The 121,896-nt window shown below is 36.8% G+C and overlaps 2 protein-coding genes across 4 annotated transcripts; one reads left to right on the forward strand and one right to left on the reverse strand.

Moving 5' to 3' along the window:
* Positions 1 to 26,905: 26,905 nt before the first annotated feature.
* On the reverse strand, positions 26,906 to 90,411 carry CCDC25 (coiled-coil domain containing 25). Of its 3 annotated transcripts, none has more exons than XM_037813205.1 (9): positions 90,281 to 90,411; positions 82,061 to 82,108; positions 77,646 to 77,685; positions 63,879 to 63,930; positions 53,879 to 53,954; positions 49,706 to 49,809; positions 49,268 to 49,470; positions 32,879 to 32,924; positions 26,906 to 29,482 (listed from the first exon to the last, which is right to left on the reverse strand). In XM_037813205.1, the coding sequence occupies exons 1-9, from the start codon at positions 90,306 to 90,308 to the stop codon at positions 29,453 to 29,455; spliced, it is 627 nt and encodes a 208-aa protein (XP_037669133.1). In that variant the 5' UTR covers positions 90,309 to 90,411; the 3' UTR covers positions 26,906 to 29,452. The 3 variants fall into 3 exon arrangements, with proteins under 3 accessions (XP_037669133.1, XP_037669134.1, XP_037669135.1); XM_037813206.1 differs by having other exon boundaries at positions 82,021 to 82,108; positions 90,281 to 90,312; XM_037813207.1 differs by lacking the exon at positions 82,061 to 82,108 and having other exon boundaries at positions 90,281 to 90,346.
* Positions 90,412 to 91,786: 1,375 nt separating this feature from the next.
* ESCO2 (establishment of sister chromatid cohesion N-acetyltransferase 2) lies at positions 91,787 to 117,688 on the forward strand. Its single transcript, XM_037812780.1, has 10 exons — positions 91,787 to 91,980; positions 93,990 to 94,839; positions 97,717 to 97,813; positions 101,789 to 101,846; positions 104,035 to 104,161; positions 105,243 to 105,374; positions 108,233 to 108,322; positions 109,330 to 109,473; positions 113,082 to 113,257; positions 116,192 to 117,688. Exons 1-10 carry the CDS (start codon positions 91,787 to 91,789, stop codon positions 116,322 to 116,324), a joined length of 2,001 nt encoding a protein of 666 aa, XP_037668708.1. The 3' UTR covers positions 116,325 to 117,688.
* Positions 117,689 to 121,896: the final 4,208 nt, after the last annotated feature.

The raw sequence follows: 121,896 nt of genomic DNA on the forward strand, positions 1-121,896 counted from the left end.
ATGAGGATATAGGTTGAAAACCTACCTACCTCCAGAATGCTAGCAATAAGATACTTACTTCTTAAGCAGGGGACAGGGTTTATTCTTAGGAGAAAGAAAACAGGAGAAGTTATGGCTCCAGGCACCAGAAAGTGAGGGTGGGATTCAGTGCTGAAAAGGAGGTATCAGTTGAAAGGCTGACCGTAGAGCAGTTGGGCCTCCACCTCTTTCTTCTTGCCCTACCTCTGATGGGCATCTTTCCCCCAGGTAGAAAAACAGAGAATTATTTAGAGAAACTGTATAGTCTCTAAGGAAAAAAGATATCCACATACTAACATTTTAAGGGTGTCCCAAAGAAATGGCAAGATCTCATCCCAGTTACTCCAAAGTGATAAGAAACACGAAGCTTCCAATCAACTTTTGTAAATATTTAATCATTAGTAAATATTAACAAACAATTTCATTTACTCTGAGAAATATGAGGTCATAAAAGAAGAACAAGCTGCCATAAAAAAGAAGTGATCAGATAATAAGAAAGACCCTGAAAATTAATACCTAAAACAAAACATTAAATAGAAGGGCTAAAGGGTTGAGAAAATCTTTGAGACGTTAGAACAAAGAAATTAGAAATAAGAGAGAAAAGATAAGAAAACTAGAAGATCAATCCAAGAGGTTCAACAACTAACAGAAATTCCAGAAAGAGAGAAAAAATGGGAAAGAAAAAAATTATCAAATAATGCAAGAAAATTTCCCATAACTAAAAAGTACATGCCCCTGGATTGAAAGAACTAACCAAAAGCCCAGCACAAGGAATTTTTAAAGGCCTAAACCTAGGAGTTTGATTCAAAAATTCCACATCAAACATAAAGAAAAGATCTTAAAAGTTTCTGGAGAGAGAACAGCAACAACAAAAAATTATACCTTTGGGAATAAGAATAGGATCAGACTGCTCAAGATCAACTGCATCTTAAAATTATGAGAAAAAATTATTTTCAATATACATTTTTACACCCAGTCTATCAGCCGAGCATGAAAGCAGAAGAAAGATGTTTCTCAGACAAGCATAGATTCAAAAAAGGTGCTTCCCATCCACATTGCTTAGGAAACTATGGAAGAATAGGAACCAGCTAAACAAGAGCATAAACCCGGATGGAAAAAGTTGTGAGTTCCAGGAAATGGGGTTGCAACTCAGAAATGGTGAAGAGACATCTCAGAGGACACTGCAGAAGACAAAGAGAGTAACCAGTCCAGAATGGAGAATAATGGAGGGCCCTGAAAGGGAGATTTCTAGGAAAAACATAACCTCTATACCTTAAATGATATAGTAGATATCTGATGGAACTTCAGAAAGGAAATGAGGAAAATTATGCAAGTTAAATAAACGGGCACTTAACAACCCAAAGAAAAACAAATAGTTATACAAGAAAGGAAATGTAATCATATACTACTTGACTCTGCTATAAACAATATTTACAAAGTCTTGATGTAAACCCTGACTATTGATTTAAATTTTAAAAATAGTGAATCTACTATATTGTGAAGAGGCGATAGATGACAGGCAGGGGAGGTAATCTGAGGGCTAATATCTCATATACCATCACAACATAAATGTCAATAGATATATAATTTCTAACACTGACACATCAAGAAATAAGTAGTATAAGCATATATATTTTTGTATTATACAGATAACTACCAAAATAAATGGATGAAAATGGTTATCTGGATTGTAATGTGGAGAGGGACAAGTTGGATGATTGCTATGTTTTCTTATAGGCTTTTAAAACTGCAAATGTATGATTCTTAATACAATTTTTTATTTAAAAAATTAAATGTAAATAAAATAGCAAAAATGAATTGTGAGTTTCCACTCTTTTTCCTCCACATTAGAGTGTGAGAAGATAACCAGCAGAGCAGTCCTTTAGTCTCAGATCCAGGAAAAGAGAGAAAGGCAAGTTGCTGAAAGTATACCTGCTACTGTTTTCTGGGTGGGGAGCACAGAAATGAAGTTGATCAAGTGCCCAGCACAGAATATGTCCTCAAGAAGGGTTAGTTTTCCTTCCTTACCCCCTTGAACAAGTCACATCTCAAATTTGTTTATTTAATGAAATAAACGCAGTCTTCAGAAAAAGGCAAAGGATCAAGCAAGTACAGACTCCAAAAACTAATGTTGGAAGGAGATGTAGTGAGCACTGAGTTGAGTGCATGATTTCTAACTCACGTGATCATCCGAGTCACCCGGGGAGCTTTTACAAGAAAAGGGTTCTGGGCCCTACCCAAGGCCTACAATAACTTGGGCCAGAGAGGAGGAATATGTGACCAGACCAGGGCGAGGCAGAACTGGAATGAAGTCCCCAACCTCCTGTCCACTGTGCTATGGCTTTCACACACTCATCTGGGCTTCCATACCATCCGTATGTTCTCTTTAATGAACTGCATTGGTACCTAGAGGCCTTGGCTCTGTACCTCTTGAATAGTGTTGTTGAGATTCAAGCACATGGTGGGGAGGAGGGCGAACTGAGGTTCTGAGGGTTTTGTGCTCTATGCCCTTTGGGAGCCAGGTCAGACTCACCTGCCCACTCCCCTAGACCAAAGGGGCAGTGGTGCTCCTTTGTCAGGAGGAACTACTTGGCTTCCCAAGATGCCCTCCTGTGCCCAGAGGCGTGGGAGGCTGGCCCAGGACTGGAGCCAGGAAACTCCAGCTGTAGCATTTGCCTGGCCCAGCTCAGCCCTGATGCCTGGTTCCAGCCAACTCTAATTCATATACTTCGTGACTTGACCAGATCCCACCCTCTAGCCTTCCTTCCTACCCTCCCTCCTGACCTCCCTCCCTGCAGATGTTCAAAGAACTGGGCCAGGCTGTTCTGCCCCAGAACATAGATGTCAGGATTCCCAGGTAAGAAATTAGTAGTATTTGTTTGCACAAAATCATAGAGAATTACCTACGGTCTGAATAATTCCCCTCATCCTCCTTTTTCCTATATTCTTATAGCTTGGGTCTAGGAAAAGTCCTCTTCGGGAGAAGGAATTGAAAATAAAAACAATACCACCTTATGTTTGCATATCATTTTACACATGCAGGCTCTAAGTCCAAAATCCTATACTGCCTATCTACTTTATCTTTTGCCTCTGCTCCCTTATCATTGTGTGAAGAGAGAAGCAAATTTTTCTGTTAAGAGAACAGAATTAACACAACATCTGTCAGGATCCCTTGCCACTGCCACTCCTCCCCCACCCCCCCCACCCCCGCCAAAACTGGTGAGAGTCAAGCTACCGGAGGCGCCAGGGGTGGAACAACCTGGGTAGAAATCAATAGGTCACACTGGTTTTAGTGACACTGAGAAATATTTATTATGGAAAATTTAAAGCATAAGAAAAGTAGATAGCAATAAACTACTTTACTAATAACATATCTATTATCCACCTAAAGAATCATGTATGCATGGCCACTCTTCTTTCAACTACATCATCACCCATTTTACTCACCATCTCCACAAATGAATTGTTTGGAGACAAATCCATAATATTTCCAAATACTTAGTCATATTGCATTTGGTTGATTTGTCTCAAGTCTCTTTTTGTAGTTTCCTGCTCCCTCTTTTGCTTCTTCCTTGTAAATATTATATGAAGAAACCAAGCCATTTTTCTTAGAGTTTCCCACATTCTGGATTATGCTGATTGCATTTTTAAAACATGTTCCTCTGTCCCAGTTACTTCCTTTTTACTGACAGCTGTGTCTATAGACTTGAGATGTGACTTTTAGCCAGAATACTTGATACATGATGTTGTACCATTAAGAGGTACATAATGTCTACTGGTGTCTCTTTTTGTGATGTTAGTGAACATTGATGATAATTGTCTTGGGCCATTAGCTCGAAAGGGTTTACAAAATAGTGATTCTAGTATTACATTTTCACTTACTAGCTGGAATACTTCCAGAGAGAAACTTTTTCTCCTCAAATAATGATTATCTTCAATTTCTTAATCCCTTCCTTTTTTTTTTTTCTTTTTTTACAGTTTTCAGAATGTATGGTGGTTTGGAACTGTATGTACCCCCAGAAAATCATGTTTTTAAAGCCAATCCATTCCTGTGGTTGTACACTTATTGTAAGTAGGACCTTTTGATAAGGTTACTTCAGTTAAAGCATGGAACAGGGTGGGTGTTAATCCTCCTACTGGAATCCCTTATAAAGGGCATGAATACAGAGAGAGAAAAAAAGCCATGGAAGCAAGAAGCTGCCATGGAAGCATGAAAGCAGTGAAACCCAGAAGAGAAGGGAGAGACCAGCAGATGCAACCATGTGCCTTGCCATGTGGCAGCGAACCCAAGGATCACCAGCAGCTAGTCTTTGGGAAGAAAGCATCGCCTTGATGATGCCTTGATTTGGACATTTTTCTCAGCCTCAGAACTTTAACTTAATTAAATACCATTGTTAAAAGCTAGCCCATTTTATGGTGTCTGCTTTCAGGAGCCTAGGAAACTAAAACAGAATGAGACGGTTCCCTACTATCATCCAAAGATGACCTATGAGTTCTTGATATTATTTTTGTTATTTTTTTGAACTCGTGGGTTTTAACAATTTTGATGTGTTTCAATCCATTATGCTTATTATCTTATTTGTGCTCAAACAGTCCCATTTTTGGCCTCCTTAGGTTACAACTTCAGTTGTCCTTGCTAGTTTCTTTGCTTCAGGAGAGATAAAATATTCCTGGGTTATCTTGTATATTTCCTTCCCTGGTCATGGAATCCAACATTTATTTAAGAAATCCTGTGGATAATGGTATTTGGAATTCATAATCTAGGCACAAGAGATGTTCATTGCTTCTGGTTTTTATTATTTCCAGAACTAGGAAATAAATACCTTAAATATCATATATTTTTTTTAGTTTGGAAAAAATCTTAGACGTATGAAAAAGTTGCAAGTAAAGTACAAAAAATTTCCCCCCCAAGCCATCTGAGAATAAATTGCTGACATGATATCCTATAATCCTCAAATAATTAAGCTGTATTTCTAACAAACAAGGTCATTTTTCCTACATAACCACAGAACAATCATCAAAATTAGGACAGTAACAATGATACTTTGCTATCATCTGATGTTTACACTCTATTCAAGTTTTTCCATAGTCTCAATAATGTTCTTTATAATAAAAGATTCAATTCAATGCATTTAACTATCATTTTTCTTCAATAATAGTTGAAGTTTCCATCAATCTGGGATACTTCCCCGGTCTTTCCTTGAAACGCCCTTGACATTTTTAAAGATTATTGGGCAACCACTTTATGGAATGTTCCAGTTTGTGTTTGTCTGATGTTTCTCATGATTAGAGTCAGGTTGTGCATCTAGGGCAAGAATATCACAGAAGTTATGTGGTGTTCTCATTGCATCCTATTAAGTTTACACATAATTCTGATTTGTTAGATTACAAATAATGTTCATTTTGATCACTTGATTAAGGTGGTGTCTGCCAGGCTTCTCCACTATAAAAGTACTTTTTTCCCCTTTGTAGTTAATAAGTATTTTGTGGGGAGGGGCTTTGAAACTATGTAAATACCCTATTCTTGGCCAAATCTTAGTCCTTTTATTTATTTATATCAGTATGGACTCATGGTTTATTATTTTATCCAATGAGTTATAATCCATTGCTATCATCATTTACTTCTTTGCTATAAGTGTCCCAGGGATGACCAGTGGGAGCCCCTTTAGAATAGGTTCTGTATCTCTCTGACTTGTACTCATCATTTTTTTGGCACTTCCTCACTGTCTGGCACAAGAAAATATTCCAGGCTCATCTCTCCCTGCCTCAGCTCAGGAATCAGCCATTTTTTCCCAAAGAACCCAGTTCCTTTGAGTGGAGAATGGTATTTAGAAACCAAGATCAGGATTTTAGATGGGCTTATTGCTTTTTGGGGTGTTACCAGGACCTCTCAGTGGACAAAGCTAGAGGAGATATATATGTACACACACACACACACACACACACACACACACACACACACACACACACACACCCCACACACTCTTGCATCTATATTTCCATTTCTATATCCATATCTATTTATGAGGAACCAAGAGTTCAATTCCAATCCAACACCATTGGGTTTATTCTGTTTTCTATCTTTCTGTATTTGTAATACCCTTTTCTAGTGGTTGGATAACTAGCTCTGTTTTAGTTTCCTAAAGTTGATGAAATGCAATATACCAGAAATGGGATGGCTTTTAACAATGGGGATTTATTAGTTTACAAGCTTTACTGTTCTGAGGCTTTGAAAATGTCCAAATCAAGGTTATCATCAGATAATACCTGAACTCCTCTGTCACATGGCAAGGCACATGGTGTCTGCTGGTCCTTCTCTCCCAGGTTTCACTGCTTTCAGCCTCTGGCTTCTCATCTGTGCCTTTCTTTCAGAGCTCCATATCTTTTTCTCTGCCTGCTTCTCTGTCTTCCTCTCTTTTTTCTCATCCTCTTATAAAGGACTCAGTAAGAAGATTAAGACCCACCTGGGGCATGCCTCAACTGAAATAATCTAATAAAAGGTCCCAACCACAATAGGTCTACACTCACAGGAATGGATTAGCTTTAAGAACATGATCTTCTGGGGTCCATAAAGTCTTCAAACCATCACATGCTCCCATTATCTTAATATATTTACTCATTTGACCAATCCCCCATGATGTAACAAATCTCTCATAACCACTGCCACTTTCTCTAGCAAAAGGATCTGCTCCTTACTCCTTTAGGCCTCTGATACCCCACACTGGCTGCTGCCACTGGTTTTCCACATGGAAACCCTCCTCATCTCACCCATACTCCAACCCTCAGTGTCAGCTTCTCCTCCACAGAGGCGTTCTTCTCACCCTGCCCAGGCTAGGCACTGGGCAGCTCGTGCCAAGACACCCTTCCACAGGGGTGCCCTCTCTATCCCACTCAGATTCCCCTGTCCTGGATGCCCCAGCACGGACACCTACCTTATTCAACCCCGCTTAATGTCTTTAGCACTAAATTGGTCAAGAAGAGAAAGCGAAAAGGACGGGAAAGAAGAGAAAGAATGGCTACATTTAAAAAAAAAATTGAGGTGAAATTCACAAAACATAAAATTAACCATTTTAAAGTGTAAAACTCAGTACCATATAGAATATACAATATTGTTCAACACCACCCCTACTTAGTTTCAAAACATTTTCATCACCCCAAAAGAAAAACCTCATACCTACTACCCCATCTCCATCCCCCTCCAGCACCTGGCCACACACACAACCCCTGGAAACCATAAATCTGCTTTCTGTCTCTATGGATTTACCTACTGCAGATATTTCACATAAATGGAATAATACAACATACGACCTTTTGTATTTGACTTCTTTCATTTAGAATAATGTTTTCAATGTTCATGCACATTGTAGCACATATCACTTCATTCCTTTTTAGGGCTGAATAATATTTAATTGTATGTATATACCACATTTTGTTTATCCATTCATCCATTGTTAGACATTTGGTTTGTTTCCACCTTTTGGCTATTGTGAATAGTACTGCTATGAACATACTTTTACAAGTATTTGTTTGGTGTCTATTTTATATACCTTGGAATAGAATTGCTGGATCATCTGGTAATTCTAGGTTTAACTTTTTGGGGAATGGCCAAACTGTTTTCCATAGCGACTATACCATTTTACAATCCCACCAGCAATGTATGAAGGTTCCAATTTCTTCACATCCTTGCCAATACTTATTTTCCATTTTTGTTTTTAATAACAGCCATCCTAGTGGGTATGAAAGGTATACCACTGTGGTTTTAATTTGCATTTCCCTAAAGACTAAAGACGTTTGGCATCTTTGCATGTGCTTGTTGGCTATCTGTATATTTTCTTTGGAGAAATGTCTATTCAAGTCCTTTGCCCATTTTTAAAATGGGTTGTTAGTCCTTTTGTATTGAGTTGTAGGGGTTCTTTTATATTCTGGATATTAAAGCCTTATCAGATATATTATTTGTAACTATTTTCTCAACCCGTTCTCTCCTTAACCCTTCTCCTGAACCACACCCTGGCTTTCCCTTGTCTTATGGGGTCTTCCTTGCCATCTCCCACTGCCATCTAATACTATGGTCATGTAGGAAAATGTGCCTTGCTCCCTGCTGCTGTACGCAGCCCATTAATCTACCACTGTCCCTCTGCTCCTTCTACTTTGAAGTTCACACCGTCTGATTCTGTTCCTTTCCCCAACAGGTCCCTTTTCAACACCAGTGACTTTAGTACCAGGCCCACAGAGTTCCTGCTGCCCTGACCATCAGTGATGTTGACATGCATGGGGAGGACCCATCTGACCCTGCTCTGTCCTTCTGACAGTCACTCTCTGCTCCTTCTTTTTTTTTTTTTTTTTTTATCTTCATTTTATTGAGATATATTCACATACCATACAGTCATACAAAACAAATCGTACATTCGATTGTTCACAATACCATTACATAGTTGTACATTCATCACCTAAATCAATCCCTGACACCTTCATTAGCACACACACAAAAATAACAAGAATAATAATTAAAGTGAAAAAGAGCAATTGAAGTAAAAAAGAACACTGGGTACCTTTGTCTGTTTGTTTCCTTCCCCTATTTTTCTACTCATCCATCCATAAACTAGACAAAGTGGAGTGTGGTCCTTATGGCTTTCCCAATCCCATTGTCATCCCTCATAAGCTACATTTTTTTTTTTTAATCTTCATTTTATTGAGATATATTCACATACCACACAGTCATACAAAACAAATCGTACTTTCGATTGTTTACAGTACCATTACATAGTGGTACATTCATCACCCAAATTAATCCCTGACACCTTCATTAGCACACACACAAAAATAACAAGAATAATAATTAGAGTGAAAAAGAGCAATTGAAGTAAAAAAGAACACTGGGTACCTTTGTCTGTTTGTTTCCTTCCCCTATTTTTCTACTCATCCATCCCTAAACTAGACAAAGTGGAGTGTGGTCCTTATGGCTTTCCCAATCCCATTGTCACCCCTCATAAGCTACATTTTTATACAACTGTCTTCGAGATTCATGGGTTCTGGGTTGTAGTTTGATAGTTTCAGGTATCCACCACCAGCTACCCCAATTCTTTAGAACCTAAAAAGGGTTGTCTAAAGTGTGCATAAGAGTGCCCACCAGAGTGACCTCTCGGCTCCTTTTGGAATCTCTCTGCCACTGAAGCTTATTTCATTTCCTTTCACATCCCCCTTTTGGTCAAGAAGATGTTCTCCGTCCCACGATGCCAGGTCTACATTTCTCCCTGGGAGTCGTATTCCACGTTGCCAGGGAGATTCACTCCCCTGGGTGTCTGATCCCACGTAGGGGGGAGGGCAGTGATTTCACCTTTCAAGTTGGCTTAGCTAGAGAGACAGGGCCACATCTGTCTGCTCCTTCTTCAACAGTTTGCAGCCCCCAGACCACACCATCGCCCTAATCCGTATTCATCCCCCAGGTCTCACACTTGCTGCCTTCGCTTTCCTGCAGTAAACCTCTCCTCACACCTCCAGTCACTTAACCTTTCTCATTTTTCCTTGTCCACACCTCCTTCTTTTTACAGCTGATTTCCTTCCCATGGAGTCTGGAGCCCATCAGCCCCTTTGATGCTGCCCTCATAAATGCCCTAAACTCATTTAAGTTTGCCCCTTAGCTGGTGCACCCTCAGCTCTGGACTATCCTTTCTGTGTTCTTTCTCCTCTCCTATTCTTTGCCTCAGAGTCAGCTGCTGGAGAAAGTTATTCCATGCTAATGGGCTGGCTACGCAATCATTCTAACGCTATCACTTGCTTCTGGCAATCCTGATTTATCTTTGGTAATAACATGCTTTTCATTACTCCAGTGGCTATCTCAACCTTTCCCTTCCTCCTCAAGTTCTTAATCCCACTCCTGCTGATTTCTTACAAATCACCTCATCTACTGCTTTTCTGAAACCAGTCATTAAGAGCTACGTCATCTTCCATTCTCTGCACTAAAAATGCCTTCCTTGGTTCAGTGGATTAGTTGCCTTTGTCCTTTCTCAGACCAGATGAAGGGAAATCATCAAGTGTTATTTCTGAACTTTGAGAAATATGGAAAGTAAAGACTAGAAATAGGAAAGTGTAGTTCTGCTTTTCCAGAGGTTGAGGGTGAATTCCCAAAACTCTAGGCTTGGTGAGCTTGATAGCAAGCTTAGGCAAAACTATAGAACTAACAACCAAAGGCCACTTTGTGCTATTTAGAACATGGAGAAATTACTAGGAGCAAATATGTTCTCTTAAGCCTCATTTCCTGTTTTGTTTGGACAAGGTTACTGGCATAAAAATATTTTATCTGGATTTCAAGCAAGATGTTTTTAAGTCACCATGTGAGCAAGGAGAAAAATATAGGGGGGATTAAAGTAAAATTAGGAGGATTAATAATCAGTCAAGTGTGCCCAAAGAGTGCTGAATAATGGATTAATCCTAATCAGACAGGATGTTTCTGAAAGCTGCTGAAGGCACTATCCTAAGACTTATCCCGTTCAACAATTTTACAAAATTTTTGGGTGACAATATAGGAGGAAGATTTACAAATATGAACATAATAAAAAACCGGAAAAGGGATTATGTTGGAGGAAATAATTACAACCAGAATTAATTCAGTAGGCAAACTTGAACCAGATTCTTTAATAGAGAAAATGCATCAAAAACATAATGTTGAATGAAAGAAGCAAACAGTACAATAGAATTCCATTTATATAAAGTTTGAAACAGGGAGAACTAAACACTGCATTGTTTAGGGAAATACACATAGGGAATAAAAACTATGAAGGAAAGCGAGACAATGATTATCACAAAAATCAGGAAAGTTGCAGGAGGGAAAGAAGGAATGTGATTAGGGAGCTCTGGAGAGGGGTACTGCTCTATTTCTTAGCCTAGGTAATAAAATGCATTTCTATTATTATCCTTTAAAATGAACATATATTTTCCTATTCTTTTGTATGTTTGTTACATTTTACAGTATATATATGATAAAACTAAAATCCTACACTAAGGTCCAAAAAACCCAAAAGCACAAAATAAATCAACACGATATGTGCAAAAGACTTAGGGGATTTAAATGAAAATATAAATCAAAGACTCAAGTGACCCATTTGGAGAAGAATGGTCTCTACCCCTCTCAGTGCCAGCCAGCTGGGATCATGGATGGAGACTATGCAGTCCTGGGAGCTACCCTTTCCATGGGAGTTAGGCAAATGGGATTTGGGGGTGGGGGTGGGGAGCAGTTAGGAGGATTTGACCTATGGGATGTGAGGAGCTGTTTTCTGTTCTCAGAGGCCTGCTTCTTTCTCTGTGTTACCTTGGATCATAGACTGTGGGATGTTTGGGAGCAGTCACAGGTGGCACTTGACAGCTGTCTGCAAATCTTTCAAGTCAACATGTTTTATGGAAGAGGAATCAACTTGCACTGTGTGGCTCCAGAAGACAGAACTAGGTCCAATGGGAAGATGTTACCGTGAGGCAGACTTTGGCTTTCTTATAGTAAAATGGCTTTAGAAAGTAAAGAGTCTTCTGTCTCTGAAGGCGGATGCTGAGGCTGGAGGTATTTTGAGTAGGGATGTCATAAAGGGCACAGAGAGTGTGATCGGTTTGGATGTCCTTTAAGTTCCCTTCCAACCTCCATAAACTATGACTCAATGAAACCTGTACATTATGCCCATGAAGAAAAGATAAACCCTTAGTCTGAACAAGAGATTTATTTTAAAATATAAGCATTGTTTTGACAGCAATTTTATTTTTACATCAATACATGGTACTTACTTAGAAGGTTCAGGCACCCTCCACCCTACATTTCTAAGATTTCAATGGGAAAGAGCTTTGAAGCCCCCAGAAATACAGCTTTTCCAGATGGGCTGCAAGATTCCTGGTACCAAGGGGTACCCGGAGTCCTGCATTCAATCTCCAATCCAACTAGAAGAACATAACACGGACTCGACAAGGACAGCCATAACAACAAAGGGAAGGAAGCAGAGACGCGTGCTTACTCTCTCCTGCCACCTGCTGGCATTTTCCTTTACTTCTTTCTCACCAGGACACGGGAGTCCACTCACGATAATACATCTCCCAGAAGACCCCTGCAATCCAGAATTCCTGGGGGGGAGGGGAGACTACCCATAAAGGGCAAATCTTGGCAAATGAAGTTTTTCTCTGATAAAGTGTAAGTAAAAGGATATAGTAGAATGGGTGGAAGTGGGCTAAGGGTACATCGACTGATGAACAGAAGGGTGAACCGTGGTATATGCATACAATGGAGTATTGAGCAGCTACAAGAAGGAATGAAGTTGTGAGGCATGCAACTAGGTGAATGAACCTTGAGGACAGTGTGTTAAATAAAATAAGCCAGAAATGAAAAGATTAATATTATAACACATCATTAATATGAACTAAATATATTTTGCAAACTGAGAATGGAGTTCGAGAGCATAGGTTACCAGGGGAAGGCTTATTGTAAAGGTTTCTAGATTGCAAGCTCTTACAGCAGTCACATGTATTCCTGAGGTATAATGATTATCTCCAAATTGTGATGCTGAGCTCGTTGTGTATAACCTGGTCAGTCTCTGGAACTCTGGTTATCTTTGTGACATGTCAAACTCAGGGCTAGAGCTTGGCAGATATGTATGTCAGTATTACTTCACACAGCAACTGTTAAAAAAGCTGAAAAAGGGTTCAGAGTTCAATTAGAGATCCAAATGAAGCTGATCTGGTTAGGACTAAGGCAAATCAGACTAAAGGGTAAAGGATGGTATTGACTGTGTTTTAAAACTTCAATTTCTGTGTGAGACCAAAGGAAGAGATGTCTATTTGGAGCAAAATTTACATTTTTTGTAGCACCACTATCAAACGTAACGTGTACAGTCAGTTTACTCTAATACCATAATTACATGGAAACTTGAATAGGGAGTGAGATTTTGTTGGTTTGTACAGGTTAGTGAGATGCCCCGATACATCCCAGAGTAAGTTGGGCAGAAAATAAAAAATACTTGCAAAGTCCCCTTGAGGGACTGGGGAAAAATGTGGAAATATTAAACGTCCCCACCTGGGGAATTTCTGGTATTCTTACAAGCATTGGGGACTACCAATTTAATAGAACAAGCCCTAGATCTTGGGCTTGCTGTTATGAAACTTATTCCTTCAAAGGAGAAGCTAAGCCTACTTATAATTATGCCCAAGAGTCACCCCCAGAGAATCTCTTTTGTTGTGCAGATGTGGCCTCTCTCTTAAAGCCAACTCTGCAGGTGAACTCACTGCCCTCCCCTGTTCGTGGGACATGACTCCCAGGGGTGTAAATCTCCCTGGCAACGTGGGACATGACCTCTGGAGATGGAAAATCCTTTTGGTGAGCCTGAAGACCCCACAAATGGGCCCCCTGAAGAGCCAGCATTAGGGCACCTGCTGCATAGGGGGCACCAATAACCAGATTATAGTCATACCTATCACAAAAGACTTTTCCCCTTTTTCTTTAATCCCTATCCTCTGCTCCTATTCTGGAGCATCACACAGCTAACCCTCCTTAAACCTACCTCCTCTAGCCTCTGCCCCAATTCTGGAAGAGCCAACTTCTGGGGAAGAGTTAAAAGTAGAGTGAAGTCAGACCTGAATGAGAAAGTGGTTTGAAATTTTGATTTATATGCGAGATTGAAGTTCCAATTTAAACCAGACAGGAATGTTTAACACCTAAAGGAGAGTCACAATTTAAAATGGAACTGTGATCAGAAAGTCATGGAATCTAACCTATTCATCCAGGATATGTGGTTCAAAGGGTGGGAAAGAGAAATCAGAGCACTGTTGAAGGAAGTGGTTGGAAGGAAAAAAGCCGTTTCCTTTTTCCTGTCCCATCAAGTTCGGCACCTTCAGTGAATGCATTATATTGGCTTCTTTTCTAAAACTTCATCTCCTCATAACAATACCCCCTACAGAAGAGCTATGTGCTCTCCAGGTTACTCACACAGGTGAGCAGGCACGTACCCAGCCCACCTCACCTTCCTCATTCCTGTTACTCACCTGACCCTGTAAGCACCAGAATTTACAATCCCTGTTTGATTCCTATTCCTCGATTTCAAGAGGTCAAATGGAGGCCCAGATAGGACGAGACACATAGAAAAGCAGAACTATATCCTAGAGTCCATACCCCTTAAAGCAGAAGCAGTGTATGGCTCCTTTTCCTTCATTATATCAATCCTCACCCACCTAGATCTCTTTTTCCATCTTTTCTAATGTGGTTTAAAAAAAAAAAAAAAGCACTAGGGTATGGGTGACCGATGGAACAGGCTGGAGTCAGGGACAAACTCAAAGGGGATTGGGACACTGACATCTTAAGACCAGTCCTGGTTCCCACCCCTCATCCTCCCACCCCCACTTCTTCCCCACTCCCAAGCACTAACTCAAAGTAAGTGGCTTCCTAACTTTCCTTGGTTCATGCTCCACTGAACTCAGTTTTAACTGGAACACAGGAGTTTCCTGAGAGACAATTCATCTTTTGAACCTGGTGTCCAAGCAGAGGTTGGTTTGAGGGTGAGGACACCAAGAGACTCCTAATCCTCTTGTGCCTCTCCATTACTGAGCTCATTACCTATCCCTAAGCCCTAGCTGCCAGATGTTGTGTCTGGAAAGCCTCAAGGCTTTTTTTTTTCCCTTGAATTAAATGCCCCAGGAGGTAAAGGCACAGAGAAGCTCCTTTCCCCTCCCTCTTTAGCTGAGCCACAGATTTGTCTAGACCAAGAAGCAGGCAGAATCCCAGAGATGAATGACTCCAGATCAAGAACTTCTGCCTTTAATAAAGTTGATAACAATGGTGGTCCCAGAAGAACTATACTCTTTCATACTTTCTGAATTCTGAACTACGTATACTTATTCATATAAATGAAAAAATTTTTAATTTCTTCCTGACCTTGACTCCCAGGAGATCGTGGAACGATCACTCCTCCAGCAGAGATAACAGGGAGGACTCAGCCTGCTGAAATGAGGAGAAGTGGTGTATTTCTTTTACCCTCTTTAATCTCTAATATTTGAGCCTCATTTTCAATGGTTGTCTAATTTTGATGAAAGTGAGGAGGGGGAAAAAGTCCAGGTAATTGATGTATTCTGTTCACCAAGGCTTTGCTGTGTTTTATGGCTCTGATAAATAACTCAATTTATACGTGGCAGCATGATGCTTTCCATCATGGCAAGAAAAAGAGCCAGGCACCTTGAGCGGAGAAGGAAGGAACATGAACCTCCTTCTTTCTTCATGTTGAAAACAGGAAATGTTTACTAATCATAGGCACTAGAAAAGCCTTTTTTGGTGACTACATTAAAACTTTGTCTATTTTAGACCTTTCATCTTTTTCCAAAGACTTCTAAAAGCAATTCTAGTTTTGAAATGAGTTATAAATGCCCCATTGATGCTGAGTACATTAGCCATAAAATGAAAACTTCAATTTTGAAGGGATGTAATATAATGAAGCTACAATTTCACAATTGAAGACAATTCCAGCAAGGCTGGACTGGCTGAGAGTACTACTTCACAGTGCCTCTAATATTTTCTCTTTACCTTTTTCAGTCTGTAATTTTAACCTGTTGACCTCAGATTGTGTATTCACCAAAGGCCAAAAAAGTTTAAGATTGACAGATCAGCCCTTAACATTAGAAAATCTCAGTTCTTTCCTGAAACCATAAGCAAATATGAGCCTTCTCTATGCAAGGCAAATTGCTGAGGCAGAAACCAAAACACCAGCAAGAGCCCGGGTGGCGAGGGCCTCATGTGGGCAGGATGTGAAATGTCAAGCCATAAGTCTTATATTTTTACCGCAGTGCTTGCAGGATGGGGTTGATGTGGAGTGAAAAACAATACTGACTTTGGAAAATTCCTTCTTTTTTTCAGCCTTAAATATTGACACCCACTCACCAGGTCTGAAAACTAATAAGAGCTACATGAGATTTCTACAAAGTGAGAATTAATTTTCCCTAGCTTTCATTCCTTTGTTGTTAGCAAATGCAGAAAATGCCAAGTCCATGCCAATTAAAGCCTGCCAAAAGCAGAGACTCTTTTTTTTTTTTTTTTTTGGTTTGTTTCATCTGGCTATGGTGCAGACTTAGTCATAACCACTAAGGTGGAAAGGCTGCAGTTCCTTCAATAATTAATATAACTGGGAAATCAGCAGGCAAAACTAAGCAACAAATGTGAGACAGTAAAACAGAGATACGTATATTCTAATGATAAACCATAGTTAATAAATGGTATTTGTATTTTTAGTATACAAGAAAGTCCACCTACTATACATATGTGGATCTCCAAATTTTTCTATATAAAATTTCCCATATATATTAATTTACTCAGAACACCAGAATTCTACTAGGCAAGGCAGTTAAACCAAGAAGATGCAGTTTGCCTTATCTAGAAAGAAACAATAATAACCCAAACATCTTCAAACATGCAAGAATTCAAATACGTTTTTATACTTTGAACAAGAAATAGCATGTGTGTGGCTCTCCCAACCCCAACACTTCCCACACATATTTTGAGCAATATCAGAGTAAGCTGTAGCACTAAAAGGGTGACTATCTATGAAAAGAACACTAGGTCAGAGCCACTATATTTATCAATACCATTCCAGCAAGTCATCACATTTGCAGCCTTATCCTGGTCAAACTCTCAGACAGATACTTAGGAATTTGGGGGGTGGGGTCAGGTTGTAAACTCCAAGTCCTAGTACTCAAACATCATGGCCCTTTAGGTCTAGGTTCTTCAATCCTTTCTGGAATTCTTAAGCAATCTTCCCTTTGCTCTAATTCATTCCACTACTCCTGCCCCACTAGGGGAAAATAATACTTGAAGGACATCATCACATAGTACAAGAACCTCCTTCTCTGTTTGCCTATAATCAATATACACAGCCCATCAAGATCGAGCTTTGGAGGAGAAAAGTGAAAAAGTGAAATCCCACAAATGCATGTTTCTACTCAAACTACAAGCTTTTCCTATATTTTACACAGGATTTATCCAGGACATGTATTTGCTGTTGGCATCATTTCATTTTTGAAATGATATAATGCACATAGAAGTCCCCTGCCCTGTACTGGACGACGTGTGCCTGGCAGAGCACGTTCACTGTGTAACTTGAATGTAAATCTGTTTGGACAACAGTAATGCTGTCCTCATTTCTGAGTTGTCACATATTCACTGGAATTAGGGAGGCTCAAGACTGAAATTTTGTTTATGCTGGAATTTAAGTTTCTAATTTTAAACTTTTGATTATGGCATAAAATAAAAAAGTCACCCACTCACTATAATCATTTTTAACATGGGAATATGTTATTCAAAATGTTGTATTTCTAATTAAAGAAAGAAAAATCAGGCTTCATTATCACGTCTCAGGAGAAAACGGAAAATTGTTCCATTTCTCCATTTTGCCATCCTGCCTGGTTTTCCCTATAAGCTGCTCCAGACTGGTAAACAAGAGCTTCCCTTCTCAGACACATGCAAAATTTAGAGGAAGAGGGTTTGGTCTAAACTGGAGTGTGGAGCTGAATTCTCCCTCTCTAATCTTACCTTATGTGGAGCTCACACCTTCTTTCTGGAGTGGAGGAAAATATCTTTATTTAAAAGATGTACTACACATTGATCAACAGAATCGAATTGAGAATTCAGAGACAGACCCCTGGATGTATGGTCGACTGATCTTTGATAAGGCCCCCAAAACCACTGATCTGGGAAATAACAGTCTCTTCAACAAATGGGGCTGGGAAAACTGGATATCCATACCCAAAAGAAAGTGGACCCCTACCTCACACCCTATACAAAAATTAACTCAAAGTGGATTAAAGACCTCAATATAAGAGACAGCACCATAAAACTCCTAGAAGAAAATGGAGGGAATCACCTTCAAGACGTTGTATTAGGAGGTCACTTCTTAGACCTTAGACCCAAAGCACAAGCAACGAAAGAAAAAATAGATAAATGGGAATCGTCAAAATTAAAACCTTCTGTACCTCAAAGGAATCTGTCAAAAAAGTGAAGAGGCAGCCAACTCAATTGGAAAAAAATTTGGAAACCATGTATCTGACAAAAGACTGATATCTTACATATATAAAGAAATCCGACAACTCAACGACAATAGTACAGATAGCCCAGTTATAAAATGGGCAAAAGATATGAAAACACATTTCACTGAAGAGAAAATACAAATGGCTAAAAAAACACAAGAAAAAATGTTCATCTTCACTAGCTATAAGGGAGATGCAAATTGATATCATCACACACCAATCAGAATGGCTGCCATTAAACAAACAGGAAACTACAAAGGCTGGAGAGGATGTGGAGAAATTGGAACTCTTATTCATTGTTGTTGGGACTGTATAATGGTACACCCACTCTGGAAGACAGACTAGCAGTTCCTTAGGAAATCAGATATTGAATTACCCTTCAATCCAGCAATTTCACTTCTCAGTACATACCCAGAAGATCTGAAAGCAGTGACATGAACAGATATTTGCACACCGATGTTCATAGTGGCATTATTCACAATTGCCAAGAAATGGGAACAATCCAAATGCCCTTCAGCAGATGAGTGGATAAACAAAATGTGGTATATACACACGATGGAATAGCACACGGCAATAAGAAGTAATGAGGTCATGAAACATATGACAACATGGATGAACCCTGCTGACTAAAATAAGCCAGACACAAAAAGAGAGATATTGTATGTTACCACTAATGTGAACTCTGTGAAAAAAGTAAAATAAATATTTTATATTTAGAATGTAGGTGACACAGAGATAGACAGTGACTAGTGAAGGGGGAACAATAATCTAATAAGAACAGATAAGCTATTGAGGGTAATCGCAATGTTATGGGAATGCTCAGGAATGATTATAGTTTGTAAACTTTCTTGCACATGGTAGGATCATGTTGGAAGCAATGCAGTTATTTTAGGTTATTTGTTTTACTTACTTCTTTGTTAGGGCTTGTTAATTTTCTTGGGGTATGGTAGGGACATGCTGGAAGCCATACAGTTATTTTAGGCTATTTGTGTTTCTTAATCCTTTGTTTTGTTTGAATTTTTTTTTTTAATTTTTTGATAAAGTTAAAAAAAGCTAGCGCATTAAAAAATTAGCTTCAATGTAGTTACTTTAGGTTATTTGGTTTTTCTTATACCTTTGATTATGGTTTAATTTTCTTGGGGTATGGTACGAACATGTTGGAAACAATGTAGTTATTTTAGATTATTTTTCTTATTCTTTGGTTTGGATATGGTTTATTAATTTTCTTGGGGTATGGTAGGAACATGTTGGAAGCAAAGTAGTTATTTTAGATTGCTTTTCTTAATCCTTTGTTTTGTTTGAAATGTTTTGTTGTTGTTGTTTTTGTTTGTCTATTTAAATTTTTTGATAAACAAAGTTAAAAAAAAAAAAAGACTTACTGAGGTTTCAGGTTGACCAAATTGGCGGTGTGAGATGCTCCAGGGTGCCATTACCCCCCAGACTCTCTAAACAACCAACAAAAATTGGAAGAGCTATCTTCCTCAGAACTCCAATAAACAGTAATTGGGTCACAGTAATTGGGCATGTGCTGAATCAAGAAAATGCAGCTTCAAAAAATGGTAGGAAAAGCTGGTGGCACATTTGCTGTCCCCACCCCCACCACTTCCCTGCAGGGTGTGGCGACAGCCTGCACTCCCATTGTGGGTCCCTGGCCCTGCTCCACAAGGAGCAGAGTAACTCCTATGCACACAATGGTGCCTGTATGTCAGTGCCAATCTATCACATGGCAGTGCGAAAGACTGAACCAGGAAACTCCTCTCAGACACACCCTTCCAGGACTTGCCCACAAGCAGAAGCAGCCTGTGGAAAGCTAAGGAGTTTAAGAAACGATCAAGTTGAAGTGGCCTGGGACAAAGGATTGCCTGTTTTAAGTCAAACAACCTGGACAGCACCCTGGAAAGGGATCAAGTCTATTTCAAAAGGAGTAGAGAGGGCATTTGAATTCCTGTTAAAGTGGGAATTCCTTAGGGCAATTTGGCAAACACAAGTCCAGGACAACACACAGATTCAGAAAACACAGACAGGACCCTGTACTGCACATTCACCTCAGGCTGACATTCCTGACAGGACTAAACTCTGTAGGTGAGAACCAGCCAACACATAGCCAATTTGCATAGACTGTGAGAGGTGTTTTTTGCTTCAGTTTGTTTGTTTCTGTTAACTCCAGGCACTAAGGAAATCTCTGTCATATCATAAGCTGGATACAAACATAAGGAATGGACAACTCAGGGACTAAATCCCACAGTTAACACTTTAAAATATTAAAATGTACAGTGTGCAAAAAAAGATTACAAGACAAACAAAGAAACAGGAAATGATGGCCCCTCCAAAGAGACAAGACAAAAATACAGGAATAATCAATGAAGAACACCAGACTTTGATATACTGGTCAAAGACTTTAAAAAATGATCCCCAGTATGCTCAAGGAGATAAAGGAAAACACAGAGGAAGAACTAAAGGATAGCAGGAAAATGTTGGACAAATATGAGAATCTCAATGAAGAGACAGGAATATCTCTTTCAACATAACCAAACAGAAATACTGGAGTTGAAGAACTTCAATAACTAAAATAAAAAATTCCCTAGAGGGCTTCAGCAGTGGATTGGAGTGGGCAGAAGAAAGACTCAAGGCATCTGAAGACAAGACAACTGAAATAATTCAGGCTGAGGAGTAGAAAAAAGGAAGAATGAAGAAAAGTGAACAGAAGCAGAGGAACCTGTGGGACAGTATCAAGGCTACCAATAAATAAACATATTATAGGAGTCCTAGAAGAAGAGAAAAAGGGGCAGAAGGAATATTCAAAGAAATAATGAATACCAAAATACCAAAATACATGAATATACACATTTAAGTCCAATGAGCCCCAAGCAGAATAAACTCAAAGAGAACCATGCCCAGACACATTATAGTCAAATCATTAGATGTCATGGACAAGGAGAGTTCTGAAAGCTGCAAGAGAAAAGCAACAAGCTATGGAGAAGGTAGCCCCATAAGATTAAGTGCTGATTTCTCCTCAGAAACCATGAAGGCAAAAAGGCAGTAGGATGAAATATTTAAAGTGCTGAAAGAAACCAACTGCCAAGAATTTTATACCTGGTGAGATGGTTTTTAAAAAATGATGGAGATTAAGACATGCCCAGATAAATGAAAGCTGAAGGAGTTCATCACCACTAGACCTGCCCTACAAGTAATGCTCAAGGGAGTACTTCAGACTGAAAGGAAGGACACTAGGCAGTGAACTGAAGTGGTAAAAAGAAAGAATTCCAGTAATGGTAACCATATGGGTAATTATAAATGCCAGTACTACTGTATTCTTTGGTATTTAATTCCACCTTTTACTTCAGTAAAAGCATAAAAAAGTAATGATAAAACTATGGTTTTGGGCATGCAATGTATTAAGATGTAAGGGGAAGGAGTGGTATAGGAATAGTCTATGTCTATGCGATTGAAGTTGGTATCAAATCAAACGTGATTGCTATTAATTTAGGATGCTGAATTTAAGACCCATGGTAACATAGAAAAAAAAAATAAAGAAATGAAAAATATATACAGAAAGGAGAAGGGACTCAAACTGGTAAAATATAGACAACCAAATAAATATGAAACCTGGCATTAAAAGAATAATTGAGGGTCCTGAAATACCTGGGTCTCTACCTGAGATTCTATAAAAGATTCACTCACTAAGTTTTATCTGTCAGAAACTTAAATCCACCTGAGAGTTCCTATGCCAGACAAGTCCTAAAACCCAGAGGCATCAGCCTCTTTAAGAACAACAATCAGATGCAGCCCCCTTCCCCATACTGTCAATGCCCCCTTTCAATATGAACAAGTTAGGGTGCTCACTGCCTAGACACCCCTGAGAAAATGATTAAATGACAGATGATTAAACAGACAAGACAGGATTTAACAAAGGATTATAAATATTGAAACTTTATATAAATGTAAATATATGTATATATGTGTGCTAGGGTATTAGAATAGCTAGAAGGAAATAACTGAAATGGTTGAACTGTAACCTATAACATTCTTCAAAATTTGTTCTATAGCTATTTGTTGAATTGTGCTTTGAAAGTTTTCACCTTTCTGTATATACCCTATATTTTCACCATAACTGAAACTGCGGAACTGTAACCCATATATTTTTTTAAATTATCTGTATAACTGCTTGTTGAGCTGTACTTTTAAAGTTAACACCTTTCTATATACATGTTATATTTTACAATAATGGAAATAACTGACATTGTGGAACTGTAACCCAAAACATTCTTTGAAATTTGCTAACTACTTGTTAAACTGTACTTTGAAAGTTATCACTGTTATGCATATATATTAAGTTCACAATAGAAAATGCATTAATATAAAGAAAAAAATTGTACTTTGAAAGTTATCACTGTTATGTATATATCTCAAAGTTCACAATAAAAATGCATTAATAGGTATATAAAGAGAAGAAAAAACAGTATCTTAAGAAAATCACTGACTATTAGACATTGACAAAAAAAAAAAAAGGCAGAGACAAATAAAAATGTGTCCTCAAACTCCCCTGTACCTTTACACCTCAATGACTGCATGATTAAGAACAGTTTGATTCCTATATTACTTAAGGCAATAAAGAAATCTTTGGGGGGGGGGGGGAAGAACTGAGGGACAAAAAAGGTATAAGACTTATGAAGACCAAATAGCAATATGGCAAAAGAAAGTCCTGAATTATTAGTAGTTGCTATAAATGTAAATGAATTAAACGCTCTAGTCAAGAGGCAAAGATTGGCAGAATGGATAAAAAAGCATGACCCAACTATATGCTGTATATAAGCAATTCACCTTAAATTCAAAGACACAAGTAGGCTGAAAGGATAGAAAAAAATATATCATGTAAGTGGTAACCAAAAGAGAGCTAGGATAGCTATACTAATATCAGATAAAATAGATTTGGTGAAAAACTGTTACAAGGGACAAAGAATGTCACTATTACACTGACAAAAAAGGTCAATACAACAAGAAGACATAATTATAAATATATATGCACTAAATGGCAGAGCCCCAAAATATATGAAGCAAATATTGACAGATATGAAGGAAGAAGTAGACAGTTCTACATTAATTGTAGGAGACTTCAATACAACACTTTCAATAATGGACAGAACATCTAGACAGAAGATCAGTAAAGAAATAGAAGACTTAAATGATACTATAAACTAACTAGATCTAACACACCTATATAGAACATTTTACCCAACATCAGCAGAATGTACATTCTTCTTTAGTGCACATGGATCATTCTATAGAAAAGGCCATGTGTTAGGTCACAAAAAAAGGTCTCAATAAATTCAAAAATATTGCAATCATTCAGTATAGCTTCTCTGACCATAATGGAATGGAGCAAGAAATCAGTAAGAAAGGAAGAACTGGAAAATTCACAAATAAGTGGAAATTAAATAATACACTCCTAAACAACTAATGGGTCAAAGAAGAAATCACAAGGGATACTAGGAAATATCTAGAGGCAAATGAAAATGAAAACACAACATACTAGAACTTATGGGAAGTAACAAAGGAGGTGCTGAGACAGAAATTCATAGCTTTAAATGCGTACATTAAAAAAAGGAGACCTCAAATCTGAGATCTAACCTCACAACTAGAGGACTTAGAAAAAGAAGAGTAAACTAAACCAAAGTGAGTAGAAGGAAGGAAGTAAAGTTTAGAGTGGAGATAAAATAGAGAATATAAAAACAATTGAGAGAATCTACAAAACCAAAAGTTGGTTCTTTGAAAAGATCAATAAAATCAATGAATCTTTAGCTAGACTGAACTGACAAATTTTAGTCATTTGGATCCTCTCTCTTTTATTCTTTGTCAGTTGTGGTGGGGGGCATTACTACTGATCCCACAGAAATAAGGATTATAAAAGGATACTATGAAAAACTGTGTGCTAACAAATTACATAACCTAGATGAAATGACAAATTCCTAAAATTGCACAAGTTACTTATATAGACTCAAGAAGAAATCAAAGATCTCAACAGACCAATAACAAGAGATTGAATCAGTAAACAAAAACCTCTCAACAAAGAAAAGCCCAGGAACAGACGGCTTCACAGGTGAATTTTACCAAACATTCCTAGAAAAATTAACATCAATCCTGCTCAAACTCTTCCAAAAATTTGAAGAGGGAAAACTTCCGAACTCACTCTAGGACAACATCACCTTAATGCCAAAGCCAGATAAAAATAACACAAGAAAAGAAAATTGCAGACCAATAGTCCTTATGAATATAGAGGCAAAATCCTCAACAAAATACTAGAAAACTGAATCCAACAGCATATTAAAAGAATTATAAACCATGATTGAGTAGGATTTATCCCAGGTAAGCAAGGGTGGTTCAACATAAGAAAAACAATGTAATATACCACATTAACAGAATTAAGGAATTAAAAAATCTCATTTGACAAAATCCAGCACCTCTTCTTGAGAAAACACTTAGAAAACTAGGAATAGAAGGAAACTTCCTCAACAGACAAAAGGCACATATGAAAAACCCACAGCTAACATCATACTCAACAGTGAAGATGGAAACTTTCCCTTAGGATCAGGAACAAGACAAGGATGCCCACTCTCACCACTGTTACTTAACAATGTACAGAAAGTCCTAGTTAGAGTAATTAGGCAAGGAAAAGAACTAAAAAGCATCTAAATTGGAAAGGAAGAAGTAAAACTTTCCCTTTTTGCAGGTTACATGATCCTTTATATAGAAAATCCTGGGATACAATAAGGCTACTAGAGCTAGTAGAAAATTTGGCAAAGTGGTGGGGTTTAAAATCAACACACAAAAATCAACAGTGTTTCTATACACTAGTAATGAAAAATTTGAAGATGAAATCAAGGAAAAAATTGCATTTACGATAGCTACTGAAGGAATCAAATATCTAGGAAAAAAATTAACCATAGATGAAAAGGAATTATACACAGAAAACTACAAAACAGTGCCAAAAGAAATCAAAGAAAACCTAAGTAAATGGACAGACATTCCATGTTCATGGATTGGGAGACTAAATATTGTGAAGGTATCAATTCTAGCCAAAGCAATTTACAGATTTGATGCAATCCCAACCAAAATTCCAACAGCCTTCTTTGCACAAATGGAATAGCCAATCATCAAATTTATATGGAAGGGTAAGGGGACCCAAATACCCAAAATCAAGAAAAACAAAGCTGGAGGACTCACAGTTACTGATTTTAAAACTTATTACAATAAGCAAAACAGCATAGTATTGGCACAAGGACAGATAGGGGCTAATAGAATCATATTGAGAATTCAGAAGTAAACTTTCAAAAACTGACTTTTGACAAGGTTGCCAAGTCCACTCAAGCGGTAAAGAATAGTCTCTTCAACAAATGGTGCTGGGAAAACTGGACATCCATATGTAAAAGAATGAAGGGGAGTCCCTACTTCACAGCACACACATAAATTAACTCAAAATGGACCAAAGACCCAACTACAACTACAAAAACTGCTAGAAGAAAACACTGGGAAGCATCTGAAGATCTTGTGTTAGGCAATGGTTTCTTAGATTTTATACCAAAAGACAAGCAACAAAAGAAAAACACAGATAAATAAAAATTAAAAACTTTTGTGCAAAGGACTTCATCATGGAAGTTAAAAGACAACCTGGAGAATGGGACAAAATATTTGGAAACAAAATATCCAGAATATATAAAGAAATCCTACAAATAAAAAAAAAAAAAAAAAAAAAAAAGAACAACCCAATTTAAAAATGGGCAAAGACTTGAATAGACTATTCTTCAAAGATATACAAAGGGCCAATAACTATGTGAAAAGATGTGCAACATCATTAACCATCAGGGAAATGCAAATCAAAACCACAATAAGATACCATTTCACACCCACTAGAATGGCTGTTATTCAAAAAACCAAAATAACAAGTGCTAGAGAGTGTGTGGAGAGAAAGGAACACTCGCTCACTGTTGGCAGGAACATAAAATGGTATAGCCAGTGTGGAAGCAATTTGACGGTTCCTCAGAAAAAATAGAATTACCACATAATTCTATTTGGCTCAGAACTTTATGTACCCCAGAAAAGCATGTTCTTAATTTAATCCATTCCTGTGGATGTGAGCCCATTTTGAGTAAGACTTTTTGATGAGGTTACTTCAGTTAAGGTGTGGCCCAACTCAATTGGGATAGGTCTTAATCCTATTACTGGGGTTCTTTATAAGTGGAATGAAATTCAGAGAAAGCCACAGAGGGAGATGCTGGACACTGAACATCAAGGAAATCCAGAAGAGAAAGGAGAGTCCGGGAGACACCATGCGCCTTGCTATGTGACAAGCTAGGGATCAAGGATCGCCAGAGGTCAGCCTCAGAACACCAGTCTCCAGGAAGAAAGCATCACTTTGATGACTTGATGTGCCCTTTTATCCTCAAAACCATGAGCTAATAAATTCCCACTGTTTAAGCCAACCCATTCCATGGTATTTGCTTGAGGAGCCAAGGAAACTAAAACACCTGGCAATCCCATTTCTAGGTCTATACCCAAAATAACTGAAAGCAAGGATTCAGACAGGTATTTGTACACCACTGTTCATAGCAGCATTATTCAGAATAGTCAAAAGGTAGAAGCAACCCAAATGTCCATCAGCAGATGAATGGATAAACAAAATGGGGTATGTGGAATATTATTTAGCCGTAGAAAGGAATGAAGTTCTGATACATGTGACAACGTGAATGAACCTTGAACACATCATGTTGAGTGAAATAAGTCAGATACAAAAAGACAAATATTGTATAATCTCACTGATATGAAATAATTAGACTAAGCAAATTCACAGAATCAGAAACTAGAATATAGATTACCCGAGGGTAAGGTAGGGGTAGGGAATACGGAGTTAATGCTTAATTGGTACCGAGTTTCTGTTTGGGATGATGGAAAAGTTTTGGAAACTCTGTGACAAATCTTTGCCCAAAGACCGTGACCCTAAACCATCAAGGTGGATAAGAAATGTGAATTCTAAAGCTATAAGGAATATAATAGAGTAGATTAGTGAAGTAAATTTGGCAATGTGAACCAGAAAACCTCACCTGCACGCAGATCCTATAGACTAGAAACAGAGTTGGAAAGGTGACTCAGATCCACATAGAGAAATCAATTCAAAGAAAAAAAAAAGGATATTCCAATTTGATTAAGGTCACAACACATAAAAATATCAACAATTTGGAATTTTCTTATAGAAAATTCAAGAAACATGCCAATAGAACCACAATGACTTCAGTGACAATAGTTTTGACTTGTCAGGACTAAACCTATGCCTTCAAAAGAAAAGGTCCTTATTTTCCCAGGGACCAAGGGGAAAACATAGCTAGCACAGAACACCTAAAAAGTTTAGAGAACAGAACCAGGAACTAAGCTAGGAGAGTCGAGACTTTAACATTTTAAACCAGTGTGAGCTGAAAATTACAGAATGTTTAAATATGGACCCCAGGATTCTCTAACAGTCCACTAAAAATGGATGTATTCTTCAACAGCTCTATCTATATGTGTTATAACGTAGGATACAGAAGTGTCCTCAGAAGTAGGTGTAAGCTATTAGTAGGCTAGAGGCTTTACCTCATTTTAGCTGCTTACAGCAGCAAATTAAAGAAGTGTTTACATTAACCAGCAGGAGGGCCTTGGGATTGAAAAGGCACAACTATTTATTTACACTAACTCACGTGTATATCTGACTCAGCGGGAATCTGGGAAAGAAAAACATTTGTCAGTGAGGAAGGAAGACGATAACCATTCAGAACCCCCCTATAATAAATGAGTTTACTGCCAGATCACCCTCAAAAAGGGGGCTTCCCTTTTCATAAAAAGCAAATTCTAAAAATTCATACATCAATGTTCTTCAAAATAAAAATTGATATTTTATTATAATTTTTTAAAATTTCAGAATACCAGGCAGAATATCATTACACACACACACACACACACACACACACACACACACACACACACACTCAAACACACCATCACTAATCTCTGGAGTCTTCTTAAATAATCCCTTCAAAACCCCTTAAGGGAATTTTCCAGTTCAACCCACAGACCAACTTAGGATATACTGAAACACTAAAGTCCTTTGGTTTTATCCACAGTATCAAAGTGCTATTGCAGGTAGAATATTTCTTGTAGGAGAGTTTTGCTGGATTAGAATACAGTTAAGAATAAGAAGGCTCTCAGTGTGGTCAGACGTGAATTTGTGTCCGTCCTGTCCTGCAAGTTTTGTTCTCTACCCCCTTCATTGTTTTGTTTTGTCTGTTTGTACAGTTTGCCTACACTCTGCAAGAAAAACCGTATCTTCTATTCAGAATCACACTGGATAGCTGGTCATTCAAATCAGTAATAATGTTACATCTTAAATCACTGAGACTACAATTGAGAAATCTGAACCCTCAGGTTTCAACTCAAAATAAATCTTATGTCAAAATAAGTAAACAAATTTGGCTAGCTAGCAAAAGGCTTAATTCTTCTTAAAAATTGTAATTATAATGTGGACTTTTGCTTCATGGTGTATCCCAAGACAAAAATCAGTAACCTACATTTCCAAAAGGATTCACAGAGCATCCTCTCTCCTATTTCCCTGCCTCAGGGCTGAGAAATGACTCCAGAGCCTGGAAGTTGTAATATATGTGGCCTGGGTTACTAGGGGCTCAAGAAAAAGCTCCCACAAGGCCCAACCTTGATTAACATAGGTAATTTCTTTAAATACGATGGAACTAAGATGGAGGCCCTCACTCAGAGAAAGCAAGGATGTAGAAACTAGAACAAGTCAAAAGCCTGAGGATCATAATAGACGAAGACAACACAATGGTACATGAATTTTGAAGCCAGCAATCTTCTGAAAATACCACTACTATCTTCAAAATCATGTGCTTCTTTTTTCTAATCAGGAAATCAGGTGTGTATGGGGGTGGCATTCACCTATACTGCCCACCAACACATTCTTATAAACATGGGAGAAGATATTTTAAGAATATGAAAAGCTTTTCAAGACATCTGTTTTCAGGGAAAGACCACAGTAACAGAAATACTTTTCAGAGTTGGTTCTTTCTAAAGACTATCTGAAGAACGAAGGCAGCCAGCTTTTATGAGGTACCAAGAGATGTTCTGGCAAAAATATTTTCACTTTCCTAAAGTTATATGCTGTCTTCAAGTCCATCTATATTAAATATATATATATGAACATTTTCTGTCAGCAACAAAGGGGACTTCAAAAAAAAATCTCCAAAATTAATATTTGTGTAGAATGAAGGTAGAATTGTGGTTGGTTGTTTTTGTAATTCAAAACATAACTGAAATCAAAATGTCTGTAGCTGTCCCTAAATTTGCATCTTTAAAAGGTCCTTTTCTCCATTCACATGAATTCATCTGAATCATTGCCGTCCTGTAAAAAACAAAAAAAGTGAAACCATAAAAGCTTTGAAAATAAATAACTCAATGTTTAAAATTTACAATCAGTCTTAACTAACAAGTCATTTTCTCATCCCTAATCTCAGTGTTCAAAAAGCAAAAAGTGAAATAATTAAATTCACTCATCCTTTTTCCTCCATCTTAAATTGTTAGTTGCTTGGGATAGCTGGATTAGCAACTATAATCTCTAAGGTGTCATTATATAGCATGGCCTGATTACACCACAACAAGTGACCAAAGATTTTCAAATTATGAAGTAAGGCCCAACTCACCTAGTGTAAGACTGTAACGTGTGACTGTAAGAAAATGTGATTGCTCCTTCAACAAATATACCATAATATGCAACTAAACAAATGTTGCCTCAATACTATTGTCAACAACTGGCACTATACAAAATATTTTTGGCATTCTTCTTTTTGAACTATCTTAAGAGCCTAAATTCCATTATTTTGAGCCTCAAGGTTACTAAAGATCTGTGACTCTGAAGATGACTTTGGTTTCTCCTCCCCACCCTGCCTCCACCGGAAAAGTCATTCGGAAATCAAATATGCATTAGTTACCAAGTTAGCTGGTTTACCAAGTCTTTGATAAAAGCCTTACATGATGGTATTTGGCATAAAGGGTCAGATTTTATTGGGTGGATTATAAAACAAGTCCTTAAAACCAAGCACAAAAGTGGAGATCCAGATTCCTTTTCGAGCTGTTATACACACTAAGAAAACAGCTTGAATGTCACCATCTGATTAATAGTGTGGGTTCTGGTACATGTGCTTTAAAAAGTCACAATTTGAACATGCCCTTCGTTATCTCTTTCCTATTGCTTAATACCAGAAGAGTTGTTAGAATTGTTACTCAAGCTTATGGGTATATATGTTTTTCTCCTTCTTATCAGCTCTTATTAAAGAAGCCATGGAGATAACAATGGTCTTCATCAAATAAGGTTTTATCCCCAGTTTCATTCAGTGGTTCTCTCTGTGCTTCCCTTCAATTAGCACAATTATACTAAGGCCACAGTAAAAATGCCTTAGATAATTACACAAAGAACAGACCACGTTTATATTATACTCAGACACAAGGACTGCGCCTGCCCTCGACTGCCTTAAACAGAAACAACAGCATTAGCAATATTTGAAAGAGATTATCACACATCTTTGAAGGTCAGCTTTTGATTTCAAATACTGAGGGTGAAACATTCAATAACATAATTTGGAATGTGACAGTGAAAGTGTATTATTTGCCATACGAGTTTTAGGTGAAATTTGCAGAGTTCCCACGTATTTGGGGCCCTATGTTATGAGATTACAGTAACTTTCAAATACATATCTGAGACCCAGAAGACTTTAAGTGGACAATTCTTATACTTTAGATTTTTTTTTTACTTTAAGAGTCAGAATGCTTTTCAATATAATAGGCTTCTTGTTGTCCACTTATTAAGGGGTAATTGTTTATGGTTCTTGATACCAAATTTAGAAGAATTAGAAAGAAATTCTAGATTGAAGAGAATTATTCTAAATAAGAGACCAAAAATTCAAAATTAAACTTCAGGGTCAAAGACAAATAATCTTCCTAGTGAATTTGTATGAGCTTAATTAAAAATCAAGTCCTTTCTTACATAAACACCAGTCTTTAACAGAAAAATCAACTGACCACCACTACCCAAGTGGATCATGAAAGGTTTACATTTACTTAACAGAAGATGATTATGGGAGAGTTAAAGCCTATTCTTCTCAAGAATGGAAAAAAAGCTATAAATGCCATTCCACTGAAAGGGAAGAATAAAAACAGTGCAAAACTTCCTTGGAAATTTGAACTTGATTCAAACCTGGAGCACAGGAACAAGGGTAGCAAGTATCAGAGGAAGGGCAGAAGGTTTAGTATTCTTAAACTCTACAAATTCCATTTCCTAATCCTGACACTTTTAACCCCTACTGCTAATCAGATGTTGTTTCTCTGTATACATGAAAAGTTCTCAACTCCAGAACATCCAAACTTTTAAATTCACAATGTTACAAATGAAGATGACTATGTTCACAACACGAGTGCCAGATTTCTGGTAGAAAACAACCTCTAAATAGCAGAAAGCTTCAATATAAGCAACAAATACCTACAACAAAGACATTAAATTTTTGTGGTATGTTAAAGGCTTTCTGTTTAACTGTTAAATGCTTCTAATAGTTGGAAGAAATCTAGAAATTTCCAAAAAAGATGAAATATATTTCTTCTTTTGATATCTACACTTCATGGGAAAACAGTAACCAGGGACTGTACGGATAAGAAGTAATGACTACTTATGTTTATACAGTGACAGAGTCAGGCAAGAGCTTCCATACATATACCCTTGTTTAAATCTTAGAACAACCTATATGATAATATGTCACCATTTTATTGACGATGAATACTTCCTCTGAGAGGTTAAATGACTTTATTTGTCTTACCCAATTAGTAAATGACAATTTTGATTTGAACTTCAAATTCAAGGCTCTAATTATATGGTGTTACTCTGAAATTTTTCAAGAATAAATTATAAAGATACTTCTCTGATTCATGAAGGAGCCTCATAAATTTAGTTCTTCATATGAGATGGGACCAATGAAGTTGCTTTTCTTTCATTTTTTAGAAGGATATTTAAATATAAACATGATTTAAAATTCTCTTAATTCCAATTCATGAACTAAATATGGGCTTTGACTAGATGACCTTTATGGGCTCTTAAATTCTGTTAATTATTTCCAAGCATCTAAAGCAATACTGTTCAACAATACTTTCTGCGATGATGAAAATGTTCTATAGCTGTACTATCCAAGAGAGTTGCCACTGGCCACATGTGGCTGGTGTGGTTAAGAAACTGAATTTTTCATTTCATTTTAATTAACTTAAATTGAAATAACTACATGCAATTTAGTGGCTACCATACTGGACAACACAAATCTAAAGCATTAATTTGCCAACATTTTATTTTATTTTAAAGTAGGTGATAATTCTGTTATCACCTCTATTACAATACAGTCTACTGTCACATGAATATAGAACATCAGTAAATAAAAGGCACTTTTGCATGCCTGCAACAGAAAAGAGGGAAAAGGGAGTGGAAGAAAGTTCTGTAAATACGAACAGATCTAAATTTCACAGTAAACAAGATATGATAATCTCTTTCCATAGGATGACCTACTTCAAAACAGACATACAAGAAAAGTCTCACAGGGAAGGAGGGGCAATACCTAATAGAATCCAGCCCTAGTGTACTACACTTGCCAAATCATAGCAAGCTATTTGCAACATGTAAATCAATAATAGCCAATATAACTCAATTATTACAAACCCTTAGTGAATTATTTAAAGGCCAACATTAGAACAAATAACTTGAATATACCTGATTTGAAGACATATTCTCAACTTTCATTAATGATGAATAGCTTCTAGAAGAGAAAATACATGTAAAATTAGGTCATCCAGCCAACAAATATTTCATGAACATTTACCATCTAAATTGTCCAGGGTCTTTAGAAGAAACACAAAAGCTTTCAGATATAATCCCTATTCTCAAGGAGAATGCAACATATAAACGATCAGTAAAAAATAAATAAGATGTGCAAAGTTCTTTATCATTTACAAAGTGCTTTCTCATATTCTATTTCATGTCATCTCCACAATAACTTTGTGAGGTAGGTATTATTTTTACTTTTCAGTTGAGAAAATTCATCTATAACCAAAATAAGATATAATTAATAACTGAATTATACAACAAAGACTATAAATACTGAAGGAATTCAAAGGGTGAAAATCATCAGCATGGGCTGGGGGTGTTAGTATACCCTTCACAGAAGAGGCGGAACTCAAGTGAGAAGGGCATTTCAGATCCAGAGAACGGTATTAGCAAAGGCATAGAGAGAATACTAATAATGACATTTCAAAGATCAAACTAACTCAAAGTGGAGTCTTAAAGCAAAGTAGCAGGAAAAAATCAGGCCAGATGCTTACGGCCCAGTTATGTTGTCCTGAATAACACAATATGATCAGCAAAGAACTCAAAATACATTCCAGAGTAGAGGAAAAACATAATGAAATTCAACAAGTATTTATTAAATATTCATGATGTGTAACACCCTGTGCTAAAGCCTGGTGGAGGTTGGGATGGGGAGGAAACAGAAAATAACAAGACAAAGTCCTAGTTCTCAAAAAGCTTACAAAGAGGGGAAAAAAAACCTATTCAACAATAGTTACAGTGAATTCTATTAAAAAAATACACAAACAAAAGAAAATGAGACTATGCACACACACACACACACACACACACACATTCTCTCTATTTCTCTTTCTCGCTGTAGCAAAGGAGAAAGGAGAGGGGAAGTTAAAGCCAAGGAGATCAGTTAATAATAAGAATATTTACCATTTACTGAGTATCCTTTATTTGCTAGGCACTGTGCTAGGTGCTTTATTAATTACTGTTAATCCCCATAACAAATTTATAAGGCAGGCAGTATTATCCCCATTTTATACAAGGAAGTCTCCGAGTCAGATAAGTCAAGCAAGTTGTCCAAGGTGTTACAGCTAACAAATGGAAAAGCTACATTTTGAACCCAAATCTGACTCCTATAACTCATACTCTACATACCCCAGACTTCTGCACTATCTCAATCTAAGGGCATGAATTCAGTATTAAGTGAGGGCATGAATTCAACTGTAAGAAGGGATAATCTGAGGGGAATCAACCATGACAGCAAGGTTTCTAGCTTGAGTGATTTGAATAAAATAACACAAATTAGAGAAATGGAAAAAAGTTGCAAAGACAATGTGCTTGGTCTGGGTCATGTTGGTTTGAAGTAATAATGAGACATCCAAGTAGATATGAACTGTAGAAATTAAAAATCGAAGACTAGAGGGAAGAACTGACATAGTTAAAGATAAAGGGCTAGGAGACATCCAGATAGAGATAGTGTAAGAGTAAGGGCTCTCTATAAGAAATGTATATAAACAATAAGCCCCATAAGCAGGAAAACACAGGTATGTTGATTAAAAAGTGGTTAAAGCGGAGAATCTCAATCCTGGCTGCATTTTAAAATCACCTGTGAAGATTAAAATACATCCAGATGCCAAATTGTGAGGATCTGCAACTCAGGTTCAAAGAACCACTGAGCTTGAATTCCCACCTATATGAAGATAACACACAATTTTACCTTTCTCTGGGCTAGATCCGTCACCTGAGCTCCAGCCCATTTAATCCAACTGGTTATTTGACATCTTTTTGGATATCTCAAAGGTATTTTCAAATTCATATGTCCAAATCAAGCCCATGGTCTTCCCCTCTATCAAAAATAGTTTGGTTCTTTTCCAGTATTCCCTAGCTCAAAGAATGGCATCACTGTCCATTCAGTTTCAAAAACCAGAAACCTAGGAGTCATCCTTGGCCCCTCGCCTCAATCCAATCTATCATGAAATCCCATCGTTTTACCCATGAAGTTACTGCTCATGTATCTACTTCTCTCCACCTCCACTATCACCATCATAGTCTTAACTACCATCATCTGTTCTGTGGATAAGTGCAACAGCTTCCTAACTGGACCCACTCTGGTTCCCCTTCCAATGAAACCACCAGTACAACCAGAGTAACCTTTCTAAATCATAAACCTAATCTAACTACCCCTTGCTTAAAATCCTTCAATGACTTCACAATGCTCTCAGGATGAAGACAAACACAGTGCAGGGACTGGCACCTTTCCATACCTCTAGCCTCATTGTGATCCTTGTGCTCTCTCACCCCTGCTGTTCCAGGCATTTGGGCCTTCTTTTAGTCCTTTGTTTTTGCCTTGCTCCCTCCCACACAAGGTCTTTACAAACACAGTTCCCTCCACTTACAACATTTCCTTCCACCACCACCCCCCCTTTTTTTTAAATTCCGTTTTAATCATCCCTGGTGTACAATCAACTGTTCACAGCACCATCATATAGTTGTGCCTTCATCACCCCAATCTATTTTTGAACATTGTCCTTATACCAGAAAGAATCAGAGTAAGAATAAAAAATAAAAATAAAAAAGAACACCCAAACCATCCCCACCATCCCACCCTATTTTTCATTTAGTTTTCACCCCCATCCATACACTGGATAAAGGGAGTGAGATCTACAAGGTTTTCACAATCACACTGTCGCCCCTTGTAATCTACATTGTTATACAATCATCTTCAAGAGTCAAGGCTACTGGGTTGGAGTTTGGTAGTTTCAGGTATTTACTTCTAGCTATTCCAATACAATAAAAACTAAAAGGTGTTATCTATATAGTGCGTAAGAATGTCCACTAGAGTGACCTTTCAACTCCATTTGAAATCTCTCAGCCACTGGAGCTTTATTTCGTTTCATTTTGCATCCCCCTTTTGGTAAAGAAGATGTTCTCAATACCACGATGCTGGGTCCAGATTCATCCCTGGGAGTAATATTCTGCATTGCCAGGGAGATTTACACCCTGGGAGTCAGGTCCCACCTAGTGGAGAGGGCAGTGAGATGAGCTGCCAAGGTGGCTTATTTAGAGAGGGCCATATCTAAGCAACAAAGAGGCACTCGGGGAGACTCTTAGGCACAATTAAAAGCAGGTTCAGCCTCTCGTTTGCAGTAACAAACTTCATAGGGGCCAGCCCCAAGACAGAGGGCTCAGCACATCAAGCCATCAGTCCCCAGTGTTTGTGAGAACATCAGCAACAATCCAGTTGAGGAAGTCCAACACCTCTGCATCCTCCCCTAGCTCCTCAGAGGGCACCCCGAGTATGTATTTTTATTCTCCACCCAAATTACTTTGGGATGTGTTGCTATTTCACTCCAACCTATACAGACCTGCCATATACTCACTTCCTATTCAAAGTTCCATGTAATTGTCCTTCCACCCCCTTCTAACCAACATAGTTTTGATTTTAGCACAAGGATTACTGTATCAGGGAAGCCTTCCCAACTACATCAAAACTTTTAAAGATTTTCACAGCACCTTGCATTTGTCTCACAGCACTCAAACAGTTAACACTTTATCTTGATTTACATGATTACTTGGTTTATGATCTCTCTTTGCTACTAGACAGAAATCTCCACAAGGGCAGTTTTGAGCTTTCCTTATCAATTTGCAAGTTCCCTGCAAATATATGTTATAGAAAGTACTACTTTTCCTGACTTAAGAGCAACATGTTTAATAAGCTAGAATTTCTTTCTTCATTCACCAATATCTCTCTTCCTCTTCCAAACTTTACTTCTTAATCTCTGTGAACAAACACCATTCTCCCATTTGTCTCAAGTTAAGTCTAAAGAATGATGAACAAGTCTTTTCTTTCCTTTTTCTTTTAGAGTTAAAAGTTGTGTCTTTCTGCTTCTTCCCGGCCATCATTTCTCATTTTTCTGGGCTAATCTCAGTTATTCATACATCCATAATATACTAACTAATCACTCACTACATATGCAAAAGCATGTCATATTTAGGGATACAAGAATAGTGATTAGTACTTCTTTGAAGGAGGTTATTATTAAAAGGAAGCGCTACTGCACATAAAAGATTTACAACAGAAGGTAGCGTGTGATAAACAACAAAAGGAGCTATAATTGAAGGAGACATTTCTAAATCAGGCTATATCATCTTTGTAATCAATGGCCTCACATATTGCTAACCAAATTCATCCTACAAGTTTACTTCTCCCCAATACCCTATAAAACCTGTATTGGCTCCTTATCACTTACAACATGAAATTTTGGACTATACAAAACCATTTAAGTCATGCTATAATGTACTTAATTTTTCATTCTTTTATTTGAATATTACCTTGACTCTAGTTGCCAACCTGTTCCTTCCTTGCCTCAAAGGCAGTATGGTATGTAGAAGTACGGACTTCAGAATTGCAGACTTGAGTTTGAGTTCCTGCTTTGCCACTTACTAGCCATAACTTTGGCACATTAAGCAGCTTGCCCTTCAGTTTCTTTTATCTGTCAAACAGGAATACTATGTACCTCGAAGGATTGGCTGGGGGTGAGGATTAAATGAGAAAATATACACAAAAACACACAAACAAAATTTTACTTCCCTTATCTATTTCATCTACTAGTTCTATAACATTGAAATATTCCATGTCCTCCTCTTCCACACAAAACAAGCATCTTCAATTAGAAACCTTAAAATTCTACCTCTAACGCAAAGCCTTCCTAAAATGAATCAGTTCTCAATTATGTAATAATACAATAGAATTCAGGTAGATAACCTAAAACAAAAAATTATAAAATTAGGTATCTAAATTTCCTTAAAATCCCAGCAGGACAAAGGTGGCCAAAATGGGTTATAGAGGACACAAAAAGGATTAAAGGCAAAAAAGAACATGTAAAGTCAATTAAAGACTTTGAAAGCAGAATAATGTACAAAACACCCTGTGGTTAAGTCTCAAGGTGATTTTAAGGCTAGATCTGGTGCAGAAGGAGAACTTTACAGAGATAATGTTTAAAAAAACAACAATTCAGCAGGCCACAGAACATCAACCTCATTTAGAAAGCAATGATTTAGAATTCCCAACTACAGGGGGATCTTTTTTATTTCTTTCAATATATTTTTTTAATTTTACAACCACATACAGGAAATCTAGATGACAGGAAAAAGAAAAACAAAAAACAAACCATAACCCCACCACCTTAAAATAATATTACTATTTTAATATTTCCTTAATCTTTTCAGCCATACATATTTTAAATAGTTGCAATGAGAATACTTTTTACTTAAAAAACAAACACCTTAAAGCTATTTTAAAAAATATTTCTAGCTTTCCTGCCATTCACAATGGCTGCATAGCAGTTTTTCATGATCATAAATAAGAGCCTAGTGGCACTGACACATAGCTTTTTCTGTATTTCAGATCATTTCCTGGATAGAGTACTAAAAGTGGCATTAGTATATTAAATATTTTCCCAAAATTGTGTTATATAAAATATGAATTAACATTTCATGAGCTATTAGTGCCCACAAAAGGTTCCATAATCAGAGTTGGGGAATACTGCACACTTTATCCTTCTCGTGAGGATTTACAATAGCCGTTAGCACATAAAAGTTCTGAGAAGCCCTGACCACAGGTCGGTTAATTTGGCTTAATCCAGCATTTCCCAAATTTATTTAAGTACCTTCTTTTCATGGAGCAGATAATAACATCTAGTTTTGCAGAATATATTTTGACAACTGTTGTTCTGGATAAATACCATTAAATTGCCACCCCAGAAAAGTTGTGGCAATCAATTTTATTACCACCAATATCGTGGTGTTCAGTTTCACCATAAACTTGAGGCTACATATCATACTTCCAAAAAAGTAAATATAATAAATAGTGCCTTGGTTTTATTTGCATTTTTCTAATTGCTACCTAAGTTCAACATTTTTCCATGTATTTTTATTAGTTGTGATTTATTTTTTGTGAATTATCTCTTCTCCACTTACCTATTGGGAACGTGGTATACTGTTTCATTTATTCACTTATTCTTTTGTATCAAAAGGTTATAAGTAATCTTCATTATAACACCTGTTCTCATTTCTAAGTATTTTATACTTTTGATTGCTATTATATAAGTCATTCATATAATTATATGAATTATATAATTCAGCATTATCTCTTCTAGGTAATTATTGATAGCACTGGGGGTTATTAATTTTTCTGTACTTATTACATTTCCAGGCACTTTCCAGAACTTAAATTCTAAGAATTTGAGATTTCTTTGAAACATTTATGTATGCAGAATAGGATTACTGCCTAGTTAACTAAAAACTGTTATATCTCATTTTATTTTGAATATCTGATTACTCACTGCATTTCATTTTTATTTTTTTAAATTCATTTTTATTGAGATATATTCACACACCATGCAGTCATACAAAACAAAGCATACATTCAGTTGTTTACAGTACCATTATATAGTTGTGTATTCATCACCAAAATCAATCTTTGACATTTTCACCACCACACAAAAATAATAAGAATAAAAATTAAAGTGAAAAAGAACAATTAAAGTAAAAAAAAACACTGGGTGTTTTTTTTTTTTTCCTTCCCCATTTTTCTACTTCTCCATCCATAAACTGGACAAAGGGGAGTGTGGTCCATATGGCTTTCCCAAACACACTGCCACCTCTTATAAGCTACATTTTTATACAATCGTCTACAAGATTCACGGGTTCTGGGTTATAGTTTGATAGTTTCAGGTATTTACTGCTAGCTATTCCAATTCATTAGAACCTAAAAACGGTTGTCTATATTGTGTGTCACAGTGCCCACCAGAGTGACCTCTCGGCTCCTTTTAGAATCTCTCAGCCACGGAAGCTTATTTCATCTCCTTTCACATCCCCCTTTTGGTCAAGAACATGTTCTCCATCCCCATGATGCTGGGTATACATTCCTCCCCGGGAGTCATATTCCACGCTGCCAGGGAGATTCACTCCCCTGGGTGTCAGATCCCACGTAGGGGGGAGGGCAGCAATTTCAACTGCCAAGTTGGCTTAGCCAGAGAGAGAGGGTCACATCTGAGCAACAAAGAGACATTTGGGAGGAGGCTCTAGGCACAATTATAGGCAGGCCTAGCCTCCCTTTTGCAGCCACAGTCCTGCCAAGGGCAAGTCCCCTGGTAGAGGGCTCAGTCCGTTAAACCATCAGTCCCTTATGTCTTGAGCACATCAGCAACCACCGAGGTGGGGAAGCCCAACATCCCTGAATTCTCCACCAGCTCCTTAAAATATTTCAACACACTAATCATAAAACTAACGATAAAGGATAAACTGGAGTACATTCAAGTTAAGAAGTTATACCTACAAAAATTCCATTAAGAAACTGAAAAGCAGTATTAGTTTGGGAAACAAAATCTGCAACACATATAATTCATTAAAAAAAACTTATACACAGAAACATAAAAATAAGTCTTTCATATCAATAATAGGAAGACATAAAACCTAATAGAAAAATGGGTACTTTGTAAAGCAGGATATCCAAATTGCTCACAAATATATAAAAAGGTGCCCAACCTTATTGTTTTAAGGGAATTTCCATTTCTGTAAACTTGTTCCTACCATACCCTTCAGAAATTAACAAACCATAATCATTCCTGGGCATTCCCATAATGTTAAATTTACCCACGATAGCTTATCTGTTCTTATTGGGTTATTGTTCCTCCTTCATTAATTGCTCTCTATCGCTAGTTCCCCTACATTCTACATTATAAACCAATTTTTTTAGGAGTGTGTTGTTTAACCTCCAGGTGTTTGTGAATTTTCTAAGTCTCTGATGGTTATTGACTTCTAATTGTATTCCATTGTGGTTCGAGAATGTGCCTTGAATAATTTCAATTTTTTAAAATTTATTGAGGCTTGTTTTATGTCCCAGCATATGGTCTATTCTGGAGAAAGTTCCACGATCACTAGAGAAGAATGTGTATCCTTGTGAATTGGGATGTAATGTTCTATATATGCCTGTTAAATCAAATTAATTTATCAGATTGCTTAGGTTTTCAATTTCCTTATTGGTCTTCTGTCTGGTTGATCTATCTACAGGAGAGAGTGACGTGTTGAAGTCTCCCACAATTATTGTAGAAACATCCATTGCTTCCTTTAGTTTGCCAGTGTTTGTCTGATGTATTTTGTGGCACCATGACTGGGTGCATAAACATTTATGATTGTTATTTCTTCTTGTTGAATTGCCCCTTTTACTAGTATGTAGTGGCTTTGTCTCTCATAACATCCTTGCATTTAAAGTATTTTATCTGAGATTAATATTGCTACTCCTGCTTTCTTTTGGCTATAGTTTGCATAAAATATTTTTTCCCATCCTTTCACTTTCAATGTCTTTGTGTCCCTGTGTCTAAGATGAGTCTCTTGTATGCAACATATTAATGGTTCATATTTTTGATCCATTTTGCCAATCTATATCTTTTAATTGGGGAGCTTAATCCATTTACATTCAATGTTACTACTGTGAAGGCATTTCTTGAATCAGCCATCCTATCCTCTGGTATATGTTTATCAGATATATTTTTTCCCTCTCTCTCTTATTGTCCTTTAATGAACCAATATCGAATCTCTTTAGTACTGAACCTTTCTCCATATCTCTCTCTCCTTTCTTTGTTTCTCTGTTGGTAGGGCTCCCTTTAGTATTTGAAGTAGGGCAGGTCTTTTATTAGCAAATTCACTCAGCATTTGTTTGTCTGTGAAAAATTTAAGCTCTCCCCCAAATCTGAAGGAAAGCTTTGCTGGATAAAGTATTCTTGGTTGGAAATTTTTCTCTCTCAGAATTTTAAATGTCATGCCATTGCCTTCTCGCCTCCATGGTGGCCGCTGAGTAGTCACTACTTAGTCTTATGTTGTTTCCTTTGTATGTGGTGAATTGCTTTTTCTCTTGCTGCTTTCAGAACTTGCTCTTGCTCCTTCTCTTCAGTATTTGACAGTCTGATCAGAATATGACTTGGAGTGGGTTTATTTGGATTTATTCTATTTGGAGTTCGCTGGGCATTTACACTTTGTGTATTTGTATTGTGTAGAGGTTTGGGAAGTGTTCCCCAACAATTTCTTTGAATACTCTTTCTAGACCTTTACCTGTCCCCTTCTGGGACACCAATGAGTCTTATATTTGGATGTTTTATTTTATCTATCGTATCCCTGAGGTCCATTTTGATTTTTTCGATTTTTTTCCCCATTCTTTCATTTTCCGTTCTGTGGCCCTCGAGGTTGCTGATTCGTTGCTCGGCTTCCTCTAGTCATGTACTATGAGTATCCAGAATCTTTTTAATTTAGTCAACAGTTTCTTTTATTTCCATAAGATCATCTTATTTTTTATTTACTCTTGCAATTTCTTCTTCATGCTCTTCTAGGGTCTTCTTCATGTCCTTTATATCCTGTGCCATGTTCTCACTGTTTGTCTTTAGTTCTTTGATTAACTGCTCCAAGAATTGTGTCTCCTCTGATCTTTTGCTATGGGTGTCTGGGTTTGGGTTATCCATATCGTCCGTTTTTTTCATATACTTTAAAATTTTTTGTTGTTTTTGGCCTCTTAACATTTGCTTTACTTGATAGGGTTCTTTTAGGATAGGTAAGATTATTCAAAGACTAATTTCTAATTTGTCAGATCTACAGCTTGGTGGTGTACACTTTCTCTAACTAACCAGCAGATGGGCGACAGCGAGGTCACCTATTCCCCTCAAGTCAATTCTCCCCAACTTTGTCTTTTGTGGTGTGTGGGAGTCTGCTTCTTGTGGGGTCCAATTGGTGCACCAAATTTGGGTGTGTTGTTGGTGCTGTGGGGCGTGTGTGAGTGGTTAGGGAGGGAAGGCAGCTTTAATAATCAAACCTCCCAGGTGTTCCTGAAGATTTAAGGCTGTTCCAAGAGTCCAAAACCTTCAGTTCAGGTCTTGCCACAGATCGTCTCTGCCGCTGATCTACAAGTCCTTGGTATTGGGGTATGGTCCCTGGGATTTTCGAGTGGCTCCCTCTTCCACGCCGTGCCCTAGAGGGAAGGCTGTGCTATGTCACAAGTGTGCGCCGTCCCTCAAGGGAAATTCTGGGCCACCAGGCTGTGTAGGTGCATTCCCAGCCTGCTGTAAGGATGGCTGTATGGGGCATGTTAATTTCTCCCTTTTCACACAGCTCCGCCTTCCTAGCTCCGGGACAATTAACTGTGGGTGCATGAAAGGCTATTGTCCACACCCGATATTGCGGTTGTGTGTGTTGCTGGAAACACTGTCCCGTCGCACTGGGTTTTTTGGCGTGGCTCTGGGATGTGGTGCCGGCGCTGGGCAGGAGCATTCCCAGCCAGCCAGGAAGATGGCTACAAGGGGCGTGGTTATTTTCCCCTTTTGGCTCACCTCTGCCTGCCTCGCTCTGAGACAATTAGTAGCGGGTGTGCGAAAGTCTATCTTCTGTGCCAGATATTGAGGCATTCGCACAGCCCATTCTTGCCGTGCTTCACTGTGTGGTTCTCGCTGCCATATCTGCAGACGCTTTTGGGTTTTTTAAAAAAAAACTAGTCCCCCTCCAAATGCCAACCCACAGTTTCCCCACACCACAGCATGGCTGCCAGATATTCAGCAGGCTTACTCACTCATTTCAGAACGCAGACTCCCAGTTTCACCAAGTGCACGGTCCCTGTGGATTTAGCAGAACTTGTCCAGCTGGTGCATCGCTGAAACGGGTGTTCTGGGTCTCTTTCTGGCTTTTATCTAGCATTTTTCACGGAGGTGTTTTTTTTGCCCTGTCTCTCTTAGCCGCCATCTTAGGTTCTCCCTACTTATTGCATTTTAAAAAGGATTCAAGAAATTTAGAGGACCCAGAGAAAAGTGACTAAAAAGAGCCAATGAGGAAAACTTTAAAAATTGGCTTAGGAAATAATTATTTAAGTGTAACTGTAACATAATGAAACAAATGTCAAGAAATCATTCCCTAGGTTCACCTTTTAGAAACTTCCTGAAACTATCTCTTTTCTTACTACAGCTCCAGGTAAGTATAGCCACTTCCCAAACTAGCTTAGACAATTATTCTAGATCTCTATTCATGACCTGGTATGAAGTATTCAGGAAGTCTCTAGCTGAAGTAATCTTTGCTTGAAAATCAAGTTCATGTTAATGTTCAAATTGATGAGACATTTACTTGTGACTTGTCATTTTACTTGGTTCTTGTACTTCTCTGAACCCTGGGTTCCAAATTTTGATCTCCCAGACTCTCAACTTTTAAATAATCCTATCCCAAGAAGCCATAATCCCTACCCTTTTTTTTCCTTTAAAAGAGAAGCTGTTGGTTTACAGAACAATCATGCACAAAATACAGAATTCCCATACACTACCCTATTATTTACAACTTGCAACGACGTGGAACATTTGTTACAACTGATGAAAGCACATTTTTATAATTGTACTATTAACTAGAGTCCATGGTTTAACTTAGGGTTCACTGTGCTACCCTTTTTTTTTTTTTTTTAAATCTTCATTTTATTGAGATATATTCATATACCACGCAGTCATACAAAACAAATCGTACTTTCGATTATTCACAGTACCATTACATAGTTGTACATTCATCACCCAAATCAATCCCTGACACCTTCATTAGCACACACACAAAAATAACAAGAATAATAATTAGAGTGAAAAAGAGCAATTGAAGTAAAAAAGAACACTGGGTACCTTTGTCTGTTTGTTTCCTTCCCCTATTTTTCTACTCATCCATCCATAAACTAGACAAAGTGGAGTGTGGTCCTTATGGCTTTCCCAATCCCCTTGTCACCCCTCATAAGCTACATTTTTATACAACTGTCTTCGAGATTCATGGGTTCTGGGTTGTAGTTTGATAGTTTCAGGTATCCACCACCAGCTACCCCAATTCTTTAGAACCTAAAAAGGGTTGTCTAAAGTGTGCGTAAGAGTGCCCACCAGAGTGACCTCTCGGCTCCTTTTGGATTCTCTCTGCCACTGAAGCTTATTTCATTTCCTTTCACATCCCCCTTTTGGTCAAGAAGATGTTCTCCGTCCCACGATGCCGGGTCTACATTCCTCCCCGGAAGTCATATTCCACGTTGCCAGGAAGATTCACTCCCCTACCCTTTGTTTTGACTTCCTCGATTTCTGACCTGTTACTCATACATCCTCTATTAACTGCTTTTCCAAACCACTCTCTTCTGGTTCTACACCTACATGGTGAGCTTGATTTTGATGTTAACAAATGTTTGTTTAATACCATAAAAAGTCAAATAAAAGAATATGAGATTGAAATGAATCAGGCAAGATTTCATGTGGATATAATCAAGAATTCAACTACTAAAATGATATAAAACATTATTATGTCACATTGAAGTGAGCTGTGGATACCCTTCCCCAGAACACTTCCAGAAGTGATGGGGTATACCAGGAGACTCAGAGGGGCCTGCCTAAAGACTTTCTCCAAATGCATGCTCTTTAAAACCAAATGTGGACTAAGTAGAAGCCATTCTACTTCTCCAACTCCAAGGGCAGAGGTCACTTCTAAGACTAAGACTACTTTCAAAACTATGTTCAGTGTCTCTTCCACTATTTTCTCTTACTCTATGTATGGCTCACAGAGTAGCAAATATGGAAAAGAAATAACATGAAGTTTCCTCCCACACCTAATCCTATAAAAAGAAAGATCCTTTAAACTAAAATACCTTTAGATCCTAGGCTGACACAGTGAGGGCGAGCTAAAAAAACGGTCTGAGGAGCTAGCTAACCACAAGATGTATAAGTGAGGATTAAAATATGAAGTCCAGGGACGGGGAAAATTTAATTTCTGTTGTTCAAATGAATAAATGGTTAACCAAGGGTGTTAATATACTGCTTATATCTAGCTTTCACACTGTACTCCCCTACCTCCACAACCCAAATGATTTCTAAGAACTACCACTCTACAGGGAATATCTTTATGTTGACTTTTTTATATTATCAGATCGTGACAATTTCTGCACATGGAGGACAAGGAGAATAGTGAAGCACTCATTTGCGAGAAAAAGATGTAGTTCTTTCTCCACAGGGTACTACCATTTTCATGAGAAGAGAGTCAGTGCTTTCTTTGTTGTGGGCTTTGCTCTGTCTACTTCTGGGCTCAAGGCTCATACATATGATCCTGACAAGAGCTCAGAGGACTTGAACCATACAATGGCCAATTCCATCCATTTTTATCCCTGTAGAAACTAGAAATGAAAAACTTACTGCCCATTTTATTCAAAAAGGTGAGAACAGGAAGGAGTCTAGAGTCTAAATAATGGTTTTAGAATTGGAAAGAAATTGGAACTTGGCTCTTCTGGATAAGGGCTGTTTTTCTTCACTGAATTCACCGGAAATATTGGGAAGACATCCCTGATAAGAATATCCTCTTGGTTTATCTGTAGAATCTCCTGAAGACCCCCTCAAAGTCAATTTCCTCAGCAATCACATCAACTAAAGTGGATATCCCTTACCAAATGTTCCAAATAAAAAAAATCAACTGGTGGTGAAATTTAAGGATATTTTCATTAACAGTGAGCCAAGTGGAAGACTTTAGACCAAGAAGATTCTGTAGGTATAGAATTTGATCTCTTGAACGGAAGATTAAAAGACAGAAATTAAAGTAATGACACAGCATACAAATGTATATAAACAGATTACAAGTCAGAAGCTTCGAGCTTGTGGGAATTTCAACAAAACTGCAGAATACATAGGCAAACAGCAGCTCTGGATCTTCCAAGCAAATCCTCAAAATGGCATAGCAGCCAGTTCCTTGCACTATACCCCTGCTTCACATTCTTCTAACTTTCTGTAGCACTTGAAAGTAATTTGTGTGCCATAAGTTTAACAGAAATAAACATGCAATTTAAAGAAACAAAGAAGTGCTGAGCTTGGTTTCTAAGGCTCATGATAATTTAGTAAAAACAAAGCAGTAGCAATAAATTGTATAGAAAAATACGGACTCTAATGACCCAACAGAAAAGTGATTTTTAATGTTTCTCTTACATTTTCCTTTTATATATTACCAGACTGATACATGATAGAAATCTGTGTCTTAAAAAAAATATGGAAAAAATACAAACTAGTGATAGTTTAGAAAATGGGACTGATTAGACAAGCTTTTAAGACAAAAATTTTATTCAATAAGATTGACAATTTTGCCCCTTCAGTTCATATGAATATTTTTTGAACTACTGACAATGGAAGAAAGTCTAGAAAACCTAAAAACCCTGTTTTACTTTATGGTTACTTTTGTTTAAATGCATGCAATTTTTTAAACTAGTAAATACTAAATTCCCTAAGTTTTATTAGTATATACCTTAATCTGAAGCAAAAATTTAATGTATTTAAGTAAATTACAGAATCTATAAGCTATTTGAATATTTCATATTGAATAAATACTCTTTTAACCTACACAGGACCTAAAAAGAGGGCAAAATAGTGTAATAAAGTATGTATGGACTTGAGAATCATATTTAGACTAAATAAGTATGTGAATTTGGGTCAGTCACTTAAAGATTACTCAGTTTCAATTTCCTATTTTATAAAATTCAATAAAAATATCTAATTCATATAGTTATTGTTAGGATTAAATGAGATAATGCAGTAAAGCACTTTCCATAAAATGGCAGATAGTATCAAAAAATGTTAGCTATCTTTCCTACTAATTTTACAAGTAAATTAAGTGATATCATGTTCTTAACTAACATTATGTTTCTAAACAAAATTATATTAGATCTGTAAAGTGCACAAAAACACGTGGTTTTCAATACTTCTTCCACTTTAACTAAAAACAAAAAAAGAATAAGCTACCCTAAATATTGCATTACTCAAAATTCAAGAAACTTTACCACATTGATGGAATTGATAATTTTTCTTTCACTTATAACACAAAGCAGATCCCCAATTCTAGGCTATATCAAATATTTAAATCTATGCATTAACCTGTCTCAAGCTAGCAGAATATAACCTAGGATAACGTTTATGGAGTTCTCCAGTTGAATATATTTTAAATGAAGCTATTCACCCTGATTTTGTAGAACCCCCAAACGAAAACATACACATGTGGATAAATAATAAATAACAGTAATTGATGATAATAACTACATTCTGACCCAACAATCTTTCTAGGAACCCAAGGAATTCGAAGGAAACTAGGTCAGGATATGGCAAGACAGTTTGTTTTTAATACTATATCATTTCCAAAGGCAATAATACTTCAACACCATTTTTTTTTTTTTTTTTTTTTCCTTTTTGGCACACTCACAAACGATATCTTGAAAATCGTGGAAAAAATCCAGGAACTCTTAAACTAGAAGTCAAGATTAATTTTCTTCTTTAACAAAGAAAAACTAGGGGCCTTTTAGGGTATGGAGCTATATATTATATAGGGTCAGGGTGGTACACAGAATAATGGGCACCCTCAAAGATGCCCATGCCAAAATCTCAAGAACCTGTGAATATGTTGCCATCCGGAAAAGGAACTTTTCAGGTGTGATTAAATTAAGGACATTGAGATGGGAGAATCACCCTGGATTATCCAGTTGGGCCTCACTTTGGTCCTTAAAAGCAGAGGCAGTGGCCAGAGAGGCAGATAAGACTATGGAGGAAGAGTCAGAGAGATGCAATGCTGCTGGTTTTCAGTTTGGAGCCATGAGCCATGGAATGTAGGCAATCTCTAGAAGGCGGAAAAGGAAAGGAAACAGATTCTCTCCTAAAACCTCCAGAAAAAAACACAGTCCTGCTGACAACTTGATTTTAACCCAGGAGACTCATGTGGACTTCTAACTCATAAACTGTAAGATACTAAATCTGCTTTGTTTGAAGTCACTAAGTTTGTGGTAATTTATTATGACAGCAATAAAAAAACAATATAGTCAGTGTTCTTATGCCCTTATACACTAGAATTCCAGGGCCCAAATCTATTGTAACTACTATTCGTTGTTTTAAAATACTGTATAGTGCTTTGGGGCAGGCCTCACTATATTAATTACTTTAAACTGCCAAAATGAAGAAAAGGCTTCTAAAACAGCTTTAAGAAGTTTACAAACCAAACTCTCCTCCTCTGAGTTTATCTAAGAATAAAATTAGTTATTTTATTTTACATACTCAACATCCGGCATCTACTGAAAGGCAATTAAAAACTATTTGAATAACACATTAATATCAGATGCCTTTTTCTTACTCATTTAAGGCTTTGAATCTGTTATATTTCCTTCCTCCACCAACATATCATTCTTAAGAGTTATTTCATGATTAGCAGCAAAGAATCCTTGAGGTCAATACCACAGCTCCAACATACCTAAGTTCATCCATTTCCCTCTTCTTCTTCATTTCTTCTTTTTCTCTCTTTTTCATTTCCTGAATTTGGGCTTTTTTTTCATTCCTCTCTTCACGGTCTCTGCATTCTTTCTCTGCTGCTAGGTCTGGGAACCGCTCCATTTTGGTCTTTTCTAATCGATTCAGTATCTCATTCACTTTCTTCTCCACTGTCACAATTTTAACCTTTGAGAGAGATGGGGAAGAGGAGGGAATTGAATCTTTATTTTGTGGGGTTTTTTTTTAACCCCCAAATCAGGGGAGAACCTTTCCAGGGGCTCAGCAGCTAATAACCCAATATAATTCCCTTTAGAAAACCTACATCACGCTCATCCCTCAATAGCAAAGGTGTTACACAGAAAAGATGGATCCCATACTCAGCATCAGAAATCCACCTCCTTCAATAGTGCAAAACACTTACATCCTTTTGCCTGTGGAAGCCTATCTGTCCCACATCCATGTCAGCTGTTTTCTTCAAGTTAGACCACGGTGTATATACCACATTGACGTTGTTCATCTTGCAGCCTGCCAAGAGAGACAGTCTTCAACACGCAGGCAGGATGAGACTGAGCAATGTGTTCCCTCACCCACTGGCAAATTACCATAATCCGACAAAGGAAAAGGCCTAGAATGAACAAGCCATAAATTGTTTCAAACCACAAAATACTTTTTAAAAACAACCCACAAATGGCAAATGGTAAAGCTGTCATTAAATAAAATTCAAATAAAAGTTTACAATGGAATTCAGGGGTCCAGGGACAAGCTTCTGAGAACTTTAGGGACTTCTGAGCACTCCCTAACATTGAATGCAAAATTTCTCCTTAAGTGCATCTTTTAAAGAGAAAAGGACCTAAACGGTTTCCTTAGATTCTCCAATAAAGGTAAGCAACAACATGAAGCAAAAAGCCGTGGCCTGGGATTCAGGAGGCCTGGACTCTATCCTGACACTACCACAAACTAGCTGTGTCACTTCAGAAAAGTCCCCATGACTCTCCAAATCTTATCTAAAATATGGGGGAAACTTGACTAGTTTAGTAGGGCTTTTGTTTATTGTTCCTTCAGGTAGTGGAACATTCATTTTTTTACCAAAAACAAAACAAAATAAAAAATCCCAGAAAACTAATCAAAGCAGAGATGCTGTGGATGAAAGGGGGTGCTAGGTATCCTGTTCACTCTTCCTATCCCCTCACCACCACACGTTTCCCCTCTACCCACAACTAACTCTCAGGTAGCAACAAGGATGACAGTTTAATCACTGGTCCAGTGCTCTCTGAGGTCCTTTCCAATTAGATGGCAATATATTTAAATGTTTAGTAAATCACCATGCACATTAGAGAAATCTGGCAAATAATGGGAATACCACCTTATCTAAGTGATCAAAGTTAACATTACCAAAATGGACTAAATGACATCATAAGTCTCCTTTTTGCAAAGGGCAAAACTTCACTTATGTAGTATTCCTGCCCAAAAAGGTGTAACGTGATTCTAATCAAAAGAAACCATCAGAAAACCCCAAAATGAGTGTCAGTCTACAACTGGTCTGTACTGTACTCTTTAAGAATTATCAAGGTCTTGAAAGACAAAGATGCATCTCCAGCTTAAAGGAAACTAGAGAGACATGACAAGCAAATATAATGCATGATACTGGATCGGAAAAAAAAAAAAAAGCTATATTGGGACAATACTGGGACAACTGGTAAAGTTTAACATGGACTATGTCAGATAATAGTATTTTATCCATGTTAAATTTTCTAAATTTGATGATTATTTTAATGCAGTTACTTAAGAAAATGTCTTTGCCTTTAGCAGACACATGCTGAAGGGTGAAGGGTCATGGTGCCCACAATTTTCTTTCAAATGGGTCAGCTAAAAAAATATATATAATGAATATGCTTTAGAGAAAGAAAACAAATATAGAAAAATGTAAAAATTTATGGATACAGGTGAAGAGTAAATGGATTCATTGTATTTATTTGTTTAGCAATTTTTCTGTAGGTTTGAAAATTTTTTTCAAAACAAGTTTTAAAAAAATCTTCATGTTCAAGGCACTGTAATAGATACAGACATGGATCAGACTTTATAGATCCGGCCTTCCAAGACTCTAAAGGAGGGGAGATAAGTATATAAATAACTTCAATAAAAAGTAGAACTAGATACATGATATTGGAAAAACCCAGGAAAAGTGCTATGTAGGTATAGAGAAGGCAGTGGTCACTTAAACCTGGAGAAAGGAAACGGCTTCATGAAAGACATCAATATGTCTTAAGTGATCAAAACTGAGGATTTTAGAGGCAGGCCGTCTGACTTCAAATTCAGCCTCCACTATACTTCAGAGTTCTAAGACCCTGGGCAAGTTACTTAAAACTCTCTAAGCCCCATTTCCTGGTTTATTAAATGAAAATAATTATTAAAACCTAACTTACAGGGTTGATAAATAAAATCATCTGTAAACTTTTTACCACAGTGCCAGGCACATAATTGGCCCTCAGATCAATGCTAGCTGTTACTAGCATTACTACAACTACTAAGTAAACCTTGAACCACAGCTTCAATCTGGAAATGTGACGACTGAGAACGAAGACAGAACTGAGGGCAGAGAGAATATAAGCAAAAGAGTGAGGTAGGAAAACAGCAAATGTTCACTTTGGTTGAACTGTCAAATATGTGAAGGGGAAAAGAAGTCTGTAGTCAGATCACAGATATGCTTAAATGCCAGCTTAAGCAGCTTGTACTAATGGTGTAAGAAAAGCAGTCACAAAAAGTTTCTAAGCTTTTAGAAAAATTTAATCTGGAAAGAGATTATAATGTGAATATGGAACAGGCTGACCACATTCTATGACGATGAACAAATTTAATCTAAACTCCCTTGGCTCTGAGCACTGAGGGTGGTCAACCAGGGAAGAAAAAACAATTTAACTACATAGTAAAATAAATGGAGTGTATTTTGCAAATCTCATAGCCAGAGACAATTTTCTTCACTCCTCAGCAGTATCTTATGCTATTGACTCATGAGAATGAGATCCCTGCGTTTAGCTCCTCATTTTGTAGGTGAGCTATCACAGTGGAAGGCTGAAGAGGAGAGAGTATAATTCAGTGCCATGACTTTCCCCTTTTCTTTTCTGTTTTCTCTAGAACTAGCAAATTATAAAGAGATTAAAAATAAAGAGGCTGAGCCAAGAATAAAGAACCCAGAAATTTTTAACAAAGCCACATCTGCTAGACATAAGGGGTTCAAGGATGTGTGAAAGAGGTTACAATGAAGAAGGAAAGAAGCTAATTATATTTTTATTATTTCTGAAGATCTTAGCTGGAAATCTTAGAAAATTTTATTCTATTAATACAAATGGAAATGTCCTAAAACTAACTGAAAATTATTGATACATGGAGTAGAACATCACTGGCTCTAAAAGATAAGACCTAGATAAGACCTCCACCTTCTCTGGCTAGGTACTTGACTTGTTATTAAGGCTCCCTGAGCTCTGTTCAAGAAATTTACTCTAAATGATGGTAAAGGGAATATACTGCCCAGCCTTTGTTCTGTCATCACCAATACCTGGTACCTGCTATTATTGTCTGCCCCATCCTTATCTTCTCCTTAAACCATATTTTCTTCCTACTCTCTGAATTATCCCTTCACTTCTTATCAAACCAGACTCTACCCTATCTAGGTCTACGGTCCTACATTTAAAATCTGGTCTATTAATCATTCTTAATAGAACACCACCCCCTGGCTCCTCCTTCTTAACCTCCCACCTCCACCCTAATAATCTTCTTCCTTGACCTTTACTGACTATTGACAGATTAAACCTGGTACAGTGGAAATAAACATGCACAGTACTACAGACCCTACTGAAAACACTTAGGACAACTGTTCTCACCTCTCACTGCACATCAGAATCATCTGGAAAGCTTTTAAAAAATAATGATACTCAGGGATCACCAAGACTAATAAAATAAGATATTTAGGGGGGAATCTGTTTTTGTTTGTTTGCTTAAGTGCTCTCAGTTGAAAACCATGGACTTCAACAAAGGCTCTCCTAATTGGGATGGGAGACGGGAGGAGATAAAAAGATGACAAGATCAAATGACCTGATACCTTCTCATCTTACAGGTAGAAAGCAATATAAAAGGGGAGGAAAGAGAAACAAAAAATAGGAAAGAGTGATTTGGAGATCTGAGAACTAGAATCTAATGACGAATAATGGCAATAAAGACATCAAACATTCAAAATAAAGCCATGAAACAAAAGTCTCTTGCTTAGCTATTCACTTAACCTAATTTTTTGTAAAAGTTCTTAAAAAATAACTTAGAAGATTGGTTTTATTTAGAGAAATCTGAACAAACTAAGGAAAATAAAGAAAAGGTTGAGGCTCTGATAGGGCCATGAAAATTAGTAGAAAGGAATTAGTTTTTAGTTATTTGATAAATAGCAAAACTCCCATCTTAAACAACAAAATAGAGGAAAGACCTATTACATGTTGTTCATCTGACTCAACCAAACTCAATAACATGTTCTCTAAAATGTAACCCATTTCAGACACAGAAAATCAGTAGTAATAGAATATATTTTGAAAACACCTCAAGGAAAACTGACCTTGAATGCTATTGGCCTTCACAAGATGTGCACAGTCCATCAACACTTCCTTTGGAATGTCTTCTATCTTCTCCCCCTGAAACACAAAAATAAATCAAATGGTTTACTACTTTTTTATTTACACTATTTTATTAAAATCAGCGCTCCTTCTACTGTTTCATAGCACACTGAAAAAGAAATTAGTTTACTGCATCCATTACGGAATGCTTATTCTAAGAGAAGGCAGTAATTTGGAAAATTACTTGCAGTGAAAAATAAGGAGGATATGAAAGAAAAATGCCAAAATATTAACTATACTTATATCCGAGTAACTTTTATCCTCTTTCTTCTTCACTCTTACCTCTAGAAACCTTGTGAGGAAATGGTACCTATTTTTGAAACTGGAAGCCTTCTTAGCTGCAGTCCCTACAACCTTCCTCTCAAATAAGCATCTTGTAGTTCTGGGTTTCAAACATCTGGTGGTTATTTTCTCAGCCATAATCAGGAATAAAGCTCTTTGTGTATTAGGTCTCAATCCTTCTCCATAACGATGTCTATGTGTCTCACTTAAATATCCTGGACTTTTAAAATTTATATTTCTGAAGGACTGCCACAAGAACCTTTGTAGAATTTCCTTGTGGAAGGATAACAGGAAAAATTCATGACCATTTTTATAAGAACTAACTGCCAACTGAGGAAAGGTTACCCTGTGCAGTGTATAGAAAAAAAATTAAAGGAAAAAGGTAAAGAAAAGGACGTTCCAACAAGTTCTCTCTGCAAAAATATATTCTATCACCAGGCTACCTGGAAATCTTTTTTTTTATTTAACTTCTCTATACTTCCTAAATTTTCTATAATGGGCATGACTTAATCCTATAAGAAAAAATAAACATTTTTTTTAAAAGAAAATAAAGTAGTTTTTCAGGAACAATAATCAAGCATTTCAATATGATAAAGATCAGAACAAATCTGAACACAGAAATAACACTGTTTTTCTCTACATATAACTATGTCAAAGTCAGAGCTGTATAAATTGAGTCATTCCAAAAGAACAAAAATATTTAAGAGGCAAAAGCAAGTGGAAATCAATTCAGTACTGGCTTCTACTAGGCATGAAATTACACAAACACCTCTGTCTGGAATGCAACGTTCCACCTAACTAAATATTTGAGACAATTTAAGTTTATTCTATTACATTTCTAAACTGTTTTTCTTTATTTGAAATGTATTAAATGGGAATCTCTCAAATATATAAACTTGACCAAAAAAGTGCCACTACTTTAAAATCATATCTTATATTGTACATTCCCCCCAACCACTTAAAATAGAGGATTCTGAATTTAATATCTTGATAACACAATGTCATAATTATGAATATCATCTTTACACTGGGCTATAATATAGTGATACCTTCAGGAGTTTCTAATATATGTAGTAGCTGGTTGACCCTGTACTAAATAAATCAAAACGAATAATTAAAAAACCAAAACAGCAACAACTTTCTGATTATGCACTGTGCACCAAGTACTAAGTAAACAGCCATATAAAATGGCTCACTTTATTAATGAAAAAACTCAAGTTTAGAAGCGAAACAAGGTTAAGCAAGTAGGTCAAAGTCCCCCACATCTAGTAAGTGATAGCGCTGAGAAATGAGCCCAGATATTAAAAAAAAAAAAAAAAAAAAATGCTCTAAAAATTGGCCCCAGACTATGGTGCTTATGGAGTTTTTGTGGAAACATTTAGTTTCTTGGTTCCTGACATGAAGCTATGTTCTGATATTCCTTCTTACCACCTGTGGCTGTCACTATACCTAAAGCATTCTCCTCTTCTTGTTTTGCTACTTCTAATATAATATGAGCAGACAACAAAACGAAACAAAACAAAACAAAACAAAACAGAAGAAAAAACATTCAGCTTAGCACTATATGCATAAACTCAAGAGTGAGTGAGCTGTGGGTGGAGCACTGAAGGACTTTCAATACATAAAGGCCAGGATTTAGAATGTGGACTTTGTGCCATCTATGTTAAAAGGATAAGAAACTTCTAGATAAGTAAGATTTTTCTATGTGTTTTCAAAATTAAGGACACCTAAGAAAGAATACTGCTGAATATCTCATCATCATCAAGGTTTGGGTTATATTCAACTGAATGCAACTAACACTTATGTTGGGCTTAGCCAGGCATTCTTTTAAATGCTAAAAATATGCTAACTCATTTAATCTCAATAACATAGGCACTCAACTTGGCAGGTGAAATCACTGCCCTCCCCCCTACATGGGATCTGACACCCAGGGAAGTGAATCTCCCTGGCAACGTGGAATATGACTCCCGGGGAGGAATCTAGACCCAGGGGAGGAATCCAGACCCAGCATCATGGGATAGAGAACATCTTCTCGACCAAAAGGGGGATGTGAAAGGAAATGACGTAAGTTTCAGTGGCTGAGAGATTCCAAAAGGAGCCGAGAGGTCACTCTGGTGGGCACTCTAATGCACAATATAGACAACCCTTTTTAGGTTCTAATGAATAGGAATAGCTAGCAGTAAATACCTGAAACTATCAAACTACAACCCCGAACCCATGAATCTTGAAGATGATTGCATAAAAACATAGCTTGTAAGGGGTGAAAATGTGATTCGGAAAGCCATATGGACCACACTCCCCTTTGTCCAGTGTATGGATGAATGAGTAGAGAAATGGGGGCAAAAAAAAAAAAAAAAAAGGCACCCAGTGTTCCTTTTTACTTTAATTGTTTTTTTCACTTTAATTTTTATTCTTATTATTTTTGTGTATGTGGTAATGAAAATGTTTAAAAATTAATTTTCGTGATGAACACACAACTATATAAATGGTACTGTGAACAACTGAATGTACGCTTTGTATGACTGCATGGTACATGAATAAATCTCAATAAAAATGAATTTAAAAAAAAATAACATAGGCACTATTAGCCCCCTTTTACAGTTGAGAAAATAGGCCCAAAAGTTGCAGGTAAATTGCTCAGTGACACAGCTAGAAAGCAGCAGAGCCAGAATCAAGCAGTCTGGCACCAGAGTCTGTGTTCGCTTTTAACCACTTAGTCTTACTGCATCTCTAACACTCACTTGGTACTTACTAAATACCAAGCACTAGTTACTGCAGGACATTAACCCTGTACAAGCTCCTCAAGGAGCCCACATTTCCAAATTAAGCGTATTATCTGCTTTCAAAAGAAACTGAAATCAAACTTCTATCAAACAAATAATAATTGGTAATAATATTAACTAACTTAGACCCCCAAAGGCCTACCACTATTATTTCCATTTTTGACACAGCAGAACCCAAGGGGAAAAAAAAATAATCTGTACCAAAGGAAACTTGGTAACAGCATACTCTATTTTCTCTAAATTTAAAACAGTTCTAAACTGGCAAGAGTTTCTCTAGCAGAATTCAGAATTTTGCTCCAGCACAGAGTTCATCATCTTCTTTTCCTCCACATACAGTCCTCAAAAGCATATATATGTAAATATGGGGCACAATGTTTAACCTTGCTAGTAAATCAAGAAGTGAAAATTATAACCATAATGAAATAGCATTTTCTATTTAATAAAATGGTCAAAAAGGTGGGTTGTTTTTTTTTTTTAAGTTATAACCCAAAAGGATTCTGGAAAACCTATATATAGAAAATAACATTGTAAACCAGCACAACAGTTTCAGAGGGCAAACTGGCAAAAAAAAGTTACCAAAATGTTTGTATCTTTTGATCCAGTAATTCCATTCCTGAGATTTATTGTAAGAAAATATATATATATTTTTAAAGAGTAGTTCATAAAGACATTTCTTGTAAGGGATTCACAATGACAACTTACATCCTGGCAAGAGAGCTTCATATTGTGGTGTATTATTAACTCAAAACAGCCAATCAAAATAATATATATGAAAATAATATAGTAAGATGAAAAAGTTCATAAATAGTACCTTTAAAAAAATAATATAATCAACCAGGGGATCAGGATAAAATGTAGACTGAAACAAAAGAATTTAACTGTATTACAAGTGTATGAAATACTCTCCCTGAAGGGAGTGGGGGAAAAAACCTAAGAGTAATTTTCAAAAATGGTGTTCTGACTGGAAAGTTTAAGGCAAAAAACAAAACAAACAACAATGAACAACTGTACATGAACACTGTAGGTGATAAAGTTATTTCTCATGGGGATTCTACTTATATGTATATTAGAGTCAAACACCTAAGTAAATGGATGGTGGATGGTGGGAGCCAGCTTTCTCAATGCTGGAGAGGGAAGCTACAGATAAGCAAGGGGGAAAGGCTGGAATGAACTATGTGATACTGGATTAGTATCAGTGACATCAAAATGAACTCATGGTTTAGTATTTTTTTTTTTTTAATAATAAATTTTATTTTGAAATAAGTTCAATCTTACAGGAACAGTTTTAAAAACAGTACAAAACCCCTACATAGAATTCCATCATACCCTGACCCCTCCCCCGATACCCTGATACCCTGACCTTTGAGATCCTGTCACACCACTCTTTCTTTTCCTCCCTCTCTCCTTCCTTCCCTCCCTCCCTAACACCCATCATCTATTGCTCTATCTTCTGAACATATGAGAGCAAGCTGCACATATCTTTGAACAGGCAATATAATTCACATATACCTTTCCCACGGACAAGAACATTATTTTATGCGATCTCATTAAATGCAGCTAAGAAGTTCAAGAAATTCAACATTGATATAAAGCTTACATTCTATATTTCTTTTTTTTTTTTTTTTTTCTTTTTTCTTGTGTCCCAGCTGTGTCCCTTTGAGCCTCCTCTCCTCCGGCCTCAGATCCCATCCAGGATCATCCTTGGCATTTAATTGTCATCTACTTAGACTGTCTTATTTTTTTTTTTCCAATTTTGGAAAGACATATATAGCCTAAATCTTCCTATTCCACCCCTCCCTAGCATTCCCTTAGTGGGATTAATCACATTTAGAATGTTGCAATGCTATCACCCTCCGACCATCCATTTCTAGAAGTTTCCCTTCACCCCAAACCCAAACCCCTACTCTCATTTCTTAACTCCCCATTGCCCCTTCCCCCTCTTCTTGGAACCCCTACTCTACTTTTCATCTCTTTGGTCATATTCTTTCATACTTTCTTTGTGTTTACCATGGGGCTTAAATTTTACCTCTTAAATCTATAACAATCTTGTTTTTCTTTGAAACCAACTTAACTTCAATAGGACATGTAAACTGTGTTCCTATATTCCTCCATTCCCCCACTTTTATGTAGTTCTTGTCAAGAATTACATATTTTACATTGAGTCCAAAACCACCAATTTATCATTACAGTTCATGCATTTTAGATCCTGTAGGAAGTAAATAGTGGAGTTTTAAATCAACCATACAGTAGTATTGGTCTTTATATCTACCATGTGATCTTTACTGGAAATCTTTATTTCTTCATGTGGTTTCAGTCAATTGTTTAGTGTCCCTTCCTTTCAGCCTGCTTAGGACTGATCTACTGGTGATGAAGTTCCTCAGCTTTTGATTGTCCGGGAATGTTTTCATCTCCCCCTCAATTTTATCTTCCAGGTGTTTGTGAATTCTCCAAGTCTCTGATGGTTATTGACTTCTATTTGCATTCCATTAAGGGCAGAGAATGTTCTTTGAACAATTCATTTTTATATTTTTTATTTTATTGAGGCTTGTTTTTATGTCCCCGCATACAGTCCATTCTGGAGAAAGATCCATGATCACTAGTGAAGAATGTGTGTCCCAGTAACTTGGGATGTAATATTCTATATATGTCTGTTAAAAGTCTCTATATCTCTCTTTCATTTCTTTGTTTCTCTGTCGGTAGGGCTCGCTTTAGTATCTGAAGTAGGGCAGGTCTTTTATTAGCAAACTCTCTCAGCATTTGTTTGTCTGTGAAAAATTTAAGCTCTCCCCCAAATTTCAAGGAGAGTTTTGCTGGATAAAGTATTCTTGGTTGGAAATTTTCCTCTCTCAGTATTTTAAATATGTCATGCCACTGCCATCTCGCCTCCATGGTGGCCGCTGAGTACTCATTACTTAGTCTTATGTTGTTTCCTTTGTATGTGGTAAATTGCTTTTCTCTTGCTGCTTTCAGAACTTGCTCCTTCTCTTTAGTATTTGACAGTCTGATCAGAATATGTCTTGGAGTGGGTTTGTTTGAATTCATTCTATTTGGAGTTCGCTGGGCATTTATGCTTTGTGTATTTATATTGTGTAGAAGGTTTGGGAAGTTTTCCCCAACAATTTCTTTGAATACTCTTTCTAGACCTTTACCCTTCTCTTCCCTTTCTGGGACACCAATGAGTCTTAAATTCGGACGCTTTATTTTATCTATCATATCCCTGAGATCCATTTCGATTTTTTCAATTTTCCCCATTCTTTCTTTGGTTCTTTCATTTTCTGTTCTGTGCTCCTCAAGGAGGTTGAGCTGTTGTTCAACTTCCTCTAATCTTGTATTATGAGTACCCAGAGTCTTTTTAATTTGGCCTACAGTTTCTTTAATTTCCATAAGATCTTCTATTTTTTTATTTACTCTTGCAATATCTTCTTTATGCTCTTCTAGGGTCTTTTTTATGTCTTTCATATTTTGTGCCATGCTCTTCTTCAAGTCTTTTATATCCCATGCCATGCTCTCTTTGCCTGTCTGTAGTTCTTTGATTAATTCTGCCAGGAACTGTGTGTCTTCAGATCTTTTGATTTGAGTGTTTGGGTTCAGGTTCTCCATGTCGTCTGGTTTTATCATATGCTTTAAGATTTTCTGTTGTTTTTGGCCTCTTGGCATTTGCTTTACCTGATCTTTAATTTGTCAGAATTGCAGCTTGGTGGTGTACACTCTCTCCAACCAACCAGCAGATGGCGTCCGTGAGTCACCTATTCCCCTCAAGTCAGCTCTCCCCAATCCTGTCTTCGTGGTGTGTGGGGATCTGACTCCCGTGGGGTCCACTCTGTGCACTTAATTTGAGTGTGCTGTCGGTGCCGTCCACCCTGAATGAGGGGCGTGTATCTGAGCTGTTAGGGAGGAAGGGCAGGTTTAATAATCAAACCTCCCAGGTGTTCCCGGAGATTTAAGGCTGTTCTCTGCGGCTGACACAAAAGTCCTTGGTATTGGCGTAGCTTCCCTGGGATTTCCGAGTGGTTCCCCCCTCCCTGCTGTGCTTTTCCAGGACCTCTGTTGAAGGGGGGAGGGCTGTGCCACGTCACAAGTGAGCGCCGGCCTCCAGGGAAGCCCTGGGCCGCCGGGCTGTGTAGGGGCATTCCCACCCCACTTCAAAGATGCTTGAATGGGACGCGTTAACTTCCCCCTTTCTGCACAGCTCCACTCTCCCAGCTCCGGGACAATCAGCCGTGGGTGTATTCAAGGCCACTGTCCACGGCCGATATTGTGTCGTGTGAGCGGTGCTGCGGGAAAGACTCCCTGTCAGGCTGGGTTTCTTGTCTCAGTTCTGTGCTGTGTGTTCGGCCATGGGCAGGAGCAGCTCCGCCTGCTGGGGAGATGGCCGCAAGACTGGGCTTCTCAGCTCGGCTCCGTGCTGTGTGCTTGGCCAGGGCAGGAGCAGCCCCGCCCGCTGGGGTGACGGCTATGAGGCTGGGCCCCTCTGCTCGGCTCTGTGCTGCGCGCTTGGTCCCGGGCAGGAGCAGCCCCGCCCACTGGGGTGAAGGCCGCGAGGCTGGGCCTCTCGGCTCGGCTCTGTGCTGCGTGCTCGGCCCCGGGCAGGAGCAGCCCTGCCCGCTGGGGTGATGGCCGCGAGGCTGGGTTTCTCCCCTTTGTTTCCCTGGACCCAAGACAATCTGCAGTGGGTGTGGGAAGGGGTATCCTCCACCCCAGACACCGAGGCATTAGTCCAGACCGCTCCTGTCTTACCTGCAGCTGTTCCCGGGCTTCTCTCTTTAAAAAAAAAAAAAAAAAAACGCCAGCCCAGCGTCTCCCCCCACTGCAGCGTGGCCGATGGATCAGCCTACTCACTCACTCGTTTCAGAATGCAGACTCCTATTTTCACCAAACGCACGTTCCCTGTGGCTTTAGCAGAACTTGTCCGGCTGGTGCTACTTTGGAAGTGGTGTTCTGGGTCCTTTCTGGTTTTTTATCTAGTGTTTTCCACGGAGGTGTTTTTTTCTCTGTCTCACCTAGTCGCCATCTTAGGTTCCTCCCAGCGATTTAGTATTATATAGCAATGGATAGATACAGAAATAATTATTGATATGTATATTACCTAGCTCTGTTTGCTGAGGGCCTAGAACCAATGATACCCCAGTAGCAACGAGCATACCCAGCACCAAGATCTTGGTTTCTAAATACCATTCACCAACAGAAATGGCTGATCCTAGAACTAGGGCAGGGAATAGCATCATGTAGTGCCAAGAAAGTAAGGAAGCGCTCAAAACACAAAAGGGTAGGGCAAGTCAAAGGAACATAGGAGCCAAAGTGAAGGAGCTCCCAATGGTGAAAGCTGGAACAACCTGAGCAACAAAATAATGTAGTACTGGATTATAACCCAAAGTATAAAGTAAGTATTTGAATCCATACTGATACAAATAAATGACCACTTACTAATATTGGGTCTTATAGGGTAATCTAGAGTCAAAGTACAAGGATTTCATATGAATAAGTATAAACAAATAAATGGGGGAGAGGAGACAAATTTTTCTTACAGAATTCCAAACAGCACATATATATATATACTTGCCTCTTCAGGAAGCTGAGTTTAATTCCACCTCTCTCCCTCTGGAGTAGGGGCTGGACTTAATGATTTGCTTCCAAATAACAGATTATGAAAAGGAAGGGGAAAAGCAATTTTACACTGTAAAAACCTGGCAAACACTAACTTGGCCTGGTGATCAAGCTTGACATCATTAGTTGTAGGTCATGTTGATGCATATACCCTCTGAGATGATGTAAGGTCACTTCTCTTCTGGTATTCCCCTCCCCACTCTGCACCCCCCAAAAGAAAAAAATATATAGAGAGAGAGAGAAAGAGAGAGAGAGTGAGAGAGAGAGAGAAGGAGTCTAATCATGAGTAAAAGAGCAGACAAACCCAAATTGAGGGACATTCTACAAAATACCTGATGAGTACTTGTCAAAACTATCAGGGTCATAAAAAACAAGAAAATACTGAGAAACTGTCACAGGCCAGAGGAGACTCAGGAGCCACAATGACTAAATGTAAAGTGGTGGTCTGGATGGGATCCTAGAAAAGAAAGACAACGCAAATGGAAAAACTGGTGAAATCCAAATAAAATCTGGATTTTGGTTCATGGTAACACACCAGTGTTGGTTCCTTAGTTTTGAAAGATATACCATAGTAATATAAGAGGTTAACAATAGGGGAAACTGGGTGAAGGGTATAATGGGGACCTCTGTACTATCTTTGTGACTTTTCTGTAGATCTAAAATTATTCCAAAATTAAGTTTTTATATATAGAAGATTACACATAACAACTACATATACCCTATGAATTGACTGTATAAAATATATACATATGAATAAAGACAGATTGGGAAAATATTGGAGTATTGTATTACTATAGAACATTAAATCTTTTTTTTTTCTTTTATTATTATAATGCTGTTTTAAAATTCTAAGTTTTAAACCTTCCAAAAAGGTCCTTGATAACTGGCAACATCTGTCTAACAATGAGGCAGGAGAATCACATGAGCCTAAGAAAAAAGAACTAAGGCATAATCTCCAATGGAGAAGATAAGAAATTCAGTAACATTAACTGAAACGAAAGAGAGAAGCAGAGGTGACAGACAACATACTAAACCAACAGAATAAAGCAGGGTTTCTAAGCCGGGAAATGTGTACCATGTCCCCTTCCAAGTATCAGAAATTATCCAGAATGCCCCTTAGTGAATTTCTGGGTCATGTGGAGGACATCTCTCTTTACTTAGACTTTTGTACATACTTATTTTTAAAAGCAATTTAATTACAAAAGGATAAAGAACATGATATGATGCTCAGCACTAAAGAAAAAGTCGCGAATCTATGTTTAAATCCAGTTACCTTATGTAATCGAAGGTATACATGAGCCGAAGAGAGTTTGTCCACATGAAACCTACAAAGAATGAAAACCACTTTTAGCAAGAGATATAAGACAACCATTTCTTAGGCCACTTGCCTTTAAAGCAATCCAATCCAAAAACTATTCATTCAGTGCCCACCATGTGCTAAGCACCATGGGGAGTATAAAACAAAGTTGTCCACCTCCAAAAGGCTCACTAACAATATGGAAAGGTAAAAAAACACAGTTATGAAGCTGTTTGTGATTAAGTGCCAAGATGAGTTGCCAATGTAAGTAGTAGAAACAAATGTAAAATGCCCTGAGAAGGGTGATTTTTCAAGTGACAAAGAGCTAGCAGTGACCAAAGGCTTTCTGCAAGAACTGAGATTTGACTGAAGCATGGGACTTAAAAGAAAAAGGGAAAGGAATTTCAGGTAGAGAAAGGAATGATAGGAGCCATACAGACTGCAATGCTGCAAGCCTAGGAGATCACTCCCAGGACCACTGACAGAAATACATTAAAGTCTGGAAGGGCACCCAGTTTTAGAAAAAGATGAGAGGTTCTTTTGGGATTTATCTTGAGTTTAAAGTGATGGCAAAACAATCCAAAGAGAAAGTCAAGCAAGGAGTTAAGAGTTATGGAAAGGAGGAAGAGAAATAAAACAAAATAAAGTTTCAGTGGCTGAGAGATTTCAAATGGAGTCAAGAGGACAGACATTCTGGAGGTTATTCTTATGCGTTATATAGATATCCCTTTTTAGTTTTTAGAGTGTTAGAAGAGCTAGAAGAAAATACCTGAAACTGTTGAAATGCAACCCTGTAGCCTTGATTCTTGAAGATGACTTACACTTCAAGATTCTTGAAGATAGCTTACACTGTGTGACTCTGTGATTGTGAAAACCTTGTGGCTCACACTCCCTTTATCCAGTGTATGGACAGAAGAGAAGAATGGGGACAAAAAGTAAACAAATAATAGGGAGGGATGGGGGAAATGGGATGTTTTGGGTGTTCTTTTTTTTTTTTTTTTTTTTTTTATTAAATTCAGTTTTATTGAAATACATTCACACACCATACAATCATCCATGATATACAATCCACTGTCCACAGTATGATAACATAGTTACGCATTCATCACAACAATCTATCTCTGAACATTTTCCTTACATCAGAAAGAACCAGAGCAAGAATAAAAAATAAAAGTGAAAAAAAACACCCAAATCATCCCTCCATCCCACCCCATTTGTCCTTTAGTTTTTATCCCCATTCCTCCACTCATCCATACACTAGATAAAGGGGGTGTGATCCACAAGGTCTTCACAATCACACTGTCACCCCTTGTAATCTACATTATTATATAATTGTCTTCAGGAGTCCAGACTGCTGGGTTGGAGTTTGGTAGTTTCAGGTATTTACTTCTAGCTATTCCAATACATTAAAGCCTAAGAGGTGTCATCTATATAGTGCATAAGAATGTCCACCAGAGTGACCTCTTGACTCCATTTGGAATCTCTCAGCCACTGAAACTATTTCGTCTCATTCTGCATCCCCCTTTTGGTCAAGAAGATACTCTCAGTCCCACGACACCGGGTCCACATTCATCCCCGGGAGTCATACTCTGCGTTGCCAGGGAGATTTACACCCCTGGGAGTTGGGTCCCACGTAGGGGGGAGGGCAGCGAGTTCACCTGTCGAGATGGCTCAGTTAGAGAGAGAGAGGGCCACATCTGAGCAACAAAGAGGTACTCAAGGAGAGACTCTTAGGCACCATTACATACAACTTTAGACTCTCCTTTGTGGTAATGAGCTTCATAAGGGCAAGTCCCATGCTCGAGGGCTCAGCACATCCAACCGCCAGTCCCAATGTTTCTGACAACATACGCTAGGGGATCAGCATCTCAAAGTTTAGAGATAGGCCTTACAATTCAGGGACAGAGTTAACTGCTGTAAGAGGTTACAATCTAGGGACTATTACAATTATTGTGTCCACGTTAGGCTATGTTCTAAGATTCAATTCTGAGTTTACACATTGTAGTTAGTCCATATTGGTGAGGCATCATCCCTCTCACCATGTTTTCTCCAACACTTTAACTCCTATATATATATTTTCCTACAATTTTATAGAGTTATATTCACACACCATACATTTATCCACAGTGTACAATCAGTTGTTCATGGTATCATCATAAAGTTGTACATTTATCACCACAATCAGCATTTGAACATACTGATTACTACAAGAAAAATTGTTTTTTTTTTTTTGTTTTTTTTTAGCAATAAGAAAAAATGATATAAAGAAAAATAACATGTCATACAATACAATATACTACTAAGGACAGCAAATAACACCACTACCAAGAATCCCATATTACTCCCCTATATCCCCTTCTCATATACATTTAGCATTGGCGTATTGCCTTTGTTACATTTAATGGAGGTATATTACAATGTTACTGTTGACCATAGACTCCAGTTTGCTTTGATTATGTTTTTTCCTGAATACCATCCCTTTTTAAATTTCTACATGGTTGACATTCATTTGCTTTCCCACATGCAAAAACATTTTTATATTTGTATATTTAGTAACAGTCATTGGCCACTCCAGTTTTTGCCAAGTTATACAGTCCCAGTCTTTATCATCTATCTTTACCTCTGGTGTCATACATTCTCCTATCCCACCTCTTTCAGCTTTACTCACAGACATCTTTGTTCAGTGTACTTACAATATTGTGCTACCATCACACAGTATTATGCTATCTATTCCTGGATCTATGCAATCAATCCTAAACATTCTGTAGTCCTTCAGCATCAAATGGCTGATCTCTGCCCTCTTACTATCTCCTGGTCGCCTGTGTTGTCAGCTTTTAACTCCCAAAGTCTGTTCATTAATGTCTGTTCATATTAGTGAGACCATACAGAATCTGTCCTTTTCTTTCTGGCTAACTTCACTCAACATAATGTCCTCAGGGTTCACCCACGTTATTACATGATCCATGTCTTTGTTCTGTCTTAGAGCTGCATAATATTCCATCATGTGTATATACCACAGTTTGTTTATCCACTCGTCCTTTGATGGACATTTGGGCTGTTTCCATCTCTTGGCAATTGTGAATAATGCTGCAGTAAACATTGGTTTACAAATGTCTGTTTGTGTCTTAAGTTTCAGTTCCTCTGAGTATATACCCAGCAATGGAATAGCTGGGTCATATGGCAAATCTATATTTAGCTTCCTGAGGAACCGCCATACTGTCTTCCAGAGTGGTTGCACCATTCTACATTCCCACCAACAATGTATAAGTGTGCCTCTTTCTCCACATCCTCTCCAGCACTTGTCATTTTCTGTTTTTTGGATAATGGCCATTCTGGTAGGTGTGAGATGATATCTCATTGTGGTTTTGATTTGCATTTCCTTAATAGCCAGTGAAGTTGAGCATTTTTTCATATGTTTTTGAGCCATTTGTATTTCCTCTTCAGAAAAATGTCTGTTCATGTCTTTTGCCCATTTTTTAATTGGATTGTTTGTCTTTCTGTTATTGAGATGCAGGATTCCTTTATATATTCGGGATATTAAACCCTTATCTGATAATGCGGTCTCCAAATATCTCCCATTGTGTAGGTTGCCTTTTTACTTTTATGACAAAGTCCTTTGATGTACCAAAATGTTTAATTTTGAGGAGATCCCATTTGTCTATTTGTTCTTTGGTTGCTCGTGCCTTGGGTGTGAGGTCTAAGAAACCACCTCCTTTCACAAGATCTTTAAGATATTGCCCTACATTTTCTTCTAAGAGTTTTATGGTCTTGGTGCTAATGTTTAGGTCTTTGATCCACTTTGAGTTAATTTTGGTATAAGGTGTGAGATGGACATCCTCTTTCATTCTTTTGGAACTGGATATCCAGTTCTCCAAACACCATTTATTGAACAGGCTGCTCTTTCCCAGTTGCTTCGGCTTCACTGCCTTATCAAAGATCAGTTGTCCATAGAGGTAAGGGTCTACTTCTGAACACTCAATTCGATTCCATTGATCAATATATCCGTCCTTATGCCAGTACCATGCTGTTTTGAGCACTGTAGCTTTGTAATATGCTTGAAAGTCAGGTAGTGTGAGACCTCCCACTTCATTCCTCTTTCTCAAGACATTTTTGGCTATTCGGGGCACCTTACCTTTCCAAATAAATTTAGTTATTGGTTTTTCTATTTCTGTAAAGTAAGTTGTTGGGATTTGAATTGGTATTGCATTGAATCTGTAAATCAGTTTAGGTAAAATTGCCATCTTAACTATATTTAGTCTTCCAATCCATGAACATGGTATGTTCTTCCATTTTTTCAGGTCTTGTTCAATTTCTTTTAGCAGTTTCTTATAGTTTTCTATGTAAAGGTCTTTTGTGTCCTTGGTTAAGTTTATTCCTAAATACTTGACTCTTTTGGTTGCTATTGTAAATGGGATTTTTTTCTTGATTTCCTCCTCTTGTTGCACATTACTTGTGTATGGGAACACTACAGATTTTTGCGTGTTGATCTTGTAGCCTGCTACTTTGCTGTATTCATTGACTAGTTCTAGTAGCTTTGCTGTAGATTTTTCTGGATTTCCTACATACAGAATCATGTCATCTGCAAATAGTGAAAGTCTTACTTCTTCCTCTCCAATCTGGATGCCTTTTATTTTTTTCTTGCCTAATTGCTCTAGCTAGAACTTCCAGTACAATGTTGAATAACAATGGTGATAGTGGGCATCCCTGTCTTGTTCCTGATCTTAGAAGAAAAGCTTTCAGTCTCTCCCCATTGAGTGTGATGTTAGCTGTGGGTTTTTCATATATTGCCTTTATCATATTGAAAAAGTTCCCTTCTATTCCTATCCTTTGAAGTGTTTTCATCATGAAAGGATGTTGAATTTTGTCAAATGCCTTCTCTGCATCAATTGAGATGATCATGTGGTTCTTCTGCTTTGATTTATTGATGTGGTGTATTACATTAATTGATTTTCTTGTGTTGAACCAGCCTTGCATACCTGGAATAAATCCCACCTGATCGTGGTGTATAATTCTTTTAATGTGCTGCTGGATTCGATTTGCGAGTATTTTGTTGAGGATTTTTGCGTCTATATTCATTAAAGAAATTGGTCTATAATTTTCTTTTTTTGTAGTATCTTTGCCTGGTTTTGGTATTAGGGTGATGATGGCTTCATAGAAAGAGTTAGGTAGCTTTCCCTCTTCTTCAATTTCTTTGAAGACATTGAGCAGGATTGGTACTAATTTGTTCTTTAATGCTTGGTAGAATTCACATGTGAAACCATCTGGTCCTGGGCTTTTCCTTTTTGGGAGCTTTTTGATGACTGACTCAATCTCTTTACTTGTGATTGGTTTGTTGAGGTCATCTATTTCTTCTTGAGTTAATGTTGGTTGTTTATGCTTTTCTAGGAAGTTGTCCATTTCATCTAAGTTGTCTAGTTTATTAGCATATAGTTGCTCATAGTATCTTCTCATTATCTCCTTAATTTCTGCAGGGTCGGTAGTTATATTTCCTTCCCCATTTCTGATTGCATTTATTTGCATCTGCTCTCTCTTTTTTTTGTTAGCTTAGCCAGTGGTCCATCGATTTTATTGATTTTCTCAAAGAACCAACTTCTGGTTTTGTTGATTCTCTCTTGTTTTCCTGTTCTCAATTGCATTTATTTCTGCTCTAATCTTTGTTATTTCTTCCCTTCTGCTTGCTTTGGGGTGAGTTTGCTGTTCTTTCTCTAATTCCTCCAGGTGAGCAGCTAACTCTTCAATTTTTGCTCTCTCTTCTAATATAGGCATTTAGGGCAATAAATTTTCCTCTCAGCACCGCCTTTGCTGCATCCCATAAGTTTTGATAAGTTGTGTTTTCATTGTCATTTGCCTCGAGGTATTTACTAATTTCTCTTGTAATTTCTTCCTTTACCCACTGGTTTTCTAAGAGGGTGTTGTTTAGTCTCCGTATGTTTGTGAATTTTATGACCTTCTGCCTTTTATTTATTTCCAACTTCATTCCATCGTGGTCTGAGAAAGTGTTTTGTATAATATCAATATTTTTAAATTTGTTGAGACTTGCTTTGTGACCCAACATGTGGTCTATCCTAGAGAATGTTCCATGAGCACTTGAGAAAAACGTGTATCCTGCTGTTGTTGGATGTAGTGTTCTATAAATGTCTGTCAAATCTAGTTCATTTATCATACAATTCAACATCTCTGTTTCTTTAGTGATCCTCTGTCTAGATGTTCTATCCATTGATGAGAGTGGTGTATTGAAGTCTCCAACTATTATTGTAGAGGTATCTATTTCTCCTTTCAATGATTGCAGTGTTTGGCTCATGAATTTTGGGGCATTCTGGTTTGGTGCATAAATATTTATGACTGTTATGTTTTCTTGATGAATTGACCCTTTTATCAATATATAGTGTCCTTCTTTGTCTCTTTTAATTGTTTTGCTTTTGAAGTCTAAGTTGTCTGATATTAATATAGCTACTCCCGCTTTTTTCTGGTTGTTGTTTGCATGAAATATCTTTCTCCAACCTTTCACTTTCAGTCTATGTTTGTCCTTGTGTCTAAAGTGAGTTTCTTGTAGACAGCATATAGATGGGTCCTGTTTTTTAATCCATTCTGCCAGTCTGTGTCTTTTTATTGGGGAGTTTAATCCATTTACATTTAGTGTTATTACTGTAAGGGCAGTATTTTCTACTAACATTTTGTTTTTTGGAATTTATATGTCATATCTTATTTTTTCCTTTCCTGATAATCTTCATTTCTGCACTCTTCTCCAACTCTCTCTCTCCTGTCTTTTCCTATCAGCCTGTAGCACTCCCTTTAGTATTTCTTGTAGTGCCGGTCTCTTATTCACAAACTCTCTCAGTGTCTGTTTGTCTGAAAATGTTTTAATCTCTCCCTCATTTTTGAAGGAAAGTTTTGCTGGATATAGAATTCTTGGTTGGCAGTTTTTCTCTTTCAGTATCTTAAATATATCATGCCACTGTCTTCTTGCCTCCATGGTTTCTGCAGAGAAATCTGTACATAGTCTTATTGACTTTCCCTTGTACGTGATGGATTGCTTTTCTCTTGCTGCTTTCAGTATCCTCTCTTTGTCTTTGACATTGGACAATCTGACCAGTAAGTGTCTTGGAGTAGGTCTATTGGGATCTATTCTATTTGGGGTACGTTGTACTTCTTGAATCTCTAATTTTCTGTCTTTTATAAGAGTTGGGAAATTTTCAGTGAATATGTCTTCTATTACTCTTTCTGCCCCTTTTCCCCTCTCTTCTCCTTCTGGGATACCCATAACACGTATATTTGTGCGTTTCATGTTGTCACTCAGCTCCCTAAGACCCTGCTCATATTTTTCCATTTTTTTCACCATCTGTTCTTTTTTGTGTATGAATTCTAAGGACCTGTCTTCCAGTTCACTGATCCTTTCTTCTGCCTGTTCAAATCTACTGTTGTGTCCCTGCATTGTGTTTTTCATATCCTCCATTGTGGCCTTCATTCCCATGACTTCTGCCATTTGTTTTTTTAAGTTTATGAATTCTTCTCTATGTTCAGCCAGTGTCTTCTTTATATCCTTCAGCTCTTTTGCTATATCTTCCTTCATTTCATCAAATTTATTTAGCATTAGTTGCCTCCACTCCTGTGTGTCAGCTGAGCTATTAGTTTGTTCCTTTGGCTGGTCCATGTTTTCGTGTTTCCTGGTATGGCTTGTTATCTTAAGTTGTCTAGGTATCTGATTCTCTTGATTAGTTTATTTTGGAGCTTGTTTTCTGTTTTTTACCTAGTGGTTTTCTTGTTGGTTGGCTTTGTTTTCTGGCCTCTGTTATTCAGTTCAACTTATTCTAGACCTCTTAGGTTCTATTTAGTTGATCAGAATTTTTCCCCTCTTGTTTTTTCTGTTTCTTGCTCTGCCTCTATGTAACCTTTTTGTGAGTGGGTCTCCTCAGATATGGTCCACCCTAGTCAGATTTTCCCAGTCTAGTGAGGCCCAGGTCTCATTGGGAGGGTATGGAGTTTTCCTGAGAATGAGACCCTCCTATGAGGCCTTTAGAATTGGTGCTTTTCCTCTCCTGTCCAGCAGGTGGCGCTGGCCAGCCCGCAGCTCCCCCATCAGTGTAAGGAGGTATGGAGCCTTTAGTTCCCCTGGTGTCTCTGATCCTGTCAGGGGCGTGGCTGACTGAAGCTGGAATCTGAACTCCAGTCCTTGGGGTCTGAATTCCCAGAAGGAGGACTGCCAGTTGAGCTGGGCCTCCCTCCACTCTCCCAGTCCTCAGAATTCCAGTTGTCTCTCAGGGGCAGTATTCCCTTCTCCTCTCTCCTCTTTGGGGCCTCTCCAGGTAGATTCCTTGGTCAGCCTGAGTTGCCAATTAAAGACAAGGCTGGAGGCCTTCAGTAGTGAATACGGAACTCAAAGACACTGTGGGTACTCTGTCTCCCCTCAAGCCCAGCCTAGTCCCTCAACCTGGGCTTTCCGATAGAAAATAACCACATATATTACTTTTAGATTTAAAAAAAAAAAAAAAAGTAGAAAAGAAATCAAGAAAAAGAAAAAAGGAAAAAAAAAAAAGAGTCTCTTTTAAATGTCTTTCCCCAGCCTGGAAGTTTTGTCAGTGTCAGAATAGAGCATTTAAAGATATGCTTTGGGCTATTGTCTGATAATTACTCTCCAACTGCTTCAGTTCCACCCCTGCCGGGGGCTATTGAAATGCAAAAAGATAAGGGATCAGTGAGAAGCCAGAAAGGACAAAATGTAAGGGAAAAAAAAAAATGGCTTTTTTGGAGTCTGGGAATGGGTGCCCGCTTTTACGTGCCCCCACTTCTTGGAGCCCAGCCCTTCTTTAGCACTCCAGCTCCCAAAGTTAGTTAATTAATTTGTTAATTAATTCTGCAGTTGAGGCTGGGTTGAGCCTCCCTTCTTGCCCTCAGCAGATTGCTGTTTTTTGGTTTTTTTTTTCCCCCCCTTTCAGGGAGCTGGCAGCAAGACAGTCTGTGAGGTCTGGGTGGGGAGGGGCGTCAGACCCCTGGTCCAGGGAACTTACAGTGTTCGCTGCGATCTCAGCTTTTCCTCCAATTCCAAACTTGTGTCCAATGTGTGACTGGTTACTGGAGACCCCGAAAACACTGTTTCATATAGTTCTTAGGTAATTGCCAGCTGCTCTAGGGGAGAGACGAAATTCTGCTCCTCACCACTCCGCCATCTTCTGGGTGTTCTTTTTTACTTTAATTTTTCTTCTTTTTTTCTTTGCAGTAATGAAAATGTTCAAAAATTGACTGCGGTGATGAATACACAATTATACAATGGTACTGTGAACAACTGTACACTTTGGATGATTGTATGGTTATGTGAATATATCTCAATGAAGTTGAATTTAAAAAAAAGTTAGGTCATGACTTAAAAAAATGACACTCAGCAAGGCACATCATAAAACAGGTCAGACCAATAATAAATCCAGCCCTTAATTCTGACAATGATATTAATATAGGTCTGGTGGTGAGCATGGTTACTATCCTTTATGACACAGCTTTGAAACATTCAGAATACCCCCACTCCTGAATATTCCAACTTTAATTTTCATTAAGGTTCTATCATGCACCAATTTAACTAAATCTTTTTGAATTTACTTCCTTTTACATCCAACATTTTAGGATGTTAAATTGTTTTTACAATTCACGGAATGAAACTGACTCTGTCTCTTTCCAACAATCACAGATGCCCCCAGAGTCCTAGCATCAAGCAACAGACAAGCTGTTGCATGTTTGTCATTTTGTGATTCTGTTGACTTTAGTCATATCTCTTTTGTCTTTACCTTTACAGACTGATGAATTTTCAGCAAAACTCTAAGGAGGCACCATCACATCCCTTTATATATTTTTCTATAGATATTTTCTTAGCATTAATGTATCTTCAGAAGTGTATATGATCATGCACTCACACATAATACAAGATTCTATGTACTATGTACTATGTCTAAAGATTAGACAGTGTGATTCTATCTAAAGGTTAACATTATCCTGTTTCTAATGCCCTCTTTAAAGAGGTTAAGCAACTTGCTATTTACTTCGGATACAGGAAAATATCAGGCATTTTTGGCAGTCTGTAATGACTCCAGGATTCTATTCTTACTCATTACCCATAGTCAGAAATGGACATAATTTCAGATTGATTTATCTTTCCCCAAGTGGTTCACTTACTTATTTGTATATCCATGTGAGAGATATCTGCTGATTATCACCTTCAGCTTGGCATTTTCCACTCAGAAAATTTCAGACATTTTTGGCAAATTCAGAAATCACATATCTCACTCTCTTTCAGGATCTTCAGAAGAGCACTGCAACACCCCACTACTAACCAAGCTCAACTGAGAAGCAACCACTCCCATTTGAACTTTTGATTTACTTGCCTTAAGCTGATTTTCTACTTACAACTCTTCCACACATACCACAGTGGCTGAATTGTATTCTGATTTTTCTTATAAGTCTCTGATATGAAATTTTGTCAAAAGAAATACCCAAATAATTCAATATATTTAATGAATACATAAGTAGTCAAAGTTCCAAGACACACATAAGAATATCATTCCTGACATACATCAACTTCAGGCTCATAGGTACACCTTTAGAAAGGGCAGGGGTAATGGATGGAATGGGGCTTTAGATGGGGAAAAAAGATCCAGTTCTGTAAACTATCTTGAGCAAGTTCCTTAAAAAACAATCTCCTAAAACCCCCTAAAATGCTTACTGAAAGCTTAAATTATGCTCACTACTTCCCTAGTTCTCTCTTGTGCTCAGCCCTTATATTTCTCTTCCTGCTTAATCACAATTATCCTTTACTGAATGCAGAGACTAGAAACTTCAATAAACGAGCACCAATTACCTGAGTATTCAGAGATGCAAAACCCAAGAAGCTGGATCATTTAATTTGTTGAAGTAGGGTTCACAGAAATACTACTCAAGGAGTTTTGACGCAGTAGATGGACACTATTTCTACTTTCCTCCATTTAAAGATAAATTTAGTTCCATTTCCACTTAATGCTAGGAAATTCTTTTGCTTAAAGGAGCCTCGGGAGCTTTTCTGGGATAAACTCTGAGTTTACCTGATTCACTGACTAGTGTGCATCAGTGAACCATTAAAAATCTCCTGGATTCCTCACCACCACAATCAATCTCACAACATTTTCACTACACAAAAAAGAAAGAAATAAAGAGGGAGAGGGAGAGAAAGAGAGAGGGGGGGAGGGGAGAGGGAAAAGGAGAGGGAAGGGGAAGGGGAAGGGTGGGGGAGGGGGAGAGGGAAGGAAGGGAGGGAGGAAGGAAGGAAAGGAAAGGAAAAAAATCTTCCCTGAATGTAGATAAACTCCTGAATCATTCTTAGCATGCTCATGAATGTTTCCAAGATTGACAGTGTATGAACTGAAACTGGTCTTGATGATTTGAAACTATTTCTAACTTACAGTGACTCTTCTGGTTCACATGAGGCCTAGAATAGTGTTTCAAGGCTTTCACTTTCAACAATATTCATTAATTTAAAGACTGTTGGAGTGTCAAAATGTGTGTTTAGGACTTAATGAAATGAAAACCCCAAGTCATAATACATTGTGTATGGGTTGTAAATTTGAAATTTCTCTTCAACTTATTTATTTTTAATGTCAGATAAAAGGCTGTGGTAAACTGACTTTCATGATACATCCAAATATGTAACTTTTATTATACAGGTATTTATTCATACCTCAGTTTTATGTTGAAAACGTACAGCAGGTAAATATAATAACAGGTGCAGTCATTCTTATCTCCCTTGAGAGTCTACTTTTGGGTTTCAAGGACAACTAAAAATAATCCAATTGAGGATGACAAGTGCTTGAAATGAAGAAAATCAGAATGCAATTATTATAAGGAAATGCCCAGTGAGGATCATTTCTGGTAGGCAGAGCCCTAGTAAATTAGTAAGCCAACAAACTGAATACCTACTGTGTGCCAGGATCGATGCTAGACAGTAGGAATACAGTAATCAACAAAACAGATGGATGAGTGTCCCATGGCGCTTCCTAGTTTAGGGTCCTAGGAAGGTAGACATCATGCAGTCTAGAAGATCTCAACAGCACAAACTGTCCACTTGAGGTAAGGGGGCACTAAGTAGTGTCTACCTTAATGAGATATTTGAGTTCAGAAGATGGGCCCCTATGCTGGGATGGAAGGGAGGTGGGTGGGGAGAAGGGTGGATAAAAAATGCCTTATAAATTCCTCATGTTTCCGACGCCTTGAGATTACTGGGGTGTGGAATTTCGAGAGGACAGATGGACAGAAGAGTATTTCTACTCGGTAAATTAACTACGCCATTCATAATGGAGTAGGCTGGAACAAGAGAGGCAGCACCCTTCAGAGAATCCCTGCAGAGAGGCCTGGGAATTCTGAGCATAGCCCACATCTAGTGGTAGCTTAAATTATCCTCTGTGTAACATTTCCCCTGTTAAATGCTCAATGCTATATATCTTATTGAAAATTCAAAAATCTCTTCTAAAAAGTGGCAGCCCAAACTCTGTTATCACTTTAAGGACATAGGTGAAGGGTCTGGGCCCATACTTGAAATCAAGAGAGAACAGCAACAACAGCCTGAGGGAAGTAAGAAATGACCTGCAGCCAAAAGTAGCAGCCTCGAGGAAGCAAGAAGCAGTGATTTAGCACTACAGCTGTTGGGAGGCCAGTAACAACCAGAGCAGATCTGTTCAGTTTCTCTTAGCCTTAGTTTCCTCATTTGAAAAATGGGCATAATATCAGTACCTATTTCAAAGGGTTGTTATAAAGATTAAATGTATTAATGCAGGTGAACACGTAACAGTATTTGGCATACAGTTAAGCGCTCAATAATGGTCGCTATTACTATCATATTAAAGCAAATAAGATCTGTGTGCTTATCTTCAGGGATACCATTTGGTAGAAGGCCTTATGAGTTGGGGAGATGATATCCTAATCCATAGGTAGGACAAGGCTTCAGGAGAGAGACATCACTAGGGTCAGAGTGGATGGTGGAAGCTGAAGATAGAAAAAAGAAAGCAAATTGAATCAGAGAGTGTTACAAAGAAGAAAAAGGAAGTATCAAGAGTTCACGCACACCTAAGAGGTCCCGGAACTGAGTGGTAGAAAAAGTCCACATGATATTCTAAAAGTTAGAAAAGGAAAACTCAGTTAAAATGAAGGTTTTTTGTGTGTTTTTTGTTGTTTGGACTGCATTTTATGAGCAACAGAATAAATTTAATAATAATATATTTTAAAATTTTCCATAAATCATTTTTAACAGGGAGGGGGGTAGAAGCTGGATCAAGACAGGGCTAAACTCATTAGAGAGTTTAGAAGACAAATAAAGGAAACCAGTATATGCTTCCTTTAAAGCTTGATCTGGTCAAATGCGGCAATTATTCCATCTACATGGATGCTGTGTCTATTTCCTTCACTGCTTCTTATTAAACATTCATCCATTCACTCAAGAGCGCTCTGAATATGCAGTGGTCTCAATAACTTACTACGAGGAAACAAACAGGCGGTACAGGAAAGTCTGTTCTGGAAGCCTTTGCTTAGTCTAACTCTAAGACATCATTCCCAATTTACATGGTAATTAGAAATGAAGGGAGCTAGCAGTTAGCTATTTACCCATGAATGTCCATAACCAAAAATACAAAGCATCCGTTCTAGCCTTAATCATAGGAGTCAGGTGGCTGGCTAAGTCCCCCAGACTCAGAAAGTAAATGTTGATCCACAGAAAACAGTACCGAAATTGTTACTTACCAAATATCTTCAGGCCAGCCATACTTTATTAGATCTTCATCTATAGTGAGATACAAGAGAACAAAGAAATGGTTTAAAAAAAAAAAAGGTTAAATGAAGATATGCCACAAATTATAATAAGCGGCGAAAGGGAGGAATAGCAACTTCTTCCACAACATTTTTTCCTCCCTTAATGAAGAAAGATTGATTCAAAGACTTTGATTCTTGAAAATAGATCAAAAAAAAAAAAAAATACTTTTTACAAGTGGACAATAATAAACTTTATTTCCAACCTAAAGCTCAACAGTATTTCCATTTGAATATAATGAAACTAACACTGACAAATCAGACCATCTGAGAAGTCAGATGATGTCTTAGAAAAATCGATTCACTATAATACTTACACGTTAAAATGGTTTTGCCATAAGTTCAAAACCATGGATTGATTTTACTTATTTAAAAAAAAAAAATCTTGACTATGAAATTATAGAAAATTAGGGAACAAAACAAACACCAGAAGTATAAAAATCACCTAAACTTCTCTTACATATGGAAATAAAACACCAGAACAGCTAAAAGAGTTAAACGTAGTTGTCTCTGCAGAGTGGAATGTGGGCATTGTGAGGGATGGGCTGGGGAACTGATGTTTTTTACTAAAAGCCTTCTATTACTATTTGACTTTTACAACTATGTATTTGTTAAGATAAAAATAAATAAAATTTAAAAACATTCTTTGGAAACAATAACCACCTAACCCCATCATAGGGATAAACTTCTCTGCTGTTAACACTTAGATTGTTTCTCATTATGCATGCTTCAATAATTTTTTTTTAATAAAGATGTCCATATTTCTGATAATTTCCTTAAAGTATATTTCTAAAAGTTGAAGTATTAGTTCAAAATGTATCAATATCACTTCAAAAAGGTCATAATACATACCTCTAAAAGCCATATTAATAACTAATTTTGTTTAATACCAAAATATTAAAGTATTATTAAAACACTAATTTAAAAACAGTAAGGTAACCAAAAAGATTTGTACATAATGATTTAAAATGTACTCAAGAAAATATTATCTACCTATCCTGAAGTTGGTGTTTACTGTACAGTAAAACAAAATGATGATAAATCTTATATGAGGGCACTCTTAGCAATTGTAGACACCGTAAGTTTTCTGAAGGGCTTTCCACTAGCTTAAGTGGAAGTTGAGCAAAGAGCTAACAGACAGTAAGAAAAGGTAAAGGGAAATTTAAAAACCTCTCTCACTAACATAGAATAATTAGAGTAAGCAAATTCAGAATCAAAAACTATAATATAGGTTGCTGGGGGGGGGCTAGGAAAAGGGGAGTTAATGTTCAAATCATACCGAGTTTCTATTTGAGGTGATGGAAAAATTTTGGCAATGGATGGTGGTGATGGTAACACAACATTGTGAACATAATTACCACTGAATAAAATATTTGAATGTGGTTAAAAATGGAAATTTTAGGTTGTATATATGTAACTAGAGTGAAATTAAAAAAAAAAAATAGGGCTATACAACACAAACAGGGAACCCTATTGTAAGCCACTTACTATAATAGTACAATAAGAATAATATTCCTTCATCAATTCTAAAAAATGTACTGCACGAATGTCAGATGTTAAAAATAGGGTGGTATATGGGAATTTTTCTGCATGATTTTTCTGTAAACTTCTAAAAACCTCTTGTCCTTAGGTAATAATCAGCTCCCTGATGACACCTACTGGCTAACAAAAAGAAAAACAGACTTGAAAGTATATAAGTGAAAATAAGACATAAAATTTAAAAATCACTTATTTTCTATCCAGTCCTTATATCTAATAAAGCGCAATGTGCTAGTAGTGCTAGAGAACAGCTTTAAAACATGTAATGCCCTTTATTACAAGATAGACTAGGAAAAGTTGACATCCCCAAATTTCACTAAGGGTTCCTGAGGAAAAAAAGTGTAATATATATCTTTTCTATATATATTTTAATAACAGCAAAATTCCACTCCAGAGGCTCTAGCTATAATTTAAATTTACATCTGTAGATATAAATTCTGTATCTAGATTTAAAGGGTTTCACAAACTAGCCCATCCTAGCCCACTCTGCCATGAAGCCTTCTCAGCGCTCACTAATCACATTTACTCTCTCTTGCCCACTGCTACTTCTACAGCACTTGCTATTAATATTTTTACTTCACTTTGCCTGTACTCATTTTTTTGCATACCTCCCCCTGTATACTGTGAAAGAACAGACTAAATATTCTTTGGATACCTCACAGAGGCTGGCATACGGCCTTACACAGATAAACCCCCAGCAAACAGTAAACTAAAATAGAAGGCAAAAAACACATGGTGGGAATGTCATTGGTACAACTTCTTAGGTCAGCACCACTGCTAGCCCATTTGCGTGAATTAGAATTAAGGCAGCCCTACTTCAAGACACTTCATTGGCAAATGCCAAAAAATCATTGTTAAGAAATATATAAGCCCCACCCCCAGAGTTGTACAATGCAAAACCTGTACAACCATCATCCCTCTGCTTTAGGTGCTTCTCACCAATCTAAGGTTTGAGTTTCTATCCTTCATGTGGTAGAAAAAGGAGATTTTGGGCAGATTTGATTTCATATCTACAGTAGATGACTATGACGCCTTACTGTTCAATGTTTGACATATGGAGAGAGCCTCCCCTCCTCAGCTACATCAGAAGGATGCTATGAGAATAAATGAAAATCACTTAAGACAATTTATGGATTACTAGGAGAAATATAAAACAAGTATTAAGATACCGCAGACTTATTAAGTCACCTCCAGAGTAGATGAAATATAAATTCATTATAAGGAAAAACTGTTTAAAAATGAAGAGTTGTTTCATTGTTTTTTGCCCTTGGCTAGAATAAACTTGCTCATACTGATTCTGTTTCATGGCAACCAGGGTTACAAAAGGGTCTAAGTTGCTTATACGGATCTGATTTACAGTATAACTGCTGTAATTGCTCTTTTACATCTTTTCACTTTTGGCCTTATTTCATTACTGTCAAGTGTCTCAATGAAAAGTGTTACATTTGCCTGTTTTAAAGGCACTTAAAGCTCAAGTTCAAAGGTTGTCAATTTCAAATTGCACCTAGAACAGACACTGATGGTTTGAGTAAGAAAGAAAAAAAAAAAAAAAGCAATACCTGGAGATCAAAGAATAACTACAGTGAATTAGCCAGCTCTCAGCCTACAGGGACTAGACTACTAAAGACTACTAAAGTAGTCTTCCCATGTGAAGGGGAAGGAGGATCTGGGGAGCTAAAGAACTACAGTGATCACTAACTACCATTTACTGGATACCCACTTTACCTTTACACAGGTTCTTCAATTTAACCTTTACAACCCTGCAAGGTAGACACTGTCCCATGATCCCCTTTTCTTACATCTAAGAAATCTTAGGTTCAAGCAGTTAACTATAGCTAGTTCACTAAAGAGCTGCGTTTATCCCAGATTGCCCTGACTTCAAATTATGCCTTTTCCAAAACATTTCATTAGTCCTATGAAAAGAGCAGCTATGTTTTCCAAGCTTGAAAAAGAGTACTTGTGTCATTTTCTCCAAGTTCCCCTATCGCAGTTCTTTTCTCACCCACCTCAATATCACATACTCCAAAGGACAGTGCTATAAACTCAATGCTCTCTCGATCACTGAGAAAGCTAAACTTCACTTTGGTTTCCCTTCTCATCCATGCAGTTAAGAAGGCTATCCCCTAAAGCAGTGTTCTGTTTTTGTAATTTTAGGTTTAAATTCATTAGTAGTCAAAAAATTAATTTAGCAGGTGGAGACTAGATTTTTTTTTTAATGAAACAGAACAAAATAGAAAATATAGGACATAGCCTATAGCACATTTTTTGTAAATTTTTGTTTTAGTTATATCATATGTACACCAAGATATAGTGTATTTCATACTGAGGCTAGTGATCAACAAAGTCTGAAAAAACATTGCACTAAATTGTAGTATTTCATGGCTCAGAGCCATTTTCAGACTCAAAAAACCCAACAGATATTTTCCACTAATCATACATGTGGTAAAAATGCACAGAAAATTAACTCAAAGTGAAAAACCTCAGAGGATTTTTATTTCATCTAAATTAGCACAGGTTAACCTCTGATTCATGTCAGCCTAAATCAAGTGATACTATAAAACGCTCTAAAAGTTCCTAATCAGCAACAGATGGTCCAATTAGTTCAAACAGTATTTGATACAACTAAATTCTAGGAAATTTAAAACTCTTGTCAATCCTTTGAGTTCCTTATAGTGGTTTTTGATCTGTTTCTTAAAGGCTGCTTTATCAAAGTAGCTAGTTGAAACTCGAACCCAACAAACCATGGGGAGAAAAGACAATTAACACTTACCTGATGGAAATTTCAAAACCAAATGCTTTTGAGAACTTACTTTCATATTTATCCTTTCCCATGTAAACAGTGTAAGCAGATGAATTAACTAAGACAAAAAAAAACAAACACAAAAACAATTAGATAACTTCATCACCAACAAAACTGTTTCATGGGGAAAACAAGTGACAAATGCTTTGATAAGGGGTTGGCAAACTGTGGCCCATGAGCCAAATACAGCCTGCCATCTGTTTTTGTAGTCCTCAAGCTAAGATTTTTTTTTTTTCCATTTTTAAATGTTTGAGTGGTGGGGGTGGGGGATGCTATAGAGACTGTATGTGGCTCACAAAACCTAAAATATTTACTATCTGGTCCTTTTCAGAAAAAGTTTGACCCTTATAAATGCCTGCTTTCCTACTTTCTAAAGAATATGGTTCAACACAATTCTCAGTTCAGTCCTATACTTTTGCCTTCTTAAAAAGAGACCAAAAACAAAAAAAAAAATCCTTACATACCTCAACCACTAAAAAATAGGTTCCTACAGTCAAGTTTCATATTGCCTAATTTTATTTAGCTGATATTAGTTTCATTCCAGGTCTGCTGCAAATTATAATGGGCTCCCTATCCTATTCAGAGAAACCACGACCCTCAAATTTTATCTAAATCAGTGACTCTGAACCCAGATTATACATAAGAATCAACAAATTATGCTCTGAGTCCACCTTAAAACAACTAAATCCAAAACTCTGGGAAAATGGGGGTGGGGGGGTGGGCAGTTGTGTTTTCTAAAAGCTCCCCAAGTGATTCCAATGTTTTTTCTAAAAGCGCCCCAAGTGATTGGAAACCACTATACTACATCAAATTGAATGTTCTGGGTATACCTTATTTTAGGAAGGACATTTGCTTTTCTGAGGTAGTATATTTTAATATGGGCACCCTCAATCTGGAATCAAACAAAAAGTTTTCTATTGAAATCACAACTGGCTGCTGGACTTAAAAGCTAGTCTCCCAAACTACCAGACCTCAACCGGACATAAACTACTAAATTAACAGTTGCTGGGCCCTCAGTCTACAAAACTTGATAACAGGTGCAGGGTAGGGCTGGGCAGTCTGCTGTAGCTCCAGAACATGGAACTAACACATATGAGTGGAGTTCTGAAGGCCAGGGAGCAGCACTCTTGCATACATAAAGGTCTGCCATCATTCTTAAATTAGGGATGCCTTTACTTTCAGTAGTAAGAAGCTCCTTTATATCATCAGCTCTAGTTGCCTCTTTTCAATAGGGAAAACTCCCAAATCCTTCAGTGAGCAGTTATGATAACAGTCATAATTATTTGCAAGTAGTTAAAAGCGAAACTTAAGAGAATGTATGCATTGACTAGTTGGGCAGAAATGCTTGTCCATAATTGAATATTATGTTAGCTTGAAAAGGCCTTAGTATGACATCTAGCAAATGCCAGAAACGTGGGGGAAAAAACTAATAAGTATTTCAGATTCTCTCTGCACAGTCTTGCAAATTTTATATGTATACCCTTTTGAACCTACAATGGCATCACTGGGAGTAAATCCTACAGAAAGTCTCCACCAATCAGTGATATTTTTTCTATAACCTAAATACCCATTAATACAAACTGGTTAAATATATTATAGAATATCCATAAATCAAATGCCATGAACCCACTAAAAAAAGTGTAGCTGAAAAAATTAAGTACCAGAAAAGTATTTTTGTATATCTATATACAGTTAAGACTCAATTTGTGAAAAGCAAATGTATAATTGTATATACATATGTTTACATACACACATTTTCCCTAAACCCATGTAAGGGTATAACCTGTTAACAATCCAATCCTTTGATAAGTGCTTACAAAACGTAAAGATAGCTTTTTATTTTTGTAAGCAGAATAAAAACAATTTTTTAAATAATTGAAATAGGGAGGATTGTGAGAAGATGGAGGAGTAGAAAGCTCCAGGAATCAGTCCCTTTACCAAAATAATCATTGAACTGGCAAGAACTGTCTACATCAACCATTTCATTGCAGCATCTAGGGCAGCGCTGGAGGAAGAGGCTGATGAATTGTGGTAAATATCAGTGAATTTCACCCTTCAAGAAATGGCTACCGGCCTCCATATCTCAACCACATGGCAGGTAGCCCTGGGGAATGCAGTCCAGGCACCTGGTGCAGCTTGCTGGTGGTGTCAGGGCAAACTATAAGGACCTAGTCCTCCAAAATCCAGGAGCATGTGGTCTGATCGCAGATCATAGCTTTCGATCAGCAACTTCAGATTGCTGGTGGGCCAGCTCTGAGATTGGCCATTGTCCCAACCCTCCTCAGAAAAGCAGCAGAGGAGACTTAACAAGGCAGTACTTATTTTTTTTTCTCATTTCACTTTCCATTCCATTCTATTTTCGCTCCACTGGTAGAGAAAAATTGTTTGAAAAAGTCACAAACTGATGGTTCCAGCCTCAACAATAACAACAACAAAAACCTAGGGATCCCAGAGGATTAGGAGAATTAGATTCCCAGAGTTTTAGCAACATAATGCTCAGTATGCCCTGTTCTCAAAAAAATTACAAGATACACAAAGAAACATGAAAGTATAGCCCATACATAGGAAAAAATAATTTGTCAGAAACCTTCCCTGAAGAAGCTCATACACTGAAAGTATTAGTTAATTTTGAATCAACTGTTAAAAATGTACAATTTATAAAGGAATCCAACACAAAGAACTAAAGGAAATTAGGAAGATGTTGCCTGAACACAATAAAGAGACAGAAATTATAAAGATTAGTGCAAAGATAAATGAAACAGGGAATAGAAAAATAACAGAGACAAGCAACACAACCAAAAGTTAGTTCTTTGAATACACAAATAAAATTGACAAATCTTTAGGAAAAACTGACAAGGAAAAAGAGAAAGAGAATTCAAATAACTAAAATCAGGAAAGAAAGTGGGGACATAATGATCAAACTTACAGAAATTAAAAGGATTATAAAAGGGTAATATGAACAATCATATGCCAACAAATTAGAAAACCTGGATGGAATGGACAAATTCCTTTAAACATACAAATTACCTAATCTAACACAAAAATAGAAAATCTCAACAGACCTATAACAAGTAAGGAAATCAAATCAGTAATTTAAATCTTCCCAACTAAGAAAAGGCCAGGACCAGATGGTTTCACTGCTGAATTGTACTGAACATTTAAAGAAGGTTTAACACCAGTCCTTCTCAAACTCTTGCAAAAAATAGGAGTGACTGCTTCCTAACTCATTCTATAAGGCCAGCATTACCCTGATCCTAAAGACAGCACAAGAAAATTACATACTAGTATCTCGTACGAATATAAATGCAAAATCCTCAACACAATACCAGCAAACTAAATCCAACAGTATATTAAAAGGATTATACAACATGACCAAGTGGGGTTTATTCCAGGAATGCAAGGATGATTCAATGTAAGAAAATCAATCAATGTAATATACCTCAAGAATGAAGAGAAAAACAAAAACCAAAGAATCATCTCAATTGATGTAGAAAAGACATTTGACAAAATCCAACATCTTTTCATGATAAAAACACTCAGAAAACTGGGAATAGAAAGAAAGTTTTTCAATATGATACAGAGCATTTATGAAAAACTCATAGTATATATCATACTTGAAAGCGAAAGACTGAAAGCTTTCCACCTAAGATCACGAACAAGGATGTCCCGTCACCACTGTTACGCAACAGTGTACTGGAAGTTCTAGCCAGAGTAATCAGGCAAGGAAAACAAACAAAAGGTATCTAAATTGGAAAGGAAGAAGTAAAATTATCTGTTTGTAAATGACATGAGCCTACATATGGAAAATCTCAAAGAATCCACAAGAAAGTCACTAGAACTAATAAACAAATTCAACAAAATTGCATGATACGAGAGAAATCATGCAGAATTCAGCAGTTTCTACACACCAGAAATGAACAATCTGAAAAGGAAATCAAGAAAACAATTTCATTTATAGTAGCATCTAAGAAAAATAAAAATAAAATAAATTTACCCAGGGAGGTGAAATGTTAGTACACTGAAAACTTAAAACACCACTGAAAGAAATTAAAGAAGACCTAAATAAATGGAAAGACATCATGTGTTCACAGACTGGAAGACTTAATATTGTTAAGATATCAATATTGCCTTAGTGATCTACAAATTCAGTGCAATCCCTATAAAAATTCCAGTAGCTTTTTTGGCAGAAATGGAAAAGCTGATCCTCAAGTTCATACAGAGTTGCAAGAGGATCTGAATAGCCAAAACAATCTTGAAAAAGAAGAAAAAGTTGGAGGACTCACTTCCTGATTTCAAAACTTACTACAAAGCTACAGTAATTTAAAAAGTGTGGTACTGGCATAAAGATAGACATAGAGACCAATGGAATAGAACTGAGAGTCCGAAGATAAACCCACACTTCTGTGGCCAGTTGAATTTTAACAAAGGTGTCATGTCCACTCAAGGGGGAAAGCACAGTCTCTTCAACAAATGGTGTTGGGACAACTGGAAATCCACATGCGAAAGAATGAATGTGGACCCCTATCTCTCACCATATACAATTAATTCAAAATAGATCAATGACCTAAATATAAGAGATAATATTAGAAAACCCTCACAAGGAAATATCTTCAGGTCTTTGTAGTAGGCAATGAATTTTTAGATTTTATACCAAGAGCACAAGCAATAAAAGAAAAATAGAAAGACTTCATTAAAATTAGAAAGTTTTGTGCATCAAAAGGACATTATCAAGAAAGTGAAAAGACAACCTACAGAATGGGTAGAATATATAAAGAATATCTAGATATACAGAATATCCAGAATATATAAAGAACCCCTCCAACTCAACAACAAAAAGGCAAACCAATTAAAAATGGACCAAGGATTTGAAAAGACACTTTTCCAAAGAAGATATTCAAATGGCCAATAAGTATATGAAAAGATGCTCAACTTTATCAGCAGTTAGAGAAATGCAAATTAAAATTACAAGACACCCTTTCACTAGAATGGCTATCATTTAAAAAAAAAAACCTGAAAATAATAAGTGTAAGTAAGGATGCAGAGAAATAAGAACCTTTGTACAAGGTCAGTGGAAATGTACAATGGTGCGGCCACCTTAGAAAACTGTTTGGTGATTCTTCAGAAAGTTAAACACAGAAGTACTATATGACCTGGCAACCTAGAACCTTGAAGATATTTGTACACGAATGCTCATGGCAGCATTAGCCACAAATGCCAAAAGGTGGAAGCAACCCAAGTGTCCGTCAACAGATGACTGGATAAACAAAATGTGGTACATCCATACAATAGAATATTGTTCAGTCTCAATAAGAAACGAAGTGCTGGCACATGCTATGACACGAATGTACCCTGAAGATGTTATGTTGCTATCTTCACTCATCCTGTTGAGTGAAATAAGTAAATTCATAGAGACAAAGCAGAATAGTGGTTAATAAGGGTCAAGGCAGGGGGAGATAGGAACTCATTGCTAAATGAGTATGAGTTTTGGGATTGGGATGAGGAAAATAGTCTGGAAATAGATAGTGGTGAGTTACACAGTATTAACAATGTACTTAATGACAAAGAATTGTCCAGTTAAAAGGTAAAAATTTTTGTTATGTGTACTTTACCACAATTAAAAATAAATTATTAAAAAAATAATTAGAATAAAATGTGTTTCTAAAAGGCCAAGCTATCTAAAAGTTATAGCTAAGAGAAAGGCAAAGAAATGTTTTGATGGTTGATCTATAAAATTATTAAGAACTGCTACAAGCCAAATTGAGGGACATCCTAGAAAATAATTCTTCAAAGATAGCAATGTCATAAAAGACAAAGCCTGAACAACTGTTCCTGATTAAAGGAGGCTAAAGAGTAATGACAACTGAAGGCAACAAACGATTTATAATTTTCTTTCGTTATGTATACGTTATAAGGACACTGATGAAATCTGAATAAAGCCTATTGATTAGATAATGACATTTTAGAAACACTAATTTCCTGATTTTGATGACAAGGAAATGTCCTTTGTTAAGAGAATATCTTTGATTTTATGAAATACATACTGAAGTATTTAGGGATACTGTTACTAACAAACAGTTCAGAAAAAAAAAATAAGAAGAGGGGGAGAGAGAGAGCAAGAGAGAAAGGAAAAGAGAAAGAAAGAGAAAGGGGGAGAGAAAGAGATAAGGCAAATATGGTAAAATGTTAGCATCTGGGGAATCTGGGAGAAGGATATAAAGGAAATCTTTTAGCATTCTTCCAATTTTTTTTGAAAGTCTGAATTAATGTTGAAATAAAAAGTTTATATTAAAAGGAACATGATTGCTGAGCAGGAAGTCTGAATTAAGTTTCCTTCTTTATTAAAGGGATGAGGATTAGTCTGCGAACTGGTCATCTTGAAGATACCTGATTCATGTGTAGCAAACACCAGCCTGACTTCAGAGGCGCTGTGATAACTTCCTAATTTACAGAGTGAACTATCTGAGAAAGATGATATTTAAGAATACTAAAAGTACAAGTGGATTTAATGGGCCAAGTATAGGTACTTTATGGGTCCATCAATCAGATAGCTGGTTTTGAATTTGACACTGGAAATATAGTAAGGCTAACATTCTGTTATTCCAATACTAGGCAGCATTGAAAGAATGAAAACAGCACATTTTAGAGTCAGAGACACCATACTTATTTTAAAACAGAAGGGAAAACTGCTGTTCTGTTAAAGGCACCTGTGCATGTATGACTAGCACTTTAAATAATTTAGAATGGCTTTAAGGGGAATAAAGCAGCTAGCATTAAATAAATTTAGTATTTATGTACCCTGGCTGTATTTTTTATTGTTTGACTTGAATGGACATCCATGTTGCTATAGACTCTCATGAGCACACCAAACATGAAACTGCACACTGGTAAAGGTGTGCAATTTCTCAGGCTAGTTTGAATTTTTTTCTAGTAATCTGTATAATATGAGTAAGACAAAATCTACAGTGGTAGAGAAATAGCTTATGGCAGACTGCTGAAGTGTAACTATTGAGAAAAATGAGATGTGACAGTGTGATGGAGTAGCAGAGGCAGAGGTCTGTGAAGTCGCTCCTAAGTAACTATGAGTCACAACTTCCCTGGATCTCAATTTTCTCATTTCTAAAGAGAAATCATCACCCAATTCAAACCCACAGAAACAACATGGAGCTAGTTTCACTTCAGTCTGCCTTTAACGGGCAAACAGACAAACACAGAGCTATGAATAAGTAAAAAAAAAAATAGCATTCATTTATTCAACAAGCATTTATTAACTATTATGAATTTAGCACTTGCTAGGGAAACAAGATAAACAGATCCTGCCCCTGCCCTCAAGGGGCTTACAATCTAGTACAACCAGACAGCTTTTAATACTATGTGACACTTTGGAGGATTGTATGTTATGTTACTATATCTCAATAAAACTGCATTAAAAAATACTATGTGATAATTGCAAATCCTATAGAATGCATGGGATGTTAAGGGGCTCCCAGAAGAGGTAACCTAAGGAATCCGAGGCTCAGGAAAGGTATCTTGGAAAGAATAGGCTAAAGATGTCCTAACGGGGTATGAGTTAACCGGAGTTGATTCTAGGCGAAGGGAAGTAAGTGCACGAGCAGAGAAACCAAAAGCATCCTTTGCTAGAATGCCAAAGACAAATCAGAAATATTATCATGTCACTTACAAGACCTGAGATAGCAACTCTGCCCAATGAGTAGCTGTACTGCCAATACAGGGTCCTTTTATTGCTTTCTCTTGTCTCTCAGGTCCTAAAACCCTTCCCTAGAAAGCTCACTTTCCTTACAGAAGAGTTGTTGGAAGGTGTCTCCATTCTCAAAGGAGGCGATTACCAGGGCCCAGTCTGAATGAAGACCGCAAAGGGGAGGCTGGGGAAGGTGGCGGAGGGGTAGGTGTGCACGAGCCCACAAACTTTACCCAATCCCACGAAGCGGCGGGAGGTTTTTCCGATTCCGGAAAGGAACAGCCCCCAGACAAAAGAGGGCAGGGGGTATTGTCCCTCCGCACCCCCTAGATCCTTGACAAGGGGGTGCCCGAGGACTAGAGAGCCGCCGCCAGAGACCGACGCCGCGGTACCCCGTGAGGGCGCAGAAAGAGGCACCCGCCACCGAAGTAGCGCTTCAGGACGAGGAGGTCTAGGTACAGCCGAGGCCTGGGAATCTCGGCTTCGCAGCCCCGCTGTCGAGCAGGGACCCGGGAGATCGCGGCTCTCACTCACCGCTGCTGCTGGTGAAGTAGAACACCATGATCCCTGCAGCAAGGTAGCAACTTCCGCGCGGAGCTACAGCCCTCAACTCTGCAAGCTAAGGATACCAGAAGCACAGCGTCCACTTGTCCCCGGAACTCCCCCGCGCACTTCCGGCGGACGTCGGAACGTCACAACGCTGGCTCGTCTGCGCCATCTTTAATCCTGGCAAGGTGTGGGGAAGTGGCGGGCGAGGGTTAAATGGTTTGGGGGGATTGAGGGAATGAAGAGGATCCAGGAAGTTTGGTGGGTGAGAAACATAGCGGAAAACTCTCTTCTTTGAAGACGTAGAAGAAAAATTCTATTGGCAAACTTTACTTTAAGAATCTCCACTCTGTAAACGTTGAGGTCCTGACAGTTCTTAGTTTTGTTTAGCTGCCCCCCCCTCACTCCCATATGGGCTCTGCTTCACAGCGGTGGTTTCACTGAGCATAGCACAATGCTTGACACATTAAATTTTGAATAGACCCAAATTCCTCCACTATTCTCATTCTAGCTCTACCACTTGTAAGGCCTTTCTTGAGCACATGAATTAACTATCTATGCTTCACTTTCTTCACTTGCAAAATGAAAATGTAACAGCTGACTCATAGTTATGTACTGCTAGGGTTAAATGAGTTGAAAGGCCTACAGGGTTGAGCACTCAACTGAAATGAGTTGTAACTGATGTTCATGAGAGGTATAGGACCCTTGGGTTTTGGACTCAGGCTGTTATGGGTTTAAATCCAAGATCTGCCATCTATTTTTCTTATGAAGTTGGGCAAACTCCAAACCTCTGAAACTAAGAAAATCTTCTGTTAAGTAGGAATAATCGTGTAATGCTCCTACAGGACTTTAGCTTTGGCCTGATTATTTTTCTTACTTCATTCTGGAGCTTATGACGTTGAGTGCATCACCTACCTAGATTTATTTAGAACTAAAAATGTACCAGAGAGTGTACCAGGTATTGGTGACACAAAAATAATACAATGGTTGGCAACCAACGAGTGCTTTAGGAATCTTCCCGCTACCTATGGAAAGAATAGGAATTATTTTCAGGCCTTCAGTTTTATTCTCTGTAAAATGGGAATATAATATATACCTCATAGATTGTGGTGAGGAGTAAATTAAATAAAACATGTAAAGCATCTAAGAATGCCTGGCACATAGTAGATATTAGTGCCCTGGTTTAATTTTTTTAATTTAACTTGAAAAATAAAAAAATGAAATCGACCTAAAGGATTGCTAATAATAATTCGAAAGTTAAATGATCAAGTTCCAAATGTGGAAAATAAGTGCACTGATAATCTTGGAGAAGCTACTTTACAAAACTTTTGACTGCAAATGACCCCAGAATGGACGCTGAGTTCTGGTGAGTGCCTTTATTCTGCCGAAAACTACAATTCCCAAAATGCCTTGCAACAAAATTCCCGGGATTAGAGCCCAGCGGCACGGCAAAACAGTGTGGGAGGCGTGGTTTCGCCTGTCAAGGGCGGGAGAATGGTGCAGACAGCCTCCCGAGTGAGTGGGGCAATAGCTAGAGAGCGACCAATCCACGAGCCAGCCCCTGGAAGCTCTGCGAAACGGCGAATAGGAACGCAGCGGCTGCAGCCTCGACTGGCGCGCAATAATTTGAATACACTCAAGGAGCGCCTGGCTCGGCTGAGGAGAGGTCGTCTGGTTCTGAGGCGCAGGTATTGTTGAGGGCCAAGGAGGAGGGTTGGAAGACTGAGGAGAAATGGAGACTGTGGGACGAAGGGGGTACGTGTCAAGGAAAGAGATCTCCTGCTCTGGGTTCGGAGGGCTGGCGGGCTTGAGACCACGCTCTTTGCACTTCCTCTGCACTTCCCAGTCACGGGTTTCCATCTCTCTGACGCCGGGGTCTTCTTGTCATTTTCCCCTGACGAGATTCAGAGAGAGGGGTGACTTTCTCTCATACCTCCCCTCATTCATCCCTCGAAGGGTTTTCTCATAAGCCGCAGCTCTACATCAATTCCCAGAACCCCTGATCCTTCTATTTGTTTATTCAGCTTTGAAATCACGCTTGTGTAATTTTTTGGAGTCTACCTGGTCCAAAAGAAGGAGAAGGGAATTGACTTTTATTGAGCAACATACTGTGTGCTCGAGAATTAAGGTACCTGATTTTATTTATTTTCGGCAGCCTTTTATATTTTATAAAATGGGCAGTATTTGATAAATAAGAAAACAAGCGGCTTACTCAAGCTTCTCAACTAGGAAAACGGGACAGGATTATGTTTCCACAATTTTCTTGTGGGGTGTTTGTGAAAAAGTTAGAAACTGTCTCTGTCTTCATTGAACATACAGGCTCTCGAGGAAGACAGTTAAACAAACAAGAAAATATGTTAAGTGGAATATTAAAGTACACTGTGCAGAAGTATAGAACAAAATACAATAGGAGTAGTGGGATGAGGATAGTGTCAAGAAAGGCTTCCCAGAAGATAAAGAGTAAATTTGGTATCAATGAGACTAATTAAAGGGGAAATGTACCTTGAATCAAGGCAAAAAATGTTTCCTCCTTGGTAGGGTCATTTTCCGGCTTGAAATAAATGTATCATGCCTGCTTTTATTTCCTTGTTCTTATTTGCTACTGTGGTGTAGTTTTCTTTTCTTTAATTTTCTTTTTTAATTTCATGGTTTAAATCTTTATTAAAAATTTGTTTTTTAAAAAACCATTTTTTTTTTCCTGAGTCTTTATAGACCATCTACCCTTCTGAAAAGTTTTCTAGACTTCTAAAGTATGATTTTATACAGCAGGTTTCATTTGATATTTGGTTATTATTGTCCTATTGCTTTTAGGTATTCAACTTAGAAGATGGCAGCTTTTCCAAAGAAAAGAAAACAACATTCTTTGAACTGTGACGAGTGAGTCTCATCCCATGGGTAGAAACCCTTAAAAAGGAAAAATCCACCTCTTGTTTTTCTCATCTCTCTTCCATTTCCTTGAATTTCCATTCCACTGGCATGCCCTTTGTGGCTATGGTAATAGTCTATATTCTAATTCTAATTCTAGTCTGGAAATACTGTAAGTTTTCATAATGAATTATTTAGTCCTTTTGGAAGGAATCACAGAAAAAAGCTATCTGCTTGCTATGGCTAGGAAGTATGTCATGTCTTTTATTACCCTGCTCCTTTTCACTCTCCTCTATAGTATTTAGGATAGTGTTTTACATGCAGTGGATGCTTATCTGTAAACAATCCTAGAAAGTCTGTGTACTCAATACCTACTACATGGTCATACCAGAGATATAAATTACTTCTAATAGAACAGACCCCAGGAAATCAGTTTATTACAGAGAATAAATCATTATACAGGGATTCCTGTAGTCAGTGGAGCAAAGTATATGGGCTATAATTTGTATACTGCCAAGACTTAGAAATAGATTTGAAAACACACACACTTACATATATATGTATGTCAAAGCTTCTTTGTAAGAATGTTTATTTTCATGAATATTATTCAGATCTTACTTTTGAAAGATTGGAATGCTTTGGTAAAGACAAAATTTAAGAATCCTACTTGTTAGATTAATAAATAATGGGTGTGTATGTACGTTTGTGGGGGAGGGTTGTATTGTTTTTGATATGACCTATAGGTAGAATTTTTTCTTACTTAGCAGTAAAGTAACATAAATTTTGAAGCAAAATAATGATACTTATCAGTGGACTTGGTTTCTTTTTGTAGCCTATTATCAGACATTCCATCAAAGAAATTAACATTGGACTTTACTGAAAATATATTTCCATCACCTAATAAAAAGGACATTATCCAAAGCAGTGATAAAAATGAAGAAGAGGAGCATTGTTTTCAACATGGCCACTTCATTTCAACTCCAATTAATACATCATTTCCAACAACTAGAAAAAATAGACTGCCATCTGCAAATCAAGGTTCACCGTTTAAATCTGCTGTGTCCACTCTATCCTTTTACAACAAAGATAAGTGGTACCTCAATCCATTAGAGAGAAAGCTGGTAAAAGAGAGTAGACCTGCTTGTCTAAAAACTAATAATGAAGATAAACCTTTTCCTAGTGTGATGAAAAAAATACAGGGAAAATCTGTCTGCTCCAAGAAGATGAACAAAAAAACACAGAAGAGTTTAACTGCTAAGTATCAACCAAGTTATAAGTACATCAAGCCTGTATCAAGGAATTCTAAAAATTCCACACAAAATAGAGTGGCCTATAAGCCAGTTGTGGAGAAAGAGAATAATTGTTATTCAGTTGAAAATAATCTGAATGTTCCTCGGGTTCTAAGTCAAAAAATAAAACCACAAGTTACACTCCAGGGTGGAGCAGCATTTTTTGTTAGTAGAAAAAAATGCTCTTTTAAGAAATTGTCTCTGGAAAATAAACGATTACTGGAGCTCACCCAGAAGAATAAATTAAAAGTGACTGAAGATTCTGATGCAGAGACCGTCAGTGAAAGAAAAGCTTTTGAGACAAGGCAAGTAACAAAGTGCTTGCGATTAGGAAAGGAACTGAACATTGAACTACCAACTTTAAGAAGTAAAAATGAAGAGAAATTAATAAAGGTAAAGAAAGCTACATATATCACTTTAAAAACTACATTGGCTCCATGATGAAATTCCAATATAAATACTATATATAACAAAGTTGAACAAAATTTTATTTTCTTTACGGTCTTGGAGACTGCTTTTATGAGACTAGGTAATTTAGAGTTTAGTCCCTATAAGGAATTTAAAGACAGGGTGGAAAGATGATAATTTCCTCCCTTTATTGGCTTAAGGAAGCCTACCAACATTTTGCTGGTGTTAAATTATACATTTTATTAAATTACATCATAAGTCAACTAAAGTCCAGAGAAGCTTAATAACCTTTATTTAGTAGTCAGTGTTTTTAGAAAGTAGAAATAAGAAAAATCAGGGAGTGGGTTTCCAGAGTGTAAGCATTTTGTTTTTTGGTTGTTTTAGCTTATCATTTAAAGTAATAGATTATTCTAGAAAATTTAGGAAATACAGAAAATATAAAAAAATCATTTGTAATCTCACCTGGATGATCACTATTAATATGCAGTTGGGTTTTTATTGATTTTTATATTGTATGCTTTCATGGTTACCATACAATGCATTTTTTTCTGATCTTGCTCATTTTTAACACATGATCTAGACTGATGCCATCTGATAGAAATATAACATGAGCCACATGCAATTTTAAGTTTTCTAGTAGCCACATTAAAAAAAAGTAAAAAAAAATATAACCCATTATACCAAAAAATTATTTCAGTATAATCAATGTAAGAAATTAATGAAAAATTTTACCTCTCTTTTTGTGCTAAGTCCTCAAAATATGTGTTTTTTGTATACTTACAGCATATCTTGTTTCTGACTAGCCACATTTTAAGTTCTCAGTAGCTACATGTGGCTGGCTAGTGGCTACCACATTAGACAACAAAGGTATAAACCTTCTGTTGTTGACCTCCCATCTGTAGTCTCATCAGAGAAAGTTTGTTTTTTTCACTTAGCTAGAGGCAGCAGGCCTTAAGAAGTATCTCCCAGTTCAGGACTTCCATGTCTGTGGTGACCTGTTTATATTCATCACAAACTTTGTAGCTGGGGAAGTAAAAGGCTCACAGAGTGCCCGGGCACTGCCTGGCACATATATTGAGCAATTCAAACCCTCTTTATAGTTATTTTCTTCATCATATCCTCTCATCTCCTCTCAAACTTAGCCCTGGTATATACCTATTATAGTCATCTAAATTTCAAAACTCAGTTATCAGTTGTGGCCAAATCGAGGCCATGGATATTTTGCTTGGCCTACGTATGTATGTGTGTATATATATATATATATATATATATATATATATATATATTATTTGAGCTAGCATTTTTTTAAAACTGGAAGATATCACATAAAAATCTAGATTTCTAGATTGTATCTCATGAAAAATTGAAAGGACTGGCAAAGCTAGCCCTCATTCTTGCATGGCAATAATTTCTCAGAACTGAGTATCAGGCTATCCCCATTTTTCAGATATGGGCTCTTCATTTCCCTCCACTCATTGTATGTATATATATTTAGATCAGTCCAGTTTTCCTCAATTTTACTTACCTGTTGCTCTATGTGCAATTCTTTTGCAGTACTCACTATGGATATTTGTTCCTCTTTATCAAGCATTGCCAAGTATCTTATTATATGAGATGTTCTTGCTGGCTAAGCCATAACTATCTACTTCTGCTATTCTTTATGTTCTGTATCTTCCACAAAACATCCTGTGTCTATAGAGCTGTGGGCTACATATGGATGTATACATTTATCAAAATTCATCAAACTGCATACTTGATAGCTTCCTTTCACTATATATAAATTTATGCCAGTTTTTTTTTAAAGTTTTGGGTACAACCCAAGCTAAAATTAATTCTCAATCCAGTAAAACAAAGGGGCAGGGCTCTGCATTTCCCCCATCTCTCCTGATTACTGTTCTTCATATCTATTTGGTAATGAAAATTTAGCCTTGATGCAATGACATGGCGAATTCTCTGCAACACTCTTTTCTGCCTTTTTTTTTTTTTTCCTGAGCTTCAGTTTTTAAGGGAATGAGTATTAGATTCTGTCTAGTTTTCAGTACTCTGACAAGCTGGGCTTTTGTGCATCTTAAATTTGTGTACCTGGGCTTTGTGTGCTCTTCTTAAGATTTTGCTGTTTACCCACTCCTAGGATTCATCTCTTCTGAGTCACATTTTCGTGAGAGGGTACACATCCTTCTGCCAACTCATAATAGAGTCCGGGAAATGACAAACTGATGGGTTGCCCTACCTCTGCTGAAGTATTAATGGTCTTGAATAGGAGTTGTACTTGAATTAAGAGTGCTTTCCTTTTTCCCTGAGCTATATATTCCCTAAGTTTTATGAAATTAGTATTAGTAGTGAAATTTGTCAGGATTTTTTCTACTTTGCTTCTCCCGCTTCCTTGCTACTATGTTAGAAGCCTCTCCAGCCACTCCAGAATGTTCTTTTTCTTTCCTTAACTGCCCATTTTTAAGGCTTATGACAAATGCTGTCCCTTTCCAGTTTGATGGCTGCTGGGGAAATTTTTACCATTTTTACTATTTATGTAGTTGTTCATTACATTATTATGGAAGGGATGTTCTAGAATATTTATTCTGCTATCTTTATTGGGAAGTATAATACATTTTTGACAGTTTGACAAGTTACAGACCAAAATATGAACACTCTGGCTTTTAAAAGGTAATGCACATTTAGTGAATACAGAGGAAATTTTCCTTAAAATAGACTGAAAATTGAGGATTTAAAATCACATTATGAAATGTAATTCATAATAAACAAGATATGTTGCTTTGGAAACAGATCACTTGGAATTCATTCACTAAATAGAAAATAATTGAGACTCATTAATTTCCTTTCCTTTTACCTATTCATTATTTTTAGGATTCATCAGGTGGAGTAGTTTCTTCAAGAGAATGTAAACTTGATGAAAGTAAGCATTTTCCTTCAGATGATTCTCTTAGTGAGGACAAGAAGGCAGGTAAGTAATTTCTCTTAAAATGAGTTTAGTTACTTGTACTAATGCTTCAGTACACGTGTCAGTGTGCAATTCATACACAGTAATATTTTCTGGGTCTTTTTTTTCCCAATATGTACACTTGTGGTTAGTATCTTTGTGTTTCTCTCTGTGATACTGTTTTCTATGGTGAACAATGTAGTGCATTTTGAAAAGCAGGAGATGAGACCTTAGGCTGAAACTTTAGACAAAATTCTGATATTTAATTGTTCTATGACTGTGGCCAAGTTAATTAACCAGGCTCATTGGAGTTGGGTGTTTTCATCTATAAACTCATACATGTCCTACCTTTTACCCAAAATAATAGGAAGGAATAAAACAATTTATGTTACATATTTGTGATCAAAGCCCAGTTGTGAGCAAAACTTACTAAACCATGAAAAATACACTGAATTGGGTATCAGGGACCTTGGGATTTTGTCTAGGTTTACCACTAATTAGCTGTGTGATCTAGGGGAGAGATTGCTAAGAGGGTTAGTCTTGATTTTTAAATCCCTCTTTGCTCCGAAAGTCTATTATTAACTTATTTTTCAGGTAAGCAGTATTCACTAAACCATGAATATAAAAAGAGGTTAGTTGACATTCTACTTACTACCCAAATTCTTGGTTAACTTCACCTCATTCTATAAACTTGGAAATAAATTAAAGTTCTAGGAGTAGACATGCTAACTATAGTAAGAAACTAACTCGTAGGAAGGAAACCAAAAAAACCTAAAAGCATGATCTGGAGCAGTAGCCTTTGAGAGGATCTAATGATGTATAGAATAATTATTCATAATCATAATTCTGAGATGTAATGTTAGTATCTAATATTTATGGGGTACTTAATCTGTGCCAGGTATTGCTAAGCATTAGTATATATTATATCAGTGTTTCCCATGGGTTGTGCTCCTAGCACTGATATAATAAAACATGTAACTGAAAAATAGTGGCTTTATATTTACAATAGTTATAGAATTTTAATTTAAAATAACTTCATTATATCTTCTAAGTCAATTTAAAGAAAAATAGTGAGTAGAAAATAATACAGGTGGTTGGTACAAGAATATGGCAAAAGTCACGAGGTAATATACAAATAACTTGTTTATTATTTAATAACTATAATTTATCATTTGATTCTTATAACAACCCTATGAAATAGGTTCCATGGTTATGCCCATGTTATAGATTTAGGAATAGACTTAGGTTATTTGATTTACCCATAGCACATTAGACTCTGACCTGCCTTGGCCTTGTTTCTAGAGGATGAGCTCTGATTATTTTTCAGTGTAAAGCTAAACTGTGCTGTTTACTACATAGCCTCCTTTCAAGTTACTGTTTTTTCTTTAATAAACTGCTATTTTAACTTTGGTCTTTTTTTAGATAAACTTTTTATTCTTGAATAATTTTAGATTTACAGAGAAGTTGTAAAGATAGGACAAGGAGTTCTATATATCCCTCACCTAATGTCCCCCATCGTCAACGTGCTATGTACCGTGATACCTTTGTCAAAACTAGGAAACTGATATTGTTACATTACTGTAAACTGAACTCTAGACTTTATTTGAATTTTACCATTTTTTTCATTAACGTCCTCTTTCTGTTCCAGGACTTAATCAAGGAGCCACATTACATATAGTTGTCATGTCTCCCTAGTTTCCTCTAGTCTGTGACAGTTTCTTAGACTTTCCTTATTTTTCATGACCTTGATATTCTCGAGGAGTACTGGTCAGGTAGCCTGTAGAGTATCCTACAATCTACGTTTATCTGATGTTTTTCTCATTATTAGACTGGGGTTGTGGGATTTGGAAAGAATACCACTGATATGCAGTATCCTTGTCACGTGTTGGGGATATATGATATCCATATGACATCACTGGGTTAAGGTCATGTTTGCCAGGTTTCTCCACTATAAAGTTACTATTTTTCCCTTTCTGAGGTACTGGGAATTAGGACTTCAACATATTATCTTTTTAGAGAATATAATTCAGCCCACATCTATAACTGTTTTTTTATCTATCCATTTGTACATGTATTATGTGACCTCATACTGAAATCTCCCACTCTAATCCAGTACGACAGGGTTCTTTCTACCCTTCCTTTCTCGTTTATCTGTAACTTTCCTTTCCATCAAGAAACCTAGCTCCCACCATTCACTATCCATTTACTTTTGTTAAACCCCCAGTATACATATAAAACAGTTCCAGAATTTTTAACCTGTACCCCTGTGAGAAATAAATTTTCCAATTAGAGCATAGTGTGTAAGTACAGTCCTTTTGTCTTTAGCCTTACAATTTCCAGTCAGAACACCAATTTCTACTTAGGTTAGCTTCCTTGCTTGTTTCCCTACCTCCTTCAGTGCAGTTATGCCATACAATTGCAATACAGTAGATTCCTTTGTCGTAGTCTGCTCACCATCTTGTGATCCCTTGAAATGCTGGGTGATTTTTTTTTTTTTTTTTTTTTTTGCATACACTAAAGCTCACTCTGTCAAATAACAATTCTATGTATTGGGTTTTGACAAATGCATAGTCATGTATCAACTACACCAGTACTATACAAAACAGTTTTTCTACTCTGAAATTTCCCTTGTGCATGCCCTTTGTAGTCAACTACTACTTGCTCTCCCAATCCCTGGCAACCACTGATCTGTTTTCTGTCCCTATAGTTTTACTTTTTCCAGAGTGTCACATGAATGGAATCATGAAATATATTTGCATTTAATATTAATCAATGTTGTTGCATGTGTCAATTGTTCACTGATTTTTATTACTGAACTATGGATGTGTCATAGTTTGTTGATCCATTTCCATGCTGTAAAACACCTTGGTTGCTTCCAGTTTTTAGCAATAATGAATAAATCTGCTATAAACATTCATGTTCAAAATTATATATGGGCATAAGTTTTCAAACCACGTGGGTAAATACTTGGGAGCATGATTGCTAGGTTGTATAGTAAGTATGTTTAAAGTTATGTTTAAATTTATTTTAAAAATCCCAAACTGTCTTCCAAAGTGATTGTGCCATTTTGCATTCCTGCAATGAATGGGATTCCCGTTGATCCATATTCCCACCAGCATTTGTAATTGTCAGTGTTTTTTTGGATTTTAGCCATTCTCATAAGTGTTTAGTGGCATCTCATTGTGGTTTTAATATGCATTTCCCTAATGACAGATGCTGCTGAGCATCTTTTCATATGTTTATTTACCATCTGTATATCTTCTTCAGTGAAGTGTCTGTTCAGATCTTTTGCCCATTTTTAGCTGGATTCTTTTCTTATGGTTTAGTTTTGAGAGTACTTTATATATTCTTCATGCAAATCCTTTATCAGATAAATAATTGCAAATATTTTCTCCCAGTCTGTGCCTTGCCTTTTCATTCACTTAACAGTGTTTTCCACAGAGCAAAATTTTTAAATTAAGTCTAAGTTAATCAGTTTTTTGTGTGTGTATCATGCTTTTGGTGACTCATCACAAAATCCAAATTCAGGCAAGTTTTTATATTTTCTTCTAGAGGTTTTATAGTTTTGCATTTTACATGTAGTTCTGTGATCTATTTTGTATTAATTTTTGTATAAGGTGTGAAGTATATGTCTAAGTTTTTTTTTCTGTTTTTTTTTTTTTGTGTGTGTGTATGTGTTTTGGCCTATGGACACCCGGTTTTTCCAGCACCATTTTTTTTAAAGACTGTCCTTTCTCCATTGAATTACTTTTGCCTCTTTGTCAAAAATCAGTTGAATGTGTTTGTTTGGGTATATTTCTGGGCTCTCTATTTTGTTCCATTGATGGATTTGTCTTACCTTTTGCCAGTACAACACTGTTTTGATTATTGTAGCTTTATAATAAATCTTGAAATTGGGTAATATGAGTATTTTGGTCTTACTTACCTTTAAAATCTGATTATTTAAAGCTCTGATTTTATTTTATAATACAAATGATTACCATTTTTCCTCCCTACCAGTTTCTTCTGAGTCCATTGTCTATCCCATCTTCAGTATGTCTTCAGTCAATACAAAACGGTAGGGATTATTCTTATTTTAATGTCCATGGTCAATTTAAATAATTTTGATGTATTTCTGGCCCTAAAAATATAAATATTATTACATGACCAATCTTAAATGATTCAAGAACTTTCAAAGTTTTGTGAATTATATGGGTCCTCTGGGTCTCTTTTCCTTTCTTAAGCTACTCAATTTGTGGAGCATTTTTTTTCTTTCCCACCAAGGGGTTATTGAGAATAGAAGATGAAATCAGACACTTTCATAGAAATTTCATAAGAACTTAGAATTGAGAGAAGGAAAAGATCTTTATGGGCTTGAGAAATAACATTAATGTACAGTACCTGGCAAATAATAAGTAGTTTATGTTCATTGATTTTGCTTAGTCTTCACAACAGCTAGAAACTAGATACTATTAATTCCATTATCAACTGAGGAAACTGTTAGTGACTTAGCCAACATTGAACACTTAGTAGGTGACAGAGCCAGGACTAGAATCCATATCTGATTCCAAAGCCCATTAGGCTATATTGCCTTCCCTAGGATGACAATATATTAATAATAGCAAATATTTAGTAAGAACTTATAACCTCATGATATTGGTACCATTATTACCCCATCTTATAGATGAAGAAACTCTGGCCAGAGGAATAAGTAACTTGCAGCAACTTAATGCTACCACTTTACTATTCAAAGCTAAGACTGGGATGCAGGGAAACAGAGATGGGTAGAGAGCGTGCTAGGTGGAAAAGCTCTGAAAAAGAAGTTTCATATAGTCTGACAATCCTCGGCTTAAGCAGCTTTGATTTTTCTTTCACACTTTGGTGATAAATAACTTTGCGTATTAAGTAAGGAACTCCCTGGCTAAGTTCTTCTACTCTTAGGATCCCTTATCTTTAATCACCAAGGAGATTGGGTTGGGTGGGCAACTTTGGCCCTTCAAAGGCTACGTTCCTTGTTTTTCTCACCTGTGTCATCTTCTTTCATGACTGTTTATTATATGTCTATACTGGTCATGATGTAAAATATATCTCTTAACATAAGCTTGTCAGATCAGTTTGAAAGTCATGCTTCTAAACGGATGGTAATAAGACACTTTGACTTAGTTTAAAACATTAGCCAATTTTTTCCGATTTCTTCCTGCTTTACCAGTTAGATTTTTTCCTGTTATCTAAATCTTTACTTTGGGAACTTGGTTTTTTCCTTGACTATTTACTTTTACTTCTATTCTCTAGAAACTTCTGTTCTTTAGGTCCCTGGGAAAGCAAGATCTTTGCATTATAAGGCAAGATCTATAAATTCAAATGCCTACAGAGACAGGCTGGACAGAGACTGGAATCACCTGGAGAATGCAGGTCCCACCTATTGGGGAATGTACTGTGTATCTCCAACTAGTAAATCCTTGAAGGAATGTGGGCCTGGTGGTCATATGGTATCTTTTGAAATATTGGAAATACACACCTTTAAGTAAATTCCAGAATGTTAAAGTACTAGTAGCTAATCCAAAGTTTTAAACACTGTAAGCCAACCAAAACAAATCTGCTAGCTGGATTTGGCTTGTGAGTCTCCAGTTTACAACCTCTATAAGCCATTCCCAGTATTCTTAATGGGAAATTTTGCCTCAACTACACCTGTTCAGCCAAAATACTTCTTTTCCTTTTTTCCTAAGAATTTCATAACAGTGGGGTATTGCTTTAGATATGAGGAAAAGTGAATTTATAAGCTTCATTCACTGCCCGAGTAAAAAGTTGTTAGATCATAATATGCTGATGACTCTGACTTCCTGTATATTGTAGAGTCTGTATTAGAGTCCACTTATTTGCTGTGATGGTCCAAGAGTTTCTTTATACCTAGTTAGGTAAATATTGTCCTAGGATTTGATATAGCAAAAACCTATCATTTTTAATTTATAAGGAGACCTTTTATTTGTGCATCTGATACTATAGAGAAAAGTCCCTTGGGCTTGGAGTCTGAAGACCAGATCACTAGTTACTTGACCTTGAGTAAATTATTGATCCTTTTGAGTGGGCCTCAGGTTCCTCATTCTTCGTGCCCCTATCATGTCATCAAGTTATTGTTGGATAGAAAGCACTAAAACTTGCAAGGTGCTCTTCAAACTGTATATATGTATATCTCTGTTTTCTTTTGATTGTAATTCTTCAAACATTTTTAAATTATTCAATAATATTTATCACCTTTCTATTTCAAGATCTCTAGCTGAAGAACCGTCTTCAACGGGATCCATCATGTCTACTAACTTCTTGAAACAGGCTAATACACAGAAAAATGCCAATACTAAAGACACAAATAAAGAAAGTAAAGATCAGTTCATCATTGTGAGTAAATTCAAAACGATGCTCCTCCTCTATGTAGCTCACACATGTAGAACATGAAGTCAGACACGTTGTCTTAGCATTGTTAACCTGGGTTATAGACATTCTCAGTTTTGTAAATGCCGTGTTTGTTTCAGTGGCAGCACATAAAGCTAGTCAATAGATTTTCAAAATCATAGTATTGGGCAATGCTAGTATTTTAGTAGAATGCTGGTGAATGAGTTGATTCCAGGTAAGGACAATTATGGTTGATCAACAAAAGGTTTAATGAGAATAGTCACATTGTATTAGATGTGGGTTTAGCAAACTATACCTGTGGACCACATATGGCTCATGGCCTTGGAGCTAAAAATGTTTTTTATGTTTTACAGGGTAGAAAAAAAAGAATACGTTACAAACCATTAGTGGCCTACAAAACCTAAAATCTTTGCTATCTGGCCCTTTATATGAAAAGTTTGCTAACCTCTGTATTAGACAGTTCAGAATCTGGCATTTTCAGTGTCACTAAGCAATGCTTCATGAAATAGAATGGGAGTTATAAGCCATGACATTGAATATCCTTAACTTCCGTATAAGAACCTACTATTTATGAATTATCTGTGCTTTTCCTGAACTTTTATTATATTTATGTTCTACTAATTCTTCAGGCAAAGAATTTTAATATTTCTTACCACTTAATAAAAGAATATTATATAAGAGTATAGAAGTCCTGAAATTTTTGCCCTGTCTCTTTGAAATAAGGCTTTTTTAGGTCTCTTATTTAAGAGTTTCATGAAGAAGTCCCTTTATTTATCTTAGCTATAATTCTCATGATTTATTCCTTATAACTGTGGGTTTAACTAAAGAATTTTGATTTTATACCATCCAGGGACAATTCCATTTCTTTCATCACTTTATTGCATTTGCAAGACTCTTCCTGTTTCGTTTCATTTAGGGGGTTGGAAGAGAAAGACTTTCATTTGGTATTTCACTTGTGCTGGCATAAAAGAAAAATAAAGAGAGATTTGAATGAATGGTTTATGTGGCTTTAATTTACAGATATTTGTGATATTTTAGATGGGCTTTTTTTTTCCTTCAATTGTAGGATGCAGGTCAGAAATATTTTGGGGCTACTATGTGTAAGTCTTGTGGCATGATCTATACTGCTTCCAACCCTGAAGATGAACTACAGCATGTTCAGTATCATCAGAGATTTCTTGAAGGAATCAAATACACAGTAAGTCAAAAGATAGTCTTTCAATATTCTAAAAATAAAACTGTTCTAAAAGATACATTTCCTTTGATTAAATATTGAAAGATCTGTGTACCTCTAAATACGTCATGACCTACGATTTTGTTGTCCCTAATATTTGAGAGTGAAGACTTGAGTTGTCCGTATCTCCCCACTTTAGTTTCTTTTTATAGAAAGCCTTAGAAAAGCAGCCTTTCTTCTTCTCTGGACAGGCTTTTTCTTCTCTGAGAGGAGATATCCCACTTTTCTGTCGAGTAACTTTCTAGCCCAAACACATCCTATTGTTGGCCCCATCTTTATGATTGTACCTGCTACTCAAATGCATCCTTTTTTTCCTAATTTTTACTGCCATAATTCATGCCTTCATTAAAATTTTTCCTGATTTATTAAAATAGCTTCCTTTCTGATCTCCCACAATGCTCCAAGAGTAACTTCTAAAAACATAGGTCCTGTGTGATTCTACATACTTTAGGAAAAAGTTCCTACCAACAGTTAGGTGCTTCTTAATCTGGCCTTAACCTTACATATATATATGAGAGAGAGTATGTATATGAGTGTAGTTTAAATTCTTGCCCTCTTTAGTCTGTCATTTATACATTGGCTAGAGAGTTCTTTCAGAAATATAATTCTGTCATTCTTTATTTCAAATCTAATAGCTTTCCAGTGCACTTAGAATAAAGTCTGAACTCTTTACCATGGCTAACAGAGCCCTTCATATTCGGGCTCTGCTTCCCTTGTTTCATGGTGCATTCTCCTTTGAGCTTTAAGCTCCAGCCCTGGGAACAAACCAAACTTTTTTGATTAGGCCTGGGTACTGTTTATATTGGGTTGTTTTCTTTAATTTATGGGGATGTACTAGGTGTGTTAACCCTTATATATTTTGTTTATTAACTGTGTTTCAGATATTGTCTCCCTGTCCCATTTTTTTGTAATTTAAATTTATTTATGGCTTTTCTCTTTTTTCACATGGTTTGAAGTTCACCAGGTACAAAGTGTATCCAGTGAAAAGTACTTCCCACAACCCTTTCACTGACCCGATATCCTCCTCCAGACACAGTTCCCATCTCTGGAGGCATCCAGCATTAACAGTTTCCTCTGTATATTTTCCAAAGATATTCTCTGCATATACAAGCATATACCATCACTTGATTTTTAACCTTTTTACGGTGTTTCTTGCCACATAGAAAATTAAAATTTCTATATTGTCAAACTGTGGCCCCTGAGTTTCTTTATCTCGGGAAAGTCACTCAATTCCAAGATTAGTAAAACATTTTTCCTATATTTTCTTAATACTTTTGTAACTATAAGTTTTATATTTAGCTCTTTAATTCATTAGGAATTTTTTTATACATAGTATTATAGATCTTAATTTTGTATTTTTCCTAAAGAATTGTCATGTGTGTCCCAATATTGTTTGACTAGTTTATCTGTTCCCCACTGATCAGCAATGCCATCTTTAACATACACTACATTTCCACATATAAATGGGTCTGTTAGCAGACACTGCGTTCTGCACCATCAGTCTATGTGTTTCTGTGCTAGTACCATACTCTTTTCAATGTAGCTTTATACTATGTTTGGATATCTGATCAGGAAAGGCCCCTTCCATCCTTTTTTTTAAAACTGTGACTTTTCTTACACATGTAAACATCCAAATAAACTGTAAAATGAGCTCGTCATCAAGTTCTCCCAAAAAAGAAAACCTATTGGAATTTTGACTGAAATTATAATCAAACGGATACCATTTGAAATTATAATCAAATGGAAAAAAAAAAATCTGTGTTTCAGTGAGTCAAGGTTCCAGTTCAAGAACATAGTATACTTCTCCATTCATGTCTTTCATATTCTTCAGGAAAATTTTATAGTTTCCTACATATAGCTCTTACTAAATTTACTCCAAATATTTCAGTTTCATTTTCCCCGAACCATACAGTCAAATCAAAGCAGACTATTTGCCGTTCTCTGCACCTTTGCTTATTCAGTTACATTAGCCTGGAATGACCTTCCTTCCCATTATGTTCATTGAAATATCATCAATGATAATAAAACCCTTGTCAAATGCCATATGACTTCAACATTAAATTAAACACTAGGTCCACATGCCTGTTTAAAACACTATGCTGGACACTAATAGTAAGATGATGAATAAGACAGTGAGCCCATAGTCTTGTCAAGCATGGGGGACAGAAATATACCTATATTACCAGCCACACACAGAATGTAAAAGTAAAACAAGGTTTATTGAAGGAAAGTGGGTAAGCAGAGAACTGAGCACACACTCTCCAGGAGAGAGACCCAACCCCTGTAACACTCCATACATTTATAGAGGTAGAAGCACGGAACTTGTAGGTGAAAATGAAAAATGGGAGTTTCCTGATCTAAGAGGTAGCTTCTAAAGTCCAGTGCTGCTATTCCCCTCTTCTGTTGAGCTAATTAAGATGTGCTGGGTCAGATCTATGCTAAGCTACTAAAAGAAGAAAGGGCATGTCCCTTCAGGACTCTCTGGATTTCCTTAGTCCCGTGGGCTCTTACTAAGCCTTCCCTTGGAACGCTGCTACCTTCCCACCCTTAATAGTTCAGTTCACTCTTTATGTTGTGAATACTCTTATTTGTCTTATTTTATAATAAATTATGTAATTATCTCCTAATAGGGTGTCATCCCCTTGAGGGCAACACCTTGTTTCAGGCATCTTTTATTTTCTTTCCCAAATTCTTGTAGTTGCATTTCATCCTCTTTTTTATATCATTCATTGTTCAGCCTTTTATTCTCTCTAGACCAAAGTATATAATGTTTTTCTCTCTTCACAAATTAGACTATGACTATTTTTTTTTCCCTTTGGCAGGGTTGGAAGAAAGAACGTGTAGTAGCAGAGTTTTGGGATGGGAAAATCGTGTTGGTCCTGCCACATGATCCAAATTATGCTATCAGAAAGGTGTGCAACATTATCTTTTTAATCCTTGTTCTTCCCTCTTCTATCCTGCAAGAAATCAACCCATGCTGGTAGATAACCCACTTTGGTGCAAGTAAGGATGACTTTCATAGAAGTTCACACAAAACTAAACTTAGAATTATAAAACAAGTAAATGTGTGTCAGTTAGAGATAAAGAAAGTAGTTTAGGCTCCATCACTTACCTTTTACCTGCATCTTCCATCTGTGAAACATAAACTAAGCATTTTAGTGTGAGAAATTAAAGGCCCCCAGAGCTTGCTTCTTATGTTGGTATTGTCTGTGTTTCTTGGGTTAGATGTTTAGCCACCCTGAAGAATGAGTAAAGCTACAACAAATCTGCTTGACGCTTCCTACTCCTTATCTCTTCCAGAGGTCTGAATTTCTTTTTGTTGAAAATGATCTTCAAAATAGGTTTTAAAACCCTGTTTCCCTGTTAAATTGCAACCTAGTAGCCTTGATTCTTGAAGACGATTTTATAACCATACAGTTTACATTGTGTGATCGTGTGATTGTGAAAATCTTGTGGCTCAGTCCCTTTTATCCAGTGCATGGACAGATGAGTAGAAAAATGGGGACAAAAAGAAAATGAATAATAGGGAGGGATGGGAATATAAGATGTTTCAGGTGTTCTTTTTTACTTTAATTTTTATTCTTATTCTTTTTTTGTATGTGGTAATGAAAATGTTCAAAAATTGTGATGAATGCTCAACTATATAATGGTATGTGAACAATTGATTGTACACTGTGGATGATTGTATGGTTTGTGTATATATCTCAATAAAATTGAATTAAAAAAAAACCCTGTTTCCAAAATGGCAGGTACATTCATCAATAGTGATATAATTTATGGGTACGCAAATTTAGGAAATAGAGACAAAAGAGGCAAAATTATAGTAATCAGAAATTTTGTGTATGTAAATATATATAGTTTCTATTATGCTTTTTAAAACAAATTCACCTCTTTTGTTTTTTTTTTTTAACATCATTAGGTAGAAGATGTCCAAGAACTTGTTGATAGTGAATTAGGATTCCAGCAAGTTGTTCCCAAATATCCACACAAAACCAAAACGTTTCTTTTTATATCTGATGAAAAGAGAGTAGTTGGGTGTTTAATTGCTGAGCCCATCAAACAGGTATGGTATATGTCTTTTAAATTACTGGCATAATTAATTTGTGAGCAAAATAAAGTAGTTAGAAAAAGAAGTCTCAATACGCATTTAATATTGCTACTGTTAATGACTTTTTTCATACTAAAATATCCTCAATTGTATGGATAATTGAACTCATTTATTTCTATTTTATATTTTACCTTATAAAAGTAGGATAAGTCAGAAAAGCCTTATATTTATGTAGTCATTTATAGTCATGCTATAAAATAGTGATTTTAAATAAGCAAATCTATAGAGTCAGGTTATTGATCATGTAGCTTAGTGCAGATTAATGTATTTGGCACAATAGTCATTACTTGTCCTTTAATTAGAATCTACTTTAGGTCCTAAATAGCATGTTCTAGAACAAGAGTTGGCAAACTAGAGTTCATGAGCCAAGTGTGGCTGCAACCTATTTTTACAAATAAAGTTTTATTGGAACACAGCCATGCTCATTCATTATCATATTATCTGTGGTTGCTTTTGCACCACGTGGCCTACAAATCCTGAAATATTTACTATCTGGCTTTTTACAGAAAGTTTACTAACCCCTGTTCTAGAATAGAGAGATGTGGGTTTTGTCCTCAAAGAGCTTACAGAGTATTCTTCAGCTAGAAAGAATATAGTTCAAAGGTGCTCTTTTTACCTGACTCCATAGTATCCCACAATTATCTCTTTTCTCTTAAAAAGACTTATATTTGGGTTTGCTAAAGCTGCCATTATGCAAAATACCAGAAATGGATCGGCTTTTATAAAGTGAATTTATTAGGTGACAAATTTACAGTTCTAAGGCCATAAAAGTGTCCAAACTAAGGCATCAGCAAGAGGATGCCTTCACGGAAGAAAAGCCAGTGGTGTCCGGAACACCTCTCTCAGCTGGGAAGGCACGTGACTGGCATCTGCTGGTTCTTTGATCCCAGGTTCTGGTTTCAAAATGGATTTCTCCAAAATGTCTCTGGTTTTCTGTCTCTCTTAGCTTCTCTCTCTTAGCTCCTGTGCATCTTTCTGCTTATTTCTCCTAGGGCATTTCTGCCTCTAAGTGTCTGGGGGTCCTCTGAGCTTCTCCAGGGCAAACTGGATTTCATCTCTTAGCTTCTCTCCTGGCTGTCTCCAGAATGTCTCCGGGCATTTTCTCTCTAAGCTTCTCTCTGAGCTCTTAAAAATATCTCTGCCTTTTATCCTCTCACAGAGGACGCCAGTAAACTAATCAAGACCAACCTGGTATGGATGGGTTCACACCTCCGTGGAAACAACCCAATCAAAAGATCCCACTCACAGCAAGTTTGCACCCACAAAAATGGATCAAAGGAAATACTCTTTCCTGGGCTACACAACAGTCTCAAACAGCACAACTTATGTCTCAATATGCCTTGAAATGATACTGATATAAACATTTTATACTGTCTTAAAAGTGTCTTTTTCCCCCTCATTTCTACCGTCTCTTTTTTCTCCTTATTTTCCTTTGTTTTTCCTGCTTTTTCCTATTCCATATATAAATATGTAGTCTTCTCTTTGTGTTCTCAGAAGTTAGAAAGAAAAGCAGCTGATATGTATTATTGGCAGTAAAACTTACCAATCTGGCCTTTTCTTTTTTTTATCTTAAAAGAATTAGGCTGTTTATATAGTGATAAAGGCAGTATGGCTAACTAACCCATACAAATTCTCTTCTACGAATTCTTCATTCAAAGGCAAAGTTTTTTTTTATTATTATTATTTTAGTTAAAACTTAATGAAATACACACCTATCAGAACAGCTCAGATTAAAAATAGGGACACTACCAAGTGCTGACAAAGATGCAGAGAAAGTAGATCTCTCATATGTTGCTGGTGGGAATGTGAAATGGTATAGCCACTCTGGAAAATATTTGGCAGTATTCTTTAAAAACTAAACATATGACCAGGCAGCTGTACTCCTAGGCATTCATCCCAGAGAAAGAAAAATTTATGCCCACACAAAACCCTGTACATGAATGTTCATAGTAGCATTATTTATAACAACCCAAACCTGGAAACAACCAAAGGTCCTTCAGTGAACAGTTAAAAAAACTGATAAATCCATTCCATGGAATATTGCTCAGCAATAAAAAGGAGCAATCTATTAATCTTTATGAATGTATCTCAAGAGAATTAGGCTGAGTGAGGAAAAGCCAGTCTCAAAATGTCACATAGTATATGATTCCATGTATGTAACATTCTCAAAATTACAAAATTATAGAGATGGAGAACAGATTAGTGGTTGCCTGAGATTAAGGATTAAGATTAAGGTGGGTTGGTGGAGCAGTTCTGTATTCTGATTGTGACAGTGATTACATTGATCTATACACATGATAAAATGGCATAGGGCCATTCACACAATTGTACCAATGTTTGTTTCCTGGTTTGGGTATTATACTATACTTATGGAATATGTACCCTTTGGGAAAAACTGGGTGAAGGGGACACAGGTCCTCTCTGTACTATTTTTGCATCTTCCTGTCCTGTGAATCTTAACAAAAAAAAACTTGAAATATAAATCAAATTTCATATTGATATGTAACAAACTTCCTTAGTGTGTCAGTTTGAATGTATTATGTCCCCCAAAACTCGATTATCTTTGATGTAATCTTGTGTAGGCAGAGGTATCAGTGTTGATTAGATTGTAATTCTTTGAGTGTTTCTGTGGAGATGTGCCCCACCCAACTGTGGGTGATGACTCTGATTGGATAATTTCCATGGAGGTGTGACCCCACTCATTCAGGGTGGGTCTAAATTAAATTACTGGAGCCATGGAAATAAACTGACAAACAGAAGGAACTCAGTGCAGCTGACAGTGACATTTTGAAGAGGAGCTACAGCCAAGAGGGACACTTTGAAGAAAGCACAGGAGCTGCAGGTGAGAGACATTTTGAAGATGGCCATTGAAAGCAGTCTCTTGCTCTGGAGAAGCTAAGAGAGGATAAATATCCCAAGTGCAACTAAGAGTGAGATTTTTGAGGAACTGCAGCCTAGAGAGGAACATCCTTGGAGAAAGCCATTTTGGAACCAGAACTTTGCAGCAGAAGCCAACCACATGCCTTCCCAGCTAACAGAGGTTTTCCAGACACCATTGGCCATCCTCCAGTGAAGGTACCCTATTGCTGAGGTGTTACCCTGGACACTTTATGGCCTTTAGACTGTAACTGTGTAACCAAATAAACCCCCTTTTATAAAAGACAGTCCATCTCTGGTGTTTTGCATTCTGGCAGCATTAGCAAACTAGAACACTTAGTGTTACCAGATTTTTTAGGTTGTCACATATACATTTTAGGAAGGAGAGAATGGAAGAAATGTATTTTATTGTCTGATTTTTATAATTTTTTCAAAAATCAATAAAAAGGGAGGTTTCAATAATGGTATGGAATGCACTGGAATAGGGGAATATCTCAACCACCCCTAGTATTTTTTAAGCGTTGTATAATTGGATGAGACTTAAAGAAATATTCAAGGATTGTTAACATTTTTAGTGGAGATGTGGTAATACTAACTTTAGATACTTAAGTTTTAAGGAATGATCTTTAAAAAGAAATGTGAATTCATTTGTGGTGTTGGCTATAAATGTTTCTGTATCCTTGAAGGCCTTCCGTGTACTGTCTGAAACAACTGACTCAGAATCCCCAAGCTTCAAAGAATGTCACAGGGCTTGGCAGTGTTCAGACTTACCAGAACCTGCAGTGTGTGGAATAAGTAGAATCTGGGTCTTCAGACTGAAGAGAAGAAAGCGCATTGCAAGACGACTGGTAGATACTCTCAGGTAAAAATAAAATAAAATGGATCTAGACCTAGGTTAGCTTTTACACAGCCTCCCCTGGCTCATGAGCCGTAGAGGATGATATTGGTAAGATAACTCCATACAAATGCCTCTCAGAGTCAGGCTAAGACAAGTGTTGACACTGGAAAATAATTCTAGACAATATTAGGGTACAACATTCCAAGTCTGAAATATTCTATCCCAGTGCTTTTCAAACTATATTTGGTGAGGAACTAGTCTGTCACAGACTTAACACTTTTATAAAATAAAATAAAAATGAATTGCTAGAAAAATGGAAAAACAAAACAAAAAGTAGAAAATACAAGCTCAAATTTTTATTAGATTCAACAGACGGAAAATGTCAAATATAATCAAATACAAACAAAATATAGGTTAAAAAAAGAAATTACAGAAATTGTACGTGTTCACTGACAGTGTGTGAATGGGTAATTAATAAAAACTTGCTATAACTCATAACTTTTCCTCATTTGTAACTACACATAAAAGTAAATTAGCAAGACAACCCACGGAATATGAGGAGATATTTGCAAATCATTAATAAGGGTCTACTATTTAGCATATATAAAGAACTCTAACAACACAACAATAGAAAGACAACCCAATTTTAAAAATGGGCAAAGGATTTGAACAGATATTTTTCCAAAGAAAATTTATACAAATGGCCAGTAAATGCATGAAAAGAATACAAACCAAAACCACAGTGTGATATCACTTCACACCCACTAGGATGGCTATAATCATAAAAGGGAATATCATAAGTGTTGGTGAGGACTGAAACTCTCATACATTGTTGGTAGAAATGCTAGGTGCAGCTGCTGTGGAAAACAGTCTGGCAGTTCCTCAATAAGTTAAACAGTTACCATATGACCCAGCAATTCTACTCGAAGGTATAAATGAAAGCATATGTCCACTCAAAAACTTATACATAAATATTCATAGCAGCATTCATAATATTTATATAATAGCCAAAATGTATAAATAACCCAAACCATGATGAATAGATAAATAAAATGAGGTTAAAGTTTCTAATATGAATAATGAGCTTGCTTCTTCCTTGTTTACCTAATCTAGATTGGATGGATGAGTTTCAGAACCCTGTTCTCAACTTCTGTACATATCTCATTATGGACAGATAATGGATTGCAAACCAGTGCCAGCCCAAGGACTACATTTTGAGTAACACTATTCTAGCCTTTTGAGTTCTATGCCACTTTTAAAGAATGAACACCAAGATCACTATGGGTACTAGTCCTAGGCCATAATCCTAAATTACCAAAGATATCTTACAAAGGGAATCAGTGAGAAAAATTGGTGTCTGTAAAGATTTTTATTTGATAGTTAATTATGAAATAATTCTATGTTTCATATTAAGAGATACGTAAGTTTGGCAGTAGACTAGTTCTTCTCCAACTTGAAAGTGCATGTTAGTCACCAGGGGATCTTGATAAGATGCAAATTCTGATTCAGTAGGTCTAGGATAGGGCCTGAGATTCTGCATTCCTAAAAGCTCTCAAGTGATGCTGAATGTTGCCAGTCTGCAGATACTTGAGTGGTAAGGCAATAGGTTGTCTATAAGCAAAATGAATAAAAATTAAGTTGCCCTCAAAGGAGAAATACAAAACACATTCATTTGAGAACATATCTATCTTTTCTTACACATCTGACTTGAAAATATAGATAACATAATTGACAACTATCCTGTGTATCAGGAGTCTTAGGCTGAATTTTCTGTTGTGTATGTAGGTGATAAATGTTTGAATCTTCACAACAGTAGAATATTATTTCTGTTTTACATAGGAAGCACCTGAGGCTCAGATGGGATTATGTGTACAAATTCCCACTGATAAACTAGTAAAAGGGCAGAATTAGGACTCATACCCTCAGGTGTAGTAGTCTTTCTATTCTTACAAGACATGACAAGAACTATTTAATCAAACCAAAACTACTAAGCTTAGCAATTAACTTTGTACTCAATTATAGTGAGTATACCAGAAGCCTAAAAATCTTTAACTTCTGGTTGAATTCAATTCTTTTCCTTTGAAATTATTTCAAAATTAAAGAAAAGTGGCAAGAATAGTAAAAAGAATTCTCACATGCCTTTGCCAGGATTCATCAAGTTTTAACATTTTGTCACATTTGCATTACCATTCTCTCTTTTTTTCCTGAATTATTTAAAAGTAAGTTTATTCTCTTTAAGCCTTTGTACTTCAGTATTTAAGAATGATAGTGTCTCTTTTATAACAGCAGTACAATTAACAAATTCAGGAAATTTAATATTGATGCAATGCTTTTATCTAATCTATAGTCCACATTTTAGTTTTGTTAATTGTCTCAATAATGTCCTTGCAAGCATTTTTTTTCCCTATCCAGAATCACGTTACATTTAGTTGTCTTATCTCTTTAGTCTTCATTTGTTTAAATCTGGACAGTTTCTTGGCCTATGTCTTTGATGACATTGAACAAATTGAAGAGTATAGGCCTATTATTTTACATAGTACCCCTCAATTTTGTTGAATTCTTTCAACCATTTCATTTTCTTCCTTGTTAATCCTAACTGAGCAGGATGAAGGAGAGTTGTAGTCAACTATTAAAGCTCTGAGTATGTGTTGTAGTCAAGAAGAATATAGTTATTGGTTAAAATTGGTGATGGTTATTTTGGTTTAATTACCTGGTTTTTACCCACAATTCTGCACTAGTTGCTCGTTACCGTGGATTGCCTAGAGTGAAGGTAGGTTAGGATGGTTGCCTTTGCCTCTCAGCAGAATTTTTTTGGACCTCAGTTTTCTCAGGTGTGAAATGAAAGTATTAGACTTCAGTCTCTAAGAGTATTTCCGTAAAGAGATAAATATTTTGCTAATGTTTAATCAGAATTTCAAGTTAGTTCCATTGTTGAATCATCTTTTCCTCTTTTTTTAGGAATTGCTTCATGTTTGGATATTTTCTCAGCACTGATGAAATAGCATTTTCTGACCCAACACCAGATGGCAAATTATTTGCAACCAAGTATTGCAATACCCCTAATTTCCTTGTATATAATTTTAATAGTTAAAGCCAATTTCAACTATAAAACAGTGACTTTGTGGATAAGTATGGATGGCCCTTTATCACACAGTAGGAACTATGTCAACAAAATAAAAATTAAAAATACTGAGAGCCCCTTTACCCCACCCACCCGAACCCCTAACCCCAGTTTTGTTACTTGTGGATTGAAAAGTCAGGGCTAAATTTGTTGAAAATTATCTAGGAGTTCAAAGAAAGGAAAACTCTTTGGGTGACATATACGGATCAGCACTCTGAATCCTTAATTGGGAAACTTTGTGGCTGTAACAGTAGAAAATTACATGCCTCATGTAAGAACACTGACAAAGCAAGGTGATTTTCCACAGAAATGTAACCATTTATTTTTTTAGTAAAGCAAACTTTTGAGCCGGGATTATATCCTGCCCCATTAGAAGCAATCAGGCAAATTTAAACCCAGGCAAATAATTTACATGCCCAATTTTTAAAGGTAATTCCTGAAATCTGTATACAAAGTACTCACTTTACAGGCACTTTGCTGAAGCAACTCAATTGGAATATATTTAGAAAGTGTTCTGAATTTCTAATTTGTAACTAGAAAAGGTGGGAAAGAATAAGTAAGATATTCATAGCCTTTTATATAGAACAGAATTTTAGAGTTTAATGATTTAATCTTAAAAATCAAATTAATCAAATACACAACTGTCATCAAATTTTATTGAAATTAAACTTAGTGTACTATTGTCATTTCATTAATTTGTGTGTTATGAAAATGCTCATGTTACTTATCTTTACTGAACTTGTTCCTGATAATATTAAGAAAATGCATGCCAAATTGGATTAGATGATTCATTTTATTTCATTTTAATTTTTTCCTTGTTTGAAATTCACTTTACTTGTTCTCAGACATCTGTCAGAAGTCCTAACAAAATGTATAGTAACAAAACCAAGGTTAGTAAATATATCTAGGCAGTGGACAGAGAACATGATAACATTATATAAATAAACTTCAGTGTGTACACATTTTCCTAGTACATATAATTATTGGATACTTTGAAAAGCAAAGAATTATATTCAGATTGTTTTGATTGAAAAAAATCACTTAACTGCTCCCTGGAAATAAGACTCTAGGGAAGTAGTTTTCAATTTTGTTTTCAAGGTTGTAACTATGTAGACTCTGATCATTTGTAATCTTAATCTTTATTTGCTTTTAGGTTAACTCGAGTCCAAAATTTAAAAGCCTAGGTTCCAAAAAGGATAGGGAAGCATTAAAATATGTGTACTTATGCAAACATTTTGATGGTATTTTCTGCACCGCTGCGTTTTTAAGAAATTGTTTAAAATATTTTATTTAAAAATTTTATTAACATTATTCGTTTGCTTAATGTTTTTGTGATAAACTGATCAAAGTTCTTTTCAGTATTCTGTTTGTCTTATTTTGTTATACAGAATGCTCTGATTTCTTTTTTTAATTATTTTTTGTGGTTATAAAAAGAATGCATGCTCTTTGTAAAACATTCAGATAATATAGAAATAGAGATTGCCACAAGAGTCAGCTTCCACATAATCCTACCTAGGGTGTCGTTTGAATTACTTCAGATTAATTAAATACAAAGTTATTTTGCAACTTGCTTTACTTCAGTATGTCTTAGATATGTTTTATTTCAAGTACCTTATTTCTTTCTTAAATGCATGCCATGATTTGCTGTTGATACTTTTGGTATCTTTAATGAAAGGAACCAGGGCTTTTGGGAGAAAATGGTGTCTCAAAGGCTAGGCAGGAAATACACAAGATGAGCCTTGAGCATCTTGTAGTGCCAGAAAGGAAGAGGTGATTAAAAAAAAAAAACAAAAAAAAAAAAAACAAAAAAAACAACCCCTCAATGATGATTCTGTGTCAAAGGGACACAGGCATCAACTGAAAGAGCTTCCAATGGCTGACGCTGGAAAAATCTGAGCAACAAAATAAAGTATTGGCTTTTAACCCAAACTAAAATAAAGTATCCAAGTCCCTACTTACATAAATAAATGATTGAAAAAATAAATGGGAAAGAATAGACAAATCTCCCATGCAGAAAAAATTTCAAATAATTTATGTAGGTGTTTTCATTCTCAAGGAGGTAGAGCATAACTCTCCACTTCCTAAGTGTGGGCTGTACATAGTGACTTACTTCCAAAGAGTTTGGTATGAAAAGGGAGGAAAAAGGAATTAGTGTAAAAACTTGACAAACACTACCTCAGCCAGTGATCGAGGTTGGCATCAACACTGATGTCATGTTAATAGTTTGATGGTATGATATGATGAGAATGACACAACTTCTGTGCTCTTCCTCCCCCAAAACCATAACCTCAGTCTAAACTTGAGAAATGTATCAGACAAATCCCAGTTGGGAATACAGAATACCCGACCAGTCATGAAAATTGTCAAAGTCACCAAAAACTAGGAAAGTCTGCAGCCAAAAAGACATGACAAGTAAATGTAATGTGACATCCTGGTTGGGATTCTGGAACAGAAATGGACATTAGGTAAAAACTAAATAAATTTGAATTTATCAATATTGATTCATTAATTGTGACAAATATACAACTAATTAAGATATTACTAATAGGGAAAACTGGGCATGTGATACATAGGAACTCTATCTTTGCAACTTTTCTATTAATCTAAATTCTAAAAGAGGGTTTCTTTTTTGTTATTGTTTTTTAATGTACAGCAAAAAGCAAACACCTTCATAATTACTACCCAGGTTAAAAATATAAAACATTGCTGGCACCCCAGAAATGCCCTTTTGAATTGTTATTACATCATTTTCCTCAAATGCAACTACCCTTTTGATGTCTAACACTTTAGTTTTATCTGTTTTTCAACTTTATATAAATTGAATCAATGTTCATAAGACGCATCCATGTTATTTATTGCATGGTTTAATTCCTTTTCATTGCTGTATACTGTTCCATCATGAGAATATTCCAGTTTATTTTACAATTGATGAGAATTTTAAATTGTTACTATTCAAGTCTCTTGCCCTTTTATCTAGTTGTTTTGTGTCTTTTACTTACTGATTTGCAGTTCTTTATATATTCTGGATGCTTGCTCTTTGACAGTTAAATGTCTTAGAAATATCTTCTTCCACGTGGCTTGCATTTTCATTCTCAATGGTGCTTTTTACCTTGAGGTTCTTAATTGTAATGTAGTTGAGTTTATCAGTGTTTTCCTTGATATGTGCTTTCTTTTCTTTTGTCTTAAGAAATCTTAAACTATCCCAAGATCTTGAAGATAGTCTACTATATTGTTTTTAACAGCTTTTTTGTTTTACCATTCAAATTTAGATCTGCAATCCATTTGGAATTTTTTGATATGGTACGGATAGCCAGTTGACCACCACCATTTATTGAAAAAACAATCCTATTCCCCACTGTTTTGGGTGCCATCTTTGTCAGAGATTTTGTCCATATATGTGTAGGTCTGTTTCTGGTTATCCTTTTCAAATTTGCTTGTACCCCATTCTTCATCTTCTTTCCTCCTGGGATTAGTTACATGTTAGTTTCTAGGGCTGTTGTAACAAACTACCACAAACTTAGTAACTCAAAACAATACAAATTTATTCTTACAGTTCTGGAGGCCAGAAATCCAAAATCAAGGTGACAGCAGGCCTCACTCGCTAGAGGCTCTAGGAGAGAATCTGTTTCATGACTTTTCTAGCTGCTGGTGGTGGCTGGCTTCCTTGGCTGTGGCCATGTCACTCTAACCCCTGCCTCTGTCTTCATATTGCCTTCTCCTCTGTGTCTGTCCTCTCTTTGACTCGTATAAGGACATTTGTCATTAGATTTAGGGCCCACCTGGATAATCCAGATGATCTCATCTCACGATCCATATCTTAATTGCATTTGCAAAGACCCGTTTGCCAAATAAGGTGACATCCACAGACAGGTTCCAGGGATTAGAATGAGGACATGTCATTCGGGGGGCAGTATTAAGGCCACTACAGTCTCTCATGTCCTTTTTGGTGTTTTCCCATCCATTTGCCCCCAGATTTTTCCTTCTCAATATTTTCTTCTGCCCTATTTTCTGGTCTGCTCATTCTTTAGTCAGCTAAGCTATTAATTGTGTATCTAGGATTTCCATTTGGTTCTTTTTTATAGGTTCTGTGCTAAAAGAATCAATCTTGTTTTATTTCGTTGAATTAAACATGATTACTTTTAAGTTTCTGCCTGATAATTCCATTATCTGAACCTCTTATGGGTCTGTTTTCATTGTTTTTTTTGGGTTATTTTTAAATTAATCAAAAACTTTCAGAAAAGCTGCAAGAACTACAATCATTTATCAGATTCTCCAAATTTTAGCATTTAGCCACATTTGCTTCATAATTTGTTCTATTTTTATGTATGTACATGTATACTTTTTTCCTAAACTATTTAAGCATAAACTGCAGACATCATGCCACCTCTGAAAAAGTATGTGCTTCCTAAGAACAAGGATATTCTTACTTAACCATAGTACAATTATCAAAACCAGAAACTTTAACACTGATACAATGTCCATATTCAAATGTTGCCAATTGCTCCAATAATGTCCTTGATAGGTATGTTTTTCCCCATGAGGTCCAGTCCAGAATCACATACTGTGATTTAGATATAGTTATAAAGTCTCTTCAGTCTCCTTTAATTTGGAATAGTTCTTTGTTCTTGATTGACCTTGAAATTTTTGGAGAGTACAGTACTTGTGTCTCACTTGGTTTCTAATTATTTCATCCTATCTCTTTGTAACCCTCTGTGTGTGTGTGAGTGTGTGTGTGTCCCCTGGATGTTGTTATGAAAAATTGTAGGAAAAAATTGAGACCTTGGATGATATATTCCTCCAGAGTGGATTTAAATTTGCTTTTGGCAGGTGATTAAGACCAGTAGCATACCAGCAATCCAGAATTGCATTAATCCACTTTGACAGAGTAAAAACCCATCTGAGTGAAAATCAGTTCAGACTGAAAAAGAAAAAGCAGCCCTGCCATTAATCAGACAGGGTGAACAGACACAAAGTCAGCTGCAAAGTTAATAGGAAATATCCATGATTCCATGACCACTTGTAAAATGCCACAAGGATCCCCCCCGCTCATCACTACTGCATTCTTACCAATGATGCTCCCAAACTCATTGTTAGTTTCCAAGGGATCTGGCAACAAGTTACCACAAACTAGCTGGCTTACAGCAGCAGAAACTTACTCTCACAGTTCTGGAGGCCAGAAGTCCAAAATCAAGGTGCCCACAGCACCATGCTGCACTCCCTCCAAAGCTCTAGGGAAGAATCCTTCCTTACCTTTCACAGCTTCCTGGCTCCTGATGTTCCTTGGTTTGTGGCAGGATAACTCCAGTCTTTTTCTGTCTTCCCATGGTCTTCTCTGTGTATCTCAAATCTCCCTCTCCTTTCTCTTACAATGAAAACAGTCATTGGATTTAGGGGCCACCTGACTGGTTCAGCTTTTAACAATTTAGTGACTGAGATTACGTGAACTTATACTATAGTCCCTGCAAGGGCCAGGGTATTTCTGGTCCATCTTTATTCCCGGAGTGTATCTCTTTGGATCTCAACCTAAAGCACTGGGGTTTCC

This window comes from Choloepus didactylus, chromosome 20, assembly GCF_015220235.1.
Source record: "Choloepus didactylus isolate mChoDid1 chromosome 20, mChoDid1.pri, whole genome shotgun sequence".
NCBI lineage: Eukaryota > Metazoa > Chordata > Mammalia > Pilosa > Megalonychidae > Choloepus > Choloepus didactylus.

Coding starts and splice junctions, on each gene's coding strand:
- CCDC25 (XM_037813205.1), bottom strand. CDS start 90,308: ATGGTGTTCTACTTCACCAGCAGCAGCG. Junction 77,686..82,060: donor GGGAAAGGATAAATATGAAA/GTAAGTTCTCAA, acceptor ATCTCACTATAG/ATGAAGATCTAATAAAGTAT. Junction 53,955..63,878: donor TATACCTTCGATTACATAAG/GTAACTGGATTT, acceptor TTTGTGTTTCAG/GGGGAGAAGATAGAAGACAT.
- ESCO2 (XM_037812780.1), top strand. CDS start 91,787: ATGGTGCAGACAGCCTCCCGAGTGAGTGGGGCAATAGCTAGAGAGCGA. Junction 91,981..93,989: donor CGTCTGGTTCTGAGGCGCAG/GTATTGTTGAGG, acceptor TTCTTTTTGTAG/CCTATTATCAGACATTCCAT. Junction 94,840..97,716: donor ATGAAGAGAAATTAATAAAG/GTAAAGAAAGCT, acceptor CATTATTTTTAG/GATTCATCAGGTGGAGTAGT.